This window comes from Quercus robur, chromosome 12 (assembly GCF_932294415.1).
Source record: "Quercus robur chromosome 12, dhQueRobu3.1, whole genome shotgun sequence".
NCBI lineage: Eukaryota > Viridiplantae > Streptophyta > Magnoliopsida > Fagales > Fagaceae > Quercus > Quercus robur.
In genome coordinates, this window is record NC_065545.1 from 35,336,527 (window position 1) to 35,475,641 (window position 139,115).

General features: G+C 32.0%; 6 protein-coding genes and 2 long non-coding RNA genes across 10 annotated transcripts in view; 3 read left to right on the top strand and 5 right to left on the bottom strand.

Annotated features, from left to right (window-relative positions):
- Positions 1–254, bottom strand: part of LOC126709605 (acyltransferase GLAUCE-like) — a 13,693-nt gene extending 13,439 nt beyond the window's left edge. The window contains exon 1 of the transcript XR_007649436.1: positions 1–254. This exon is cut by the window's left edge and continues 215 nt beyond it. The gene's annotated coding sequence lies outside the window, so the exon portion shown is untranslated.
- Positions 255–11,451: 11,197 nt separating this feature from the next.
- LOC126709758 (uncharacterized) lies at positions 11,452–18,838 on the bottom strand. Its single transcript, XR_007649476.1, has 3 exons — positions 18,281–18,838; positions 12,227–12,536; positions 11,452–12,051 (listed from the first exon to the last, which is right to left on the bottom strand). It is a non-coding gene; the product is annotated as an uncharacterized LOC126709758 (long non-coding RNA).
- Positions 18,839–18,882: 44 nt separating this feature from the next.
- On the bottom strand, positions 18,883–67,369 carry LOC126708436 (disease resistance protein Roq1-like). The gene is made up of 10 exons (XM_050408230.1): positions 67,325–67,369; positions 31,186–31,387; positions 26,965–27,427; positions 26,070–26,132; positions 21,956–22,173; positions 21,362–21,494; positions 21,082–21,172; positions 20,515–20,967; positions 19,066–20,412; positions 18,883–18,903 (listed from the first exon to the last, which is right to left on the bottom strand). Exons 1-10 carry the CDS (start codon positions 67,367–67,369, stop codon positions 18,883–18,885), a joined length of 3,036 nt encoding a protein of 1,011 aa, XP_050264187.1.
- A 2,370-nt stretch (positions 67,370–69,739) lies between these two features.
- Positions 69,740–75,463, bottom strand: LOC126709257 (uncharacterized). Of its 2 annotated transcripts, none has more exons than XR_007649353.1 (3): positions 75,026–75,463; positions 74,761–74,912; positions 69,740–70,127 (listed from the first exon to the last, which is right to left on the bottom strand). It is a non-coding gene; the product is annotated as an uncharacterized LOC126709257 (long non-coding RNA). The 2 variants fall into 2 exon arrangements; XR_007649352.1 differs by lacking the exon at positions 69,740–70,127 and adding an exon at positions 73,763–74,019.
- Positions 75,464–81,000: 5,537 nt separating this feature from the next.
- Positions 81,001–87,994, top strand: LOC126709141 (uncharacterized). The gene is made up of 7 exons (XM_050409248.1): positions 81,001–81,462; positions 84,283–84,371; positions 84,477–84,552; positions 85,276–85,325; positions 85,410–85,751; positions 86,195–86,233; positions 87,134–87,994. Exons 1-7 carry the CDS (start codon positions 81,243–81,245, stop codon positions 87,308–87,310), a joined length of 993 nt encoding a protein of 330 aa, XP_050265205.1. The 5' UTR covers positions 81,001–81,242; the 3' UTR covers positions 87,311–87,994.
- A 4,100-nt stretch (positions 87,995–92,094) lies between these two features.
- LOC126708437 (uncharacterized) lies at positions 92,095–92,490 on the top strand. Its single transcript, XM_050408231.1, has one exon. The coding sequence runs from the start codon at positions 92,095–92,097 to the stop codon at positions 92,488–92,490; it is 396 nt and encodes a 131-aa protein (XP_050264188.1).
- A 19,401-nt stretch (positions 92,491–111,891) lies between these two features.
- On the bottom strand, positions 111,892–118,316 carry LOC126709241 (putative glycerol-3-phosphate transporter 4). 2 transcript variants are annotated; one of them, XM_050409385.1, is made up of 4 exons: positions 118,113–118,316; positions 116,809–117,863; positions 115,152–115,697; positions 111,892–112,237 (listed from the first exon to the last, which is right to left on the bottom strand). In XM_050409385.1, the coding sequence occupies exons 2-4, from the start codon at positions 117,845–117,847 to the stop codon at positions 112,200–112,202; spliced, it is 1,623 nt and encodes a 540-aa protein (XP_050265342.1). In that variant the 5' UTR covers positions 117,848–117,863; positions 118,113–118,316; the 3' UTR covers positions 111,892–112,199. The 2 variants fall into 2 exon arrangements, with proteins under 2 accessions (XP_050265342.1, XP_050265341.1); XM_050409384.1 differs by having other exon boundaries at positions 118,159–118,315.
- Positions 118,317–123,579: 5,263 nt separating this feature from the next.
- LOC126709116 (50S ribosomal protein L19, chloroplastic) lies at positions 123,580–127,553 on the top strand. Its single transcript, XM_050409212.1, has 4 exons — positions 123,580–124,058; positions 125,206–125,292; positions 125,406–125,539; positions 127,306–127,553. Exons 1-4 carry the CDS (start codon positions 123,693–123,695, stop codon positions 127,412–127,414), a joined length of 696 nt encoding a protein of 231 aa, XP_050265169.1. The 5' UTR covers positions 123,580–123,692; the 3' UTR covers positions 127,415–127,553.
- Positions 127,554–139,115: the final 11,562 nt, after the last annotated feature.

Consider the following 139,115-nt stretch of genomic DNA (forward strand, 5'->3'; position numbering starts at 1 on the left):
TTGGCTGTTCGGAAATTGCTTTTCCTAGTGTCTCCTTAGCCCAACCTGCAAAAATCCACCTTGAATCCTCCTCACTCACGTTCTTGTAGTAAAGAACTACGTGAAGACACCTTTTGAATATCCCCAAAGCAATAGGGTCCGTGGCCAATACACAGCATGACCGTCGCTGATCAGTCACCTTATAGGGTTCGACTGTCTGCACAGCTTCCATGGTTAACTTAGGGACATTGGTGATGCCATGGGGACTTGCCATTTTTAGAGAACTGGTGGATAACTTCATGCTTGGTAAGGCATTTATAGGGCATATTTTAAAATGTATACAATTAGGAGCCATTGTTTGTTACATAAATCTTGATCTAGACGCTTCCTGATCAATTAACCAATTGGGTTACTTTCCTTTTCCTCTTTCTTTGTTTACTTGTTTTGTTACTTCACTAATGACATGTAGTTTATCAGGGCCTGTACACTGTACAAGATTGGATTAGTATACCAGCAAGTCTGTTTTAATTATTAAGGCCTTTGTAGTTTTCCAATCAAGTAAACACTGATTGTGACTCAACACATTTTGGGAATGCCGTGGCTGTTAAAGTAGGTAGTTTTAATTATTGTCCCTTTCAAATGGATCAAGGGTACTTGGAAATCACTCATTCTTCTGTTGGAAGACAAAAACAGATCAAATCTATATTGGGTCATGCTAACAGGTCCCTAATGGTTAACAATCTATCTTATGAAAGTTTTGACACCACTTTTATAAAAAATAAAAAAAAAACTGTCAAAACATTAATTGGTTTTCTTTTTTCTTATAAAAACTTCCTTTAAATGAATTATTAACTATTCATCTAAGGGAATCCGTTAACATTTCTTATCTATAATAAGATCTGTAAAAAAGACAATGCAAAAAATAGTCACATATTCCTTATTACACACTGTTACACATGAACTATTCGTGTGTTTAAAATTACACTGTACAGGATTAGTATACCAGCAAGTCTATTTTAATTATTAAGGCCTTTGTAGTTTTCCAATCAAGTAAACACTGATTGTGACTCAACACGTTTTGGGGATGCCGTGGCTGTTAAAGTAGGTAGCTTTAATTATCGTCCCTTTCAAATGGATCAAGGGTACTTGGAAATCACTCATTCTTCTGTTGGAACTATTGGAAGACAAAAACAGATCAAATCTATAATGGGTCACGCTAACAGTTCCCTAATGGTTAACAATCTATCTTATAAAAGTTTTGACACCACTTTTATAACAAATAGAAAAAACTGTCAAAACATTAATTGTTTTTCCTTTTCTTTTCCTATAAAAGCTTCCTTTAAATGAATTATTAACTATTCATCTAAAGGAATCCGTTAACATTTCTCATCTATAATAAGATCTGTAAAAAAGACAATGCAAAAAATAGTCACATATTCCTTATTACACACTGTTACACATGAACTATTCGTGCGTTTAAAACACAATTTTAAAGAGAGCATGTATACAATAACAAATGCGTAGTAAGAATTTCGATCAGCTGTTTTTTACATTGCTTAAGAGGAGGATATTGATTGGTTTTTGCAGTGTGACATGCAACTAACTTATTGTCCGGCTAACCAGAGAAAATAGCATGTGAGGCTTGTTGCAATTAATAGAGTGAGACCAAATTAATGCCTTTAGTTAGTAGAGAAATTAATTCAATGCTAAATCATTTAACAAGGTTCTTGATTCATAGTTGTAGAAGGCAGCAAATTGTTACGCATACACGCTTTATTGTAGCGGATCGATGAGGTCGGACTGAAGCGTGTGAAATGAAAATTTAATCCTTGAAGAACTTAAAAACTCTGGTGCATGATAGTCATAGATGACTGACATACCACTGGTATTGTTCAATGCGAAAGATATTGTGGTAGATGGTTTTGCATTCTTTCGTATCAATACGTTTCTTATTAAAAACTGTCAATTAGTGCAATCCTAATCTCAAGGTCTGTTAATTATTAGATTTAGGACCCTTTGTTTTTTGTTCGTGGTCATGTATCAGCCTAGTATGGAGGGTTAATCTTGCTAGAGCCACATGTTTGTTTTGTAAAGTCAAGCTCCCACCGAACCAAAGTAGATTGATGGCTACTGGTGCATTTTCTATTCCTACAAAAGAATCAGTAAGCTCAAAATGTAAGAAAGAGACAACACAAGTACAATAAAGGAACACTGACTTATATCTATCAAATTTTCTCATTAAAAAAATAAAAAATAAAAACTCTTATATCTAAGGATAAAATAAATAGCAGAATAGCATAGTTCCGGCACACTAAAATGAAAATAGAACAAAGATTGACTGTTGGTAAGTTAAAACTTAAAACAGAATAATGTACGTCCAAGGGTGAGATAAAATAAAATAATATGTTTAGTAGTAAAATATCAATAAAGTGCATGGACCCTGTATGCTAGCTTAAATAACAGGTTTTATAGTATTTTTTAAAACTTTTTTTTTATTGTATGGGCCAAAACACTTGAAAAATCTTCGATATAACCAATTCGACCTAGTATTTTAGTTGATATGTACATTTCAAATTTTCAAAGGAGTACTGGTACCTATTTAATAGCCACTATGTCTAGTATGGTACAATATTGACTCTTGTGCCAGGGCGGTGCTACACTATTCTCAGGGGTTCAAATGAACCCCTGACTTAAAATATATATATATATATATATAATATTTCTTTTTGTTAGTTTAATACTATAATTTTTTCTTAAAAATATTTTTACACACCTTGAATTAAATTTTGCACACCTTTATTATAAGTATTTACAACTCTAAGAATAAAGAGTAAGGGTCCGTTTGATATATGTGTTTAAAAATTGAAAATTGTTGTTCAAAAATATTTGTGGAAATATGTGTGGGTGAAAAAGTATGTGAAAATGCATGAAATGTTGTTTAAAAACTAAAAATGGTTGTTTGAAAACACAAACCAAACACCCCCTAAGTGTTTGTGAATTGTAAATGTCACTATTTTTTATGAATTTATATTATGTGCATGAGTGTATCTAATATTAATTGCGTGCATTACTTTTTGTTGTAATGTTATTTGTGTGAATTATGATGTGTACAATATAAATATAATATATATTTATATAATTTAATAATTAGGAAATAGAGATGATTTGTTACATGTGTGTGTATTGTTATCATATTATAATAATTTTTTGTTATAAAGTTAATAAAATTCAAGAAAAAAAGCATAAAGTTAGTGATTGTCCAAGAATTTAACTTGTTAAGTAGACACTAGTGTATAATTTTATGTATGAATGAGTGTAGTTGTGTGCGTCAATAATTAATACAAAGCCAATAAGTTTAGTTTAGTAATTTAGTTTAAAATATTTTTATAAAAAAATAACAAATAGACAATAAAAATGTTAGATAAACTTAACAAAATAAAATGATTGTAGGCTCATACCTACCCACATTGGCAATAGATACTCATAATTCAAATTTTAAATACTTGTAGAAAGAAATTGTAAAATTTCATGTATTAATTTTTTTTTTTTTTTTTTTTTGTCGATAACTCGATATATTCAAATTCTTTTTTATTAAAATTTTTTAATGACCCCTCTAAACAAAATTCCTAGAGCCACCACTGTCCTGTGCGTACGCCACCTTGGACAAAATGTCCAAGTCTCTTTTATTCTTTTTTTTTTTTTTCTTGTAGAACTATTCTTTTGTCAGTTTTCAATTCCTTTTCTCAAAAAAAAAAAAAAAATCAATTCCTATTGTAATTTTAATTTTAGTTAGCTAAAATGTAATGAAATATAAAATTTCAAAAATAAAAACATGAGTTTTCTTCTTCTTCTTCCTTTTTTTTTTTTTTTTTTGAAGTAGCATTTCTCCCTACTATCATTATGCCTCTACAATGTTACTTGGTTTAATTCTATTTGTGTCATTTTCTCATATGTGAGACTTGATATTCTTTGATACCATCCAATGTATATTTTGGTGACCTGTTATAGTAGGTTAACTACTTAGAGGCATCATACCTACAAAAAACTGGAGTATCGTAGAATTCTCCTTGAATTCAAATATTAAACTAATATAGTAATAGATTTAGGAATTAATGAAAACATTCATTAAAATCTCCTAAAAAAAGTTAAATTTGAATTTTTTTTTTTTTTTTTTTTAAAGTGAGATTTCATTAATGCTCACATACCATTGAAATTACTTTGTTGCCTACTAATAACAATCTATAACAACTTGCCACTTATGATTTGTTATAAAATTGTTGTAAAAATATTATGTAGATAACATTTCTCCCTTCCTTTAATTTGGTTTGTGCAATTTTTAATTCAAAAAGAAAAAAAAGAATTTTTTTAGATCTAGAACTGATCTATAATTTTGGTAAATTTAAATCTAATGAACAGAATTATATTATATTTGAAAAAAAAAATACTCTTAGCAATTAAAATAGCAATAAAAAGTTTTCATATTTATGTTATAATACCATTGCAATTTTTTTTTTTTTTTTAAATGCTTGCCATCTTTCTAGATTTATAAATCTAATTTTATAAGTTTATAATGAAAATAAATCTATTTAATTAGGTTAAATGACATAATCTCAATTATAATTTAATTATTAATAATTTGTGTAGGGCTCTTGGGCCCAGAAGTTCATTATCTACCAGTATCTTGGGCCTGTGGCTCAAGCCGAGGACAAGAATCTGTTTGAGGAGGAGAAGTCTTTGTCAAAAGAGACTGTGTTGATGAATAAAGAGGTTAGTTTTGGTCATAATGGCTCAAGAGAGTGGGCTGAGGATGAATACGTCCTCGGCTAGACAAAGCCGAGGTCTTAGAGATGGTCTATCAACAAGGGTGACGATCCCGAAAATCCAGTTGGAGCAGATAAGCATTGCAGAGACACCAGATAGGGAGAAGTCTTAAATATCTTAGGAGAAAGCTGCTGCCTCCGTATTAAATGCACTGTAGCTAACTCCCTGGCCGCATTAATGTGGATGTGATGCCTGAATAGTGGATTGCAGCCTTACAACTACTACATAAGGACTTATGGGGAGTGTTGATGGGACGAGTATCCACACCGACCGTCTGGCATGCACGTGGAAGGTGGAGATAAAAGAGAAAAATAATATAAAAGAAGAAGGAGGGAGTGAGAAAAGGGGATTGGAAAAATCAGGAAAGAAACACTGTAGCAATTGATAACCAAACTTGAAACGTTACCTAAGAACATTATATAAAAACTAGTGTCCTCAGACTTTGCCGAGTACGTTTTTTCTTCAGTATACACTCGTGTATTTTCATTCTTTTGTCATCAAACCTACCTAACTTGTTGTTTGGTTAACTAAAGTCGAGTTTTTCTAACCCATTCTCTACAAATTCATTGTTTTGGGATTTTTGGGCCTAAGTCCATTCATACTTTGGGCTAGGATCTCAAACTTGGTCCTTACAATTTGCATAATTAAGTCAAATGATATAATCTCAATTATAATTTAATTATATAGAATTTGCATAAATTTTTGAAGGGGTAAAAAATTGTATTCATGATATTTCTTTTATAAGAGAAAAGAATGACAAATTTTTTTTTCCAAACCAAAAGATTATCAAGTGCTTATAGTCACATGGCCTACTTAATACTCACATGCCTTGTTTAAATTATCAACAAAGTTTAGTTACAAAATTGGTTGTAGCCTAAGGCTACAACCATGGTTGTCAAAATCCCAATCGGGATCCCACGATTCTACGATTTTACGATTCCACCTGCCTAAAACAATCTGGATCTTTCAAGGATCTTTACGATTGTTCAAGATCGGTAAGATCGTACGATTCTGACGATCCCAAACGATCCTAGTTTATTGTTGTGGGGAGGATTTTTGTTCCAGGCCCGCACAAGCAGTTTGTCCGCTTTGGGACAAACCCGCACGATTTTGTTCTCAAGTGAAATGGGAAGACTTTGAGTGCAGTCCCACATCAACAAGAGAAGCGCCCCACCCATGCCTTATAAGCTTGAGCTCAAGGCATGAGTGTACCACTACTACACACATGCCTTAAGCTTAAGCTTATAAGGCATGGGTGGGGCGCTTCTCTTGTCGATGTGGGACTGCACTCAAAATCTTCCCATGTCACTTGAGAACAAAATCGTGCGGGCTTGTTCCAAAGTGGACAAACTGCTTGTGCGGGCCTGGAACAAAAATCCTCCCCACAATTGTAATCTTTTTTAACTTGACAGAATGCTCAGTTGGACCCAAATGAAAAATAATATCCCAATAGACCAAGTTTTTCTATTCTAATGTAAAGAGATAGAGTGTCAGTTTGACCCAAATAAAAAATAACATCCCACTAGAGTGTCACATTTTAAAGTTTTTGGCTTCTTTAAATGATACTTACATATGGATGTAGTGATATATGGTAATTAAATCAAATGGATGCAAATGTGAAAATTTAACATACCAATGTTTTTTGTTTTTTGTGTTTTTTGTTTTTGTTTTTGTTTTGTTTGTTTTTTTGTTTGTTTTTTTTTTTGTTTTTTTGTTTTTTTGTTTTTTGTTTTTTTTTTGTTTTTTTGTTTTTTTCTGAATAGGATCTTACGATCCATGATTCGATTTTACGATCCACGATTTTGACAATCTGAGCTACAATCTTACTAAATATCTTTTTATTGAAGGTGAATTTTGGCAAGTTCATCATTGGATTACATCTTCTTATTATATTCTCTATGCTTGCAAAATTTCTAGAAAATTAAAGATCAATAGCTATGTTATCAATAAATTATTTAAATTGCAAGTTTTTGTAGTTTAAAATTATGCATAAAATATAAGCTTAAAAATCATATGGTAAATAATATCTGATTGACACAAAATGTTACATGTGTATTAAAATTGTAAAAAACATGCAATTCAACGAGATGTTCAAAATATGTAATAACTAGTATTATGCTCGTGCGTTGCACGGTCTTAGTTATAAACTTTTAATATAATTTTATTGAGAAATAATAAATTAATAATCTCTTGAATCTAGATTATATATATTGCACATAAATTATTGTTCTTAAGAGTATCAAGCAATCACACAACATATTTATATGAAAAAATTCCTAAATTTAATAGTTAAAAACCTATGGAAACTTAACCAAAGGTATTTCATTTGCCAAAAAATAAAAATAATTCTCTTCGAACTTATCGGTTGTCTTATAATGACATTTTTGTAGCGCACACATAATATATTACTAACAACAAAAATAAAAATGAGAAATAGTAACATTAAAATTTTACTATTCAAGAAAATTAATTTAATCTAATAATGCACATATAAGCATAATTCAAATACAACCTAGAAATAAAAAAGATGAAACCCTTGTTGTAGGAGGAAATACAAAATTTGACAATTCTTAAATAATTAATAGATAAAGCCTATGAGGGGAAAAAAAAAAGATGAGTACAAATAATTCATAAATGCAAAACCAAACAAAAGAAGAAGAAAAAAACTAAACATATTTTTGTAAGATAAAAAGGAAGAATAGTATAGTGATAAAAGGATAAATCTCCATACCTTTAAGTTTAACTCAAATAATAATTGATGTGGACAAATCATGAAGGTGAAATATTTATAGAGGTTTATATAATATATTTCATGCTTTTAATGACTCATAAGAAAAACCATAAATTAAAAAAATACAAACACAAAAATAACAAAGAAGAGAAACATACCTATAATAATATGGATGGTGGCTTTGATAAAGCATTCTACTACAAACAAAAACAACTCAAATAATAACTAATGACAAATCATAAATGTGAAATATTTATATAGGTTTATATAATGAATTTCATGGATTTAAAATTGACTTTATGACTCATAAACATAATCACATAGAAAACAAAAATAAAGAGAATAAACATACCTGTAATAGAGTGGATGGTGGCTTTGATAAAACATTCTACTACAAACAAAACAAACTCAAATAATAATTGATGCTTGACAAATCATAAAGGTGAAATATATATAGAGGTTCATATAATTGATTTCATGGATTTATAATTGCATTTATGACTCATAAGTGAAACATAAAAACAAAAACAAAAATAGAAACATACCTGTAATAGTGTGGTTTTAATAAAGTATTCTAATGCAAACAAAAAGAGAGATACAAACTTATTATTAATAATGGGGAGAGAAAAAATCGATTAGAACTATAAGTAGTGTTTCTATCTCCAAAAAATTTATAAAAAAAAAAAAGAGAAAGAAAGAAGCCGTAAATAAAGAAGTTGTGCATATAAATATATAAGAATACACTAAAAAAAACCGTATATATAGAGAATTTTCAATTGTGAAGATGCTAGATTTCTAATCAATTTAGGAATTATAAGAGAAATAGAAGTATTAGGAATAAGATATGTATTAAAAAAATTATCGCAATTAACGTTTAAAAAAAAAGAACAAAACGAAAAACTCATCACTTAGGATGCATGTTTATCCAAAAAACTTGGAAGTTAGGACTTGGGAGAGTTCGATTAGACATAGAATTTCAAATTATATTGGAGTTAAATTATAAGATAAATTATTAGATGGTTTGGAATTAAAGAAACACCAATTCTATGTGAAATTCTAATCAACAGCGTGTATTTTTTTCTAAAATTATTTTTTACCTATAATTTTTAATTTTAAACAAAATACTAATGGTTACACGATCCTAATTTAAGTAAATTAGTTATCTTATCCACGTTTAGGGTTTTTTATTTTTTTATTTTTTTTACGTGTCTTATTATTTTAAATCTTAAAAAAAAAAATCTTCCTAAAAAAAATAAATCTAAAAAAAATTCTGAAATATGGATTAGACCTTTTTTTAGTGTAGTAATTAAAAAATAAGAAGAATTAGATTACACTGTGTCTCTACGTTTTTGCAATTTAAGATGTATTAGATCTCTTTTTTTTAGTGTAGTATATGTTGTTGCAAATTAAATTGCTTTAGACTTCTTCTTTTTTTTTATATATATATATATAAGTTACTGCATTTTTTATAATACACTACACGTACAAAATAAAGATTACATGGATAAGATGAAGAATTTGGGGTGTAATCAAATTATGATTTTTATCAACTTAGAAATTATAGGAGAAGAAAAAAAAATATATATATATATATATATATATTTTTTTTTTTTTTAATCTAAAAATCTAAATTTTTTTTGCAATTTGGTGAAACCACTTGACGTAATTATGGCTTCTAAGCCCAACTTTTATTATATGGTATATGATGACTATTTTATTGAGTAAAATTGTAGTCTTAGGCTACAACCAATTTTGTAGCTAAATTTTGTCTTTACATTATTTAATAAATCATGTGATTTAATATATATTGATGGGTCTTATGAAATGGTACATAATAGTTTGGAGACTTGGAGTAGATTCCTGGCTCCAACCTATTTTGGAGGAGTAGTTTCTAAACAAGTTCAAACTTGTCCAACCGAAAAAAAATAATAATAAAATCAATCCTAAAAATGTTATCTAGCTTAATCGATAATCATGTACTCATGTTCAAATAAAAAAATATATAATAAAAAAATTAAATGATATTTATGGTGAAATCACCAATTCAAAGAAATCTCCCGCAAAAGTTAGCATGCACCTTGAGATTTGAGGCATGTATGTTAACTAAACAGCCATAGCCACTTACCGTAGATTGTCTTTGTCTAATGGAAAAAATATTACAGCAGTGATTTCCTTTGTCAATGTTGGGATATATATCACGGTTGTAAGAAGTACTAGTTTACATTATTTCACAATGCACATCTCCAGCATGTTTGACCAGCATTTCCTACATGTTTTCCATTGTTGGGGGTGCTCATATTCTCGTGTTTAGAAGAAGAAAAAATTTCCTATCATACTTTGATCATTCTGCAAAGCTTTTTTTTTTTTTTTTGGGGGACTTTCCACAAAACATTTAAACTAGCAACTATGTACTTTAGTTATAGATAAATCCACCATATATCAACCTTGGGTTTCATCTCTATGCATCTATACATATAGATGAAGACAAAATATAGAACATCATGGAATTAACAGTGCATAAGATATGTCAAGAGCCTTGTAATTCAGTGATGTTACCTACTCTTACGAGAACCGGGGTTTGAATTTCTCCTCATTGTTATAACTATTAAATTATCAAAAAAATAGCTGATATGATATCTCAAAATAAACAGTAAATAACAATTTTTTTTCAAAAAAAATAAAATAAAATTATGAAGTGCAGATCAAATATCTTACAAGTGTAGCAAATACATGGTGTGAACCACAACACAATCTACACATTTTTTAGTTTCCCTCAAATAGGAATGATTTTTTAGTCAGGGAAGAAATAATCATACAGACCACTTCCAATTGAAGCTAATGAATCCTAGCAGTTGTTTGAGAGACTATCATTTGTGAAAGTTTGACCACTCTGCAGAAAAATCACAAGAAAGAAATCCATACTCAAGTAGACCAGCTCTATAAAACAGGTGCCACCGGTAGCATTACAAGCTAAGCTATTCCATCCAATAAGATGACAAATCATCATCACAATCTCATTAGATGATCCTTTTCAAAATTTTTAACTAGCACTCCAAAGTAATTTTCGAGTCATTACTGGGGGGGCTAATCCTTGAATATCCCTGATGTCCTTGTTGTTTGGGTTCACGAGCTGAGACATAAAATAAATAGTAATTCAGTGATGTTACCTACTCTTACGAGAACCGGGGTTTGAATTTCTCCTCATTGTTATAACTATTAAATTATCAAAAAAATAGCTGATATGATATCTCAAAATAAACAGTAAATAACAATTTTTCTTTCTAAAAAAAAAAAAAAATTATGAAGTGCAGATCAGATATCTTACAAGTGTAGCAAATACATGGTGTGAACCATAACACAATCTACACATTTTTTAGTTTCCCTCAAATAGGAATGATTTTTTAGTCGGGGAAGAAATAATCATACAAACTGCTTGCTCACTCCTAAGTGCAGGAGATCGTAGCAATATAATTCTCGGAATACCGAGGTCGAACCACAAGGAGCAGGGTAAATTCAAAGACAATATAATTAAATAACAATTTGGATGAAGAAGAAAAATAATTTTGCTTGGTGATTGTTAACAAGAATAATAATAAAAACTGATTTAAATCAATAATGTAAATACTAGGACATTAGGGTGTTTCCCTATATCGATATGAAATTCTTTGTGATCTAAGAAAATATCTATTTCATAATTGATTGTTCTTATACAATTAAAAACTTATGATTCTGTTGAATTGAGACAATTCAAGAACGCATGATAACCTTGATTAATAATGCGGTTAGAAAAATTTTCAGAAAAACCCATTCACTTTAAAACCTGATTTCTATTTGAAACTATTAGAAATTCATCTAAACAATAAGAAAAACAGGATTGAACTTATTGAAAGCATGGAAGAACTAATACATCAAAAGAAATCTAATTGAACAATCAAATATGTTATTGATAAAATCCTAGAAAGAATCACATTAAATATTCATACCGTATAGAAGAAACATAGCCCCTAGCCCTAGCAAAGAGTTTAGGCTGCCATTAGAGAAAGAAAAATACAAGGTTTTCTCTGCCAAAATTCGTTCTACCAGCCTCCCTTCAAAACCCTCATGTCTAAGTGTCCCAAGAAAATAAAACATTTACTATTTTAATTTCCGTCCAGGTTTACAGCGGTAACTTGTGAGTTAATTTCGGCCTTCAAAAATTGATAATTTCGAAAAACTCAAAACTGGAAAGTTGTAGATATTTAAGTCACGGTTCCAACCCATCTGGCCTTGTGTCAATTGGATTTTTGAGGAGAGAGATACGCCTAAAATACTGATCAGTACTCAAATCAGATTTTTCCTTTTCAGATTCTGCTTCTTTGATTTCTTTCCTTATTTGAAGCTTCCAATCATGGTAGACGATCCAAGCACTCCAGCTGCACCTCCTTAGACATTTAAGCATGGTCCTTTAGCTCCACTTTAATTCTAGTTTGGCCTCCATTCTCTCACAAATTCCTGTAAACTCATCTTTCTCACATAATTTCCTGAAGGTAGAAAATTACACACAATGAATAGCATTTTATTCAAGAAATTATGTAAAGATAAATAATAGGGACTAATGCAAATCATGGCTTAATTATACAAATTAAGCATAATAATAAGGAGATAACGCCCATATAAATATATAACAAGTATACATTTTAAGGCATTATCACATACCACTTCCAATTGAAGCTAATGAATCCCAGCAGTTGTTTGAGAGACTATCATTCGTGAAAGTTTGACCACTCTGCAGAAAAATCACTAGAAAGAAATCCATACTCAAGTAGAGCAGCTCTATAAAACAGGTGCCACCGGTAGCATTACAAGCTAAGCTATTCCATCCAATAAGATGACAAATCATCATCACAATCTCATTAGATGATCCTTTTCTAAATTTTTAACTAGCACTCCAAAGTAATTTCCGAGTCATTGCTGGGGGGGCTAATCCTAGAATATCCCTGATGTCCTTGTTGTTTGGGTTCACGAGCTGAGACATAAAAATCAATAATTCACGAAAAAAAAATTAAACAAATTGAAAGAAATGGGCAATGCAGCGTTATACTGCCAGCTCTTTCACAAGCTAATGGCTTTTGACAGTTACATGAGACTGCAAAGACATGGAACGTTCTTGGTGATTAAGACACCAACTCACTATGCAAGGTTTAAGACATGTTGTTGATATGAATAATATAGAAGCTCTAGAAGGTTATCTCCCCCCAAAAATATAAACTTAACTTAAAGGCATTGAAATAGATACTTTCTAGACAATACAGTTATGAAAACAACCAAGCAATTCATCCTTGAACTCAAAATTATAAGCAACTTAAGTGGTTAATAAGTTCCAAAAAATCAGTAAGTTCCAACTTCTTTTTTTATTTTCCCATAAATATGTATAAATTTTACTGGTTTTCAACTGAAGCCGATCTCCACCAATTTTATGATCAGTCTGTAGCATTCATCAAACTATATCCAACTGAAATAAGAAAATTCAAATTATTATTTCCCTCTACAAATGTGGTGGACAAGAAATCAATTCAGAAGGAAAAGAAATTGAACTTCTCCTAAAGATGACATCAAGTTGCAATCTGTGCATTACAAATGAACATGAAAATCTGACAACAATTAGATTAACTCTTCTACACCCACATGCACTGTGTTTGTCTTCTTCTTTTCTTTTTATTTAGTGGAGTTATTATGATTTTTAAATGAAAAGGATATACTGAATTAGATTCTTTTACTTTTTAGTTGGGTAAGCAAAAAATGACTTAGATTCACTACGATTAACTACACCATTTGGCATTATAAAAGTCTCTTCCTGCAGCTTTTAAGCAAATAAGGGTTAACCAAACAAGGTCAACCTGAGATCAGCTTGCTTATAAAAGCCCCAATTGAAGCATAAAAATAGGTTAGGCTATACTATATATATAGTTAGACACATTGAAAAACAATTGGCGTATGGGCCTCCACAGCCACAAAAAAAGGTTGTGGGGGGGGGGGGAGGCCTTGGCCTTGTTTGGATTTTTTTCACATATACTTGGGTTGAATCACAGACCTACATGTGATTCAACCCATAAGCTATCCTCTACCACTTATTTAGGTAGGGAGCAGATGGAATTTGATCCAAGGATCATTTGCAAAAGGAAAATGAAAACACACACACAAAACACCAACAGTAAAAGCAGCAGCAGCAGCAGCATTATATAAGACTATTTTCTAATAAGTTTTTGCTAAGCAATTAAACCACAAACCCATCAAAATTTGAACCTGCGATCTCACCCACCATCCCATTCTTGTAGGAGGTGGAAGTGACATTAAACCCAACAGCCATTGGCTAATACAAGACCTATCTCAGATCACCAACTTTGTTGAGTCACAACTTTCAAGCAACAATTAGTAAAGTAAAACCTGTTCTTTGGGCAGAAATAAAACATCCAAGGTTATAGGCAAATTTTAATTATATCTAGATCTTAACACTGCATAAGTCCTTAAGCATATTATTAACTATGGGAATTGAAAATAGCTTAAAGGGGGTGTAGATTCAGAATCTATGTCTCATTGTCAGTGACAGTGAATCTTTAGTTGAAACAACAAACAAAAGCAATACACAGTAGTTCACCTTTTAACAAGGCCTATCAAGACTTAAAATCATATATTGCAAACATTTAAACTTTACTAAATTACAAGACTCATGAGTCATGACATGTGTTTGTATTTATTACTTTGAAATTTGTGTTAGGGTCAATGTTTTTTTGTTTTTATTAACATAATTTAAACGTCACTTAATTTTGTTGTAAATTCAGGTTAAGAAGTATGACTACCAGTGAGACAGTTGATCTATGTTCTGTAGGGTAGCTCATGTTTTGGACGTTCGCTGTGGGGTTGCTAGTTTCCGCATACCATTCCCTGGCATATATATATATATTGTAAGGTTGAATTTTATCAACCATCTTGTTGGCTTTATTCCGTGCCAAATTTGCTTGTATTTTAGCAATTAGTAACCCTGTATTTAGGTGGGAATCAAGTAAGGGTAGTGTGTGAGAGAGTGTGAAGAAATGTTCAAGATTGTGCAAAGAAGCAGGGACTCGCGACTGGATCTCGCGGGTGGCTCGTGGCTTGCAAGCCACCAAAAAGGTGTACACGTGTCAAGCATGCCAGAAGCTGAAGAGTCGCGCCAGCTGTTGCACTACAAGACAAAAGTCCCAGGCTGGCCAGGTCGTTAGCTCGCGACTTGAACTCGCGACTCAACCCAGTCGCAAGGTCAAGTCGCCAGAACATCCTGTTTGGGAAAAATTGACTTTTCACATTCCTTCTCACCCTACTATATATATGCCCTTATACCCACGATATTGAGAAAGCTTCCAGAGAGAATTTTGAGAGAGAAACCTTAGAGAAAAACAAGATTGATTCATCCACAATCTTCACATAGAGACTCTTCAAATTCCTCTACTCTCTTTCTCTCCATTGTCAAATCCTTGAGAGATACATTACCAAAACCTTTTCTCACCATACCCATATCTGTAAGGAGACCATTTTGTGTTTGGGAAGCAGTTAAGAAGGGACCAATTTCATATTGGTAGATGCTATGGTCAAGTAGCGGAATCCGGCAAGCTAAAGAAGAAATAAGTTCGGCGTAACCTCGTTGGAGTATGAGCTTAGAGGGCTTAAGTACATTAGGTAGATTAGGCTTGAAGGGTCTTCTGCTGTTCATATATCCCAACTACATTCTTTAGTGGATTGTTTACCGCTTGGAGGGCGACGGAGAGGTTTTACGCCGAGGGCTTCGGTTTTCTTTTCGATAACACATCGAGTGTTGTCCTTGTGTTTGCGTCTCTTTTGCCTTAATCTTTTCCATTTAATTTCTGCTATGGATGTGAATTTATTTGGTTTAGATTGTTTATCAATTCAGTATTAAGCTTACATTCATTTTTCGCACATTAATTGTTTGATATTAAACTTGAATTGGTAATTTGTAAATTGAGGGTCTAAACATTCAAGGTGTTTTATACACTTATTGAACTTTCAATAAACATGTATTCTTTGCACCAAAAAATGATACGATGAAAATTCAAAGAAAGTGTTGGTGCATACTGTAACACCCGCCTCACTTAAATTTAATTTTATTGCTTCTAAAGTGAAATTGATGAATTATTTAATTTATTGTGAAGGTGATATTATTTTATATTATGATATCTACAAACAAAATAAATAAAAGATGTAACGTGAGAGTTATTTTGTGGATTATTCATATTAAACTTTTAGTCTCCTTATTGTTTTAGGACTAGGATAAGAGACTAAAACCTATTTGGATTAGGAGTTTAAGTATTATTGGAATTCTTTAGAGTTTTAGCCCAAGTAGGAGTGTTATTTAAGAGTACTAATTGGAGTCAGATTGATCTTCCTAGACTGAATTGGAGTGTTATTTTAGAGGTTTATATACTGGGTCTTTTAAGTCAATCACGTGAAAGGGAGAGTGGTTAGCGTATAAAAGACTAAGAGAAGAGAATTAGGGTTTCTCAAAATTGAAGGGATACAAGGCCGTGGAACTGCTAGGGGCAGCCAGCAAATTCGTTATACTGAGGTAAACATCAATATATGCACGCCTTAATGATAACATATTTGATTAAGGAAGCTTCATCTCTAGGCTGCTTGAAAATATTGGAATGATACTAACAGTTGCTTAGGAATGGAAGTTATCATGGAAGTGTATTTTAGACTTGGATTATTTTATTTGATTTTGAAATATATCCTCATATTTGTACGTGGAGTAGCATCACATCCTACATAGGTTAAGCTAGTAGATGTTTTGTTGTTGGGATTTACGTATATGGGTGGTGGTGCTAGCTTCATAACTTTTGTAATCTATATAATTGTTTCAAGTTTCTAGATTTTGTCATTGCATGATACAGGTTACTAGGTCCTATGGGTAGAAATAAATTTGTAAACCTATAGCATCCTTTCTATGTCTTACGGGTAGGAATCTTATTGGATGCCATGTATATGTAAGGTGGGATAATATGATCTATAAGCATAAAATTTTTAGGAAGTGTCCCTTACATCCTTTTGGTATACGTCAAGGTAGATTAGTTATATAATTATGTTACTCCTTTACTTTTAGGTGTGGAGGAAAAGCTCATTTGATTTTGGATCTAGACTACGAGTATTAGCAACTAGAGGTAAGTGGACTTCAGAACATGACGTCTCTCAAGGCGTGTATATTTATATATATTTTTGGTAAAAATATATTTATATATATACATAATTGTAAAAGTGAAGTTTTCAAAAACTCATACCATTATCAATACTTTGTACACATACTTGAATTTTATTATTTCTTGAGTATTACCTTGAAACTGTATATGTTATGAATGACTCAAAACTATATTTTTGAGAAAGTATTTGTTATATGATATATGATTGGTATTGACAATATTGTAATAAAATGAGAATGTTTTCAAATAGTCAACAAGACAGTCTGCAACCTTTGCCAACACAGGGTTAAGTGTTGGTCTTCGGCCGATGTAGTGTTATTGTGGTGTGGTGTAGTGTTATCGTTTGCTCTTTGGAGCCAGTGTTGCCTCTCTGAGGTTAGTGTTATTGTTCCCCATGGGAATCACCCACCGAGTGTTTAGCAGCTTATGTCTTTGTCTGGCTAATGTTTAATGTTTTCCACATCAAATTATTGTTTTATTGTTATTGGCTGTTACAAGTGGAAAAATTGTTTATTACTATATTAAATTGTTTCTACCTATCTAGTGTATTTTGGCCAATTAAAGTGGTTACTATTTTATTTATTGATTACAATATTATGGTAAATGTTTTGTAAAGACTATATTTTGTTAATGATACTAATGTTTTGTTTTGAAAGACATCCTCATGTTATGTAGTCTCTTATTGGGCTTCTAGCTCACCCCCCTTTCTCCACCTTTCAGATTAGAGCAGTGGAATATCTTTTGGTGGTAGATCATTGGAGACATAGATTGAAGACTTCTTTTGGAGCTATGTTAGTTGAGGGATTGTTTTAGTATATTTTCTTAGGATAGTAATTTTGGCATTTGTGGAACTCTTTGAGATTGTATTTGGAGACTTTATTGTTCAAGTTTTTGTTTTATGGATTTCATAGGAAAGATTTTGATTATTTGAAGTTTATTTGTGGATATTTAATTACGCTCTGTTCCATTATATTATTGTTGAGTATTTCTAAGACAAGTTGTGCATCTAAATCCTTGGTATGGGTTTGGGGTATTACTACTAAATTATAACACAATCCCATTGAAAAATTATAATATTTTGGGATAATATTAGCTCCTTACACGAGAATAGTATAAATATTGAATAGTTACCCATTTATTAACTTCTCATTCTTTGACGACCAAACAAAAAAAAAAAAAACAAAAAAAAATTTGCAACTTCAATTCACTTTTTGATTACGTCTCTTTATCTAACTTCAATTATACGTAGGTGTGCAAATCATTGAGCAAAATCAACATCTGAACAAGGCAAGGTGTCTTTTGTAAATTTTTTCAGCATGAACCACAGACCCAAATGCCGGTAAGGAAAAAAGAAAACATTATTATATACGTCGAACAGTAACAAAGAATTACAAAAAAAACCGTTACAGGGGGACAAGAAATCTCAATATGCATTTGAATATTAGTAGAAGTTTAACAGAGCATTACACATATGCTTAGCCAAAAAAAAAAAAGAAGAAGAAGAAGAAAGTTGATAACTCACAGGTAAAAGAAGTGAAGAAAAGAATTCCCCATCATCCTCATCATGGGCTTCGCATATTTTGGTTGGGATCTTCAAACCCTAGATTTCATCACCAACTGAAGAAAGCATCTCAATTGGGATCTTCAATGTCTTGCTTTTATACCACACGAAGCCCAATTTTCTCCACCTCCATGCGCCCGGTCTCTATTTCAAGCTCAACTTCATGGAGTCGCTTATTATCAATCTCTGTTGGAAGTAAACATTCCTTGGACAGACTATGCAGCCAAAGATGATGCGATTCCACTTTAACATATTCTGACGTATAATATGTACGAGACCATTCCCCTCCATATTCTGCCGTAATTTTAATAAAAAAAGTAGGGTCTCCAAGTCCAAATGCGTAATAAGTCATTAGGCATTCATCCACTTCAAAGAGATAGTCCAGTTGGTAATCATGATGACGCTCCTCGGTGGGTTTAAAAACAATGCACAAAACAATTCCCCACCACTCATCACACCCTGACCCAGACCCAGGCAATTGTATCTTCACTTTTTTTATTATAGTGGGTCCCACAGATGAATAATAACGAGAGGCCACTAAAGTATCAGATATGTTTGCTTTTTCAAACCACTTCGGAATTTCCCTTCCAGGAATAATATAACCTTTTGGAACTTGTTGACTACTTTGTCCCTGAAATATACAAACCATGATCTTGGGGGTAAATAAATAAAACCCAACACATAGACAGAGACAGAGACAGGTGATATTTAGAAAACACACAGAGATTAGAGAGAGAGAGAGATACCTGAAACATGTTACTTAAGTTTTGAATATTGTTAGCCAATTCGAAGCAGTTGAAACACTGGACAGTGAAATTCCTATAAGATGACCAGTGGAAATGATTTGGTGATCCTGGCAATCTCCCCAGTGAGGTACAATTGTCTAGGCATATAAATTCAACTTTGGATGGAATATTTGGTATTGATTGGAGGTCTTTGCAACCATCCAAGTAAAGATGTGTTAGCCTAGAGAATTGGGAGATGCTTTCAGGAAGGGAAATGAAATCATTTCCCCTTAGATATAACTCCGTCATAGAGATGCAGTCAATACCGCTTGGAATTTCCGAAAGCTGGCAGTCACTGAGATCTATCTCGCGACTTCTTGGCATAGAAGTCAATGAAGATGATGACAAATGACATCCTTTGAAAGATACTCTCCAGACCTTTTCAAGGTGAATGGTGGAGGAAGGTAACTCTTTTATAGCAGTTTCACCCAAAAAAAGCCACTTTAGGCTTTCCATATTCCCCAGGTTCTCCGGCAAGTTGGCAATTTTTGAGCATCCAATAAGATCAAGACACTCTACCTTCTTCAAATTACAAATGGTGCTTGGAAGAAACACAAGATTTTTGCAATCTTCTAGTTTTAAATACTTAAGGGCAGCCATACATTCAATAGATGATGGCAAAACTGCTATTGCTGTTCCTTGCAAACAAAGCCAATTCAGATGTTTGAGATTCCCTAAGTTCTTTGGCAAGTTGACAAATTTTGGGCATCCATCTAGATGCAATCTACCAAGCCCAATCAAAAATTCGATTGACAAAGGTAGCTCCGTTATAGCTGTTCCACTCAAATCAAGCATCTCTAGACTTACAACATTCCCCAAGTCCTTTGGCAATTTGTCAATTTTTTTGCAATCTCTTAGATGCAATGAAGTAAGGCCAATCAAGCATTCAATTGATGAAGGCAGCTCTTTTATAGTTGTTCCACTCAAATGAAGCTTCTTTAGACTTACGATATTCCCCAAGTCCTCTGGCAATTTGTCAAATTTTGAGCATCCAGAAAGATAAAGATTGTTAAGCGATGTCAAGCTACAAATGGTGTCAGGAATTTTCTTGACTTTTAAACAATGAGTAAGATTAAGAGTCACAAGAGATTCCACTTCAAACTTCTCTGGAAGACTAGTTAGTTCTAGGCACCCTTTTAGATCAAGAAGTTTAAGCTTTTTCAGTTTGCCAATGGATGGATGAAGCCTGCGTAAATTTGAACATCGGGCAAGAATTAACTCCTCAAGATTTGGGACTCCATTGAAGTCAGGGTTGATAATTAGCTCCAAGGAGCCATCCATATTGATGGACTTTAAATTTTCAAAAATCTAATAAAAGAAAAGAAAAAATTTAGAATAATTAACTTTATAGTGTCTATTTATTGAAATTTAAAAGCAAATTTGTATGAAGATACTTATTAACAATCTTACCTTCATTCCTACCCAAAGTAGTTTAAGTTTGCTACGCAACAAACGAAGTTCTCCAAGCCCAGCTGGCAAAGAATGCAATGATTTTAAAGGATAATCATTGCATTCCAAATAGCTTAAACCATTAGGTAAATGTGAAGTGTCAAGTTGCAACGAAACACTATGAATTCTCAGAAATTTAAGATTATACATCTTCAAAAAGGTGTTAGGGTCCCTAAGTAGCCCTTCTGGTTTTTTTGATGATGTGAAACCTTCCCAAGATAAAGTCCTTTGTACCCATCCCCAAAGAGTAACCAATAGAGCTAACCCTTGCCAAGATAGAGCGTTTAGGACCCACCCCTGAAGTGTCACCAATGGAGCTAACCCTTGTGGCCTCCAACATGTGTCTTTTTCTTCATGATAAATACTTGTATCCTTGGCTCCCTTTATATCCATGGCTTGAAAGTTTTTTGTTCCCTGATAATAAAAAAGGAATTTGTGAAATGCAAAATATATTATTAGCATAATTATTCATATTTCAACTTGCTAAATAAGAAGATATGGTATGAGCTCAAGTAAATAACCTCTTACCATATTGTTTTTCAACACATGATCAATATCCTTATAAAGCCACAGTCTACTGCGGTCCCCAGGCTCAAGGGACTCTTGACGAACTATGTCCCTACCCATATTTTCTACTAAATCATGCATCCACAATTCATTATTTTCAGAAATTTTCAAGAGAGATTTGTCAATGAGATTGGATAATCCAAGATAGCGGCCAAGATGATTTTTTAGTATTTGTACTACATAATCTTCCTTCTCGTGATTAAAGAAGCATGCAATATCTTTGAATATTTCTTGATCTTGCCTTTCAAGTCCATCATAACTTATTTTTAGTACTCGGATAACATCTAGCTTGGGTTGTTCTTTGAGCTTCTCAAACTCATTTTCCCATTCAACAGCACTTCTTTTATACAAAAATGAACCCAAAACTATAAGAGCTAAAGGATGACAGGCAACATAATTCAAAAAACCTTTGGACAGTTTTAAATATTCATCTGGGACAAGTTTGTTTTTAAAAGCTTTTGAACAAAAAAGATGAAGAGCATCTTCATTTTTCAATGCTTTAACTTCATACATTTGATCTATTAAATGTGTCTCTAACAAGTGCTTATCTCTTGTTGTTATGATAATTCTACTACCCCGACCAAACCAATCACGCTTCCTAGCTAACTTTTGTAATTGGTTTAAATCATTTACATCATCAAGAACAAGAAGAATCCTTTTACCATGTAACATATTCTTGATCATGTGTTCTCATTCACAATTATTTTTTATATTCAAATTTGTGTCATTTAATATTTGAGAAATAAGATTTTTCTGCAATGATAGGTAACCTTTTTTTTCAGATTTTTCCCTAACATTATCAATAAAACAACTAACTTCAAATTCTTTAGAATACATCTTATAGGCAACTTCGGCGAGGGTTGTCTTCCCCATTCCCCCATCGCCCAAATCCCTATAAAGCGAACTTCATTCTTTAACCAAAAAGCTAAATATGACTCCAATTCCAACAATGAAGACTCTATTCCAATCAAGCCCTCAGTAACTTCTGAGAATTCACGACACAATTTTCGTGATATTAGTCCCGCAATGCTTTTGACAGCTGTAGAGAGAGGACTGCAATGAAGAGAGAACAAGATATGATGACCAATTAATAGGTCCCATGAAAAATATGGTAGATATTAGGTGTTCGAATCTGCTGACTAAATAAAAATATTTAAATAGATAGGCTATGACAAAAATTAAATGAGATCTGATGAAGGTTTATTTATTTCAAAAAATAATAAATAAAAAAAGATATGTCAATTAAAGGTTTAAATGAAGTTAGATAGATAAAAGTGGATTAGCTGAATATCTATATCTATATAATAAGTAGTAGTCGAAACATTTGACCTTTTGTTGACCTTATCTCATTGCGCCATGTGGCTACATAAATTTATGCCATTAAAAAACCAAACAATTGTGTCTTTTCGTTTTGCAAAATAAGACACTGAACAATTGTATCTTTTGGAATTTTAAATAACTAACCACAACCAAAAGAAACAAATCACTACACTGTATCATACTATTATTTTCCCTCAGTACATATAAATATAACCAGATTGCAAAAAAACTACAATTTGCAAGCACTTTTTCTTTTCCAACTGCACACCTGTGTCTTTAAAAAAAATCATTGACAATCTCAACGCCAATACAGCAAGTGATCAACATGTTCATGAAAATCACTGGCGCTTTCGAGTCATTACCACTAAGTAAACTGGAGGTGCATTTTCGTGGTCTGCCATTTTTGTCCTTATTTATCACTTCATTCTGATTTACCTTTGTTTTTCTACTATTTCTTTTATATTTTGGCAACTAATTATGTTGTTTTTCAAGGAGTACTCTTGAATCATTGTTGAAGAAAATGGAACAATTACCGTCGGCAGCGATGATGGTACACCACATTATTTATATTTATTAACCTCAAAATTGTCTAACACTAACAGAAGTTGACTTCTCTTTAAAAAATTGTATTGTTTCACTGGATACAAGTACCATGCAATTGTAAAACAAAGACACAAAAAACATAGAAGAAAAAAAAAATAGAAAGGCCAAAATAATAAAATCTTAATTTCATGATCTGATGTGTCTCTCTACTTCTCAACTTTACAAGTCCAAACTCCACCAAACCCAATAGTTTCCCATTTTTCAACTTTTACAGCATTCGACAGAAGAAGAGGAAGAAGAAGATGAGAATGAAAGCAATGGATGATCTTATTGTGGGGGAAAAGAAACATAAATAAAATTAAAAATTAAAAACATAGGAGAGAGTTACAGAAGCACTATGAGAGAAAAAGAGATTAAAAAAAAAAAAAAAAAAGGAGACGAGGGAATGTCATAGAAAAGATAAGAATGAAGAGAATTAAGAAAGGGAAAGAATTAAAAAGATAACGAAAAAGTGGCGTTGTAGAAGAGGAGATGATAGTCACGTGAGGGAGTTGAGTTTTGCTACTTCTAAGTTGTTGAGTTTGGTTCAACTTTTTGAAGTTGAGCTTTTTGAAAAAGTTGAATTTTCAAAAAGTGCATAATGAAAAAGTGTTTTTTCAAAAAACTAAGTATTTGGTAAAAACTATTAAAAAGTGTTTTTTTGAAAAAGCTGAGTGCATAGCTAGCACTTATAAAAGTGGTAGTTTGAGGGGTAAATTACCAAAAAGGACAATGTATATATAAGGAAGTTTATTTCATACTTAAATCAATATTGTGAAATTATTTTTTTCTCACCAATATTAGCTAATAATAATGGAAAATTATTAGGTACTCCCGGAGTACCATAAATGCGTACTCCCTCCTCTCACATAAATGGTGGGTCCCACCATGAATTTAATTAGTGGGATCCACCATTCATGTGAGAGGAGGGAGTACGCATTTATGATACTCCGAGAGTACACAATAATTTCCCAATAATAACCTATCACGTAAGATTTATTGTGAAAGTATTGTGATAATTTATACTGATTTTAATTTGAACGTACTATTAAAATTATTTTTTTCTCTTTCTAAAAAAATTATTTTTTCCTCACCAATATTAGCTAATGATAACTTACCACTTAAGATTTATTGTAAAAGTCTTGTGAAAATATTGTGATAAAAATTGATACTGATTTTAATTTGAACGTACTATTAAAATTATTTTTTTCTCTTTCTAAAAAAATTATTTTTTTCTCACTATTATTAGCTAATAATAACCTACCACTTAAAATTTATTGTGAAAATATTGTGATACCATTTCCTCATTCTTCTTCTTTTTTCCCTACACTACCGCATTTCTTTCTTCTTCTTTTACCTTCTTTTTTCCCCCTCTTTTTTTCTCCTCCACACATGTACCCTTACACTTTTCTTTTTTTACTTCTTTTCTTTTTTTATCCCTACCACTTCCTCCAAACTCTAGAACGTTCCAGCTTTCCTTCTTCCTCTTCATTTTTTTTTTCTCTAAGAACTTCGTTTGCAACACCCATGCAATTCTTCACCCTGATCTTCTTGATTCTTTTCTTTTTCTCTAAATTCAACCACTTACAAACGGGATGATTCAGAGCAAAGCAGAGCAGATCGGGAAAATTGGATCAAAGCAAAACAAACGCAAATGGGTACAAACTCCATTTGAAAGATTTTGCTATATTCTGATGTTTTTTTTGTTTTGCATTTTGAGGAATTCTAATTTACAAGGGATTGATTTTTTTTTCCTTAGCTGATTTGGGAATTTGTTATAGATTTTTTTGTATTTGGATTTGGAAATTTGTTATTGAGAGGAATATTTTGATGTTTTTTTTTTTTTTGTTTTGCATTTTGAGGAATCCTAATTTGCAAGGGATTGATTTTTTTTTTTCCTTAGCTGATTTGGGAATTTGTTATAGATTTTTTTGTGTTTGGATTTGGAAATTTGTTATTGAGAGGAATGAGGAACTGTGCGTAGACGAAGACATGAGCATCCTTTATTCTTTGGGTTAATTTGGTAATTGCCCAACTCACCCAACGGATATATCAAAACGCACATAGACTTTTGGCAAAAATGGACCTCTGAGACTCCAAAATGGAATTGTGCGTTCTCTTCACAAGTATAAAATGCAACTTTTTGGAAAAAGTTGCGTTTTATACTAACCAAATGCACTTAAAGGGCTGGCTTTTTTCAAAATGTGACTTTTGGGCTAAAAAAGTTGAAACAAATAGGCATTTAAGCAGAAAGGAAACTTCTTAGAAGGTACACATAAAATACCATTCCATCCTTACTTTTATTATTTTATACCCAAAAAAAATTTTTTACTAAATTTGTTTCATTTATTTATTTCATCTTTCACTTGGGCTTTGGTTTCCAACTATCTCCCAATAGTGTTATTAGAATATTTGTGTTACGTGACTCTATCAGTTAGATCTACACAGTTTCCTTTTAAATTGGTATGGGCATATAATATACTACAAAGACTAAAGTAATACTTAGACGTATATACTGTATAGATTTTTGTACATTGCTAATTCAATATTAATCACAAAATATTTTTTTTTAAATGATAATTTAAAATTTTATTTATGTAGTTAGTTTTTTAGGCCTAAATTTATTATGTTCTTGATATCAATTATGCTTTCTATAAAAAAATTCTAATTAACTATGAATATATATTTAAAATATTAAGTCATTTTCTTATGTCCTTTAATTTTTTTTTTTTAGTTATACAGTGTTATTTATTACCTATTTATGATTACATTTTTTTTTAAATGATTCCAATGCCTGTTGTGGATAGTTATAGCCATCAACCCATCTCCTCACAAGCATTCCATGCATCTATGCTACGTTGCTAACTATTTTTCTTTTTAAAGTCTTAATAGTAACTATATAAACTCAAATATAATGCTTTTGTTTTCCTTCCAAACTCATTCAGTAATTTAACCCATGCATCACACTGGTTAAATGACTAGTGTATATATATATATATGTGTGTGTGTGTGTGTGTGTGTGTATGTGTGTTTCAAATAAAAATTACCTATTCTTTACATGATATCCGGCAAGATCGGCCACATGACTCAAAGCAGCTTTCCATGTTTCACTACACCAAAATAAGTCTATTACATCAAGTGTTAATACAACAAAATTAGTATGGTGGTATTAGACATAATATCACATCTAAAAATTAAATGTCGTTGCAATAGTAACTTAAAAATAGTAAATTATTACATTAATAATAATTAGTTGTAATAATTTATAATTTTCAGTTGCAATAGAGATTTTAATACTAAATTGAATTTAGAAAATTTTTCGCAATAACTTAAATTGAAGAAATCAATTTTTTTTTAATAACTTAAATTGAAGAAATCAATTTTTTTTAATAACTTAAATTGAAGAAACCATTGTAATAACTTGATACGAATTATATATTTTGCGATATATTATAATAGATCGAAATTTCAAAGAGATGGCTTATTGCAACAAATTTAACATTGCAATAACTAAAATATCAATTATTTTACAATCTATTGCAATGACAAACATGAAGCTGCAATGAATATATTATTACAATGATCTAATTCCAATTATTTTACAATCTATTGTAAGAAAAAATATGAAAAATTTAACTATTATAATAAATATACCATTGCAATAATTTGAACCCAAATTATTTTTGTCAATTCTTTACAATCTATTGTAATAAAATTCATGAAATAATAGCCTATTGCTACAAGATATTCGAAGTAATAAATTGTTTATTGCAATTGCAAATATATAATTACATCAAAATTTTCATTAAAATATTTAAGGTTTATTGCAACAAAATTTTTTTGTTGCACAAACTTATTACCTCAAATTTTATTGCAACACTTGGCATAAACTATTGCAATGACTTCGATGTTATTGCAACGATTTTTTTTGTTGTAATAAACATTTTTTGTTGTAATGTTTCCACCTTCTCCTTGAAATGTTTTTCATGTTTAACAAGTGAAAAAGTTCCTATTTGTTTTCGCACATCAGATGGATCCACATTGTAAAAAATAGGGAAAACTGTTATTTCCTTTTTTGTCTCGCAGTCAATGATCTCTACAAGTTCATCTAAGCACCAAGTGGAAAATGCATAATTTTCTGAGAGAATGACTATGGTAAATTTGGATTCTTTGATCGCTCTAAGGAGTTCTGGTTTAATAGTTTTTCCTTTCTCAAGTTTTTGATCGTCCTTAAAAGTGTTAATGCCCTTCTCTACTAATGCATAATATATAAAGTCCGTAGCAGTATTGCGAGTGTCCTCACCACTGAAACTCAGGAAAACATCATACGTCCATTTGCTGGTAGAAGAAATAGAAGAACTTGGGAAAGATGATGAACTTGAAGCCATTGAATCAAGGAATAGATCTGCATGGAAAAAAAAATCAATTAGAACTGAAGAAAAATTGAAAAGAAAATAAATTATGAAAGAAGAAAAACTATTTGATGCAATGGTTTGAATCTTTCCCTTCATCAGATGAGTCAAACATTACCCCTTTTTTTTGTTCCTTATGAGAAAGAGAAACCACAAATAAAGTCACACTGTTCAGAACTCAGGGGCAAGTGTTGGGTATGTAGGGCAAAGATGGTCTAGGTACAGATAATTTTTTTTTCCCAAGCCAACAATAGAGCAAAGTAGACATTGTTCATAAAACCATGGCTATAACAAAGGAACAAGACAGAGAAACTTCTAAAATAAAAAAAATAAAAACAAAAAAAGAAGCATTAAAGCTATACTTGAGTAGAGAGTACAAAAAGAGGCATAAATAAACAAGCATTCACAGCCAAGTGAGCCAAGGTCTCAGTAAACACAACACAAAAAATGGAGGAACATGGAAAAAAAAAATATCAAAATAAAACCCAACAAATGGAGGGGCTGATTTTGGGTCTCATCGGAAACAAAAATCGGTGAACGGAGTTGTGTATATCTCAGGCTGAAGGTGCTAATCGGCGGAATTGGAGCTTTGCTTCAGTTATTGAAGTGTGCTGTGGGTTTGGGAGAAGGAAAAGGGAAAGTGAGATGAAAGTAGTGAGGAAGCATGGGCAGTTGAGGAAGTTCTTACAAAATATTCGTTAAAACCTTTTATATTATGTTTAGTTGCACTGGATGAGAGGAAGTAGAAAATGGGAAAATTGATAGAAGCTGGGGATACCACACATTTTTCCAAATTTTGTTTTTGTCCGATTTGAAAGAAAAAAGAGAAATGATTAACTTTTTATACAAGATTACTCTTGTACCCTTGTAAAAGTATAAAAAAGTTATGAATATTTTTGTAAAATTACTTTTAATTCTTCCTAATGAATTATTCATTTATAATTTACAAAAAATAAAAAATAAAATAATTTTTTAGCATTATTTTTTCCTTGGGTTTTTTTTTTTTCAAATCTATTCCCTTAATTTTTTTTTCCCTTTCTTTAAACATAGTGTTAATTTTAGAGAGTAATTGAAAATTTCACACCTCCTTCGTAATATTGTATTGTGGTGGACCTCACACAGATTCATGAGTCTTTTAGTTGAATATTGCAAAAAATTGAGTTTATTGGTGATATAGGTACTATTCAAAGTTATTTGGAAAAATGAGGAAAGAGAGTGAATTTCGGCAACGATGTTGCTGAAATTGCAAGAAAAAGTATGAGAGAGAGTAAAGATAAGTGATGTGATGGAGGAGGGAGAAAAAATTGAATTTCGGTAATGAGATTACCGAAATTCTTGCTACCCAAGTGAGTGTGAAGTGCCCGAAGTGTTAGTGCTATGTGGAGTGCCCAAAGGGAAACCAATTGTGGCAACCAAGTTGCCAAAATTGTAGGGAAGGGAGGAGAGAGAAAATATGAATTGTGGCAACTAAGTTGCTGAAAATGGGAGGGAAGAAAAAAAAAAAAATTGTGGCAACCAAGTTGCCGAAATCTTGGGGAGGAATTTTAAAAAAAAAAAATTGTGGCAATTGATTTGTAACGATGGTATTGCCAAAATGGAGGGAAAAAAAATTTTGTGGTTGATTTGTGGCATTTTATATAACTAAAATTGATTCCCTAATTATTATAACACATAATAAATAATTAGGCGTAAATGCATTTTTAATCCCTACATTTTGATTTTTTTTTCCATTTTAGTCCCTACATTTTATTTTTACCACTTTTAATCCCTAAACCAATTAACGCGGGACATCTAAGTCTTTAAAGCACCATTCCGTTACTATCCAACTCACAAATTCTCCTCACACAAATGCATACGTGGAAGCCCTACTAAAAAACAAATTTGAATGACAATTGAAATCCACAACTCAGACGCAGAGTTTCCTTGTATGGATTGTGTTACAAAGGCCCTGTTTGGTAGGTGTGTTCTAACACACATTTTCACATTCTAAACAACATTACACACATTTTTATATACTTTTTCACCTACACGTATATCAAAAATACTCAAACAACATTACTCAAACTCCTCTATACACTTGTTCACGCGCGTTTTACTGTTCACATGCCTAAATTTACGATTCATGTCCGATAAACAAAAAAAAAAAAAAAAAAGAAAAAAAAAAAAGAAAAAGAAAAAGAAAAAGAGAGAGACATGTGAAGCACAAAATGCCCTTCCCAAATGCTCACTTTATGTCACTTTGCTTCTTTTGTTAGCTTGCGTCAGCCAAATAAGATGGGTAGGTCAGGTCATAGGTGTAAGTAATTACTAGGTAGGTGTGAAAAGTTTTCTTTCTCAAAAAAAAAAAAAAAAAGATCAATTGTCCCATCAAAGTGTTAATGTCTCAAAAACAGTTAAACAACATTACTCAAACTACTCTATACACTTGTTTGCGCGCATTTTACTGTTCACATACCTAAATTCACTGTTTATATCTCATGAAAAAATAAAAAAGAGACATGTGAAGCACAAAATGCGCTTTTATTAGCTTGCGTCAGTCAAATAACAAAATGCGCTTTTGTTATGTCACTTTGCTTCTTTTGTTAGCTTGCGTCAGCCAAATAAGATGGGTAGGTGAGGTCATAGGTGTAGGTAATTACTAGGTGTGAAAAGTTTTCTTTCTCAAAAAAAAAAAAAAAAAAAAAAAAAAAGATCAATTGTCCCGTCAAAGCGTCAAAGTCTCAGGCGACTCTTTTTAATCCATGAAATAGTGACTATGCAACTTTTCTATCATCTATGATATGTAGTGCAAGGTGACATAATGGGTCTCAAAATGCAAATTTCCTATAACGGATATTATTTTTACCTATTAAATTATTGTTTCCCAAACTAGGAAATGGCACTTTGGAATTTAGATGGACTCCACATGGTACTCATGATAGCATGTGATGGTTGATTGTATTAGGACCCAATATGTGACAAGTTTCACATCAACTTTTCTGCCCCATCAATATGTGGCATTAGCAAGAACAAAGAGCGAGGGAGAGGGAGAAAACCTCCGATTTTTATAGAGAAGAGATAAGTATCAATAGAAAATGTCAGCAAAGGATAGAAATAAGATTCACTGAGATTTGATGAGAGAGAGAGAGAGAAGATTATGTTACAATAAAAAATAGGCGAAAAACTCATTTTCGTCCCTACATTTTCACGCGATTCCCACTTTGATCTCTATTTTTTTTTCCGCTATTTTTAATTCTTATCCTGAAAAATGCGTCTCGTTTTAGTCATTTCCATTAGTGCCCTAACAGCCCCGTCCTACGTGGTAGACAGAACTATTAAAATAATAATAATAAATTTTATTTTGACATTAAAAATGCCACATCAGCATTTAAATTAAAAAAATTAATCTATTAATTTTAATTAAATAAAAAAATTAAAAACAGAATTAAAAATAAAAAATCACATGAATTGATATCTAAGTGTGTCTTGAACGAGAACAACAAGAATATAATCCCAAATCTAAAAATACAAACCCAAAAATTAAAATCCAGAAATTAAAATTTTCAAAATCACCATTTTCTCAACCCAGCAAAATCATCAAATCCTAAAGCCCCAAAGTACCAAATCAATCCAAAAATACAACAAATCCTAACAAAAAAAAAAAAAAAAATCTCAAACTCAGAAAAACCCATCAACCACCACGTCTGAAGCAAGCCATGAACCTAGGGACAATCACAGTGACCAAACCCACCAATAAATCACAAACCCATACATTCTGAGCAAGAATCAGAAGCACAAGCACTAGAAGAAGCAAAGGTTGAGACTTTAGCTGAGGATGAAGATGAAGAAGAGTCACTGTCTGGGACGCCTGGGGAAGACGAAGAGACAGTGACCCATGAAAGATTCGAACCCGAAGAAGAAGAAGACGACCCGAATACCCATGAGAAGGAGCCGGGTATGGAAGAGTCAAAGTTCTGAGAAAGTCAACAATGAAAGCCTGAGAGAGAAAGAGAAAGCTCAGTGTTACTAGATTGCTTGCTTCTAATGATGTGTGAGCCAAAGCTTTCCATGGAGGTATCCAAAGAAACCTGGGTTTGGTCACTGTGATTGTCCCTGGGTTCGTGGCTTGCTTCAGACGTGGTGGTTGATGGGTTTTTCTGAGATTTTTTTTTGTTTAGATTTGTTGTGTTGTATTTTTGGATTTATTTGGTACTTTGGGTATTTAGGATTTGATGATTTTGCTGGGTTTGAGAAAATGGTGGTTTTGAAATTTTTAATTTTTGGATTTTAATTTCTGGGTTTGTGTTCTTAGATCTAGGTTTGTGTTCTTGTTGTTCTTGTTCAAAACACACTTAGATCTCAAATTATATGATTTTTTATTTTTAATTCTGTTTTTATTTTTTTATTTAATTAAAATTAATAAAGTAATTTTTTTAATTTAAATGCTGATGTGGCATTTTTTAATGCCAAAATAAAATTTTTATTATTATTTTAATAGTTCCATCTGCCACATAGGACGGGGCCGTTAGGGCACTAACGGAAAGGACTAAAACGAGATGCGTTTTTCAAGATAAGGACTAAAAACGGTGGAAAAAAAAGATAGGGACCAAAATGGAAATTTCGTAAAAATATAGAGACGAAAATGAGTTTTTTTGCCTAAAAGATATTTAAATAATATGTTGGTCATAGACTCGCGGGTACAATGATAAAAATGGAACAGGTGAAACAAGAAAGATTAAAAATATAAAATAAAGTTGGATTTTTGTTTTTATGATTTTTGTTTTAATGTTTTAGAAATCAGAGGTGTGGCTGTCGTTAGAGAACTTAATGGGCAGGCGGGCTAATGGGAAAAGAGAAAAATTAAAATTGATGGTCTGTACTTTGTTTGACCACGGTGAAATTTATTAAACATCAGAGGTTGAAAACTATCTCTAAAAAAAAGTTTGTTGTGGTTTGTAAGATATGTTTATTCGGCTTTTTGTTTAGGACTAACCTAATTTTTGTGAGGCATGTTGTGGATTCAACTATGTAGTTGGCACCCCTTTCTCTCTCCCTTGTGTGTGTGTTTGTTTCTCAAAAAAAGAAAAAAAAAATTGGGTAGTTGGATGTATCCCTAGCATTATTCATAAGCTAATATTGATGATTTATTATTTCTAACCTCTAATGTTGATGTCATAATTTATAAAAATCTTAAAATTAAAATTTGAAAAATCACCAAAATTAGTATTAGTTTATTGCAAATCTCAAATTGCATCTATAGATATAAGATTACGATGTGAATAAATGTGATGAAATTTTATGAGCTTTACGTTAAGCATTGTCCCCCTTTTAGGTTTGTACCCTGACTCCGTCCCTGTGCATTGATACACAGTTCAAGATGTATTGTCGGATGCTAATGATTTTGTGTGGTACGCCAAGAGTTATTCGTTGAAAGTACAATAATTTAGTATTGTCGGATACCAAAACAAATGATCGTATCAAAACTTAAAAGCAAACAAATTCACGAAGTGAGAAAGAAAATATTGTTAGATAAGAGAATTGAAACAAGATATACGGCTTGTTCATACTGAGGAGAGTCAGATTGGTTTTCAAAGTTGGGTCACTAATGCATGTGACCAGGTCACATCAGCTCGAATGCGTGGCAAGCAATGAAAATGTTAGATGTTTGAATAAAAGACAATAAAGAAACCTTGCTAAACGTGGTGAGGCTTTTGATTAAACTTCACTATATAAACTGGTGAAAAGTCTTTTGAAGAAAATTGAACTCTGAGCATAGGATAAACATTATAGTTTAAACCAGTACGTGCATGCCAAACTAGTATGGTATTAACATCATCCAAATTCTTAAGCACTAATCTTATGGGAAATTAACTTCAATAAAAGTTGCTATTGTCTATGGTTCACATGGATGCTCAGTTGTTCTGCTTGTGCAGTCAAAATGCTTGAAAATTAAAGGCTCTCTAGTCTAGTCTATGAAAATTGATTAGGGCTCCTTCATCCATGTAACCTTGTCTGAGAGGAATAAATACTTACATGGAAAAAGAAGGAAATAAAAAAGGACGAGATAAACTGAAAGATAAAAGAACAAATCATTTTCATGCAAAATTCAATCAGTTGTCACAACTACAAAGTAGAGAGAGTACATCAATCATATGGGACTCATGTTTGTTCTTTGCATGGGAACCGAACCAATTGTCACCAACCACAGTACGAGAGTGTTGGATTTAAACCAAATCTACTCATTATTCAAGTCTTTAAGGGCAAATTTGTAATTAAAGCCCTCATTATGAAAAGACGTTAACACCCTTCCTTCGCAAACCAATTTTCTATCTCATCAAACCAATTCGCCAAGCTCACCACTCACACGTTAGCATTTACTATAAGAATCTATATTTCTATCTCCTCACTCGTGTAAAATTTTTGGTATATTTTATAATAAGAATCTTTTTTTTTTTTTTACACGGAAATTTTTTCAAAAATTCCACATTAAATTATTTATTCTACAATATATTTCAATAAAATATTTATTCGTTATTTATATTTTATTATTTTTTCTAATGGTTAGTGTGCTACATTGATGTATGAGTTAAAAAAATATATATAGGATAACAATTGAATAATATAAATCATATGATAGAAAGATGAGGTATACACTATTACTATAACACACTTATACTTTTTACACAATTATGCAAAGATTGATGAAACAAACTTCATCAAACTTGCATATAGGTCAATTTTTGCAAACTTTTTCACTTTTTGTATTTTAGCTTCATTGATGGAATTGCTTTCGCTGGGCACCTAAGCAGTGAAATCAAACTTAGTCTGTATTCACAACCAAAAAAAAACCAATTGTACCACTTAGCAAAAACAAAAATTGATAATATTCAACTTGAGCATTGATTTTTTTTTCCCCAACTATGTTAGAAATTTCTTCATAGGAATACAATGGATTGAATAATGAATGTGGCCATGTGTGACTTGCAAGACTTGTCAATCCGTCAAGCACGTCACAAAGGAACGTTGAATGTGGCCATGTAGAAAAAAAAACAATTGATGACTATCTAAGACACTCTTCATTACGCTTTTCCAAGTAATTGTATTGGCGGGTTCATGATAGTGACAAGGGTCACTTGCATGTGGAGTGTGGACCTTGGTTACAAAGTCTAGCAATCGTTTAATTCACTCAATATCTATCTTAGACATAAAAATCAAATAAATATGAATAATGTTAGAGACACTTACAAATCGCTAATGTAATGAGTAATTATTGATAATAGAAAAAAATGATATTAATAGTATGTCTTGATGAATACCAATAAGAGTTCCTCCAAAAAAAAGAGATGAATACCAATAAGAAATTGATCACATTAATATTTTGTAGAAATATTGAAAAATAGTTTATAACTATAACATTACTCAATAAATATATCTCATGCAAAAATTTCGTTTATTTTAATATAAAATTTTATTTCTTTTTTGACCATTTTTCAAAAACATTCACATAATAATATATCTTTTATTTTTTTTAAATTTAAAATTTTTTTAATTATTTCTCTCTCATTTTGTACATCCATCAAACAGCATTCCACAACTAAAAATTAAAACCTTATCAACACCAATATTCTTAAACAATAACGTGGGTTTTGATGTTTTGGGTGTAGATTACGAATTTATTAAACTTAAAAAAAAAAAAAATTGTCCTTGCTGATAATAATCAATTGAATTAAGCATTAATTTCTTTTTTTCCTACTATGTTAAAAATTTCTTCACAGGAATAAGATGGATTGGACTATAGTTGGCAATGGAAATTTAGAAAAAAATGAATGTGGTCATGTAGAGACTGGAGACCCATGGCCGAATGGCCTTTCCTTTTATTTCGCACATTTTTCTTCTTTTCTTCCTTCCACACTCTTCACATCAAGTCACTATAAATGCAAGCACACAAGCTTTGACTTTGTACAGCCAACTTCTACTAGTACTGCTCCTAAATACAATTTGAGATTTCGGTTTAAGATCTCCAATGCAATAATTAGGACATCCCTTTGACTCAAGTTGAAAATTTGTTGTAATAATCCCAAGTTCAACGACAAATTAATAAGAGACTGTTTTGTTGTTCATGCATAATCATGACGCCTTTTGGATGCCATAGAATATCAGTTCGATGAACTGTCCAAAATGATCACTGTATGAGTCACACGCCTTCTTGATTTCTGGGTCATTGCGTTAAGCCATTCGGAGTGCCATGATTGTCATCACCCAACACATTAAATCTATTACCAAACCCTCTGTTCCGAATGTAATAAATATGCATCCTTTTTTCCACCTCAATAGGGACCTCAATCCCCGTGCCATGATTGTCCCTCATAAAAGATAAAATTCTTATTAAACCCATAGTTTTGACAATCTGATCGACCGGTCAAATTGGATTGGAATTAAACCAGTACGTGCATGCAAAACTAGTATGGTATTAACATCATCCAAATTCTTAAGCACTAATCTTATGGGAAATTAACTTCAATAAATGTTGCTATTGTCTATGGTTCACATGGATGCTCAGTTGTTCTGCTTGTGCAGTCAAAATGCTTGAAAATTAAAGGCTCTCTAGTCTAGTCTATGAAAATTGATTAGGGCTCCTTCATCCATGTAACCTTGTCTGACAGGAATAAATACTTACATGGAAAAAGAAGGAAATAAATAAGGACGAGATAAACTGAAAGATAAAAGAACAAATCATTTTCATGCAAAATTCAATCAGTTGTCACATCTACAAAGTAGAGAGAGTACATCAATCATATGGGACTCATGTTTGTTCTTTGCATGGGAACCGAACCAATTGTCACCAACCACAGTACGAGAGTGTTGGATTTAAACCAAATCTACTCATTATTCAAGTCTTTAAGGGCAAATATGTAATTAAAGCCCTCATTATGAAAAGACGTTAACACCCTTCCTTCGCAAACCAATTTTCTATCTCATCAAACCAATTCACCAAGCTCACCACTCACACGTTAGCCTTTACAATAAGAATCTATATTTCTATCTCCTCACTCGTGTAAAATTTTTGGTATATTTTATAATAAGAATCTTTTTTTTTTTTTACACGGAAATTTTTTCAAAAATTCCACATTAAATAATTTATTCTACAATATATTTCAATAAAATATTTATTCGTTATTTATATTCTATTATTTTTTCTAATGGTTAGTGTGCTACATTGATGTATGAGTTAAAAAAAAAATATAGGATAACAATTGAATAATATAAATCATATGATAGAAAGATGAGGTATACACTATTACTATAACACACTTATACTTTTTATACAATTATGCAAAGATTGATGAAACAAACTTCATCAAAGTTGCATATAGGTCAATTTTTGTAAATTTTTTCTCTTTTTGTATTTTAGCTTCATTGATGGAATTGCTTTCGCTGGGCACCTAAGCAGTGAAATCAAACTTAGTCTGTATTCACAACCAAAAAAAAACCAATTGTACCACTTAGCAAAAACAAAAATTGCTAATATTCAACTTGAACATTCATTTTTTTTTCCCCAACTATGTTAGAAATTTCTTCACAGGAATACAATGGATTGAATAATGAATGTGGCCATGTGTGACTTGCAAGACTTGTCAATCCGTCAAGCACGTCACAAAGGAACGTTGAATGTGGCCATGTAGAAGAAAAAACAATTGATGACTATCTAAGACACTCTTCATTACGCTTTTCCAAGTAATTGTATTGGCGGGTTCATGATAGTGACAAGGGTCACTTGCATGTGGAGTGTGGACCTTGGTTACAAAGTCTAGCAATCGTTTAATTCACTCAATATCTATCTTAGACATAAAAATCAAATAAATATGAATAATGTTAGAGACACTTACAAATCGCTAATGTAATGAGTAATTATTGATAAAAGAGAAAAATGATATTCATAGTATGTCTAGATGAATACCAATAAGAGTACCTCCAAAAAAAAGAGATGAATACCAATAAGAAATTGATCACATTAATATTTTGTAGAAATATTGTAAAATAGTTTATAACTGTAACATTACTCAATAAATATATCTCATGCAAAAATTTCGTTTATTTTAATATAAAATTTTATTTCTTTTTTGACCATTTTGCAAAAACATTCACATAATAATATATTTTTTATTTTTTAAAATTTAAAATTTTTTTGATTATTTCTCTCTCATTTTGTACATCCATCAAACAGCGTTCCACAACTAAAAATTAAAACCTTATCAACACCAATATTCTTAAACAATAACGTGGGTTTTGGTGTTTTGGGTGTAGATTACGAATTTATTAATTTTAAAAAAAAAATTGTCCTTGCTGATAATAATCAATTGAATTAAGCATTAATTTCTTTTTTTCCTACTATGTTAAAAATTTCTTCACAGGAATAAGATGGATTGGGCTATAGTTGGCAATGGAAATTTAGAAAAAAATGAATGTGGTCAAGTAGAGACTGGAGACCCATGGCCGAATGGCCTTTCCCTTTATTTCGCACATTTTTCTTCTTTTCTTCCTTCCACACTCTTCACATCAAGTCACTATAAATGCAAGCACACAAGCTTTGACTTTGTACAGCCAACTTCTACTAGTACTGCTCCTAAATACAATTTGAGATTTCGGTTTAAGATCTCCAATGCAATAATTAGGACATCCCTTTGACTCAAGTTGAAAATTTGTAGTAATAATTCCAAGTTCAACGACAAATTAATAAGAGTCTGTTTTGCTGTTCATGCATAATCATGATGCCTTTTGGATGCCATAGAATATCAGTTTGATGAACTGTCCAAAGTGATCACTGTTTGAGTCACATGCCTTCTTGATTTCTGGGTCATTGCGTTAAGCCATTTGGAGTGCCATGATTGTCATCACCCAACACATTAAATCTGTTACCAAAACATCTGTTCCGAATGTAATAAATATGCATCCTTTTTTCCACCTCAATAGGGACCTCAATCCCCGTGCCATGATTGTCCCTCCTAAAAGATAAAATTCTTATTAAACCCATAGTTTTGACAATCTGATCGACCGGTCAAATTGGATTGGAATTAAACCAGTACGTGCATGCAAAACTAGTATGGTATCAACATCATCGAAATTCTTAATCACTAATCTTATGGGAAATTAACTTCAATAAAAGTTGCTATTGTCTATGGTTCACATGGATGCTCAGTTGTTCTGCTTGTGCAGTCAAAATGCTTGAAAATTAAAGGCTCTCTAGTCTAGTCATGAAAATTGATTAGGGCTCCTTCATCCATGTAACCTTGTCTGAGAGGAATAAATACTTACATGGAAAAAGAAGGAAATAAAAAAGGACGAGATAAACTGAAAGATAAAAGAACAAATCATTTTCATGTAAAATTCGATAAGTTGTCACATCTACAAAATAGAGAGAGTACATCAATCATATGGGACTCATGTTTGTTCTTTGCATGGGAACCGAACCAATTGTCACCAACCACAGTACGAGAGTGTTGGATTTAAACCAAATCTACTCATTATTCAAGTCTTTAAGGGCAAATATATAATTAAAGCCCTCATTATGAAAAGACGTTAACACCCTTCCTTCGCAAACCAATTTTCTATCTCATCAAACCAATTCGCCAAGCTCACCACTCACACATTAGCATTTACAATAAGAATCTATATTTCTATCTCCTCACTCGTGTAAAATTTTTGGTATATTTTATAATAAGAATCTTTTTTTTTTTTTACGCGGAAATTTTCTCAAAAATTCCACATTAAATAATTTATTCTACAATATATTTCAATAAAATATTTATTCGTTATTTGTATTTTATTATTTTTTCTAATGGTTAGTGTGCTACATTGATGTATGAGTTAAAAAAAAAATATTGGATAACAATTGAATAATATAAATCATATGATAGAAAGATGAGGTATACACTATTACTATAACACACTTATACTTTTTATACAATTATGCAAAGATTGATGAAACAAACTTCATCAAAGTTGCATATAGGTCAATTTTTGTAAATTTTTTCACTTTTTGTATTTTAGCTTCATTGATGGAATTGCTTTCGCTGGGCACCTAAGCAGTGAAATCAAACTTAGTCTGTATTCACAACAAAAAAAAAACCAATTGTACCACTTAGCAAAAACAAAAATTGCTAATATTCAACTTGAGCATTGATTTTTTTTTTTCCCCAACTATGTTAGAAATTTCTTCATAGGAATACAATGGATTGAATAATGAATGTGGCCATGTGTGACTTGCAAGACTTGTCAATCCGTCAAGCACGTCACAAAGGAACGTTGAATGTGGCCGTGTAGAAAAAAAAAACAATTGATGACTATCTGAGACACTCTTCATTACGCTTTTCCAAGTAATTGTATTGGCGGGTCCACGATAGTGACAAGGGTCACTTGCATGTGGAGTGTGGACCTTGGTTACAAAGTCTAGCAATCGTTTAATTCACTCAATATCTATCTTAGACCTAAAAATCAAATAAATATGAATAATGTTAGAGGCACTTACAAATCGCTAATGTAATGAGTAATTATTGATAAAAGAAAAAAATGATATTAATAGTATGTCTTGATGAATACCAATAAGAGTTCCTCCAAAAAAAAGAGATGAATACCAATAAGAAATTGATCACATTAATATTTTGTAGAAATATTTTAAAATAGTTTATAACTGTAACATTACTCAATAAATATATCTCATGCAGAAATTTCGTTTATTTTAATATAAAATTTTATTTCTTTTTTGACTATTTTTCAAAAACATTCACATAATAATATATTTTTTATTTTTTTAAAATTTAAAATTTTTTTAATTATTTCTCTCTCATTTTGTACATCCATCAAACAGCATTCCACAACTAAAAATTAAAACCTTATCAACACCACTATTCTTAAACAATAACGTGGGTTTTGGTCTTTTGGGTGTAGATTACGAATTTATTAATCTTAAAAAAAAAAAAATTGTCCTTGCTGATAATAATCAATTGAATTAAGCATTAATTTCTTTTTTTCCTACTATGTTAAAAATTTCTTCATAGGAATAAGATGGATTGGACTATAGTTGGAAATGGAAATTTAAAAAAAAATGAATGTGGTCATGTAGAGACTGGAGACCCATGGCCGAATGGCCTTTCCTTTTATTTCACACATTTTTCTTCTTTTCTTCCTTCCACACTCTTCACTTCAAGTCACTATAAATGCAAGCACCCAAGCTTTGACTTTGTACAGCCAACTTCTACTAGTACTGCTCCTAAATACAATTTGAGATTTCGGTTTAAGATCTCCAATGCAATAATTAGGACATCCCTTTGACTCAAGTTGAAAATTTGTAGTAATAATCCCAAGTTCAACGACAAATTAATAAGAGACTGTTTTGCTGTTCATGCATAATCATGATGCCTTTCGGATGCCATAGAATATCAGTTTGATGAACTGTCCAAAATGATCACTGTATGAGTCACATGCCTTCTTGATTTCTGGGTCATTGCGTTAAGCCATTCGGAGTGCCATGATTGTCATCACCCAACACATTAAATCCGTTACCAAACCCACTGTTCCGAATGTAATAAATATGCATCCTTTTTTCCACCTCAATTGGGACCTCAATCCCCGTGCCATGATTGTCCCTCCTAAAAGATAAAATTCTTATTAAACCCATAGTTTTGAGAATCTGATCGACCGGTCAAATTGGATTGGAATTAAACCAGTACGTGCATGCAAAACTAGTATGGTATTAACATCATCCAAATTCTTATGCACTAATCTTGTGGGAAATTAACTTCAATAAAAGTTGCTATTGTCTATGGTTCACATGGATGCTCAGTTGTTCTGCTTGTGCAGTCAAAATGCTTGAAAATTAATGACTCTCTAGTCTAGTCTATGAAAATTGATTAGGGCTCCTTCATCCATGTAACCTTGTCTGAGAGGAATAAATACTTACATGGAAAAAGAAGGAAATAAAAAAGGAGGAGATAAACTGAAAGGTATAAGAACAAATCATTTTCATGCAAAATTCAATCATTTGTCACATCTACAAAGTGGAGAGAGTACATCAATCATATGGGACTCCTGTTTGTTCTTTGCATGGGAACCGAACCAATTGTCACCAACCACAGTACGAGAGTGTTGGATTTAAACCAAATCTACTCATTATTCAAGTCTTTAAGGGCAAATATGTAATTAAAGCCCTCATTATGAAAAGACTTTAACACCCTTCGTTCGCAAACCAATTTTCTATCTCATCAAACCAATTCGCCAAGCTCACCACTCACACGTTAGCATTTACTATAAGAATCTATATTTCTATCTCCTCACTCGTGTAAAATTTTTGGTATATTTTATAATAAGAATTTTTTTTTTTTTTAAACGGAAATTTTTTCAAAAATTGCATATTAAATTATTTATTCTACAATATATTTCAATAAAATATTTATTCGTTATTTATATTTTATTATTTTTTCTAATGGTTAGTGTGCTACATTGATGTATGATTTAAAAAAAAATATTGGATAACAATTGAATAATATAAATCATATGATAGAAAGATGAGGTATACACTATTACTATAACACACTTATACTTTTTATACAATTATGCAAAGATTGATGAAACAAACTTCATCAAAGTTGCATATAGGTCCATTTTTGTAAATTTTATCACTTTTTGTATTTTAGCTTCATTGATGGAATTGCTTTCGCTGGGCACCTAAGCAGTGAAATCAAACTTAGTCTGTATTCACAACCAAAAAAAAACCAATTGTACCACTTAGCAAAAACAAAAATTGCTAATATTCAACTTGAGCATTGATTTTTTTTTTCCCCAACTATGTTAGAAATTTCTTCATTGGAATACAATGGATTGAATAATGAATGTGGCCATGTGTGACTTGCAAGACTTGTCAATCCGTCAAGCACGTCACAAAGGAACGTTGAATGTGGCCGTGTAGAAAAAAAAAACAATTGATGACTATCTGAGACACTCTTCATTACGCTTTTCCAAGTAATTGTATTGGCGGGTCCATGATAGTGACAAGGGTCACTTGCATGTGGAGTGTGGACCTTGGTTACAAAGTCTAGGAATCATTTAATTCACTCAATATCTATCTTAGACATAAAAATCAAATAAATATGAATAATGTTAGAGACACTTACAAATCACTAATGTAATGAGTAATTATTGATAAAAGAAAAAAATGATATTAATAGTATGTCTAGATGAATACCAATAAGAGTTCCTCCAAAAAAAAGAGATGAATACCAATAAGAAATTGATCACATTAATATTTTGTAGAAATATTGTAAAATAGTTTATAACTGTAACATTACTCAATAAATATATCTCATGCAGAAATTTTGTTTATTTTAATATAAAATTTTATTTCTTTTTTGACCATTTTTCAAAAATATTCACATAATAATATATTTTTTAATTTTTTAAAATTTAAAATTTTTTTAATTATTTCTCTCTCATTTTGTACATCCATCAAACAGCATTCCACAACTAAAAATTAAAACCTTATCAACACCAATATTCTTATACAATAACGTGGGTTTTGGTCTTTTGGTTGTAGATTATGAATTTATTAATCTTAAAAAAAAAAAAAAATTGTCCTTGCTGATAATAATCAATTGAATTAAGCATTAATTTCTTTTTTTCCTACTATGTTAAAAATTTCTTCACAGGAATAAGATGGATTGGACTATAGTTGGAAATGGAAATTTAAAAAAAAAAATGAATGTGGTCATGTACAGACTGGAGACCCATGGCCGAATGGCCTTTCCTTTTATTTCCCACATTTTTCTTCTTTTCTTCCTTCCACACTCTTCACATCAAGTCACTATAAATGCAAGCACACAAGCTTTGACTTTGTACAGCCAACTTCTACTAGTACTGCTCCTAAATACAATTTGAGATTTCGGTTTAAGATCTCCAATGCCATAATTAGGACATCCCTTTGACTCAAATTGAAAATTTGTAGTAATAATCCGAAGTTCAACGACAAATTAATAAGAGACTGTTTTGCTGTTCATGCATAATCATGATGCCTTTTGGATGCCATAGAATATCAGTTTGATAAACTGTCCAAAATGATCACTGTATGAGTCACATGCCTTCTTGATTTCTGGGTCATTGCGTTAAGCCATTCGGAGTGCCATGATTGTCATCACCCAACACATTAAATCTGTTACCAAACCCTCTGTTCCGAATGTAATAAATATGCATCCTTTTTTCCACCTCAATAGGGACCTCAATCCCCGTGCCATGATTGTCCCTCCTAAAAGATAAAATTCTTATTAAACCCATAGTTTTGACAATCTGATCGACCGGTCAAATTGGATTGGAATTAAACCAGTACGTGCATGCAAAACTAGTATGGTATTAACATCATCCAAATTCTTAAGCACTAATCTTATGGTAAATTAACTTCAATAAAAGTTGCTATTGTCTATGGTTCACATGGATGCTCAGTTGTTCTGCTTGTGCAGTCAAAATGCTTGAAAATTAAAGGCTCTCTAGTCTAGTCTATGAAAATTGATTAGGGATCCTTCATCCATGTAACCTTGTCTGAGAGGAATAAATACTTACATGGAAAAAGAAGGAATTAAAAAAGGAGGAGATAAACTGAAAGATAAAAGAACAAATCATTTTCATGCAAAATTCAATCAGTTGTCACATCTACAAAGTAGAGAGAGTACATCAATCATATGGGACTCCTGTTCGTTCTTTGCATGGGAACCGAACCAATTGTCACCAACCACAGTACGAGAGTGTTGGATTTAAACCAAATCTACTCATTATTCAAGTCTTTAAGGGCAAATATGTAATTAAAGCCCTCATTATGAAAAGACGTTAACACCCTTCGTTCGCAAACCAATTTTCTATCTCATCAAACCAATTCGCCAAGCTCACCACTCACACGTTAGCATTTACAATAAGAATCTATATTTCTATCTCCTCACTCGTGTAAAATTTTTTGTATATTTTATAATAAGAATCTTTTTTTTTTTTACACGGAAATTTTTTCAAAAATTCCACATTAAATTATTTATTCTACAATATATTTCAATAAAATATTTATTCGTTATTTATATTTTATTATTTTTTCTAATGGTTAGTGTGCTACATTGATGTATGAGTTAAAAAAAAAATATTGGATAACAATTGAATAATATTAATCATATGATAGAAAGATGAGGTATACACTATTACTATAACACACTTATACTTTTTATACAATTATACAAAGATTGATGAAACAAACTTCATCAAAGTAGCATATAGGTCCATTTTTGTAAATTTTTTCACTTTTTGTATTTTAGCTTCATTGATGGAATTGCTTTCGCTGGGCACCTAAGCAGTGAAATGAAACTTAGTCTGTATTCACAACCAAAAAAAAAACCAATTGTACCACTTAGCAAAAACAAAAATTGCTAATATTCAACTTGAGCATTGATTTTTTTTTTCCCCAACTATGTTAGAAATTTCTTCATTGGAATACAATGGATTGAATAATGAATGAGGCCATGTGTGACTTGCAAGACTTGTCAATCCGTCAAGCACGTCACAAAGGAACGTTGAATGTGGCCGTGTAGAAAAAAAAACAATTGATGACTATCTGAGACACTCTTCATTACGCTTTTCCAAGTAATTGTATTGGCGGGTCCATGATAGTGACAAGGGTCACTTGCATGTGGAGTGTGGACCTTGGTTACAAAGTCTAGGAATCGTTTAATTCACTCAATATCTATCTTAGACATAAAAATCAAATAAATATGAATAATGTTAGAGACACTTACAAATCGCTAATGTAATGAGTAATTATTGATAAAAGAAAAAAATGATATTAATAGTATGTCTAGATGAATACCAATAAGAGTTCCTCCAAAAAAAAGAGATGAATACCAATAAGAAATTGATCACATTAATATTTTGTAGAAATATTGTAAAATAGTTTATAACTGTAACATTACTCAATAAATATATCTCATGCAGAAATTTCGTTTATTTTAATATAAAATTTTATTTCTTTTTTGACCATTTTTCAAAAACATTCACATAATAATATATTTTTTATTTTTTTAAAATTTAAAATTTTTTTAATTATTTCTCTCTCATTTTGTACATCCATCAAACAGCATTCCACAACTAAAAATTAAAACCTTATCAACACCAATATTCTTATACAATAACGTGGGTTTTGGTCTTTTGGGTGTAGATTACGAATTTATTAATCTTAAAAAAAAAAAAATTGTCCTTGCTGATAATAATCAATTGAATTAAGCATTAATTTCTTTTTTTCCTACTATGTTAAAAATTTCTTCATCGGAATAAGATGGATTGGACTATAGTTGGAAATGGAAATTTAAAAAAAAAATGAATGTGGTCATGTAGAGACTGGAGACCCATGGCCGAATGGCCTTTCCTTTTATTTCCCACATTTTTCTTCTTTTCTTCCTTCCACACTCTTCACATCAAGTCACTATAAATGCAAGCACACAAGCTTTGACTTTGTACAGCCAACTTCTACTAGTACTGCTCCTAAATACAATTTGAGATTTCGGTTTAAGATCTCCAATGCAATAATTAGGACATCCCTTTGACTCAAATTGAAAATTTGTAGTAATAATCCGAAGTTCAACGACAAATTAATAAGAGACTGTTTTGCTGTTCATGCATAATCATGATGCCTTTTGGATGCCATAGAATATCAGTTTGATGAACTGTCCAAAATGATCACTGTATGAGTCACATGCCTTCTTGATTTCTGGGTCATTGCGTTAAGTCATTCGGAGTGCCATGATTGTCATCACCCAACACATTAAATCTGTTACCAAACCCTCTGTTCCGAATGTAATAAATATGCATCCTTTTTTCCACCTCACTAGCGACCTCAATCTCCGTGCCATGATTGTCCCTCCTAAAAGATAAAATTCTTATTAAACCCATAGTTTTGACAATCTGATCGACCGGTCAAATTGGATTGGAATTAAACCAGTACGTGCATGCAAAACTAGTATGGTATTAACATCATCCAAATTCTTAAGCACTAATCTTATGGGAAATTAACTTCAATAAAAGTCGCTATTGTCTATGGTTCACATGGATTTTCAGTTGTTCTGCTTGTGCAGTCAAAATGCTTGAAAATTAATGGCACTCTAGTCTAGTCTATGAAAATTGATTAGGGCTCCTTCATCCATGTAACCTTGTCTGAGAGGAATAAATACTTACAAGGAAAAAGAAGGAAATTAAAAAGGAGGAGATAAACTGAAAGGTAAAAGAACAAATCATTTTCATGCAAAATTCAATCAGTTGTCACATCTACAAAGTAGAGAGAGTACATAAATCATATGCGACTCCTGTTTGTTCTTTGCATGGGAACCGAACCAATTGTCACCAACCACAGTACGAGAGTGTTGGATTTAAACCAAATCTACTCATTATTCAAGTCTTTAAGGGCAAATATATAATTAAAGCCCTCATTATGAAAAGACGTTAACACCCTTCCTTCGCAAACCAATTTTCTATCTCATCAAACCAATTCGCCAAGCTCACCACTCACACGTTAGCATTTACAATAAGAATATATATTTCTATCTCCTCACTCGTGTAAAATTTTTGGTATATTTTATAACAAGAATTTTTTTTTTTTTTACACGGAAATTTTTTCAAAAATTGCACATTAAATTATTTATTCTACAATATATTTCAATAAAATATTTATTCGTTATTTATATTTTATTATTTTTTCTAATGGTTAGTGTGCTACATTGATGGATGAGTTAAAAAAAAAATATTGGATAACAATTGAATAATATAAATCATATGATAGAAAGATGAGGTATACACTATTACTATAACACACTTATACTTTTTATACAATTATGCAAAGATTGATGAAACAAACTTCATCAAAGTTGCATATAGGTCAATTTTTGTAAATTTTTTCACTTTTTGTATTTTAGCTTCATTGATGGAATTGCTTTCGCTGGGCACCTAAGCAGTGAAATCAAACTTAGTCTGTATTCACAACCAAAAAAAAACCAATTGTACCACTTAGCAAAAACAAAAATTGCTAATATTCAACTTGAGCATTGATTTTTTTTTTTCCCCAACTATGTTAGAAATTTCTTCATAGGAATACAATGGATTGAATAATGAATGTGGCCATGTGTGACTTGCAAGACTTGTCAATCCGTCAAGCACGTCACAAAGGAACGTTGAATGTGGCCGTGTTGAAAAAAAAAACAATTGATGACTATCTGAGACACTCTTCATTACGCTTTTCCAAGTAATTGTATTGGCGGGTCCATGATAGTGACAAGGGTCACTTGCATGTGGAGTGTGGACCTTTGTTACAAAGTCTAGCAATCGTTTAATTCACTCAATATCTATCTTAGACATAAAAATCAAATAAATATGAATAATGTTAGAGACACTTACAAATCGCTAATGTAATGAGTAATTATTGATAAAAGAAAAAAATGATATTAATAGTATGTCTAGATGAATACCAATAAGAGTTCCTCCAAAAAAAAGAGATGAATACCAATAAGAAATTGATCACATTAATATTTTTTCGAAATATTGTAAAATAGTTTATAACTGTAACATTACTCAATAAATATATCTCATGCAGAAATTTCGTTTATTTTAATATAAAATTTTATTTCTTTTTTGACCATTTTTCAAAAACATTCACAAAATAATATATTTTTTATTTTTTTAAAATTTAAAATTTTTTTAATTATTTCTCTCTCATTTTGTACATCCATCAAACAACATTCCACAACTAAAAATTAAAACCTTATCAACACCAATATTCTTAAACAATAACGTGGGTTTTGGTCTTTTGGGTGTAGATTACGAATTTATTAATCTTCAAAAAAAAAAAATTGTCCTTGCTGATAATAATCAATTGAATTAAGCATTAATTTCTTTTTTTCCTACTATGTTAAAAATTTCTTCATAGGAATAAGATGGATTGGACTATAGTTGGAAATGGAAATTTAAAAAAAAATTAAATGTGGTCATGTAGAGACTGGAGACCCATGGCCGAATGGCCTTTCCTTTTATTTCACACATTTTTCTTCTTTTCTTCCTTCCACACTCTTCACATCAAGTCACTATAAATGCAAGCACACAAGCTTTGACTTTGTACAGCCAACTTCTACTAGTACTGCTCCTAAATACAATTTGAGATTTCGGTTTAAGATCTCAAATGCAATAATTAGGACATCCCTTTGACTCAAGTTGAAAATTTGTAGTAATAATCCCAAGTTCAACGACAAATTAATAAGAGACTGTTTTGCTGTTCATGCATAATCATGATGCCTTTTGGATGCCATAGAATATCAGTTTGATGAACTGTAAAAAATGATCACTGTATGAGTCACATGCCTTCTTGATTTCTGGGTCATTGCGTTAAGCCATTCGGAGTGCCATGATTGTCATCACCCAACACATTAAATCTGTTACCAAACCCTCTGTTCCGAATGTAATAAATATGCATCCTTTTTTCCACCTCAATAGGGACCTCAATCCCCGTGCCATGATTGTCCCTCCTAAAAGATAAAATTCTTATTAAACCCATAGTTTTGACAATCTGATCGACCGGTCAAATTGGATTGGAATTAAACCAGTACGTGCATGCAAAACTAGTATGGTATTAACATCATCCAAATTCTTAAGCACTAATCTTATGGGAAATTAACTTCAATAAAAGTTGCTATTGTCTATGGTTCACATGGATGCTCAGTTGTTCTGCTTGTGCAGTCAAAATGCTTGAAAATTAAAGGCTCTCTAGTCTATTCTATGAAAATTGATTAGGGATCCTTCATCCATGTAACCTTGTCTGAGAGGAATAAATACTTACATGGAAAAAGAAGGAAATAAAAAAGGAGGAGATAAACTGAAAGATAAAAGAACAAATCATTTTCATGCAAAATTCAATCAGTTGTCACATCTACAAAGTAGAGAGAGTACATCAATCATATGGGACTCCTGTTCGTTCTTTGCATGGGAACCAAACCAATTGTCACCAACCACAGTACGAGAGTGTTGGATTTAAACCAAATCTACTCATTATTCAAGTCTTTAAGGGCAAATATGTAATTAAAGCCCTCATTATGAAAAGACGTTAACACCCTTCCTTCGCAAACCAATTTTCTATCTCATCAAACCAATTCGCCAAGCTCACCACTCACACGTTAGCATTTACAATAAGAATCTATATTTCTATCTCCTCACTCGTGTAAAATTTTTTGTATATTTTATAATAACAATCTTTTTTTTTTTTTACACGGAAATTTTTTCAAAAATTCCACATTAAATTATTTATTCTACAATATATTTCAATAAAATATTTATTCATTATTTATATTTTTTTATTTTTTCTAATGGTTAGTGTGCTACATTGATGTATGAGTTAAAAAAAAATATATAGGATAACAATTGAATAATATAAATCATATGATAGAAAGATGAGGTATACACTATTACTATAACACACTTATACTTTTTATACAATTATGCAAAGATTGATGAAACAAACTTCATCAAACTTGCATATAGGTCAATTTTTGTAAATTTTTTCACTTTTTGTATTTTAGCTTCATTGATGGAATTGCTTTCGCTGGGCACCTACGCATTGAAATCAAACTTAGTATGTATTCACGACCCAAAAAAAACCAATTGGACCACTTAGCAAAAAAAAAAATTGCTAATATTCAACTTGAGCATTGATTTTTTTTTTCCCAACTATGTTAGAAATTTCTTCATAGGAATACAATGGATTGAATAATGAATGTGGCCATGTGTGACTTGCAAGACTTGTCAATCCGTCAAGCACGTCACAAAGGAACGTTGAATGTGGCCATGTAGAAAAAAAAAACAATCGATGACTATCTGAGACACACTTCATTACCCTTTTCCAAGTAATTGTATTGGCGGGTTCATGATAGTGACAAGGGTCACTTCCATGTGGAGTGTGGACCTTGGTTACAAAGTCTAGCAATCGATTAATTCACTCCATATCTATCCTAGACATAAAAATCAAAAAAATATGAATAATGTTAGAGACACTTACAAATCGCTAATGTAATGAGTAATTATTGATAAAAGAAAAAATTATGTTAATAGTATGTCTAGATGAATACCAATAAGAGTTCCTCCAAAAAAAAGAGATGAATACCAATAAGAAATTGATCACATTAATATTTTGTAGAAATATTGTAAAATAGTTTATAACTGTAACATTACTCAATAAATATATCTCATGCAAAAATTTCGTTTATTTTAATATAAAATTTTATTTCTTTTTTCACCATTTTTCAAAAACATTCACATAATAATCTATTTTTTATTTTTTTAAAATTTAAAATTTTTTTTAATTATTTCTCTCTCATTTTGTACATCCATCAAACAGCATTCCACAACTAAAAATTAAATCCTTATCAACACCAATATTCTTAAACAATAACGTGGGTTTTGGTGTTTTGGGTGTGGATTACGAATTTATTAATCTTAAAAAATAAAAATTGTCCTTGCTAATAATAATCAATTGAATTAAGCATTAATTTCTTTTTTTCCTACTATGTTAAAAATTTCTTCACAGGAATATGATCGATTGGACTATAGTTGGCAATGGAAATTTAGAAAAAAATGAATGTGGTCATGTAGAGACTGGAGACCCATGGCCGAATGGCCTTTCCTTTTATTTCGCACATTTTTCTTCTTTTCTTCCTTCCACACTCTTCACATCAAGTCACTATAAATGCAAGCACACAAGCTTTGACTTTGTACAGCCAACTTCTACTAGTACTGCTCCTAAATACAATTTGAGATTTCGATTTAAGATCTCCAATGCAATAATTAGGACATCGATCCCTTTGACTCAAACTGAAAATTTGTAGTAATAATCCCAAGTTCAACGACAAATTAATAAGAGACTGTTTTGCTGTTCATGCATAATCATGATGCCTTTTGGATGCCATAGAATATCAGTTTGATGAACTGTCCAAAATGATCACTGTATGAGTCACATGCCTTCTTGATTTCTGGGTCATTGCGTTAAGCCATTCGGAGTGCCATGATTGTCATCACCCAACACATTAAATCTGTTACCAAAACCTCTGTTCCGAATGTATTAAATATGCATCCTTTTTTACACCTCAATAGGGACCTCAATCCCCGTGCCATGATTGTCCCTCCTAAAAGATAAAATTCTTATTAAACCCATAGTTTTGACAATCTGATCGACCGGTCAAATTGGATTGGAATTAAACCAGTACGAGCATGCAAAACTAGTATGGTATCAACATCATCGAAATTCTTAAGCACTAATCTTATGGGAAATTAACTTCAATAAAAGTTGCTATTGTCTATGGTTCACATGGATGCTCAGTTGTTCAGCTTGTGCAGTCAAAATGCTTGAAAATTAAAGGTTCTCAAGTCTAGTCTATGAAAATTGATTAGGGCTCCTTCATCCATGTAACCTTGTCTGAGAGGAATAAATACTTACATGGAAAAAGAAGAAAATAAAAAAGGACCAGATAAACTGAAAGACAAAAGAACAAATCATTTTCATGCAAAATTCAATCAGTTGTCACATCTACAAAGTGGAGAGAGTACATCAATCATATGGGACTCTTGTTTGTTCTTTGCATGGGAACCGAAACAATTGTCACCAACCACAGTACGAGAGTGTTGGATTTAAACCAAATCTACTCATTATTCAAGTCTTTAAGGGAAAATTTGTAATTAAAGCCCTCATTATGAAAAGACGTTAACACCCTTCCTTCGCAAACCAATTTTCTATCTCATCAAACGAATTCGCCAAGCTCACCACTCACACGTTAGCATTTACAATAAGAATCTATATTTCTATCTCCTCACTCGTGTAAAATTTTTGGTATATTTTATAATAAGAATCTTTTTTTTTTTTTTACACGGAAATTTTCTCAAACATTCCACATTAAATTATTTATTCTACAATATATTTCAATAAAATATTTATTCGTTATTTATATTTTATTATTTTTTCTAATGGTTAGTGTGCTACATTGATGTAAGAGTTAAAAAAAAAATATAGGATAACAATTCAATAATATAAATCATATGATAGAAAGATGAGGTATACACTATTACTATAACACACTTATACTTTTATACAATTATGCAAAGATTGATGAAACAAACTTCATCAAACTTGCATATAGGTCAATTTTTGTAAATTTTTTCACTTTTTGTATTTTAGCTTCATTGATGGAATTGCTTTCGCTGGGCACCTAAGCATTGAAATCAAACTTAGTCTGTATTCACGACCAAAAAAAAACCAATTGGACCACTTAGCAAAAAAAAAATTGCTAATATTCAACTTGAGCATTGATTTTTTTTTCCCAACTATGTTAGAAATTTCTTCATAGGAATACAATGGATTGAATAATGAATGTGGCCATGTGTGACTTGCAAGACTTGTCAATCCGTCAAGCACGTCACAAAGGAACGTTGAATGTGGCCATGTAGAAAAAAAAACAATCGATGACTATCTGAGACACACTTCATTACCCTTTTCCAAGTAATTGTATTGGCGGGTTCATGATAGTGACAAGGGTCACTTGCATGTGGAGTGTGGACCTTGGTTACAAAGTCTAGCAATCGATTAATTCACTCCATATCTATCTTAGACATAAAAATCAAAAAAATATGAATAATGTTAGAGACACTTACAAATCGCTAATGTAATGAGTAATTATTGATAAAAGAAAAAATTATGTTAATAGTATGTCTAGATGAATACCAATAAGAGTTCCTCCAAAAAAAAGAGATGAATACCAATAAGAAATTGATCACATTAATATTTTGTAGAAATATTGTAAAATAGTTTATAACTGTAACATTACTCAATAAATATATCTCATGCAAAAATTTCGTTTATTTTAATATAAAATTTTATTTCTTTTTTCACCATTTTTCAAAAACATTCACATAATAATCTATTTTTTATTTTTTTTAAATTTAAAATTTTTTTAATTATTTCTCTCTCATTTTGTACATCCATCAAACAGCATTCCACAACTAAAAATTAAATCCTTATCAACACCAATATTCTTATACAATAACGTGGGTTTTGGTGTTTTGGGTGTGGATTACGAATTTATTAATCTTAAAAAAAAAAAATTGTCCTTGCTGATAATAATCAATTGAATTAAGCATTAATTTCTTTTTTTCCTACTATGTTAAAAATTTCTTCCCAGGAATATGATGGATTGGACTATAGTTGGCAATGGAAATTTAGAAAAAAATGAATGTGGTCATGTAGAGACTGGAGACCCATGGCCGAATGGCCTTTCCTTTTATTTCGCACATTTTTCTTCTTTTCTTCCTTCCACACTCTTCACATCAAGTCACTATAAATGCAAGCACACAAGCTTTGACTTTGTACAGCCAACTTCTACTAGTACTGCTCCTAAATACAATTTGAGATTTCGATTTAAGATCTCCAATGCAATAATTAGGACATCCCTTTGACTCAAATTGAAAATTTGTAGTAATAATCCCAAGTTCAACGACAAATTAATAAGAGACTGTTTTGCTGTTCATGCATAATCATGATGCCTTTTGGATGCCATAGAATATCAGTTTGATGAACTGTCCAAAATGATCACTGTATGAGTCACATGCCTTCTTGATTTCTGGGTCATTGCGTTAAGCCATTCGGAGTGCCATGATTGTCATCACCCAACACATTAAATCTGTTACCAAAACCTTTGTTCCGAATGTAATAAATATGCATCCTTTTTTACACCTCAATAGGGACCTCAATCCCCGTGCCATGATTGTCCCTCCAAAAAGATAAAATTCTTATTAAACCCATAGTTTTGACAATCTGATCGACCGGTCAAATTGGATTGGAATTAAACCAGTACGTGCATGCAAAACTAGTATGGTATCAACATCATCGAAATTCTTAAGCATTAATCTTATGGGAAATTAACTTCAATAAAAGTTGCTATTGTCTATGGTTCACATGGATGCTCAGTTGTTCAGCTTGTGCAGTCAAAATGCTTGAAAATTAAAGGCTCTCAAGTCTAGTCTATGGAAATTGATTAGGGCTCCTTCATCCATGTAACCTTGTCTGAGAGGAATAAATACTTACATGGAAAAAGAAGAAAATAAAAAAGGACCAGATAAACTGAAAGACAAAAGAACAAATCATTTTCATGCAAAATTCAATCAGTTGTCTCATCTACAAAGTGGAGAGAGTACATCAATCATATGGGACTCTTGTTTGTTCTTTGCATGGGAACCGAAACAATTGTCACCAACCACAGTACGAGAGTGTTGGATTTAAACCAAATCTACTCATTATTCAAGTCTTTAAGGGAAAATTTGTAATTAAAGCCCTCATTATGAAAAGACGTTAACACCCTTCCTTCGCAAACCAATTTTCTATCTCATCAAACGAATTCGCCAAGCTCACCACTCGCACGTTAGCATTTACAATAAGAATCTATATTTTTATCTCCTCACTCGTGTAAAATTTTTGATATATTTTATAACAAGAATCTTCTTTTTTTTTTTTACACGGAAATTTTCTCAAAAATTCCACATTAAATTATTTATTCTACAATATATTTCAATAAAATATTTATTCGTTATTTATATTTTATTATTCTTTCTAATGGTTAGTGTGCTACATTGATGTATGAGTTAAAAAAAAATATAGGATAACAATTCAATAATATAAATCATATGATAGAAAGATGAGGTATACACTATTACTATAACACACTTATACTTTTTATACAATTATGCAAAGATTGATGAAACAAACTTCATCAAACTTGCATATAGGTCAATTTTTGTAAATTTTTTCACTTTTTGCATTTTAGCTTCATTGATGGAATTGCTTTCGCTGGGCACCTAAGCATTGAAATCAAACTTAGTCTGTACTCACAACCAAAAAAAAACCAATTGTACCACTTAGCAAAAACAAAAATAGCTAATATTCAACTTGAGCATTGATTTTTTTTTTCCCAACTATGTTAGAAATTTCTTCATAGGAATACAATGGATTGAATAATGAATGTGGCCCTGTGTGACTTGCAAGACTTGTCAATCCGTCAAGCACGTCACAAAGGAACGTTGAATGTGGCCATGTAGAAAAAAAAAACAATTGATGACTATCTGAGACACTCTTCATTACGCTTTTCCAAGTAATTGTATTGGAGGGTTCATGATAGTGACAAGGGTCACTTGCATGTGGAGTGTGGACCTCGGTTACAAAGTCTAGCAATCGTTTAATTCACTCAATATCTATCTTAGACATAAAAATCAAACAAATATGAATAATGTTAGAGACACTTACAAATTGATAATGTAATGAGTAATTATTGATAAAAGAAAAAAATGAGATTAATAGTATGTCTAGATGAATACCAATAAGAGTTCCGCCAAAAATAAGAGATGAATACCAATAAGAAATTGATCACATTAATATTTTGTAGAAATATTGTAAAATAGTTTATAACTGTAACATTACTCAATAAATATATCTCATACAAAAATTTCGTTTATTTTAATATAAAATTTTATTTCTTTTTTGACAATTTTTCAAAAACATTCACATAATAATATATTTTTTATTTTTTTAGAATTTAAAATTTTTTTAATTATTTCTCTCTCATTTTGTACATCCATCAAACAGCATTCCACAACTAAAAATTAAAACCTTATCAACACCAATATTCTTAAACAATAACGTGGGTTTTTGTGTTTTGGGTGTAGATTACGAATTTATTAATCTTAAAAAAAAAACTGTCCTTGCTGATAATAATCAATTGAATTAAGCATTAATTTCTTTTTTTCCTACTATGTTAAAAATTTCTTCATAGGAATAAGATGGATTGGTCTATAGTTGGCAATGGAAATTTAGAAAAAAAATGAATGTGGTCATGTGGAGACTGGAGACCCATGGCCGAATGGCCTTTCCTTTTATTTCACACATTTTTCTTGTTTTCTTCCTTCCACATTCTTCACATCAAGTCACTATAAATGCAAGCACACAAGCTTTGACTTTGTACAGCCAACTTCTACTAGTTCTGCTCCTAAATACAATTTGAGATTTCGGTTTGAGAGATCCAATGCAATAATTAGGACATCCCTTTCACTCAAGTTGAAAATTTGTAGTAATAATCCCAAGTTCAACGACAAATTAATAAGAGACTGTTTTGCTGTTCATGCATAATCATGATGCCTTTTGGATGCCATAGAATATAAGTTTGATGAACTGTCCAAAATGATCACTGTATGAGTCACATGCCTTCTTGAATTCTGGGTCATTGCGTTAAGCCATTCGGAGTGCCATGATTGTCATCACCCAACACATTAAATCTGTTACCAAACCCTCTGTTCCGAATGTAATAAATGTGCATCCTTTTTTCCACCTCAATAGGGACATCAATCCCCGTGCCATGACTGTTCCTCCTAAAAGATAAAATTCTTATTAAACCCATAGTTTTGGCAATCTGATCGACCGGTCAAATTGGATTGGAATTAAACCAGTACGTGCATGCAAAACTAGTATGGTATTAACATCGTCCAAATTCTTAAGCACTAATCTAATGGGAAATTAACTTCAATAAAAGTTGCTATTGTCTGTGGATCACATGGATGCTCAGTTGTTCTGCTTGTGCAGTCAAAATGCTTGAAAATTAAAGGCTCTCTAGTCTAGTCTATGAAAATTGATTAGGGCTCCTTCATCCATGTAACCTTGTCTGAGAGGAATAAATACTTACATGGAAAAAGAAGGAATTAAAAAAGGACGAGATAAACTGAAAGATAAAAGAACAAATCATTTTCATGCAAAATTCAATCAGTTGTCACATCTACAAAGTGGAGAGAGTACATCAATCATATGGGACTCTTTTTTGTTCTTTGCATGGGAACCGAACCAATTGTCACCAACCACAGTACGAGAGTGTTGGATTTAAACCAACTCTACTCATTATTCACGTCTTTAAGGGAAAATATGTAATTAAAGCCCTCATTATGAAAAGACGTTAACACCCTTCCTTCGCAAACCAATTTTCTATCTCATCAAACGAATTCGCCAAGCTCACCACTCACACGTTAGCATTTACAATAAGAATCTATATTTCTATCTCCTCACTCGTGTAAAATTTTTGGTATATTTTGTAATAAGAATCTTTTTTTTTTTTTACACGGAAATTTTCTCAAACATTCCACATTAAATTATTTATTCTACAATATATTTCAATAAAATATTTATTCGTTATTTATATTTTATTATTTTTTCTAATGGTTAGTGTGCTACATTGATGTATGAGTTAAAAAAAAAAATATAGGATAACAATTCAATAATATAAATCATATGATAGAAAGATGAGGTATACACTATTACTATAACACACTTATACTTTTTATACAATTATGCAAAGATTGATGAAACAAACTTCATCAAACCTGCATATAGGTCAATTTTTGTAAATTTTTTCACTTTTTGTATTTTAGCTTCATTGATGGAATTGCTTTCGCTGGGCACCTAAGCATTGAAATCAAACTTAGTCTGTATTCACGACCAAAAAAAAACCAATTGTACCACTTAGCAAAAAAAAAATTGCTAATATTCAACTTGAGCATTGATTTTTTTTTCCCAACTATGTAAGAAATTTCTTCATAGGAATACAATGGATGGAATAATGTGGCCATGTGTGACTTGCAAGACTTGACAATCCGTCAAGCACGTCACAAAGGAACATTGAATGTGGCCATGTAGAAAAAAAAAACTATTGATGACTATCTGAGACACTCTTCATTACGCATTTCCACGTAATTGTATTGGTGGGTTCATGATAGTGAAAAGGGTCACTTGCATGTGAAGTGTGGACCTTGGTTACAAAGTCTAGCAATCGTTTAATTCACTCAATATCTATCTTAGACATAAAAATCAAATAAATATGAATAATGTTAGAGACACTTACAAATTGCTATTGCAATGAGTAATTATTGATAAAAGAAAAAAATGAGATTAATAGTATGTCTAGATGAATACCAATAAGAGTTCCTCCAAAAAAAAGAGATGAATACCAATAAGAAATTGATCACATTAATATTTTGTAGAAATATTGTAAAATAGTTTATAACTGTAACATTACTCAATAAATATATCTCATGCACAAATTTCGTTTATTTTAATACAAAATTTTATTTCTTTTTTGACCATTTTTCAAAAACATTCATATAATAATATATTTTTTATTTTTTTAGAATTTAAAATTTTTTTAATTATTTCTCTCTCATTTTGTACATCCATCAAACAGCATTCCACAACTAAAAATTAAAACCTTATCAACACCAATATTCTTAAACAATAACGTGGGTTTTGGTCTTTTGGGTGTAGATTACGAATTTTTTAATCGTAAAAAAAAAAAAAAAAAACTGTCCTTCTGATAATAACCAATTGAATTAAGCATTAATTTCTTTTTTTCCTACTATGTTAAAAATTTCTTCATAGGAATAAGATGGATTGGTCTATAGTTGGCAATGGAAATTTAGAAAAAAATGAATGTGGTCATGTAGAGACTGGAGACCCATGGTCGAATGGCCTTTCCTTTTATTTCAGATATTTTTCTTGTTTTCTTCCTTCCACAGTCTTCACATCAAGTCACTATAAATGCAAGCACACAAGCTTTGACTTTGTACAGCCAACTTCTACTAGTACTGCTCCTAAATACAATTTGAGATTTCGGTTTAAGATCTCCAATGCAATAATTAGGACATCCCTTTGACTCAAGTTGAAAATTTGTAGTAATAATCTCAAGTTCAACGACAAATTAATAAGAGACTGTTTTGCTGTTCATGCATAATCATGATGCCTTTTGGATGCCATAGAATATAAGTTTGATGAACTGTCCAAAATGATCACTGTATGAGTCACATGCCTTCTTGATTTCTGGGTCATTGCGTTAAGCCATTCGGAGTGCCATGATTGTCATCACCCAACACATTAAATCTGTTACCAAACCCTCTGTTCCGAATGTAATAAATGTGCATCCTTTTTTCCACCTCAATAGGGACAGCAATCCCCGTGCCATGATTGTTTCTCCTAAAAGATAAAATTCTTATTAAACCCATAGTTTTGACAATCTGATCGACCGGTCAAATTGGATTGGAATTAAACCAGTACGTGCATGCAAAACTAGTATGGTATTAACATCGTCCAAATTCTTAAGCACTAATCTAATGGGAAATTAACTTCAATAAAAGTTGCTATTGTCTATGGTTCACATGGATGCTCAGTTGTTCTGCTTGTGCAGTCAAAATGCTTGAAAATGAAAGGCTCTCTAGTCTAGTCTATGAAAATTGATTAGGGCTCCTTCATCCATGTAACCTTGTCTGAGAGGAATAAATACTTACATGGAAAAAGAAGGAATTAAAAAAGGACGAGATAAACTGAAAGATAAAAGAACAAATCATTTTCATGCAAAATTCAATCAGTTGTCACATCAACAATGTAGAGAGAGTACATCAATCATATGGGACTCCTGTTTGTTCTTTGCATGGGAACTGAACCAATTGTCACCAACCACAGTACGAGAGTGTTGGATTTAAACCAAATCTACTCATTATTCAAGTCTTTAAGGGCAAATATGTAATTAAAGCCCTCATTATGAAAAGACGTTAACACCCTTCCTTCGCAAACCAATTTTCTATCTCATCAAACCAATTCGCCAAGCTCACCACTCACACGTTAGCATTTACAATAAGAATCTATATTTCTATCTCCTCACTCGTGTAAAATTTTTGGTATATTTTATAATAAGAATCTTTTTCTTTTTTTTACACAGAAATTTTTTCAAAAATTCCACATTAAATTATTTATTCTACAATATATTTCAATAAAATATTTATTCTTTATTTATATTTTATTATTTTTTCTAATGGTTAGTGTGCTACATTGATGTATGAGTTAAAAAAATATATATAGGATAACAATTGAATAACATAAATCATATGATAGAATGATGAGGTATACACTATTACTATAACACACTTATACTTTTTATACAATTATGCAAAGATTGATGAAACAAACTTCATCAAACTTGCATATAGGTCAATTTTTGTAAATTTTTTCACTTTTTGTAGTTTAGCTTCATTGATGGAATTGCTTTCGCTGGGCACCTAAGCATTGAAATCAAACTTAGTTTGTATTCACAACCAAAAAAAAAACCAATTGTACCACTTAGCAAAAACAAAAATAGCTAATTTTCTACTTGAGCATTGATTTTTTTTTTCCCAACTATGTTAGAAATTTCTTCATAGGAATACAATGGATTGAATAATGAATGTGGCCATGTGTGACTTGCAAGACTTGTCAATCCGTCAAGCACGTCACAAAGGAACGTTGAATGTGGCCATGTAGAAAAAAAAACAATTGATGACTATCTAAGACACTCTTCATTACGCTTTTCCAAGTAATTGTATTGGCGGGTTCATGATAGTGACAAGGGTCACTTGCAGGTGGAGTGTGGACCTTGGTTACAAAGTCTAGCAATCGTTTAATTCACTCAATATCTATCTTAGACATAAAAATCAAATAAATATGAATAATGTTAGAGACACTTACAAATTGCTAATGTAAGGAGTAATTATTGATAAAAGAAAAAAATGAGATTAATAGTATGTCTAGATGAATACCAATAAGAGTTCCTCCAAAAAATGGAGATGAATACCAATAAGAAATTGATCACATTAATATTTTGTAGAAATATTGTAAAATAGTTTATAACTGTAACATTACTCAATAAATATATCTCATGCACAAATTTCGTTTATTTTAATATAAAATTTTATTTCTTTTTTGACCATTTTTCAAAAACATTCACATAATAATATATTTTTTATTTTTTTAGAATTTAAAATTTTTTTAATTATTTCTCTCTCATTTTGTACATCCATCAAACAGCATTCCACAACTAAAAATTAAAACCTTATCAACACCAATATTCTTAAACAATAACGTGGGTTTTGGTCTTTTGGGTGTAGATTACGAATTTATTAATCTTAAAAAAAAAAAAAACTGTCCTTGCTGATAATAATCAATTGAATTAAGCATTAATTTCTTTTTTTCCTACTATGTTAAAAATTTCTTCATAGGAATAAGATGGATTGGTCTATAGTTGGCGATGGAAATTTAGAAAAAAATGAATGTGGTCATGTAGAGACTGGAGACCCATGGCCGAATGGCCTTTCCTTTTATTTCACACATTTTTCTGGTTTTCTTCCTTCCACATTCTTCACATCAAGTCACTATAAATGCAAGCACACAAGCTTTGACTTTGTACAGCCAACTTCTACTAGTACTGCTCCTAAATACAATTTTAGATTTCGGTTTGAGATATCCAATGCAATAATTAGGACATCCTTTTGACTCAAGTTGAAAATTTGTAGTAATAATCCCAAGTTCAACGACAAATTAATAAGAGACTGTTTTGCTGTTCATGCATAATCATGATGCCTTTTGGATGCCACAGAATATGAGTTTGATGAACTGTCCAAAATGATCACTGTATGAGTCACATGCCTTCTTGATTTCTGGGTCATTGCGTTAAGCCATTCGGAGTGCCATGATTGTCATCACCCAACACATTAAATCTGTTACCAAACCCTCTGTTCCGAATGTAATAAATGTGCATCCTTTTTTCCACCTCAATAGGGACATCAATCCCCGTGCCATGATTGTCCCTCCTAAAAGATAAAATTCTTATTAAACCCATAGTTTTGACAATCTGATCGACCGGTCAAATTGGATTGGAATTAAACCAGTACGTGCATGCAAAACTAGTATGGTATTAACATCATCCAAATTCTTAAGCACTAATCTAACGGGAAATTAACTTCAATAAAAGTTGCTATTGTCTATGGTTCACATGGATGCTCAGTTGTTCTGCTTGTGCAGTCAAAATGCTTGAAAATTAAAGGCTCTCTAGTCTAGTCTATGAAAATTGATTAGGGCTCCTTCATCCATGTAACCTTGTCTGAGAGGAATAAATACTTACATTGAAAAAGAAGGAAATAAAAAAGGACGAGATAAACTGAAAGATAAAAGAACAAATCACTTTCATGCAAAATTCAATCAGTTGTCACATCTACAAAGTAGAGAGAGTACATCAATCATATGGGACTCTTGTTTGTTCTTTGCATGGGAACCGAACCAATTGTCACCAACCATAGTATGAGAGTGTTGGATTTAAACCAAATCTACTCATTATTCAAGTCTTTAAGGGAAAATATGTAATTAAAGCCCTCATTATGAAAAGACGTTAACACCCTTCCTTCGCAAACCAATTTTCTATCTCATCAAACCAATTCGCCAAGCTCACCACTCACACGTTAGCATTTACAATGAGAATCTATATTTCTATCTACTCACTCGTGTAAAATTTTTGGTATATTTTATAATAAGAATCTTTTTTTTTTTTTACATAGAAATTTTTTCGAAAATTCCACATTAAATTATTTATTCTACAATATATTTCAACAAAATATTTATTCGTTATTTATATTTTATTATTTTTTCTAGTGGTTAGTGTGCTACATTGATGTATGAGTTAAAAAAAAATATAGGATAACAATTGAATAATATAAGTCATATGATAGAAAGATGAGGTATACACTATTACTATAACACACTTATACTTTTTATACAATTATGCAAAGATTGATGAAACAAACTTCATCAAACTTGCATATAGGTCAATTTTTGTAAATTTTTTCACTTTTTGTATTTTAGCTTCATTGATGGAATTGCTTTCACTGGGCACCTAAGCTGTGAAATCAAACTTAGTCTGTATTCACAACCAAAAAAAAACCAATTTTACCACTTAGCAAAAACAAAAATTGCTAATATTCAACTTGAGCATTGATTTTTTTTTTCCCCAACTATGTTAGAAATTTCTTCATAGGAATACAATGGATGGAATAATGAATGTGGCCATGTGTGGCTTGCAAGACTTGTCAATCCGTCAAGCACGTCACAAAGGAACGTTGAATGTGGCCATGTAGAAAAAAAAACAATTGATGACTATCTGAGACACACTTCATTACGCTTTTCCAAGTAATTGTATTGGCGGGTTCATGATAGTGACAGGGGTCACTTGCATGTGGAGTGTGGACCTTGGTTACAAAGTCTAGCAATCGTTTAATTCACTCAATATCTATCTTAGACATAAAAATCAAATAAATATGAATAATGTTAGAGACACTTACAAATAGCTAATGTAATGAGTAATTATTGATAAAAGAAAAAAATGATATTAATAGTATGTCTAGATGAATACCAATAAGAGTTCCTCCAGAAAAAAGAGATGAATACCAATAAGAAATTGATCACATTAATATTTTGTAGAAATATTGTAAAATAGTTTATAACTGTAACATTACTCAATAAATATATCTCATGCAAAAATTTCGTTTATTTTAATATAAAATTTTATTTCTTTTTTGACCATTTTTCAAAAACATTCACATAATAATAGATTTTTTTTTAAAAAAAATTTAAAATTTTTTTAATTATTTCTCTCTCATTTTGTACACCCATCAAACAGCATTCCACAACTTAAAATTAAAAACTTATCAACACCAGTATTCTTAAACAATAACGTGGGTTTTGGTCTTTTGGGCGTAGATTACAAATTTATTAATCTTAAAAAAAAAAAAAAAATTGTCCTTGCTGATAATAATCAATTGAATTAAGCATTAATTTCTTTTTTTCCTACTATGTTAAAAATTTCTTCACAGGAATAAGATGGATTGGGCTATAGTTGGCAATGGAAATTTAGAAAAAAATGAATGTGGTCATGTAGAGAATGGAGACCCATGGCCGAATGGCCTTTCCTTTTATTTCACACATTTTTCTTCTTTTCTTCCTTCCACACTCTTCACATCAAGTCACTATAAATGCAAGCACACAAGCTTTGACTTTGTACAGCCAACTTCTACTAGTACTGCTCCTAAATACAATTTGAAATTTCGGTTTAAGATCTCCAATGCAATAATTAGGACATCCCTTTGACTCAAGTTGAAAATTTGTAGTAATAATCCCAAGTACAACGACAAATTAATAAGAGACTGTTTTGCTGTTCATGCATAATCATGATGCCTTTTCGATGCCGTAGAATTTCAGTTTGATGAACTGTCCAAAATGATCACTGTATGTGTCACATGCCTTCATGATTTCTGGGTCATTGCGTTAAGCCATTCGGAGTGCCATGATTGTCGTCACCCAACACATTAAATCTGTTACCAAACCCTTTGTTCCAAGTGTAATAAATATGCATCCTTTTTTCCACCTCAATAGGGACCTCAATCCCCGTGCCATGATTGTCCCTCCTAAAAGACAAAATTCTTATTAAACCCATAGTTTTGACAATCTGATCGACCGGTCAAATTGGATTGGAATTAAACCAGTACGTGCATGCCAAACTAGTATGGTATTAACATCATCCAAATACTTAAGCACTAATCTTATGGGAAATTAACTTCAATAAAAGTTGCTATTGTCTATGGTTCACATGGATGCAAAGTTGTTGTGCTTGTGCAGTCAAAATGCTTGAAAATTGAAGGCTCTCTAGTCTAGTCTATGAAAATTGATTAGGGCTCCTTCATCCATGTAACCTTGTCTGAGAGGAATAAATACTTACATGGAAAAAGAAGGAAATAAAAAAGGACGATATAAACTGAAAGATAAAAGGACAAATCATTTTCATGCAAATTCAATCAGTTGTCACATCTACAAAGTAGAGAGAGTACATCAATCATATGGGACTCTTGTTTGTTCTTTGCATGGGAACCGAACCAATTGTCACCAACCACAGTACGAGAGTGTTGGATTTAAACCAAATCTACTCATTATTCAAGTCTTTAAGGGCAAATATGTAATTAAAGCCCTCATTATGAAAAGACGTTAACACCCTTCCTTCGCAAACCAATTTTCTATCTCATCAAACCAATTCGCCAAGCTCACCACTCACACGTTAGCATTTACAATAAGAATCTATATTTCTATCTCCTCAAGCGTGTAAAATTTTTGGTATATTTTTTAATAAGAATCTTTTTTTTTTTTTACACGGAAATTTTTTCAAAAATTCCACATTAAATTATTTATTCTACAATATATTTCAATAAAATATTTTTTCGTAATGTATATTTTATTATTTTTTCTAAAGGTTAGTGTGCTACATTGATGTATGAGTTAAAAAAATATATATATAGGATAACAATTGAATAATATAAATCATATGATAGAAAGATGAGGTATACGCTATTACTATAACACACTTATACTTTTTATACAATTATGCAAAGATTGATGAATCAAACTTCATCAAACTTGCATATAGGTCAATTTTTGTAAATTTTTTCACTTTTTGTATTTTAGCTTCATTGATGGAATTGCTTTCGCTACGCCCCTATGCAGTGAAATCAAACTTAGTCTGTATTCACAACAAAAAAAAAACCAATTGTACCACTTAGCAAAAACAAAAATTCCTAATATTCAACTTGAGCATCGATTTTTTTTTTTCCCAACTATGTTAGAAATTTCTTCATAGGAATACAATGGATTTAATAGTGAATGTGGCCATGTGTGACTTGCAAGACTTGTCAATCCGTCAAGCACATCACAAAGGAACGTTGAATGTGGCCATGTAGAAAAAAAAAACAATTGATGACTATCTGAGACACTCTTCATTACACTTTTCCAAGTAATTGTATTGGCGGGTTCATGATAGTGACAAGGGTCACTTGCATGTGGACTGTGGACCTTGGTTACAAAGTCTAGCAATCGTTTAATTCACTCAATATCTATCTTAGACATAAAAATCAAATAAATATGAATAATGTTAGAGACACTTACAAATTGCTAATGTAATGAGTAATTATTGATAAAAGAAAAAAATGATATTAATAGTATGTCTAGATGAATACCAATAAGAATTCCTCCAAAAAAAATAGATGAATACCAATAAGAAATTGATCACATTAATATTTTGTAGAAATATTGTAAAATAGTTTATAACTGTAACATTACTCAATAAATATATCTCATGCCAAAATTTGGTTTATTTTAATATAAAATTTTATTTCTTTTTTGACCATTTTTCAAAAACATTCACATAATAATATATTTTTTATTTTTTTAAAATTTAAAACTTTTTTAATTATTTCTCTCTCATTTTGTACATCCATCAAACAACATTCCACAACTAAAAATTAAAACCTTATCAACACCAATATTCTTAAACAATAACGTGGGTTTTTGTCTTTTGGGTGTAGATTACGAATTTATTAATCTTAAAAAAAAAAAATTGTCCTTGCTGATAATAATCAATTGAATTAAGCATTAATTTCTTTTTTTCCTACTATGTTAAAAATTTCTTCATAGGAATAAGATGGATTGGACTATAGTTGGCAAAGGAAATTTAGAAAAAAATGAATGTGGTCATGTAGAGACTGGAGACCCATGGCCGAATGGCCTTTCCTTTTATTTCACACATTTTTCTTCTTTTCTTCCTTCCAAAGTCTTCACATCTAGTCACTATAAATGCAAGCACACGAGCTTTGACTTTGTACAGCCAACTTCTACTAGTACTGCTCCTAAATACAATTTGAGATTTCGGTTTAAGATCTCCAATGCAATAATTAGGACATCCCTTTGACTCAAGTTGAAAATTTGTACTAATAATCCCAAGTTCAACGACAAATTAATAAGAGACTGTTTTGTTGTTCATGCATAATCATGATCCCTTTTGGATGCCATAGAATATCAGTTTGATGAACTGTCCAAAATGATCACTGTATGAGTCACATGCCTTCTTGATTTCTGGGTCATTGCGTTCAGCCATTCGGAGTGCCATGATTGTTATCACCCAACACATTAAATCTGTTACCAAACCCTCTGTTCTGAATGTAATAAATATGCATCCTTTTTTCCACCTCAATAGGGACCTCAATCCCCGTGCCATGATTGTCCCTCCTAAAAGATAAAATTCTTATTAAACCCATAGTTTTGACAATCTGATCGACTGGTCAAATTGGATTGGAATTAAACCAGTACGTGCATGCCAAACAAGTATGGTATTAACATCATCCAAATTCTTAAGCACTAATCTTATGGGAAATTAACTTCAATAAAAGTTGCTATTGTCTATGGTTCACATGGATGCTAAGTTGTTGTGCTTGTGCAGTCAAAATGCTTCAAAATTGAAGGCTCTCTAGTCTAGTCTATGAAAATTGATTAGGGCTCCTTCATCCATGTAACCTTGTCTCAGAGGAATAAATACTTACATGGAAAAAGAAGGAAATAAAAAAGGACGAGATAAACTGAAAGATAAAAGAACAAATCATTTTCATGCAAAATTCAATCAGTTGTCACATCTACAAAGTAGAGAGAGTACATCAATCATATGGGACTCCTGTTTGTTCTTTGCATGGGAACCGAACCAATTGTCACCAACCACAGTACGAGAGTGTTGGATTTAAACCAAATCTACTCATTATTCAAGTCTTTAAGGGAAAATATGTAATTAAAGCCGTCATTATGAAAGACGTTAACACCCTTCCTTCGCAAACCAATTTTCTATCTCATCAAACCAATTCGCCAAGCTCACCACTCACACGTTAGCATTTACAATAAGAATCTATATTTCTATCTCCTCACTCGTGTAAAATTTTTGGTATATTTTATAATAAGAATCTTTTTTTTTTTTTACATAGAAATTTTTTCGAAAATTCCACATTAAATTATTTATTCTACAATATATTTCAATAAAATATTTATTCGTTATTTGTATTTTATTATTTTTTCTAGTGGTTAGTGTGCTACATTGATGTATGAGTTAAAAAAAAATATAGGATAACAATTGAATAATATAAGTCATATGATAGAAAGATGAGGTATACACTATTACTATAACACACTTATACTTTTTACACAATTATGCAAAGATTGATGAAACAAACTTCATCAAACTTGCATATAGGTCAATTTTTTAAATTTTTTCACTTTTTGTATTTTAGCTTCATTGATGGAATTGCTTTCGCTGGGCACCTAAGCTGTGAAATCAAACTTAGTCTGTATTCACAACCAAAAAAAAACCAATTTTACCACTTAGCAAAAACAAAAATTGCTAATATTCAACTTGAGCATTGATTTTTTTTTTCCCCAACTATGTTAGAAATTTCTTCATAGGAATACAATGGATGGAATAATGAATGTGGCCATGTGTGGCTTGCAAGACTTGTCAATCCGTCAAGCACGTCACAAAGGAACGTTGAATGTGGCCATGTAGAAAAAAAAAACAATTGATGACTATCTGAGACACTCTTCATTACGCTTTTCCAAGTAATTGTATTGGCGGGGTCATGATAGTGACAAGGGTCACTTGCATGTGGAGTGTGGACCTTGGTTACAAAGTCTAGCAATCGTTTAATTCACTCAATATCTATCTTAGACATAAAAATCAAATAAATATGAATAATGTTAGAGACACTTACAAATAGCTAATGTAATGAGTAATTATTGATAAAAGAAAAAAATGATATTAATAGTATGTCTAGATGAATACCAATAAGAATTCCTCCAAAAAAAAGAGATGAATACCAATAAGAAATTGATCACATTAATATTTTGTAGAAATATTGTAAAATAGTTTATAACTGTAACATTACTCAATAAATATATCTCATGCAAAAATTTCGTTTATTTTAATATAAAATTTTATTTCTTTTTTGACCATTTTTCAAAAACATTCACATAATAATAGATTTTTTTTTTTTTAAATTTAAAATTTTTTTAATTATTTCTCTCTCATTTTGTACATCCATCAAACAGCATTCCACAACTAAAAATTAAAACCTTATCAACACCAGTATTCTTAAACAATAACGTGGGTTTTGGTCTTTTGGGCGTAGATTACAAATTTATTAATCTTTAAAAAAAAAAAAATTGTCCTTGCTGATAATAATCAATTGAATTAAGCATTAATTTCTTTTTTTCCTACTATGTTAAAAATTTCTTCACAGGAATAAGATGGATTGGGCTATAGTTGGCAATGGAAATTTAGAAAAAAATGAATTTGGTCATGTAGAGAATGGAGACCCATGGCTGAATGGCCTTTCCTTTTATTTCACACATTTTTCTTCTTTTCTTCCTTCCACACTCTTCACATCAAGTCACTATAAATGCAAGCACACAAGCTTTGACTTTGTACAGCCAACTTCTACTAGTACTGCTCCTAAATACAATTTGAAATTTCGGTTTAAGATCTCCAATGCAATAATTAGGACATCCCTTTGACTCAAGTTGAAAATTTGTAGTAATAATCCCAAGTTCAACGACAAATTAATAAGAGACTGTTTTGCTGTTCATGCATAATCATGATGCCTTTTGGATGCCATAGAATATCAGTTTGATGAACTGTCCAAAATGATCACTGTATGTGTCACATGCCTTCTTGATTTCTGGGTCATTGCGTTAAGCCATTCGGAGTGCCATGATTGTCGTCACCCAACACATTAAATCTGTTACCAAACCCTTTGTTCCAAATGTAATAAATATGCATCCTTTTTTCCACCTTAATAGGGACCTCAATCCCCGTGCCATGATTGTCCCTCCTAAAAGATAAAATTCTTATTAAACCCATAGTTTTGACAATCTGATCGACCGGTCAAATTGGATTGGAATTAAACCAGTACGTGCATGCCAAACTAGTATGGTATTAACATCATCCAAATTCTTAAGCACTAATCTTATGGGAAATTAACTTCAATAAAAGTTGCTATTGTCTATGGTTCACATGGATGCTAAGTTGTTGTGCTTGTGCAGTCAAAATGCTTGAAAATTAAAGGCTCTCTAGTCTAGTCTATGAAAATTGATTAGGGCTCCTTCATCCATGTAACCTTGTCTGAGAGGAATAAATACTTACATGGAAAAAGAAGGAAATAAAAAAGGACGAGATAAACTGAAAGATAAAAGGACAAATCATTTTCATGCAAATTCAATCAGTTGTCACATCTACAAAGTAGAGAGAGTACATCAATCATATGGGACTCTTGTTTGTTATTTGCATGGGAACCGAACCAATTGTCACCAACCACAGTACGAGAGTGTTGGATTTAAACCAAATCTACTCATTATTCAAGTCTTTAAGGGCAAATATGTAATTAAAGCCCTCATTATGAAAAGACGTTAACACCCTTCCTTCGCAAACCAATTTTCTATCTCATCAAACCAATTCGCCAAGATCACCACTCACACGTTAGCATTTACAATAAGAATCTATATTTCTATCTCCTCACTCGTGTAAAAGTTTTGGTATATTTTATAATAAGAATCTTTTTTTTTTTTACACGGAAATTTTTTCAAAAATTCCATATTAAATTATTTATTCTACAATATATTTCAATAAAATATTTATTCGTTATGTATATTTTATTATTTTTTCTAATGGTTAGTGTGCTACATTGATGTATGAGTTAAAAAAAAAAATATACAGGATAACAATTGAATAATATAAATCATTTGATAGAAAGATGAGGTATACGCTATTACTATAACACACTTATACTTTTTATACAATTATGCAAAGATTGATGAATCAAACTTCATCAAACTTGCATATAGGTCAATTTTTGTAAATTTTTTCACTTTTTGTATTTTAGCTTCATTGATGGAATTGCTTTCGCTGGGCACCTAAGCAGTGAAATCAAACTTAGTCTGTATTCACAGCCAAAAAAAAACCAATTTTACCACTTAGCAAAAACAAAAATTGCTAATATTCAACTTGAGCATCGATTTTTTTTTTCCCCAACTATGTTAGAAATTTCTTCATAGGAATACAATGGATTTAATAGTGAATGTGGCCATGTGTGACTTGCAAGACTTGTCAATCCGTCAAGCACGTCACAAAGGAACGTTGAATGTGGCCATGTAGAAAAAAAAAACAATTGATGACTATCTGAGACACTCTTCATTACGCTTTTCCAAGTAATTGTATTGGCGGGTTCATGATAGTGACAGGGGTCACTTGCATGTGGAGTGTGGACCTTGGTTACAAAGTCTAGCAATCGTTTAATTCACTCAATATCTATCTTAGACATAAAAATCAAATGAATATGAATAATGTTAGAGACACTTACAAATTGCTAATGTAATGAGTAATTATTGATAAAAGAAAAAAATGATATTAATAGTATGTCTAGATGAATACCAACAAGAGTTCCTCCAAAAAAAAGAGATGAATACCAATAAGAAATTGATCACATTAATATTTTGTAGAAATATTGTAAAATAGTTTATAACTGTAACATTACTCAATAAATATATCTCATGCCAAATTTTGGTTTATTTTAATATAAAATTTTATTTCTTTTTTGACCATTTTTCAAAAACATTCACATAATAATATATTTTTTATTTTTTTAAAATTTAAAACTTTTTTAATTATTTCTCTCTCATTTTGTACATCCATCAAACAGCATTCCACAACTAAAAATTAAAACCTTATCAACACCAATATTCTTAAACAATAACGTGGGTTTTGGTCTTTTGGGTGTAGATTACGAATTTTTTAATCTTTAAAAAAAAAAAAATTGTCCTTGCTGATAGTAATCAATTGAATTAAGCATTAATTTCTTTTTTTCCTACTATGTTAAAAATTTCTTCACAGGAATATGATGGATTGGACTATAGTTGGCAATGGAAATTTAGAAAAAAATGAATGTGGTCATGTAGAGACTGGAGACCCATGGCCGAATGGCCTTTCCTTTTATTTCACACATTTTTCTTCTTTTCTTCCTTCCACACTCTTCACATCAAGTCACTATAAATGCAAGCACACAAGCTTTGACTTTGTACAGCCAACTTCTACTAGTACTGCTCCTAAATACAATTTGAGATTTCGGTTTAAGATCTCCAATGCAATAATTAGGACATCCCTTTGACTCAAGTTGAAAATTTGTAGTAATAATCCCAAGTTCAACGACAAATTAATAAGGGGAAGACTATATTATTAGAAACAAATAAAATAGTCAAACATTTTTTGACAAATGAAAGAAATATCATTGAAGAAAGAATACTGAAATGGTAAGTCATCATTGAAAATTATACTTTTGAAGAAAAGTTGCGACAACAATTATTGCCCTTCGTCTATGCGCAGACTCATTTTAATAGTTTGCACAATCAAGTTTTTTCCAAAATCTAATATCCAATTAGTTAGGTTACCTTTCAAATAGTGAAATTTAGGAATGTTTCCCAAAATTAACAAGGTACCATTAAGCGTTATAGCTAAGTTGCTGAAAAATTGATGGAAAATGCAAGATTGTTTTTGATAGTGTAAGGGGCACTGAATGCAAATACAATCTGTGTTGCTGTCCCCCAACACCCCCCCCCCCCCCCCCCCGCCCTTCTCAAATTAAGGTTCTCCTCTATTTTATTCATTTTTAAAGTCACTAAAAAGCCTCTGGTGAACAGAAGGAAAACTTGCTGAATATTAGTATATTCACTAACTTTGAGCAGTGAAATCTCCTATATACATTAGCTTGATATGACTTTTCTTCGAAAGGGGGAACATGGCTGACTAAAGGCCCCAAATTTTTGCCTCCCTAAAGGGAATGCTCCCTTCCAGACTTGCTAGATGTTAAGGGATTTAGAGTAATTGGTTGACTCTCTTTGTTGGGAAGAGAAATGTGTGTTGGGTGAAGTGTTTATGTTCAACAGGTTTTTGGTTCTTCCATGAGCGTTTATGTGCTGCACATTGCATCTAGTATGGATTCATTATTCTCACCAATGTTCCAAGCTTAATGGGGAACCGTTTAGGGAGCCCATATCGATGCAAAATGACTCTTTTTTCCTTTCAATCCACATCTTTTAATTATCATTTTTTTGGGTCCTTCTTTTCATCATATGTGAGCTTAGTCGGCATGGCAAATAGGAATACAAACAATAAGTTGGACTGAAAATTCATTATTAATTGGTGTTGGACCTTTTTTTTTGGAATAAAATAAGAGGCTTGCGTGTGTAATCATCACCCCACGAGTATCCACCACACTGGAAGTTTGTCACCTGTGGGAATATTTGGAAAGTTATGGGCAAAAAAATACCCCATTTTAATTCACACCTCTATTCTCTAGCTCACTTTGGAATTTATATAATACCATATCATATAACATATGCTTTCTAACATAACTTCAAGAATAGTTAAGAAATTTATACTTTTTTTTTCCTGGATATGTAAGCTTAGTTACCTGAACATAAAATAATGGAGAGAGAATTGAGGATTATGTTCGTCAATATCATTCCAAAAAACAAGTTGAGCTTCTGCTTCTTCCTTTTCTTTCAATTCAAGAAACTCAGACAAAGTTACAGCGACCTGTGTCTCGATGAGTCTAACAACACTATCATTGGAGACAATTTCTAACTCTCCATCACCATCCTCGCCACGCCACAGCCTTCCACTAAGCATTGGCTGTTCGGAAATTGCTTTTCCTAGTGTCTCCTTAGCCCAACCTGCAAAAATCCACCCTGAATCCTACTCACTCACGTTCTTGTAGTAAAGAACTACATGAATAGGGGTGTAGCTAGGAATTTTTACATGGGAGGGCCGATTCAAACCATGAAGGTTGAAATCGACGACGATGAATATCATCGTTGTATGGATAATCTATATTTTTAGGTTGATATGGACCTTCTTTGAGATAAGCTCGTCAGATTTCATATTGTTTGTTGATAGGGAATTCACATATTTATTTACGTGATCCTGGATCACGATCTATCTCTTCAGATTGAATTCTTGAACATTTGGAGGGGCCAAGGTGTTCATCAGGCATCGAAGTATCAACATTTGTTTCTACAGTCACAGGTGTCCTAATTTCTGAATTTCTAACATCTTTTTTCTTAAAGAATGCATCAATTGTTTTTCATTTGCTCATAATTCTTTTAGCTTTAAGAATATGACTCAAAAATTAACCTGAAAAGAAGTCTAAAAAATAAAATTTTAATTAAAAATTTTTACTTAGTTATATGGATGTTATTCATACCCAAGAAAAAACAAAATTTCCACTATAATTTAAACATACAACCCATTTTTAATACGACTTTAATTAATAATAACCCCTCAAACAAAAACAAAAATTAAACACACAAGTATTGATACACAAAACCAAACAATTTAACAACACCCACGGCCACATCCACAGCCACATGATATATAATTAATCAAAAATAGGTAATAAATCAAAACAATTTTACCTTAGAAACTTTGTCTTCACAAAGTGCAAAGATGGGTCACCCATGTGGCAATGCCTATTGCCTCTGCCTGACTGCCTCCAACTTTAGATCTTCCCTTCAAGACCCATCACAAACAATCTCCCCATGCCTTCAATCATGTATTTCTCTAAAATCTATGAAAATATAAAGAGCATGTGAATATTTAGGTGTAGACAGTTGAGAAAATAAAAAAACGATACTAAAAAGAGATGAATGTCTAATGCTTAAGAAAGAGAAGAAAACTCACCAGTCACCAAGTTCCAAAACTAAAGCTGATGAAGAAAGAAAAAATTGGTCAAGATTTTTTTTTTTTTTTTTTCGGACTGTGAGTACAGAGAGCTGGAGTTTTGGGGGCTGATAGGTGGGCAACGGTACCAGTGCAAATGAAAGTGTATCAAAGAAGACAAAACAAAAGAATAAGAAGTAAAGAAAGGGATTTCGTGGGTCAGTGGATGGATTTTTTGAGATGAAGAGAAAGTGAAGTTTTACTTTTAGTGTTTGGACTTGAGCGGGCCAGCTTGTTTTATTTGAAGTACATAAGGTGATAAAGCCTAAAACTAAAGCTGGGTTTGGGAGAATATTTGAGCTGGGTTTGGGAGAATAGTTGAAAATTGAGCATGGGGCGGCCGGCTGTCCAATATTGGGGGGCCCAATTTTTTTTTCTACCTACTCTAATGAAAAAAAAAAAAAAAAAAAAAAATTGCAGGGGCCGGAGTCCCACCAAGCCACTACGTGGCTCCGCCCCTGTACGTGAAGACACCTTTTGAATATCCCCGAAGCAATAAGGTCCGTGGCCAATACACGGCATGACCGTCGTTAATCAGTCACCTTATAGGGTCCGACTGTCTGCACAGCTTCAATGGTTAACTTAGGGACATTGGTGATGCCATGGGGACTAGCCATTTTTAGAGAACTGGTGGATAACTTCATGCTTGGTAAGGCATTTATAGAGCATATTTTAAAAGGTATACAATTAGGAGCCATTGTTTGTTACATAAATCTTGATCTAGACGCTTCCTGATCAATTAACCAATTGGGTTACTTTCCTTTTCCTCTTTCTTTGTTTACTTGTTTTGTTACTTCACTAATGACATGTAGTTAATCAGCACGTCTGTTTTAATTATTAAGGCCTTTGAAGCTAGCTTTCCAATCAAGTAAACACTGATTGTGACTCAACACGTTTTGGAGATTCCATGGCTGTTAGGTAGCTTTAATTATCGTCCCTTTCAAATGGATCAAGGGTTCTTGGAAATCACTCATTCTTCTGTTGAAAGACAAGAAAAATCAAATCTATAATAAGATCTGTAAGAAAAAAACTGCAAAAATAATCGCACATTCCTTATTACACACTGTCACATGAACTATTCATGTGTTTGAAACACAATTTCAAACAAAGCATGTGTACAATAACAAATGTATAACAAGAATTTTGATCCGTTATTTTTTACATTGCTTAAGAGGAGGATATTGATTGGTTTTTGCAATATGGCATGCAACTAACTTATTGTCCGGCTAACCAAAGCAAATAACATGCATGTGAGGCCTGTTGCAATTAGTAGAGTGAGACCAAATTAATGCCTTTAGTTAGTAGAGCAATTAATTCAATGCTAAATCATTTAACAAGGTTCTTGATTCATAATTGTAGAAGGCAGCAAATTATTACGCATACACGCTTTACTGTAGCAGATCGATGAGGTCGGACTGAAGCGTGTGACCTAAAAATTTAATCCATGAAGAACTTAAAAACTTTGGCGCATGATAGTCATAGATGACATACCACTGGTGTTCTTCAGGCGAAAGACGTTATGGTAGATGGTTTTGCACTCTTTCTTGACAATACGTTTCTTATTAAAAACTATCAAGTTCTGTTAATTATTAGCTTTTTTTGTTCGTGGTCATGTCAGCCTATGAAGGGTTAGGGGTTGTTTGGTTTAGGCTATTTTCATCATTCATTACTCAATTTTCATATGAAAGGTTAGGGGTTGTTTGGTTTAGGCTATTTTCATCACTCATTACTTAATTTTCATGACTCGTCACTCACTTTTCATGAGCCCCACACCAAGTTAAGTTGTTTGGATCTCATTTTCAATTTTCATAACTCATAACTCAAAAAACTAAGTTAGAGTTATGGAAAATGAAAACAATTTTTTCTTGTTTTCAAGTCATGAGTTATGAGTTATCATGGCATTTTTGTAAATATTTTCACATTGTAGGACCCACCTAATGCCTTGTCTAATCAAGTCACAACAATCATTACTCACCAGTCACCACCAACAGACACCCATCTCTTTTTCTTTCTTCCTTCTTCTTCTTTTTTTTCCCCATATTCTATCAAATTTTCTCATTTAAAAAAAATTAATAAAAAAAAAAAAGACTAAGCGTGTGTTTGCTCCAAATTAAAAAGTTAGCTTGCTTTACTATTCAACTTATTTTTGCTATTATTCATAAATCTCATTACACTTTTTGGTACTATTTATAAATCACACTATACTATTTCAACTAATTTTTACCTTTATCTATAATACTTTCAGCAAAAAGTTTTCAGTATTAGCAAAATAAGTGGATCCCAAACTGACCCTGATTGTTGGTAAGTTAAAACAAAATAATGTATGTCCAAGGGTGAGATAAAACAAAATAACATGTTTTGTAGTAAAATATCAATAAAGTACATTCACCCGGTATATTAGCTTAAATAATTAACAGGTTTTATAGTATTTTTTTTACATTTTCTTTTTTGTTGTATTGGCCAAAACACCTAAAAAATCTTCGATATAACCGGTACGACTTGTATTTTAGCTAGTAAATTTTTAAAAAGTACTGATACCAATTTAATAGCCGCTATGGCCGGTATGGGACAATATTGACTCACTTGTGTATGCCACTTTGGACAAAATATCTAGTCTCTTTTATTCTTTATTTTTTGGATAAAATTTAGTTACAAAATTGGTTGTAGCTTAAGACTATAACCTTACTCAATAAAATAAATATTACTATATATTTTGAAAATCTAATTGTTGAATTACATGTCCTTTACGCTTTTAATACACATGTCAAATTTTATATCAATCAAATATTATTTGCTATATGATCTATAAACTTATATTTTATGCATAATTTTAAACTAACAAAAACTTGCAATTCAAACAATTTATTGATGACATAATTATTGATCTTTAATTTTCTTGAAATTTTGCAAGTATGGAGGATATAAAAAAAAAGATGTAATTCAATGGTAGGTTTGTCAAAAATTACCTTCAATAAAAAGATATTAAGTAAGGTTATAGTTTAAGACTACAATCAATTTTGTAGCTAAATTTTGTCCTTATTTTTTCTTGCAAAACTATTCTTTTGTTAGTTTTCAATTCCTATCGTAATTTTAATTTTAGTTAGCTAAAATGTCATGATATAAAATTTCAAAAATAAAAAACATGAGTTTTCTTCTTCTTCGTGTTTTTTTTTTTTTTTTTTTTTTTTTTTGGCAGTAGCATTTCTCCCTACTATCATTATGCCTCTGCAATGTTACTTGGTTCAATTCTCTGTGTCATTTTTTCATATGTGGGACTCTATCTTCTTAGGTATCATCCAATGTATATTTTGGTGACATGTTATAGCAAATTAACTACAAGAGACATCATACCTACAAAAAATTGGGGTATAGTAAATTTTCCTTGAATTCAAATATTAAAACTAATATAGTAATAGATTTAGGAATTAATGAAAACATTCATTAAGATCTCCTAAAAAAAGTTGAATTTGAATTTGAATTTTTTTAAAATAAGATTTCATTAATGCTCACATGCTTGATTAGCAAGTGTAATTCATATTAAAGTATCAATAGATGTAGATGTAGATGTTTTCTTTTCTAATTAAGAATAATTCATTACTAAAAAGGAGGGGGGAGGGCACCGACCTATTTCTATCATTTTGAACAAAAACCCAAAAAGGAAGAGAGGATATGGTGAAAGGCCCATCCCACTTAGAGCATTCACAATGGGAACTATAAATGCCATATGTTAGCAATATTTAGCATCAAGTTTTAAAAGTACTCAACAGTTAGCCTGCTAAACTTGTAAAATTGTAAATTTTTTTGGCATTGTGCTACAGGACCATCGTAAATGTATGGTGGTACTATAGCACAATGCCAAAAGATTATACTAATATTTTATTCCTAAATATCATGTTTTTCTCTCTCATTCACACAGTGTCTCATCTCTCTTTGTCTTTCTCTATCTCTCACTCACTTTCCTCTCTTTCTCCCTCTTCTCTATCATCTCTCCGTTTCTCCCTCATACCACTGCCATAGTCCAGACTCCAGATTCACTCTACAATCAACGGAGCTCCACCGTGATCACCAACCTAGTCTCAAACCCATATCAAAACTCTAGTCCACAAATCCACCATACCATTGCTAAAGTGGTATTGTTCTTTACAATCACTAATACCCAACAAAATTGCAAAGAATAGCCACCGTCTTTGCCACATAGAACCTAGATTTGTTCTGCAATTCCACCGGTGGAGATCGGCATGGTGGTGCGGTTGAGTTGGAGATCGGCGTGGTGGGTTTCTAGATCAACGAGATCGGCAGTGATTGGTTTCTGGGTTTAGCGTTGTGGTTGTGGTCGTTGTCGACAAGATCAACGATGGTGGTTGTTTCTTGTGGTTGTTGTTGGTGGTTTTTGGTGGCTTTTTTTTTTTTTTTTTTTTTTTTTCTCTTGGTGATTCTTGTAGTGGTCTTGTGGTTGTTGGTTGTGATTTTTGGCGGTTTCTTTGTATTTTTTTTTCTCTTGGTGGTTTTTGTGGTGACTATTTCTTGTGGTGGTTGTTGGTGGTGGTGGGTTTGGTGGTTGGCATGGCGGTGGTGTGGTGGTGGCTATTATGGTTGTGGTGGTGGTTGCTAGCTAGTGGCGTGGTGGGTTTGCTGGGATGTGAGTGATAGTGGTTGTTAGTTTTTTTTTCTTGGTGGTGGCTGGATTTTTAAAATATATTTTACAGTGGTGGTGATCTTTTAGACCCAGAAAAATGAAGAGGAAGAGAGACTAAGGGAAAAGACAGAGAGAGGAGAGGAAGAGAGAGAAAGAGGTTATGAAATTAATATTTTAATGAATAAATGATGTAAATAAGAAATGGGATGTTGAGTGGATTGTAAAATGGTATGGTATAATTAATAAAGTAGTTTTTTGAAATAGTAAAATAGGATAAAATGACATTTTCCATTGTGAATGCTCTTACAAGAAGAAGCCCAACACACAAAGTTATAAGCAAGAAAATTTACATTCCTAGGAACGAAAACAAAATCCCAACAAAAATTAAGAACAAGTTTGAACTCAACAAGAATAGCAATCAAAGCTGGATCCGAAACTAGGGAGAGGTTACAACATTAACAACTCTCTTGGAATCACCTTCAAACATCACATAATTAAGATTATATTCAGCTGCCAATGAAATAGCCAAACTTGCAGCATAGGCCTCACCAAGATGAGGATATCAAGAGAGAGGGCAACAATCTTGAAGAGGCAAAGATAATATCTTCATTTTCATCCTTACACACAGCAGCACATGGGGATCTATTTGCCCTTATAGCAACTTTCAAATGTCATTTTGATTTTAAGTCTCATAATACTTATTTGGGAGGCCTATTGCACCATGCAATACATTCTTAATAATTCAGATTAAAAGTTAAGAAGTTAACTTTTAATACCAATCAATTGATCAAGAAAGTTAAAAAGGTAAAAAAATTGAGAGTTTCAAAAAAGGTTAAAATTTTTGAAAATAGAAACTGATGTGAAAGATATTACATGATGCAATAGCTGCACCGAATCCCAATCCCAATATACTATTACATTTATTAAATATTTACCTATGACAAATAAAGATTGATTTTTTTTTTTTTTTTTATAAAAGGACTGGCCCAAATTTTAATAGGCCCTAATCACCAAAACCCAGCCCAAAAAAAAACCAGCCCAACTCAACTTTACCATATCTAATAATTAACTTTAAAAAAAAAAAAAAAAAAAAAAAAAAAAAAAAAAAGACCAGGTCAATGGTCCACCCCAAATTTGACATTTTGTTGGGTACCTCGCTACTTAGGTACAACCTCTCCCCAAAGACCATAAGGTAGCACCAATATCACTGTCATTCGAATTCAACTTAAGGTTATCTCAGTCGTTTAAATCTTTCAAAACATTGAACATTCTCATACTTGGTTGACGTGGCAAATCCTATATTGAACACCTGTACAGTTGTAACCAGCTCTATTTATCGGTTAACACAAAACCTCAACCCTGTCCCCCTGCTTGCGTTTTTTTTTTCTTTTTTTCTTTTTTTGACAAAACCCAACGTTTCAGAGCAAGAGGGAAATCAAATTTCAGAGACCAAAAACAAAATTGAGAGAAAAGAGTGTAGCTTTAGGCTTTTGCTTTTAGAAGGAGAAAAGGTGACAAAGAAAGAGAGAAGCTTGTTGAAGAATGGAGGCTAGTAGTAGCAGTAGTAGCGGTAGCAGTAATGATACTAGTATTAGCAGTAGTATTGATGGGAATAGTGGCATAGTGACGAATCAGAGGAAGGCAAATGAGTTTCAGGGAATCCAAATAGGGAATCCGTTTACTTTGAAAGTGGGTCAAGTATTTACTGGCTTTGGCCTCGGCTGTGGTATTGGTATCGGTGTTGGCAGGCCCATAAATCTAGGTACCCTTCTTTTTCACTTTCACTTTCATAGTCTTGGCTCTGAAAAAAACACTAATTATTTGGGGAATATGGACTTGGGAAAGCTCTTCAAGCCCAATAATTTAAAACCCCATTTACAATCAGTGCTTAAGAACCCATGTAATGTTTCAGTTACTGTTGCTTTTGTGTGTGTGTGTATGTGTTTGAAATGGCAGGAGATTGTTTCCTTTGAATTTATTTTTTGGTCTTTTGCTATCTGGGTTTAGTGCGAAAGTGAATGCTCATATAGTGTTAACAGCTACCATATGGAAAAGAAGGTGATAGAGTTTATGTTTGTTGAGAGTATTCATTTAATTAATCTCAAATTGGTGTTTTGCTAAATGCTTGGTTTTATGTGGGCTAATGAAGATAATTGATGAATGTTGTTTAGCATTGCCCATCATTATATCAGTGAATGCATTATCATGGCTAATGTTGTATTAAAGTTTGTTTCTGAGGAGGCATGTTTGAATGTCTCACTCCAAAGTCTATTGCTTTCTATTGTGGCTGCAAATGTCCCCCCCCCCCCCCCCCCCCCCTTCCTTTTTTCCTGCTAATTTATTGTTGAAACTAATGAATTAGTTTATCAAAATGTTGTTTTGTCATGTAAGTTTTTTGAAAGTGGTCATGTGCTATCATTTTGGTAATGGCTCCCATTTCAGGCTGCGGACTCTTGTCTGGGATGATTATCTAGCTTCAAGTACCATGTAGAACACAATAGAATCATATGAGACATCCTTATAGCCTCTAGGTCTTATTTTGTAATCAATTTCAATGCACTTGTTTAATCAGCCTTCCATTAGTAGATGATTCAACCACATGTAGATACATCTGTAGCATGTATAACCATCATGTTAAGTATTGGTTGTCTATTATAAGATTATATGTAAGCAAATATGCACAGGATTTTCTCATATGAAAAGTAAAATAAAAATCAGCGTCATATACTGCTTGACTGTTAAAAAATTATTTATGAGCAAGATGTTCTTGGGATTTATTCATGTTAACCGAAAAAACAAAAATGGTATGCTTGGCTTATGACGTTGTTTTAGTGTGATGTACAATGAGTGTAGATTTCACTGACAGGGTTTCGGTTCATGAAAAAAATATTTGTCATTGCGATTTTATATTGGACCAAAGTATTTGTTGAACCTATGATGATAATAGGTCTTTGATTGGAAGAGTTGTGGTTTTGGTGATAAGAGATAATAAAGCTGCCTTCGCTCAATTGGAGCAGTTACAGTAGTTGTAATGAGAAAAATAAGAACTATTATTTTATTTGTAAGTGATTCCTTTTAGTGGTTAATGAAAGTGCTTATTCTCCCAAAAATAAATAAATAAATAAATTGTGAGCACCATGTAGACTCTCCCATTTCTCTTTGCATCTAATTTCCATTTAGTTAATCAGACTCTATAGTTGAGTGACAATTTTATGTACAAATTTCACTTAATTCACAATATTATTCATTCATAAATAAATAAAATTGTGACCACTATGTAGTCTCTCTCTTTTTCCTCAAGTTCCAATTGTATCTTTTGACTTGAATTAAACTTCTACTCTTCGTTGGTGTCTTCATGAGTTTTTGTGCACACAACCAGACCATTATGCTTGACTTTACTTCATTATTCACTTTGTAGCTCACTTCTCTCACTCTTGATAATGCATTCTTGTGTTGAACCATTCATTACTCATGAAATGGCAAAACTATAAAATGAAATATAAAATATGTGTTGCTAGCCATCTTCCTCAACATCCATACTTAAGTTACTCCTACCTTTTAATCAATATTTTCAAACATTTATGTACAATTTTCACTTAATTCACAATATTATTTGTTCATAAATAAATAAAATTTTGACTACTATGTAGCCTTTCTCTTTTTTCTCAAGTTCCCATGGTATCTTTTGACTAGAATTAAGCCTATACTCTTTGTTGGTGCCTTCATGAGTGTTTGTGCACATGACCGGACCATTATGCTTGACTCTGCTTCATCGTGCACTCATTTCCATCTAATGCAAATTTTCTGTTTGGTTGATAGGGATACCACAACACATAACCCTATGGAATTGCTTGTCAACTTCATAGATTCCACTTTAACTTAATGGGGGCACAGTTCTGCCCAAATAAGATTAGCCTCAAGCCTCAAATAGAATGCAATTCATGGATGTAATTTAACTCTTTTAATTGTAGCTAACCTTGCTGTGGTCATTCCTTATAAGTAGAATAAAGAATGGCATAAGAAGTAATTTAATTCTTCTAAAAAATGCTTCTTTCATGAATGTCTTCATTTGATCAGTTGATAGGGATACCACAACACATAACCCTATAGAAGTCCTTGTCAACCTCATAGATTTGACTTTAACTTAACTGGGCACAGGTCTGCCCAAGTTAGATTTGCCTCAAGATTCAAATAGAATGCAATTCTTGGATGTAATTTAATTCTTTTGCTTGTAGCAACCTTGGGTGTGGTCACTCTTATTTGACCTTATAATTAGAATAAGGAATGGCATAAGAAGTTATTTAATTCTTCAAAAACATGCTTCTTTCATGAATGTCTTCGTTTGATCAATTTAGATTAACTACTTATTAAAAAAAGAAAAATCAAATGAGCTAAATGGGTGCTTGGGGGGGAGGGGTGCAAAAGTTTCTTGTCCTGTTGAATAGTGATGCAAAATTTTCAATTCAAAAAGGTAGAAGAGTGCGGAATAGTGATACCATAGAGTACAGGCATTTTGGTTCTTTCTTTGCCTTATCAGCGAATATTCATTTAATAGAAAATTTTGAATTAAACTGTTTATCAGGTGCAATACCAATGCTAAATCAAGTTATGAGTGCTACCAGAGGGGCAACTGATGCTTTATCTGGTGTTAGCAGACATGTGAATGACACTGTAAGTCAAACTCTACCTTCTTACATTTTTACTGCTAAATTTGGCGTGGTTAAATGACAACTTAGACTCTTAATTAAATATTTTCTCTCATCTCTCCTTATTTAGATGAGAAAGTTGGGAGCTAAGAATATTGAAGCAGGCGTTGGATGTGGTGTTGGCTTCGGCCATGGTTTTGGAGTTGGTATGTCATGTTATACTCTAATGGGAGATAATCTATTGTATATTATTTCTGTTATACATATGGGTAGCACTAAGATCATAAAGCCTAAGGAACACAGTCCACAGGCTGTTTCCATTGTATGGGAAGATATACAATACATGGTGCAAATGTGCTTTATATCAGCATATACAAATTATTGCAATCTACATAAATACAAGGTTCAAGAGTTGATGCATCTCAAGCTAGTAAATGTTCAATCAAGCCTGACTTATACACATAATTATGTATATTACTAAATATAATCAAGTATAAAATATATGTTAAAATTTAAAAATATTTCATACATTTATACTTATTTTTATTTAATATTTGTTACTAAACTAGTTCAATTTTTCTTGATGAGGCCATCATGACTTGTTAATCATTCTAAGCATGGAGATCATTGGTATATCAAGAATTGTATTACAATAAGATTATAGATTCTTAAGGTCCCTATATGATTAGACAACACATTAAAGTTAAAAATAAAGTGTGCTGATTAATTGTTTTCAGATGTTTCCTATATGTAAGTGGCTAATAATACAAGTTTGTCCTCTTGAAATGGCTATGCTTATTTTGTACATAATTTGACTTTAATGCCCTTTCACCCCCTTACAATAAGGGAATTATACATGCATGCTCCCTTATTCATACATTATAACTATAATTGTGTATGATATCTGAAACATTGATCATAAATTTCAGGTCTTGCTGTGAAGCCTGGGGTGTTGCATCAAATTCAATCTTGTCTTATGGTATGTATTTTTCTCTCTTACTAGTTACCAACCTGTTATGGTTTGCTACTCGTGCATCTGAAATTTAAATTCTTAATTTCGTAGCAAACAATGACAAAGATGATGCTGAAGTTTGGCATTGCTCCCAATTTACCCATTGGACAAGGTGCTCTTCCAGCGTCTTTGCAAAGTGGCATGAGCATGATGAATCAATCATTAAACCAAAATCCAATGGGAAGTATCATGCAGTTGGGAACCAAGTTACCTGAAGACACATCTCAAATCCTGCCTGGATATGGAAATATTGGTTCAGGTTCAACTTATGAGAATATGCCATCAAAAGGCACTCCTATTGACTCACCTTTTGGCAGTCGAACAGAAAAGGTTCTCAGTAGCTTTTTGCAGAATCCAGCTTTGAAAGGGGAGGACACCGAATTGAATGACATGGTAAGAAACTGATGGACCACATCTGTTTGTCACTATCAGGTTCGCTTGAAGTGCAAATTTTTTTATTCTCCTTTTTTAATTACTGCAGATCAAGCTTATTCTGCAAACTAGTTTAGAGTCTATTTTTTATTTTTTATTTTTTATTTTTCTAAAATTTTATTTGACTTGAAATATATTTTTCTAAGAGTATAATATTAGTGCCTTGAATTCATTTATTTGATGGACTAGTCATGGAGTACCACCTGTAAAATCTTTATACAATTCCTTGTGTTAGGTTACTCCTGAAAAATATCATTACCCTGTAACCTTTCACAACATTGTCTCATAAATGCATGTAACTTGATCTTAGATATATTTAGAACTTATATATACATATTCATGTTATTTGAGTTGCTGGTTTTATGTGGTAGTGAAGTTCTAATTTGTGGAATTGACCTTTGTAGGCTGGACGCTTGCGGTCAGAAAACAACATGCTTCACGTGGTAATTTTAAAATGACCATTGATTTTTAACTGATTTCAATTTATCTTTTTTTTTTTTTTCTGTTGGAAAATACTGATCATGTAATAGAAAAAGAGAGAGAGAGAGTAGGTTTGGCCATAGTGAGAAGAAGGTGAGAAAAAGAAGAGTGGAGCAAGAGAGAGACCTGGTGTAGAGGAAAAGAAAGAAAATTGAGAACCAAAAAAAGAGGAAAAATAAATAAAAATAAAAGAGAGGCCATCAACAGAGGTGGCAGCAGCAGTGGTGAATGGTGGCAGGGGGCAGATCAAGAAAGCATCCATGAAGGTCTGGTCTTGTAAAAGAGAGAGGGAGAGAGAAAGAGATCTGTTGGAGTTGGTATGAAATAAAAAATGGGTAGGAAATTATTTAGCAAAGCTACAGTACTCAACAATGTTGTTGAGTTTCTGTAGCTTTGCAATAATTAGTCTAGTGGCTGGCTAGTTGGTTGGAGACCAAAAAAGGGATTTGGCTCACCAAAATTTGGAAAAATAATGATTTATTGAGCTCATTATGAATGCTCCTAGAAAGAACTTTTTACAAGAAATCACACATCTCATCCATGTTGGATTATTACATTTCCGGGGTAGTGAATTCATCCAATATAGTAACAAATTGTGTTATGAGCAATTGAGCAGCTAAGTTGTGTTGATGGATTTGTTTGTGGCATCCATACAAGGCTTTTGAACCTCCATGCATGCTTGGGATCTGTTTTGAAGTTGTTGCTTGAATTACACATTCTTAGAAATGAATTAAATGGTTACAAGTTTAGTTGTCAATAAAACATTTGCCTTTTCTTTCCCTCTAAGCTTCTAGTTGTGTTATCCACTGGCTTGAATAACTTGTTTAAAATGGTCCAGTTAAATAAATTGCTTATGCATTCAGGTACTAAAACACCAGCAAGTCATTCAGGAGCTTTTGGAGGAAAATGAAAAGCTTCGCCAAGTACTAGTTGAAGACCTGAAAATACCATCCAGCAAGCTTCAAGCTAATTATTCAAGTAGAGATAAGTCCCCATGTACTGATTGTTTTGAGTGCCGAAGAAAACAAAGAAGAAGGTAGATGAAGATAACTATGATAATTTCAGTTCACTCTATCTAAGTGTTTTTTACCACAAGTTTTAACTGAGACTCTTTCGCCAAGGGGTGTGGACTTTGGTTTGGCTTTGCAACCCTCTACACAGAATTATTCTTGGGGGTCAAAGCAATCACAATAGTAGAAATCTAGATTACCTCACAAACAAATGTATTAAACACTTTAAACATTACAGGAGAGTGGAAAAACTACCAGTCATAGAAGCTTTTTTTTTTCTTTCTTTCTCCTTTTCTAGTTAAGAACCAAGCTAATCAAAACTTCTTGTTTCAAGGTTGTTTTTGCTACATCCCTTTATAAATTTACATATTCTTTGAAGTTGCAACTGTGCCAAAGTAAAGCAGAGGGAGAATCTGTTGATTGTCTGAGGCTTTTTCGTTTGAACACAAAAATTTCACAATTTCTGTTGGGGTCCTTTGACAAACTCATGAAGCTTCAACCATGTAGACGCAGAGTGCTGAATAAAATAAACTTTTCCTCGGTAATACTACTGTTTTGTCCTTTCCTTTCTTTCGGGTTTGTTTTTGCTAATGCTTTTTGCATTCTGCCAATTTGAGTGAGATCAAATTCTGCAACTGTAAAACCTGCATAACTGTTGTGTGTGCAATGTAAGATATAATGTTAATGTTATGAATGATTTTTTTTTTTTTTTGGGTACATGGACTAGCCAGAAGAGCTATGATTGTATCATGTTTGATTGATGTTTTGAGTTACAGCTTAATGATAATAGGGAAGCAATATCTAACATCATCAACTTAAGGGCTTGCCAAGATTCTCTTAGTTAAACCACCATTTGATGTAAAAACGATTTACTTTGAACTCCTTTGTATTTAGTTTTTAGCTCACTCCTTTGGTCATTGAAATTTTTTTTTTTAGAAAGTTTCAACTTATTGCATTCGCTCTTGATGATAGCTCTTTATCATCAGATCAAGACACCAATCAGTTTTTGGTGTAGGCGAGGAAGTTTGAATTCTAGATCTCTTATTCAACTATGAGAAACTTTACTAGTTGAACTAATTGAAACATATTTTGGTCGATGAAATTTAATAATTATTCTTCAAGTCTTTTCAGTATTAAATTTAAAACCTAAATTATAGTTTTTTTTTTTTTTTTTTTTTTTACCCTGGCTAAGATTTGCTGAAATGCTATTGTTGATATTATTATAGATAGTGCATTCGTAGCATCATCGAATGGGTCAGATATGGGCAAGGCCTACAACTTTGAATTGGTGGGCCCACTGCTTGTCATAGTAGGTCACTGATGAAATGGTCCAAACTAGCTGAAAATAGTGCTTTACTCTTACCTCGACAACTTCAAGTAATGGTATAATGGAATCCAAAGAGAAAAAATCTTCCGACTAATGTTCATTGTCTTGTCACCTGTTTGGTGGGCTAGAGCCCAACTGAAGGTCTACCTATGCATTATCCGACCTGACTATGAGTCCGTTTGGGCCCTTATAGTTTTCAGTAGTTTATTCAGAAAGTATTTATTACAATATACAGTTTTTAGTAACTTTTATGTTAAATTTGTGGAAAAAAATAAAATAAAAGCTAACTTATTTCCAAAAATGACGAAAATTTATATTATTTGCCAAAACATAAATAAATAAATAAAAACAAAATTTGTTTTTGCCTTAATCCAAATAGACAGTATGTGACATTTGAAGTGAGGATCCAAAAAGATCAATAACTTGAAAGTTGTGCCCAAATTCCTGTCGGTGGTAATTCTAATTCCAACACACTCTCAAACACCTACACAGAGAGCCAAAATCCTCATTCACAATATCAATAAGTCTAGAGACACTAAAAAAAATTCATAATTACTGAGATGACAAGTTATTATTAATAAGTAAAAAAAATAATATTATTAATAGGTAAAATAGTAAAAATTTGTCAACTCAATTATTGTAAAAATTGTTATTTTTCTAGTATTACCCTACTCCTTGCGATAAAGATTAAAGAGATTTATCCTTTTTATATATATATATATATATATATTTTAGAGAACTTATCCTTTATATTTTAAGCGTAGGTAAGACGACAATATCAGGAAAACTACGGCAACAAACAGCTAACATGTGGGTTTTGTCGCTATTAAAGGCTTGAGTGACATTTGGGCCCCCAAGTGAAAAGAGATAGAAACCAATCATGATCAAAATAATGTCCTAAATAAACTAGGAGAGGGAGGCAGTGTCATTTTGTGATTAGCCAATGTTATCTCAACAATGGGACTCAGAATGCAAAAGCCACCATGACTATTTGCTTTGACTGGGTAAAGTTTTATAAGGAGTAGGCAATATTTCTAAGGTTTTAGATTTTTTACAAACATTGTTGTGGTTGTGGATGGTATCATGTCTTTCTGAATAAAGGCAAAGATATAAAAGAGGACAATGATTCTTATAGTTTCTTATTCATATAGCTCTTTTTAAAGGAATCCAATGCTTTTATATTCACTTTCTTTAAACAACACCTTTTGAAAATTATATGAGAATCTGTCTTTTTGGGCAATGCATCTATACTTTATTTTGCTCAAGTGCCTATTGATCACAGGATAGAATGACTTCCACGGGGTAAAATATACAGGTAAATAGTAATTTACAGTAGGCAAAGAAATAGGGCTGCGTTGTGGAAATAGGGTATAAAATTTATTCCTTATATTTTATAAGATTGAATTGGTGAATCTTTTTATATCTCTAACTGCTTTTCTTTTTTCCATTTATAGTTATCAGAAATGCTATTTACACACATTTGTTTTATATTTTTATTTTATTTTTAGTATGGATGTGAGTATGTGACAATATTTAATAATTATTTATCATTTATTAGTTTAATTAAATAAACTTATCACTCTTAAATACTGTATCTATTGTCTTCTCTCAAAAATATTCTCTATAGGCATTAATGGGAAAATTCTTTGGCCGTTGTCATCCATGATGACTAGATATCCCTTTTTTCTTTTCTTTTCTTTTTTTCTTTTTTTATAAATTGGAGGAAATATTTAAATCTTAGATATTTTAGTTAAAAACACCATAAAGTGTAGTTAAATTACAAGACTCTTAACACTCATGTATTATAAGAGAAAAATCTAATAATGAACCTAGGAAAATAGAAAGTAAATTATGATAAAGGAATGTTGCAAAGCTAGAAAGTGAAGAGAATGGTAGTATATAGGTAATAATGTGCTTGACACTGTTGTGAAGGGTTCATGTTAACAATTTTTTTTTTTAGATAAGGTTTGGTTTCAGCATTCCAATGCACTGCAACTGACACGATTTGAACGTGTGACAAAAATCAGATACGTTTTCCTATTATGTCGGCTTTGGAGTGCATTGGAGGTAAGCCATGTTTTATTTTTAGATTGAGTGGTATAATTTTTGGGAATTGAGTTCTTTTTTATCATTGTCTCTCTCACAATGTAGTGGTATGAGAATTTTTTTTATACTGATGTTAGAAACTTGAAAAAAATCTCTCTCTCTCTCTCTCTCTCAAAGCACATACGTTTGTGGGGCTAAGAAACCATGTGCGCATCACTTTCCTAGTCATATTGATTTGTCACAAGCCCCACAGCCAAACAATCAATCATCCCCTCCCTTATATATGCTGCCACCACAACAAAAAAAAGAAATGCCCAATTCTCTCCTTCAACCCGCACTCAATAAAGTCCAAAGAACTCCTTCCCCCATTTCCAAAAGCATTTTCACCTCTCCCATCTTTCTTCCACGTATAATTCAATCTTAACAGCTGGCACCTAACTTTTTCTTCATCCATTCCTTCCCCACCAGGGCCACCACTTACTTCTTCTTGTACTACTATACACCCATTCACAACTATTTATCAAACCTCCCATCTACCCCTATTCGTAGCCAACTACCCTTTTTTTTTATTTTGTAACAAATGCTTTTAATGTCATTATTCATTCCTCTATATGTTTTTTACTCTAAAGTAATATTGGAAACTTTTGTGTAAAAAAAAAAAAATTTAACAACGACTAGTTCTTAAAGTAAATAAATAAAGCATGTTTAAACTAGCTAGTAATTGGAGCTTATAGCAAGCTGAGTCAGTGAAGCAGATAGCAAGTTGGTTCATTTCTTTGTCATCCCACTTCTAAAATAAATGCTTAGTCCACTTTTCTAATTAAGCTAACCAAGTGAAACCGACACTGAAATTGTACCTTTCTATCTTCATAGAAAAATCAGGATGTCATTTTCTTTTAGCTAGCTAGTATATATAAAATGTAGTGCATGTGGTGTTAAAAGTAATAAAATTTACCGACATTTATAAGATTTATTAATTATTATGCTACCTGTCATAAAAATAAAAATAAAAACAATAATTATGTTATTATTGTAACACCAATCATATTTATTATCAATTATCAGGGCAGTTTATAAGCCTTCTATGATGAATTGGTAATAGCTTTAGATTTTCCTAAAATCACACACTTAAAAACACAAACAGGAATCGAAAGTCCCTCTTATTCAACTAAGTCAAAATGCTACAAAAGAGCTGTAAAATCTGATAAATCTCCAAACCCCATCTCCTACTCTCACAAAATCACAAATGGATCAGCTCCCAAGAATCATCCACGAGGAAAGAAAAAACAAAAACAAAAACAAAGAAGGGAAGAAAATAAAAATGAATACACAAATAAGTATCATAATTAATCTACATGAATTTAAACAATGACCAGGGCATGGTGTCATTAATAATTAAGCATTAAGGAGTGCAATCCCTCCAAACAATGCTAGCATAGCCATGCTGCTTCCACGAACACTAGTTCCTTTGTTTGAAGGTGAGGAAGGGCCCTCTGTTGGTGGCGATGCAATGGTCGACGTCACTGGGGGAGAAGAAGAAGATGGCACTTGTGAAGATGGCGCTCCACTCGGTGGTGAAGGTGGTGAGCTACCAGTTGGGCTTGGGGCCTCTGTGCTTGTTGGGCTTTCAGCTGGAGGAGCTGCCGTTGGTGGGGTTGATGAAACTGAAGGAGGCATAACTGGAGGTGAGGAAATAGATGATGGTGGTGGTGTGGCTGTGGTGGTTGGTGGCATGGCTGTTGTGGTTGGTGAAGGAGCTGTGGCGGTTGGAGTTGTTGGTGGCTTGGCGGTGCTTGGTGGCATGGCGGTGCTTGTAGGTGCTGATGATGGACCTTGAGCAATGGAGGATGCAATGAGTGTGAGTGACAGGGTTAGCATGAGCATGGCACGTGAGAGAGCCATAGCTCTTTCTAGTGTCGGTGTCGGTGTCTGTGTTTGTTTACTGTAGTGGAATGATACACAGGAGGAAGGAACAAGAAATGAGAGAAAGAGAGACACAGGTTTTGTGAGGATAGGGGTGTGTGTGAGGTTGCTATATAGGGAAGGAAAGTTTGGAGAATATATCTTGGTATGTTTACAACTGAGTGCATGGAGATTTTATGCCATCAACATATTTGTTGACACTAGGGCCGGCTCAAGTCAAGACAGCTAATTTTAAATGACCATTTCTATAATATTTAGCTAGTGTTTTATATTGAAGGTTTTTTTTTTTTTTTTTTTGGTTTTTAATATGACTAATTCACTTCATGGCAATTGAGCTAAAACTCTATTAATCTTTTTGGAGGAAATGTAAAAAAATTTAATACAAAAAATTACAAATTAATGTGATTATGAATGTAATCGGTGACATTTCAAGAAAATAATAAATGAATATTTGAATAAATGATGCTAAGGAAACTACAAATTTTACAATATGAGGTTTACAAAGATTTATCATTAATCACAAAATAAAAATAAAATAAGTGAAAATATTATTACACACTCACTATTGCACACTCTATACACATTCCATTTGAAATCGTGTTAAAAACATGATTTTAGTTAAAATTATGAAATCGTAAAATTTTTTTTTCAAAACACAATTTGAGTTCATATGGCAATGTTTGTACGCTGAGTATGCAATAACGAGTATATGATAATTATTGCCCAAAAAATAATTCAAACACACATTTATTAGGTTGTTGAAGTTCATCAATTATATTCATTATCACATCAATTTGTGAAGGCTATGTAATAAAATTTACAGTATCTCTAGCATTTTTCTATTTGAATTACTTCTTTTGATTGGTAATACATCTATATGTAAAACTTATGTAGTAAAATTTGTATTATTTTTAGTATCACTAAATTTTTTTAGGCTTTTCTTAAAAGTGGAGAAAAAAATGTACTACAAATTTTTTTTAATATCTAAAAAAATACTTTTTTTATAAACAAATTTTTAAAAAATCACTTGCTCTCCTAGAATTGTGGTCCTTTCTCTAGTAGGAGACCTAGGCCATGGCCTGAGTAGCCTAGGCCTAGGGCCGGCCTTGGTTGATTCCTAATGTACAAAAAATTATGTATAAATTTTTAGATACAGTTCTTTTAGCATTGTACCTTAATATGTACATATTTATAATACTTCTAACATGACCGCACTTCTTATTTCTTGCTTTTCTTGTATAATCATTAATTTGGTGTCCCATTATAATTAGATCACTATCAAGATATGATTAGATCACTATCAAGATATGATGACTTCATTTTCAAATAGGTGGGTTGTCAATTTTAGAAAGAGAAATGTGATATTTGAACCACAGATATAAGCTACCATAAAAGATATCATTACCGTTAAGTCATTATTTGAACCTCATGAGAGACCATAATTTGGAAAGATTAGAAATATTTTGTTTCCCCCTAATAACATTGCATGGGAAATTTCCACCACCATATGCATGATCATTGGATACAGAGATTATGTGCCACTTAATTGATTTCATTAGTGCCACAAAGAGTCATAGTAGGTCAGACTTCAGGGTCATAATTTAGGTTGTCTTGATTCCAAAATTTTCAAAGGCATGAAACTGCTCTGCGTCGACTAGTTACAGAATCTTTTCTCACCAAAGAGTAAAAACAGAAACAGGGGGAGGCCTAGCCTAGCAAAATGCTGTGGTGCTGATTTGTCCCAGTTTCTTATGGGCCCTCCATTGTAAGGAAAAAGTTTACCAATCATGACCTGGAGACCATTCAAGCGGACTTTTAGTTACACGGGTTATTTAATGATTCGGGTTAATTTTTTAAAAGAACACGTGTGAATAGTTTTATAAATCATTATTTAGTAAATTGAGAGAGATTTCTCCGTCGGCTCAAATAATTTTTTTTAAATAATATATATAAATAATTTTATCAATTATTATATAGTAAATTGTAAGAGATTTCTCCTACTAACTTAGCAGAAAACATTGTCTCATTATAATTTGGAATGACTAAAAAAGGGGGGATGTAAGAGCTTACTGCCGTACGTACGCACTGTGTTTAGTGGGTCCTTCGCTTAAGTTGCACACTCACACATTATAGAGTGCTATCATGCTTGCACCCAAGTAGTTTGTCTCCCACCAAACTTGTGATCTATAACCTAATCGCGAGGATCACAATGATGAATATATTAAACACACAAAATTTTTACAATTGAGTTGACAAAATTTTAGGGCCCGTTTAATACGTGAGTTTAAAAACTAAAAATATGTGTTTGAACTCGCGTATCAAACAGGGCCTTAATCGTTTTATTTGAACACATTAACATTTTTTTTTTTCCTATTACTAATAATCTGTCATATCAACAAGGTTGTAAAAAAAATTAACAAATTTTTATGACCACAAACTTTCTCGTAATTTAGAGTCTTGAGAAGCACTGAATTGGACTGATCCAGACTTACTTTGCCATTTTTGTCTTTTCCTTGTTGATTGTAGTAACTAGCAAGTGGTTATGTTTTTTGTATAACACCGACTTCATCGCATTTTCTTTTCTTACTTTCCTTTTGTATATTAATTATAAGAAAGTAAGAAACTCATCATGAAGTTAATAAAAGTTTTTCAGTCTAGATAGTCGGTGGATGATAAAGGCTTTAGAGTTTAAACAGTTTCTGTACGTGCAAATTTCATGGTGATAAATGATACAGTTACAAAGAGTGTAACAAATAATCAATTTGTATTAAGGTGAGTACAATTCTCTATATAATTCATTACAAAAAATATATATAATATAGTGAAATCTTTTGATTCAATCTCCAGCAAACTTTACGATGCAGGGGCTATGAATCTTTACCTTTAATCATTTATTGATATGATATCTTCAAACTAGATGTGAAGAAGAGTGTTTATTTAATGCCAGTGGAAGTTGGCTCGATCCCTGCTGCAGATTATGATTCAAGAGCTATGGAACTTGATCTCGAATCATTTCTTGATATCTTCCAAATGAAAGTACTTGATTTGAAGTGGAGGGCCATTGGCTTAATCTCGAACTAAAGATGACTCTTTTCAAGCGAAGTCTTTATAGGATTCTTCCCCATATGTTTGTGTGTTATCTTATATAAGAAGCCTCAATTTATAACCAACTCAATAGTAATTTACTTTGGAATTTTTCCTTACCAAGACTTAATTACAAACTTTGAATTTGAATTTAAATTTTGGTCTTGTATTTAATTAAAATTTCCATATAAAACTTTTCATCTGATGCTGCATCATGGCTTCAATTGGCATGCAAGTCATGACACATCATTTCTAGGTGAGTTAAAACAACTTAGAGGACTTTTTTTTTTTTTTTTTTTTTTGAGAAAACAACTTAGAGGACTTGACATGTGGCTCAATCTCATAGAGTCCAAGCTTGTTTACTGACCCATTATAAAAACATCACCACTAAAAATTGAATTAATCAAAAATAATAATCATGATTAAGCAAACAACTATTAATACATCATTAAAATTTTGATGTCTACGTATCATACAAAAATGTTAGACCATTGTTTTAATAAATTTGACTTGCTTTATAATAGTTTATATTAATTTTCTCATTATCTATTTGTAGGAAGATACCAAAATAGTGACTTTTTTTTTTCTTTTTCTTTTTGCGAAGAACCAAAATAGTGACTTGATATTGCGTTTATAAATCTAAGTATATTTTGGAAAGAATAACTAACACTTATAAGATTTCATGAAATAAACCAAACATAAGAATCTCTTATTTCTGAGAATCCTAGTAGATTTTTAATCAAACCAAACATAGTAATATATAGTTACATCCAAGGCCGGTTCTATGGTATAGGCAAATGAGGTAATCGCCTAAAACCTCCAAGTAGAAAAATGCCCCCAAATTTTAACCATTATGGTTAATTCAACCCAAATATGAGCCAATAGATAAAATAATACTTTTTTATCAAATGAAGAATAAGAAAAAAAAAAAAAAAAAAGAGAAAGGAATGTCACGTCCACAACATTTTTCATAACAAATCATAAGTGTCAGGTTGTCACTGCATATATTTGTGGGGAAAAAAAAAGTAATTTTAATAGTGAGTTCAAATTAGAACTAGAAAAAACTTAACACCTAAGATTTGTTATGAAAATGTTGTGAATATAACACTTCTAAAAAAGAGCAATACACAAAAAATTTCACAACATTTTTCACAACAGTTGAGTTAGCAAACTTTTACTAGTTCTCATTCTACATAGTTAATTGGTAATTTTACATCTAAAACAAAATAATAGAGTTTAAGTAATATTTAACCTTTTTTTATAAGTCATTTAAATATATATATATATATAAGGCCTCGATTTAATTTTCACCTAAGGCACCCAAATGCATTAAGCCGCCATACATCCCTAGGCATTTGGATTCCAAGCATCACATTCCTAGGATTTTGGATACCAAGGGTAATATGAATTCTCTAAACCAAATTTCATGAAATCATAATGAAAAAATGTTAATATTACCATTAGTTTTACCATAAAAAGATTTAAAAATTGATAGTAAATATGTATCACTTCAACGTCATAATAAATAAATGTATAAAGTGTTTTTTGTGATTGGTGACATCAATTGTAAAACTTATTTAGTAAAAAGGAAATGCTAAAACTACTACAAAATGTTTATGAATTAATGTGGCCATGAATATGATTGGTGAACTTCACCAACCTAATAAATGAATTTTTAAATTTTTTTTTTTTTTAATGATTGGTGACACATTAGTTTGTTTGCTCTATGTAGTAAATTTGTTAGTGTCTCTAAACACCCACACACATATATAATTCAATTTTAAAACAGATGGAGGAGGGGATTCAAACCCTAGTTCCCGGAGATGAGAGAGAACTCTACCAAGCTAGAAGGATCTTGGTATATATCATTAATTCTTTTCTAGGATTAATTCTTATAAATCTTATATTTACTATAGATCAACTTTTTTTTTACCTCTTTATTTTTAAGAAAGAGAAGTAAAATTAATTTTATAAAACTATTTGCATGTAACTATATATCTTATTCTACTATTGTCTATCGTAATGGTATCAATATGTTACTATTTTGTTAATAGGATTGGATGAAAAGCACATCATGCGAGCAGCAAGAATTGGATGGAAAATATATCATGTGAAGAGCAAGTTATTCATTTTAATAAAATATTTATTTAAAAATAAAATTTATTTGAATTTGCTAATAGATATATATAGACTAATAACAATATGATCAATTTAGACATTTTAAAAGTTCAGGGACTTAATAAAGAATAAATAGTCAGTTAAATTTTACTCAAAGTTCAGGGAATCTTTTGTTTTCTTTTTCCCCTAAAATAAAACACTAGGTAAGTGTGTTCCTGATCGATTGAAAAAGTGAATAAATAATATCTTATTTGGCTAATGAACTAGAATATGTTAGTGTGATTCTAAATGGCCATTCCTTTTTGAGGGGGCCTGAAAGAATTTTGGAACACCACCCAACCAAATTATAATTGAGTTGATGTAAAATAAATCACTTAGTGTGCTCCACATTGCATTAAAAGCTATCGTGGAGTCTCAACCTTTGGTCTAATTATTCTATTCCTTGTTCATAACACACTCAAGAAATTCAATGAATTCATGGTGTAGTGGGTAGAATTTGATACATCACATATTCTTTTTTTTTATTAACGACACACTGCATATTCTATTTCATTAGAAGAGTAAGCTTTTTATTTTTAATGCGGGCAAAGATTTGCTGCAAACTTAGTTTGCAGCAAATCCTGCAAAATAGTAATGTGTCAATATTTGAGAACAACACCTATCTAGGACAGGCAAGGTGTTGAATTTTGCACGACAAGTATTGTTCTCAAATATTGACACATCATTATTTTGCAAGATTTGCTATAAACTTAGTTTGTAGCAAATCCTTGCCCATCCTATATACTGCTAATTTGCCATTTTTGTATAAGATACTTAAACCACAATAATTTGACTTTAGAATAATGAGCAGTAAGCTGTCAAGACAATTTGGACTCATATGTTCAAATCACACACTTTGCCATAGGCATAAATCAAGAAACAAAGGGTTGCTGGAATGCTAGCTATCAAAAGTCCACCCCCATTGTTGCTTCAATTAAGTCTATAAATGAATTGAGTGTCTGTGTTATGGTCTTTTTAAACACATTACCAACTGTACATAAAAGTCTGCAATGCTTTTATATGAAAGGAGAGAATTTTCCTTATTGAAGAATAAAATTAAAAAGCACTACCCCTTTATTCTGTGACTGTGAGTCAATGAGCACCACCAGCAAAAGTAGGAGGAAGCACCAAAGCACGCGGTTGGAAGCCTCTAGAAAAAGAAAATACATAATGGAGACACGTAGCTACGTCTGTGGTCACCATTTAGCCTAACACAGTTCACAGGATACCATTGATGTTGTTATTAATCCAAGGATATTATTATGGTTCATATAATCATTGTTATACATGTCTTCTGCTACTGCTGCTGATAGTATTAGCTAGCTGGTTTTTGCAGGGATAAGAAAGAGATGCAACATTTATATCTCTATGCATTTAATCCTCACATTTCCACATTTATTGACCCGTCCCTTTCAATCTTTTAATTGACAAATTTGCCCATGAATTTTGCTCTACAAAACAAAATAAGCTTAATTTGTTGCAAAGAAAACTATTTGTTAAATGTACTATCTATAAGAGCCGCTTTATTTTCAGGGTTTTACTATTGGATGAATAAAATCTTTGGTCGGACATACTCTGAAACATTAGGTCAAAATCCATTTTTGAATCACTTTTCTTGGTGTTAATTAATCCAACTCTCTTTTTCATCTATTTTTTAAGACTTTTGGGTATGTCACATTGCATTAATAATATAAATGAGAGATTTAAATCTTGGATAATTCCATTAGAAATATCAAAATAAGTCAATTGAGCTATAAAACTTTTGTCAATTATAAAAATATTATAACTATATTAAAAAAAAAAAAAAAAAAAAAGACCTTAGGTAAGGTGACACATGAAACATACTCAACTAAATCTATGATTGCCATCTAGTACCTACTAGACCCCTCCAATAATGTGTCTCCCCCTTTTGTTTTTTTGTTGTTGTTGTTGGGGTGGTACCAAGAGGATGGAAATAATTTTTGAGAGGGTTCTTTTGGCACTCAGAAAGACAACTAGGAACTCCCCCTCAAAGATAAGTATACTGGAGATTTTGACAGAATCACATTTCTACAACCCATTTAACCTGTGTGTTAGGATTTTTGTCCTTCAAATCAAATTTGTAGTTAATTCGTTAGTGTAATTGGACTCTAATTAGTTCTACATAAATTTACAAAAAGAAAATCGCCATAAGAGGATTAAAATGATCAATTGCTTAAAGTAGTAGTTGTTGCGAATTTTAGATTCTCAAGGAGACATTATTTGGGCATTTTTTATTTGTAAGGTTAATATTCCTTTCCCAAAGGTTGTGGTCAAAGCAGCAAGGCAACTATTTTAGCAACCATAAACTCAAATATGTTTGAAATTATCTTTTCAGTCTATTACACGATGATTTATAAAACTATTCATGTGTATTATTTAAACAAGTCATATAATTCATTATAAAAGCTATGTGACTAAAACTATACATTTTTAAAAAAAATAAAAAATAAAATTATTAATGAATAGTCTATTTAATCTCCACCTCATGAGTTTGATCAAGATAGTTTTAAATATATTTGGAGTGAAACATTTTCTAAAGAGAAATATTATAGGAGAAAAAAACATGTGTTGGCTAAAAATCACCCCACCAATGTCAATTGCTCACTACAAACTTCAAACATCATTTTGTGTGGCTAGAGAATAGAGATTACTCTAAACTATGAACACAAATTCTTATAGTGCATTTCATGCTACATCAATTACAATATGTCATGCATCTGATTTTGGTTTTTTTTTTTTTTTTTAAATAACTATGGGTACCCAGAAGAAAAAAATGACGTGTGACAGGACTTGGATGCAGTATGCAATGTGTTTTCTTATTTTATTTATATAATTTTCTTTCTTCTAAACCAAACTAATTCAGAGAGAATATTCAATATTACATGCTATTTGTGCCTACGCATGAGCATCTTTATTAAATGTATTTATTTAGTTTAAAATATATTCCTTAAGCAACAAATAAAGAATTTATAACGTTCATTATCCACAGGTTTGCCCAAGTATGAACCAACATATATATTATTATCCAATGATTTAAATTAAAATTAAATTGGCCATGAATTCATTAGAGTCCATTTGGTTGGAAGAGTGGAAAAGTGGAAGGATAGAAAATGGTGGGAGGATGAAAAAGTGGAAGGATAGAAAATGGTGGGAGGATGAAAAAGTGAGAGGATAGAAAAAATTTTAATTTCCCTCCTTTTTTTGTTTGGTTGGGAGTGGAAAAGTAAAGGAATGAAAAAAATGTTTTTGTATAAATTTACTCATATACCCTTGTTATAAAATGATGCCCTATTAAAACAAAAGGAGTGACAAAAAAAAAAAGTAATCACCCAAATTTATTAGGAAATAAAAATCATTTCTAGAAAAAAAATCACGTCTAAACCAAAAACAAAATCACAAAAGAAAGCCAAAAATAAAAAAAATAAAAAAAAAAAAAAAGCAACAGATTGGATAAGCCCATGTGCACTTGCACATGGGCATTTTCGTCATTTACCTATTAAATTCCTCCCACTCAGTTTTCTCTCCATTTGGAGAGAAAACATTTTGGAGTGCCCGGGGGAAAACACCCGGGCCTCACAATTTTTTTCCCTCCCATCCCTCCAACCAAACACCCTCCAAAAAAGTTTTACTTCTTATTTTTTTTCCAAAATTTTCCATCCACCGTATTTTACCTCTAAACAAACACACCCTTAACAAGGTTATCAAAATCGGGATCTTAGGTAGGATCGTGGGAGGTAGGTGGGATTGTGGATCGTAGGATCGGATCGTGGATCATAAGATCATACATTATTTAAGAAAAAAACAAAAAATACATATTGGTATGTAAATAATCACATAAATTATACATTCATTGATATAATTGCCATATATCACTACATTCATTTGTAAACATTATTTAAAGATGCCAAAAACCTCAAAATGTGACACTCTATTGGAATATTTTTTATTTGAGTCTAACTGACACTCTCTCTATATTAGAGTGGAAAAACTTGGTCTATTGGAATTTTATTTTTCATTTGGGTCCAACTAAGCCTTTTGTTAAGTTAAAGAAGATTACAAGAAGCCAAGGTCGTTTGGAATCGTCAGAATCGTACGATCCTACCGATCTTAAATGATCGCAAAGATCCTTGAAAGATTTAGATCGTTTTGAGTAGGTGGGATCGTAAAATCGTAGGATCGTAAGATCCAGATCGGGATTTTGACAACTATGCCCTTAAAGATTAAACAAAATTACAAAGAGGTCGAACTTGAAGACTCAGGGAAAAGTCTATGAAGATGTGGGGACCGGGTAATTAGATTGATTTAATTTTACAAAAATATCTCATTTCCATGGTTGAAGAATTGGGACAAATAACATTAATTACATGTTATAATGTTCCATACAGATCACCAAGTGGTTCAATTATGAATTCTGTCCCCTTGTTGAGAAATTATCGAATTTAGAAAAGAGAGTATGAATAATGTACTCTACCTGACTCGCTGGAGCTTCAAAATAATGGGTCCGTTTTGTGTTAAAAATTAGAAGAGTGGTTATATTAATGGATGTCAATTGTTAATAAATTATTTTAAGAAAGTTTTGATATTATTTTTATAAAAAATAGAAAAATTGTCAAAATATTAATTGTATTTTTTCTTTTCCCATAAAATATTTCCTAAAATAATTCACAAATACCTTTAGGACATCTGTTAACTTTTTCCTTAAAAGAAGACGACTATCTCTAAGGGAAACCAAATTTTGATCTAGAATGACAGATAAACATGTCACTCAAAAAAGTGTAATAAAAAGAAAACCCCAAACCTGTAAGTTTGTAAATTGAGAACTATAACTCAAACACTCTCAGTCAAACAACCTTACCAAACACACCTTTTTTTTCCCACAATTTTAATGTTTAGATATTAAAAACTGTTGATTGGAATCGCTTACCAAACAGACCCTGAATAGCTTGGATTATTGGATAAGCATCTTTTGCTAAGAGTTTTAACAATTCGGCAAACAAACATTCTGATTTTTCATGTCAAAGATAAACCAGAGAGAGAAAGAGTAAATGAAGATATCTTGTAGAAGGTCAAGAATTTGTTTTTTTCTAAGAAGCACATATACTTCATTTAGGGTGTCGTACTTGTGTCGTATCTATGTCATACTGGTATCATATCGGTCATTTCATGTTATAATTTTTCAAAAATTACTTGTGTCACTATGTTGTACCCATACCCGTGCCCATATCCATGCTTTCTAGGTTTTTGCATAAATTTTACAGTTAATATTTCCAAATTATTTTCTTTTTATCAATTCTCTATATTAGTGTCCATTTTGGAGCTACCAAAAAGGACATACAAGTTTAATGTTTTGATCGCAACAGCAGCAACATTAAGGCAGGTTCTCGAAGCTGTCGTATTCACATCACATGTACAGCTTGTAATTAAATTATTGATATCGTATTCTCTCACTCGTACATACAAACAATTGCTGATATCTTGTAACAGCTTCGCAGAAAACAACCTATTGTTGCTTTGCAACAAGGCTCCTACTGCCCTGCATAGCTGGAAAAACCACATTTTTGTTGCCAAGTAATGACGGTAGACATGGTTTAAACTCAGCCACCTCAATAATTTGGCTTCTCAAGATGCTGATTATTCAAGTCAAATAAAGAGATTCTACTCCCTTTTTCTTTTTCCTTTTTTAGTAAAAAAAAAAAAAAAAAAGGTTAGAGCAGAGAGAATAACGTCTTGTACAGCACTGTGAGGGAGTCCCTACACATAAGCTAGACACACTATTGTATTTTAACTCCGGGCTTAGACTTGCCCAGCCCGCCTATTGGTGAGACTTGAACCCAAGCGCTTATGGCAAGGAATCCAAGCTCATACTACCCTATTGCTGAGAGTCTATCTACTTCACACTTTTAAGATTTTATTTCATGAATTTATTATTTAAAATTTTAAATAAGACATTGGATATACATACACCATATAAAATCTTTACCAATACTTTATAGATTACCAGATCTTTTAATACATTAACACCTAGAGCAAATGCTTTGGGTTTAAAGAATTTTGAAAGGTTTGCCGTAGTATGATAGGCTGTAGATGGCAAAAGCACTGGATTTACATCAAGAAATATATCCTATTCGTACAAATCTTTATATATCAGCATCTTGTTTTTAGTGTTTAATGTAGGGGTGGCAAAATCAACCCAAACTCACCCAAATTCATCCACTTAAATGAGACCCAAACCCATTCAATTATTAATTGGGTTAAATGGGTATTAACCCAATTAAACCCAATTAACATTAATGTTTATTGGGCTTTCATTGGGTACCCAATTAGACCAAATTATGATCCAACTATCATTTCTACAAATCACCCAACTCTAAAATGCCCCAAAACCATTAAAATTACCAAAATACCCCCTTAACCTAAAAATGACCAAAATACCCCTAAAGCCTAAAAAAAAAAACCAAAATACCCCTTAAACCTAAAAAATAACCAAAATACTCTCAAAACCTAAAAATTACCAAAATAACCCCAAACCTAAAAAATGACCAAAATACCCTCGAAACCTAAAAATTACCAAATACCCCCAAAACCCAAGAAAAATACCAAAATACCCCTTAAACCTAAAAAATAACCAAAATACTCCCAAAACCTAAAAATTACCAAAATAACCCCAAAACCTAAAAAATGACCAAAATACCCTCGAAACCTAAAAATTACCAAATACCCCCAAAACCCAAAAAAATGACCAAAATACCCCCAAAACCTAAAATATTACCAAAATAACCCCAAAATCCAAAAAATGACCAAAATACCCCCCCCAAAACCAAAAAATGACCAAAATACCCTTGAACCCCAAAAAATGACCAAAATACCCCCCGAACCCCAAAAATGACCAAAATACTCCCAAAACCTAAAAATTACCAAAATCCCTCTGAAACCTAAAAAATGGGCAAAATAACCCCAAAGCCTAAAAAATGACCAAAAAAACCCCAAAACCTAAAAAATGACTAAAATATCTCTGAAACCTAAAAAATGACAAAAATACCCTCGAAACCTAAAAAATGGCCAAAATAATCCCGAAGCCTAAAAATTGATCAAAATAATCTAGAAACATAAAAATGACCAAAATACCCCCTAAATCTAAAAAATTACCAGAATACCCATGAAACCTAAAAAATGTTCGCCAATGTGTCAGGGAATGATGTACATTAAACTTTAATGTACATCATTCCCCCCCCCCCTCCCCAAAGGAGGTCCACTCTATGTGAGAGGGAGGAAACATGCATCTGATATATGATGTATTTTTTCCTACAAGAGAAATGCCCCAAAATGCAAAATTTGATTTATTTATTTTTAAAGAAAAAATTTTTTTTGGAGATATAGAAAAAAAATAGTTTTAGATTTTCCCTCTACTTTTAAGAAGTTTCAAAGAATTGAGTAATACCAGAGATAAGACAACTTTAAATACATAAGTTGTTACAAATATATGTGTCATTAAATAACAAAAAGTAATTCAAGTAGAAAAATGCTAGAAATACTATAAATTTTACTTCATAATCTTTACAAATTAATGTGATAATTAATATGATTTGTAAACTTCAACAACCTATTAAATGCGTTTTTGAATTGCTTTTGTTGATTGGTGATACATCTTTGTAAGCCTAGGTTGTAAAATTTATAATACTCTCATTATTCATTAAAATACCTGTTTATTATATTAGCTTGAAGTGTCACTGATCACATTCGTTACTACTTCATGTATAAGTTTTTTGTAGTAAAATTTGTTATAATTTTAGCATTTTTTTTCCACACAAAAAAAAATATATATATTAAAAAATAAAAAGAATAAATTTAAAAATATATATAATATTAAATACTAGTTTAATATTATTTAAGTGATAACAAAATTGTCTCATTGGAAAGGAGATATGGAACAAGGAGATGTGTAACATAAAATTTATGGGGAAAACGATATGATAATGGTGGCTCAACCTTTGTCAGCTTCATTGCATAACGATCATTAGATTCTTTTTGAGAACCAACGATCATTAGATTCTAAGCAAAAAAAAAATTTGCAGAGGTACTATTAAGAGTTGCCCGTAAATATTGTGACACGACATAGACATACCCTCAAATCATTCAACTCCCTTTTCCAATGAACTTGACTTGACATGAAACTAGCTGTGTTGAAGAAACGAGTGCAGAGTGCTGGGTCTTCTTTTTGGACATAAGTAATTGTTTAAGATTCCCACATGGAAAATAAATAGACCATACAATTTTATTTTTTATTGTTTTGCTTGGTAAATAATGAGGGAGAAGTGAGGTGGGATTGTAACCACACTAGGCATCATAGAGGGTGTCAACACTCAATACTACTATACAATCACTCAAACCCTAAAAACCCTACCATTATAGTACTATAGTATAATCTATATATATATATAAAATCGAAACCTTTAAAACTCCCACAATTTTTCACATCATCATTTTAATTAAAAATATATATATATATATATTTATATAATATATATATCTATATATCTATATAAAACCGAAACTTTTGAAACTCCCACAATTGTCCACATCATCATTTTAATTTTAAAAATATATATATAAAACCGAAACCTTTGAAACTCCCACAATTTTCCACATCATCATTTTAATTATATATATATATATATATATAATCTATATATCTATATATCTATATAAAACCGAAACTTTTGAAACTCCCACAATTTTCCACATCATCATTTTAATTTTAAAAATATATATATAAAACCGAAGCCTTTGAAACTCTCACAATTTTCCACATCATCATTTTAATTAAATATATATATATATATATCTATATATCTATATATCTATATAAAACCGAAACTTTTGAAACTCCCACAATTTTCCACATCATCATTTTAATTTAAAAAAAATTAATTTTTAAAACTAAATAGTGAGAGTCCTAACAGGAGTCTTATATATATATATAAGAGACAAAATCTTTGAAAACCCTAAAGCAATCTCCTTTGTCCATCTCCACTAAGAGAGAAAACCCTAAACTTCAATTTATTTGGTACGCTTGCTATTGCTTTTTCTCTTTTTTGTGAATAAGTTTTTTTTGCTTTTGTTTTGTGTCTGGTGGAGGTGATCTTGCGGCTGTCTGTTCTTCCAGACCCCATGAGATTTTACATGACTTTCATTGGCGATGGAGTAGTACTTTACAATATATAGTATAACTACAAGTATTGTAGTAAGTTTGCTAACTTTTTGTGTGGTTCAAAGATGCTATATTCTATATTATTTTAGATTATATAACCTTAAACTTTACCTTATGGAGACGTATGTTAGGTTGTCTCACATCAGAAGTAGCTTATTGCATTTGTTGTACAAGTTTTCAATTCCTTTTGCGTGGATATTTTTTCACAGCTGTGGAGTAAGGTATATGCACTATATGTTATCTTATATTTTCTCTTATGGTGTCATGCTTCTTTGTTTATTAATTAAAGATTATGTTGGAAGCCTATATTATTTGCACCTTCAAAGTGTTTGACAATGTTTGAACCAAATTTTTCATCAATTAGGAAGAATTGGATAAAAAAAACTTAGAAAAGCTTTCCATCCTTACTGAAATTGTCTCGCAATAATGACTTCTTCTTTTTTTTAATAATTTGTAGGTTCTGAATCTTTTGATTTTTAATTTTATTGTCTTTTGAAAGTTTGACCATCTAAATTTTTGGGTTCAATTTTTTGCAATATTTGAAACAGTTTAGCAAATTTCAACTGTTATAACTATGGATTATTCTCTTGAAGGTAACCTATCTTTTTCTTATATTTCTCTATTTGGTAGCCATATATTTTGTTTTGTTTCAATAATTTCTAGGCAGTGCCAGTAAATTTTCTGTTTTTTTTTTTTTTTTTTTCCTTCCAGACGTTTTAATAACAAAATTTTTTAGTTATTTATTTTTAATATCTAAATTTGTTAGCTAGATTTTTTTGCAACCCATTGCATGTTCAAGTAATGGCTTATTCATCAAATTGTAACTCAAAAAGATAGGAGCAATTCACGCAATAGAATAGTTTCATAATCAATTTAAAATTTTATAAAATTATTTTAGTTTATTATAAATAGTTAAGTTCCTGTGCGTTGCACGGGTTTCCGACTAGTATATATTATATGCCAATCTAAAATAAAATATATTTCATAGTCAACTATTTTTGTTTTTCCTTTTTTTTTTTTAAGTTGTCTATGATAAGCTAAAAATAAAAGATACCACTATACATCTCTCTTTCACTAATCAAAGTTTTTTTTTCTTCATTAAAAAAAAAAAAAAAAAAAAGTTTTTCTATCGCTTACCAACAAAAAATAGTTTTTGCACCTTTCAATCATATGTCTATTTACGCATAAAAATAAAATCACATCAACAAATCCATGTGAATGACACAGGACTTTATTTAATAGTCGAGACCCCATTGGTTTCAATCAGGATCTACAAGAACTTCATATAACACATTACTTTTCTTTTCTTTTCTTTTCTTTTTTGAATTAGATTTAAGAGTAATGTAACATGGTAAATAGAAATAATCAGTCTAGTCTTTTAAAGTTCAAGTGGGGATACTCATGACTTATGAGCGTCCTAGTCAAGACCCTATTGGTTTCGATCGAGGTCTGCAGTGATGGATCACAACGAAGCAGACCCGGTTAACTACTGTGGACTCGCCTACACATGAGACAAGAGTACACCGCAAGTCTCATAGGCCAAGGCGGAGAGAAGAAGTCACCACTCGATTTTGGAAGATTTGAGAACCACTTTGAAACCCATTTGCAACGAAGTACTAAAGATTTTTGAGAAATTCTATCTTTTATCTCACAGGTTGAGATAGAGAGAAGAATGGTATTTCTTATATACACAAGTTTACAAAAGATATTATAAAGACAAAGAAGAAACATAAGAGATAATTATGCACACACAACTAAAACTTTCCAAGAATAACACAACCATTTTCTATTGGTTTTGAAAATCTTGATGAGTGATATCCTTCTATGTTATGGGTGCCTGGATCATGGGGAATGAGTTCCTTGATATGCTCCTCTGTTTCAATGGTGCTAGGATCACAGAGAGTGATTTCCTCTACTGGTGTGATGGTGCTGTCAACTACTAGTCTAGAGTGAGTCCAGAGCTGAGCATCGGGATTGTTGGTTTCAAGTGCTTGGATGAGTTGTAACATGAGGGTGAAGATTTTAGTGAAATTGGGGCCAAATGAACACAAAAGTAACCTGTTGAAGAATTTCACATTTATGAGAGTTACTTGATGCGTGGGAACCAGTTTGTGCATTTTTTGGACTTTATTACAAGAGAAGATAATTCATGACTTGCATGGAGGTGGTCTTGCTAGACATCTAACTGATAAAATGATAGCTGGTGTAGAAGAATTGTAATATTGACCCCATTTGAAGAGAGATGTAGGAAATTTGGCAAGGAAGTCCTCTACTTGCCAGACAACTGAAGGCTAGTCTCAGGATGACGATTTGTACATTACTGAAACAGTTTGGGAAAATTTGTCTATGGATTTTGTGACTGCCCTACTTTGGCCACAAATGGAGTTAGAGCAACTGCATAAGTGGGTCTAAAATATAAAAAGTGCAAAAATTTACACAATATAGCATAAAAAAACACACGCAAGACATTATATAACTTTGTAAAATATCCAAACTTGCTACAGTAACTATGTTACTATAGCTTTCTATCTAATTATTTTAATATTATCCTATATATAATATTAAGTTATTAAAACCCATTTGGCTCTTTTTTTCTCTCCTCTAACCTGAAATCAGACACCTCTTCTTCATGTTTCATTCCTGAACTCAGACTCCTCTTCTCCCTCTTCGTTTTGCCTCTCTCCCATCTCTGCTCTTGCTCATTCTCTTCACCACGGGCAAGAATGTGATCAACTTGGGGGCTTTGCAGCCCGGTGAGGAGGGTGGATCAGCTTGTAATTATCTCTATTGGCAGATTTTGGGGAAAATCTCTCCAAAAAGGTATGGGTCTTTTTAATGGAGGTTTTAAGGTTTTGTTTTCTTTGGTTTAGAGCAAGAATATCATCAGTTTCTCTCAACTAATTTTTTAGGCTTTACTAGTAGTTCAAGCCATAGACAACGATGTAAATTAGCAATTGGTTTTGTTACAGTTGACAGGTACTTGAAGATGGCTCTCTTCATTCCTTGCAAGAAAACATCAAAAGCATCACATGTCGCAAGGTTATCTTTCAAAGAAATTGTTCGACACAACAGAGTTCCTAGGTCTATTACATCAAATCGGGATTCCAAGTTCCTATGTCATTTTTGGAAGACTATATGGCAGATGTTTGATACTTCTTTGAACTTCAGCAGCACTACACATTCCCATACAGATGGACAGATCGAGTCATTAACAGAACTTTGGACAATTTGATACATTATATTAGTAGAGACAAGCAATGGGACTACACACACACAAGTAGAACTTGCTTGACCACCTTTTGTAATTGTATATGGGAGGTCTCCTAAACATGCATTAGATTTAGTTCGCCTTCCTAAAATTCGTAGAAAAAGTGTAGCAACTAAAAATATGGCACAGACAAGTTCAAGCAATCCATGCAGAGATCAAGCAAAAATTGGAAGAGTCAATGTGAAATACAAAGTAGCAACTGACAAACATGGCCGTAGCAAGGTCTTCAAAGATCTTCAAAGAGGGTGACATGATTATGGTCTTTTAGGCGAAAGAGAGATTCCAAGTGGGAATGTATAATATGCTAAAACCCCAACAAAAACAAAAACAAAACAAAAGGCAATGTTATCAGAAAATTCTATTCCTATTATTATACTGATACAAATCAATACTCTATTCCATCTCGTTCTAAATTCCAATCAAATTCAGTTCATTCCATCCGTTTCCACCCATTAGGTATGGTGATTTCGGCCGGTATGTAAACAAATCATTATTATTTTTTTCTCAAACCCCTTTTTTTATTACTATACTCACATATGACATTTTATTATTAATATTCATTAAGAATGTGCTTTTCTTATTTACTTTATTTGCATATGACCAATATAATAATTTACTCATATATGACATATTATGATGACATGTTATGTAATTATGATATGGTATAGTTTTATGCGATGAAGACTTAACGTATATTTAGTGATAATCCCAAAATGATACGTGACCGGTACTAATATTTTTCGTTCCAATAAATAAATTAGAAAAGTTATCAAAACAGAATTGACAACACCACGCCTATGTAGTTGATCTACCAGATTTAATGGCAATTTCGAAGACTTCTACAAGCCTTCTACCTAAAACTAGAACTTAATTTGATGTCAAATTCTTTACACGTGGAGGAGACTAATGTAGAACAAGTTTCTATAGATCTCCCTGAACATACAGATGGGTGATAGCCCAAATGTTCAGACCATAACAGAGCTTAGTCTCAAGACCATTTTCTAACCCAACATTATTTTATGTTTTTTTAGTCATGATCTTTTTCTAGTACAACATAATTTTTATGCTTTTTCAGTCCAGCCCTTTTCAATTGTTTTTTCTTTTTTCTTTTTTTTCTTAATATTTGGAGGAGTTCTAACTGATTTCCTTTACTCCAGAATACACCACTACATGTTTGCTAGGGTTAGGGCTTCTAGTGCATTTAAATTCGTAATATTCAAACTCACTCTATTAATAAAAAATTTAAAAAAATAAATTCATCTTTTATGCTAAGACTACTCATATGAGATTACTCCAACAACTAAAGCCTAACATTATGCAGAAGTTGCAAGCTTAGACCCAATTAGTGTTGAGTGGCAAATAACCATATGATCCTAAGCATTAAGGATAATGATAATGATAATGATAATGACAGGAGATTCCTTTTCCCAGTCTCATGTGTTACTTATTTCCTGTTCACTATGGAAAAAGGATTTTGAATTGAGCTTAACAAGAAGCTAAATACAACATTATTGCCAAGTTCAATCATTTTGGACTATTAGAATAGCACAAAACTGTACAAGCAATAAGAAATAAGGTTGACAAAAAAACTCGGGTTCCATCTGCAACAGTAGTTGTAAGTCTGTAACTACAACTCAATTTGGCTCCTCAAAAGTCAACTGGCTTGGAAAGCCTAGTGAATCATGCTAGACAAAATCTAAACATTTCTTATCAGTTTGTGTACACTAAAGACAATGTACACATGCTAGAAGTTACAAATAAATTCATTAAATCTCATAAATATTTTAAAATACATATTACCACTTGCATGTTTAGCCTTTTTCTATACCTTCCTCAACAACATCAAGGTTCATGGAACCATGCCGTACTATTACATACCTCATTATCACCTACGATCACTTAGAAGTGGTTGAGTCACAGGAGCTGCAAAAGAAGAGATCACTTGTGAGTTCAAAACTAATGTAATGGTTCCCGATTACTGGGAGAACAGCAGTGATGCTAAATGGATACTACGATAAAAAAGAGGAAAACGAAGAAGAGCGATGTTGGTAGGGTTGAAGATGCTAGCAAATTATGATCCTATCCAAAGGCACAACATCAAAATAAACAATAAGCTAGCACACTTCTAGGATAAAGTACCTTTTCTGAACAGTGAATCATTAATCTGTTGAACCGACATGGCGGTTAACCCAACTACTTCATTACTTCTCACATATTTTCCTTCATAAAAGCCTTATTATTACCCTTTCAGGCTACCTTCACTCAAGTAGAAGCTTCAATTTATAATTTAAGACATTTCAAGGGCACTGGGGCGGAGCCCTTGAAATTGCCTATTTTTGTGCTCTCATTACCTCATCTAATTTTCTTCCCCAATAAACTCTGAGCTATGCCATCTTAAGAGAAAAAAGCCTTTTAAGATTCAAAAATAACCAAGTTTACCTCTTTCAATCTTCTTATTTAGCTAATATTAAAAAAACTTCTTGAAGTAAAATAAAGATTATGCCACCCACAAGTGAAATGAGAAAACTGAAATCCAGTAAGGGGCAAAACAATGCACTTGTCCTCTTAATTGGTGATTTTGAAGTAAAAGAAAGAAGAAAACATAATGTTTTCCCCAATAAAATAAGAAGATGCAATAAGTTTGTTAATTCTTCACGAGGTTCACCCCTTCCAGAACAATAGAGACCAAAAGAATAACCTACATATGGCTCCTCCCGTGAGATACAAAAACATTAAATTCGCATCATACCCAGCATTAATTAGGATTAACTAGCTCGTGATTACAATAAATTTCACTGATCTTCCAAGTTTGCCACAAGAGATTGCCTATTGTCTAGAGATAAATAAAAAAAAGTCCACAGTTGCTCACTCTCTTGGCACCTAGGGAGGAGGGAGTATGTTGAAGGATGTGTACTGAACATTTTACTATCAATTAGATTAGCAATAGGTATGGCTTCCTTGTGTCAGAGATATTCTGATCTGGCCATAGACATAAATTGAGTAAATTCTACATCAGGAATTGGAGCCCTAGATCCATGGAAATAGAAGAATTGCTATACCATGCCTTAGATATTCTACAAATGGACCTACACAGGAGTAGGAGGAATTCAACATGAGAAATCTGGGGCCTTGATCCAAGAAAAATAGATGAGATATCAGTGATCGATATTGGGTTCTATCATGAATACAATCTGGATTTATCTTTCTTTGGCAGTTACTAGGATTAAAAGAGAAGAATGGAGTTTTAAGGATCTGTAGACATGGGCTGTATCAGACATCATATAACTTTCCTTGGCAAAGCCAAAGACCATTGCATCAAAAATTTCTCAAGAGTAGCACATTTGTGACTTGTGAGCAATATTGTCATCTTAGTACACAATACTTGCACTGGGTAACAATTCAACTCCCATAAACAGTCCAAACTCCCCCAAGTCACTCAAGATTGCACAATAATCAAACTGAGTAAATGTTGGGTAAATTATACCAACCTCCCTTGAGGTTTTAGGAATCAACACTCCCCAAACTTTAGCCAAAATGATAGTCAACCTCCAAAGACCCAACTTTGACTTAAGAAGTTTGGTTTTTATGTAAATTAGTGACGTTCCTATTTTAACCTTAACATATTGATAACATCAAGTTTTGTTCCCCACCCCCATGCTACAAAATCACCATTTTGCCCCAATGACATCAAAGCTACCATATTGCCCAAGTGTTATCAGTGAATCCCCAAATTGCCCCTTTCTTCTTTTCTCTTTTCTTTTTGCGTTCTCTGCTTCTTCTTCTTTACCTTGGTTTCTCTCTTAGCAGCCAATCTAGTTTCACTTGGTTTGTCTCTTTGCCTATGGTTTCTCTTTTATTAGAGTTAGTAACAATGTCAAAGGAGGAGGACTTATCTATACATTTATCACAAACCACAAGGGTAGGTTGTCATTTTGACTAGAGTTTGGGGGTGAGTGTCAATTCTTGAAACCTCGAGAGAGGTTGATGTAATATGCCCTTTAATTTTCAACTTTGAAATAACTAAGATGGGATATCTAAATGAATCGATCATGAGATCCATGAAAGTTAGAAGCAACTATAGAAACTGAAACATGTAATGTGTTTATACTATAGAGAATCACAATTATTTTTTTTGATAGGTAACCCTATATACAAAAATATTCTTGCATTGGTTTGTAGGTGTCTTTTCGTGTTTGAATAATTGTGATTCTCTATAAAGAGAATCACAATTATTCAAACATGAAAAGACACCTACAAACCAATGCAAGAATATTTTTGTATATAGTCTATAGATAGTGAGAAGATGAACATCAGCTTTCTATCTGGAATATTTATGTTTAATTCTTTCTTCCAGAAAACGTCTAAGATATTTATCAATCTATCTTTTCATTTTTATATTAGGGCCAATATGAACTTTACAAATAATATTATGAGTTACCCTTGTAGTAATTACTAATTACATTGTATTTAAACTAGCACAGTATATAATTATTTCACTATCCACATATATAACAAAAATCTTCCTAAATACAATGAATACCTTAAAGTTTCTGACTGAGGTTAAAACACGGGTCTCAATTGTTTACTGAGTAACTGGTTATGCTACATTTATACATTCTGTTGATTGGTAAACTTGTTCCTTTCTATCTCACTCTCTCTTTTTTTCTTTTTTTTGTGGGGGGGGGGGGGGGGGGGGGTAGTGGTTGTGTTTGCACGCACTTTTCCAAGTAAACAATAAGAAATAGCAATGCAGATGAATGTGTTAAAGAAAGGAAGAAAGAAAGATGGGGAGAAGAGGGGCGGGGGAGGGAGTGGGGAAGGGGAATGACAATATTACCTCCAATACTTTGCTGGCCACTGGATTGAGACATTGGTTTACAAGTTTTCTCAGAAAGTTCAGCAATGACCAGACGTGATAAAAGAAGCCCCGCAATAAGAGCACCGATCATTAGCATCACAAAAACTGCATCCCATCCCTGTGTAGATATGAACCCAGTAAGAAGAGGACCAAGAGCTGCACCCATTGATCCTGTACCATCAATTATAGCAGTCACTGTTGCCAGTGCTCGAGAATCTCCTCGAAGAGAACTATGTGTGCCAAGGTCAGCAGAAACTGCAGTGGTAATGAGTGCATAGGGTCCATTTATAAACAAGCCAGCAGCCATCATAAGTACGATGTTGACAGTCTTCGAAATACTCCCATATGTTCGATATAATAGCATTGAAGGAATTGCAGCATACATGAAGCTGGCAGCTGTAGTAGCACGAGCATTAAGTTTATCAGACATGTAGCCAGCTAGGATTCCCCCAACAATGCCTCCTACATCAAACAAAGTAGACAGATTTCCAGCGGATTTTACAGAAACATACTCTCCACCAATTTCTGCCAAATCATAAAAGAGAATAAAGATGGAAACGTTATAGCAGATGCATAAAGATGATTTATAAGCAATAAAGAGCCCCAAAACAGGATATGGCTCCGTGGAATCATTAAAGTATGCAAAGAAAAGTAACAGGTACAAGAATCTACCCAGGAGAATTCATATATGATTGCGAACTTAACAACATTGTGCATAAAAAGTGTTCAACTTCTGAAAGCAATCTTTATAATGAAATTATAAATTATAAGCAGTAATAAAATCAATTTTATAAATTTTAATGGCTGCTACCATCCACATATAGAATGCATAAGAAATTAGCACGAATTACGTCATGGTATTGATCTTTATCAGAAAAATGAACCCCCTAGAAAGGTACTTCAACTCTATTGTTACTATTAAAAAATAATCAAATATGTTAACATTTTATTACTTAACAAAAAGTAAATAGAAAAATTTCATGAACACCATTCACTTTGAAAAACAGTTGGATCAATGCTTGGATGAAGACAATGACACCAACATAAGTGTACAACAGCAGATTAATTGATCGCTCTTATTCTAGAATGTTTTGATGAAACAAAGAATCATTAATAAAAAAAATTATGGAATTAGCTATAACTACATGCAACAATAGAGGAGCAGAATGATGGAAACACATGATACAGGAGCTATATCCAGTCCTTTTAGTTTTCCTCTCCCTTTTTTTTTTTCTGATTATATAACACTTATATCTACTCCTCCTTTTAGTTATTAATTGGAAACATACAACCATTAATCATTGTTTCGAAAATGACACCTAAAGTTTCACCTCTATTAGGGGAGGTTTAAGTTGGGAATGCAAAAAATTAAAATAAATAAATAAATTATTATGCAAGTCCCACAGTAAACTAGCATCTGCTCTACTTTCAGCCTCCTTTACATCATCAATCTTGACTATTTCTAACCACCCACAATTACTTGAAAGCTTCTCAGAGTCCATAAACAAGACAACAAATACCATTAAAAAAAAAATCAGAAGCACTGACAAAGCAGATAGCAATGTAAAATCTTACAAGTTTATAAGTAAACATTAGTTTGCTCCTTTATAACGATTAAGGAAATACAGAAAAATACCTGTCTGACTTAAATAGAATGGTAACCAGTACAGAAACGTGTAGGCCACAAGCTTCGCAAAGAAAAGGCACAATGCAAATGGTATCACTCCTGGAATAGAACAAGCTTCAAGGAGCCCGACACTTTTTCTTCTCACTGATCCATGTGAGGAAGCAGTATTTATTTCCCCTCCAACAACATTTCTTTTACTTATCTGAGCTTCTTCATCATTAGGCCTTGCCACTGCATTCGTAGCTGAACCTTGTGGGCCAGTAAATCCAATATCCTCAGGGTAAGCAGGCAAGAAAAAGTAAACCAGTATGCCTCCCATGACTATTAATGCACCGGGAACTATGAAAGACCAGCCCCACCCGTAGTTCAAAACACTAGCAGCAAGGAGGGATCCAGTAATATTCCCAACCGAAGTATGTGCATTCCAAATACCCATTATCAAACCCCTCTTCCTCTTCCCAAACCAATTGCCAATAACAGCAACGACCGAAGGCCAACCAGTTGCTTGAAACAATCCAGCAACCATTTGCATTACAAGAAAAAACCAAAACACATGCACATTCCAAAAATATCCCATCCCAAATATCCCAACAAAAATTCCACTCCCAATCATCCCGGTCGTCAGAAACAACCGAAGATCCAACGTATCGCCCAAGTGGCCTGCAACATACATTCCCAAAGAGTAACAAGCAAGAAATGCAACATCAATCTCCCCTAATTTTGATGTCCCGTCGGGTCCATTAAACGGAGCCCAACCCTTGTTCCTCATCCTATTTATGCCAGTATCTGAAAATTTCTCCTTGATAAACACATTGGCAATTGGCCAAGGGTACTGCCCATTGCCAAGGGGCCTACTGGGATCAGGATACAATACACTCTTAACTATGCTAGTGGGTTTTCGAGAAGCATGATAACAAGCATATGCAATGAATGTAACAAACAAAACCACATATCTGTAAGTAGAAAAGCTCCAATCCTTGCCTCTAATGCTTCTCATAAGCAAAATCCCAGGTGGGGTTCGCCTTGTTGTGTCAGAACTCCGAGACATGTTTATGATCTTACACCTCAAAAAAAAAAAAAAAAAACAAAACTCAAATTCCTCACCAATTATTCTCCACAACTCTCATAGCACATTCATAATTTAAGGTAAAGTAACATAACGCAACAACGTAAAACAAGCTAAAATAACAGCAAAAAACGGCTTGATTCCGTAGTAGTTAGAATATACCCACAAACTGATCTGGAAAAGGATGAATTTAATGCAAGAACGTAAATGGAAAAATAAAAAAATAAAAAATAAAACAGTAACTAACCCCAGAAAGAAAGGTGTTAGTAAAGAAACAAGAACGTAAACCTTACTGAGTTTGATGGGTCGAAGTGGAGAAAAAAGCGTGACCAAGTTGAGAGCCAAAAAGATATGAAAGGGAAAGCGAAGAAGGCGGGGGAGGTCACGTGGCGAATTTTGGTGATTTGAACTTTTTTTTTTTTTTTTTTTTTTTAGGAACTGAACTGGCGACAACTTAGATTTACACACAGATACTTTAACTCAAAAAAAAAGCCTGCAAAGTGCAAGGTATTAACACGTGGTGTCATGGTTGGTCGGGTTCTATATGATAAGTACAATGCAATGAGTCACGAGTTGGAACAAAAACATTTTTTTTTTTTTTTTTTGACACAACAAAAACATTTTAGGAGTGGCTTTCTGTGTAAGTAATGATTATCACGACCTTCTTATTACGCATTTTAATTTCTTTTTTTTTTCTTTTTCTTTTTCTTTTTTTTGCCGACTACACATTTTAGTTTCACGTGGGCTAAAAACAAGATTTCAAATAAAGTAGGTAAAGAGTGTATAGAGTGTGGGACAACGAATGTATAACAAGATTTTCCTTTCTGTAGTATTGTGGCAATTAGTGAATCGGATGAAAGTATTTATTCATGAAAAAAGTTTTTCTTTCCAGTTTCCACATATTTGAGAATTATTTTGCTCTGACCCGACTATATAACAAGATTTTCCTTTCTTTAATAGTGTGGCAATTAATAAAGTACTATTGGAGGAAAGTATTAAGAGGGTGTTTGGTCATTGATTTCAAAACATATTGTTTAGTGTTTAAACACTAAACAATATTGTTCAAAAACAAAAAAAATATGTTTGGTCATTGATTTCAAAAAGTATTGTTTAAAAAATATTGCTCAAAACATATGTTTAAAACAATAGTTTTTGAAATCAGCTTGGGACTGATTTTGAACAACAAAAACCATTGCTAAGTGGCATTTTTGTAATTAAGTTGAACAGTACCGGTCAGCTTTTTCACCCACACAGACACAACCCGGCAGCATTTAAACAATATTTTATATTTTTTTTGTACTTTGCTGATTTAAAAAATATTTATTTTGTACTTTGTTCAGCTTTTTTTTACCATCTAACACACACATACCAAACACATATTTTATGTTTTTGAACACTGAAACATGTTATTTAAACCATGATACCAAACACATTTTTTTGTTTTATAAACACTAAAAACATGTATTTCAATAACACTTTTTAAACTACAATTTTCACATCTTTTTAAACAATTTTCACATCTTTTTAAACAATAATTTTTAAAAACATGAATTTTTAAACAATAATTCATGGAAAAAGTTTGTGTTTTTGCACATATTTGGGAATTATTTTGCACGTGGTTATTAAATAAATCATTTATACTTTTTTAATAAGTTATGACTTCTTTAAATAAATAGATAATCTTATAAATCTTCATATAATATATTGAAAAAGTAGTTTGAAACATATTTAGAGTCAAACTTTATTCTTAAATCATCGTTGATTTGTTTTTTTGGAAAACCATATTTCTAAAAACTAATATTCATAGATACAAACAAAAAAAGTGCATTAATTAGTAAATTATAAGTGTCATTGGGCAGGTCATATGTCTCGATGGAAGGCGATGAGGGAAGAGTAGAAGATTCTAAAGTTCGAGTATATTACGATCACCTTTTTGTTTGTGATCGTTTCCTCTCCTTTCATCTCCCTGCATTTCAAGTATACTATTAATGAATTATTAATTCTAAATAATTACTCATATTTCTCATTTAGCTACATAGCAAATTTTTAAAACAATCACCTCAAATAGACAAAACTAATATAATGTTCGTTTGGTTGAGTGTATTCTCATCTTAAAATAGAATGTATAACAACCTACTCGAAAAAATAATTATTAACTAAATTACAACTGCATCTTCTAATTTTGTCCAAAATTCAATTTAATCATGTAATTTTGATTTATTAATTTCATTACTATCACTTTCATTTGTTTCCAATGTAATACGTCTATCCATTTTCATTGGAGGAGTTGTTGTTATATGTCCCAAAACAGGATAAATTTTAATGTTTCTGAATTTTCAAAACCACATTATTTTAAGGTCACCTAACGGCACAATATCATAGAATTAATAGAAGGACGACACTGTATAGAAGTAAAAAGTTTATGACTAAAACGAACAAATAAAAAGTCACAAGAATTAATTGAATTTTAGGCAAAATTAGAATACCCAAAACAAATATAACCAAATCAAAATTTGATTTAAAAAAATAAAAAAATAAAATAAAAAGAGAGAGAGAGAGAAAACAAAGTTTGTTAGTGATGGTGGCCTGTGGTTTAAGGTGTTTGGCGAAGTTGAGGACCCGTTTGGTAAGAAATTTCTAGTAACGTTGTTCGTATTTTTTGGAAATACATATGGATGAAAAAGTGTGTGAAAATATATGTAATATTGTTTAAACACTGAATCCTGTCGTTTAAACAATAATAACAAACGGCCCCTCAATTGAGGGAGACTTGCAGCAAGTAGTGGCCAGCATAGAACATGTCTCTCTAACTCTCTCGTCTATAATTCAAAAACTTTCTTTCTTTCTTTCTTTTCTTTTTTTTCTTACTTGATAGTTACTTGGTTTTTTTTAGTAATATTTAGAATTGATAGTTACCTTTAAGCAGATAGGTAGAGGATGTTACACCAATTTTAACTCTAGAATTTGATTTATTACTGTAGGGGTGATAGGCCCAGTAGTATATATCTATATATATGTTAGGTCAGGGGCCCAATCCGAGGACATCTAATAGTCCAAGGACGGGTAAACGCTGTCATGGGAGTCCGCATTAGCGAATGAGGAAATGGGTGTTGGTCATAAGAGTTTAGGAAGGTGGTCCGAGGAGGAATACCTCCTCAGCTGAGCAAAGCAGAGGTTCGAAGGTGCAGACTGCCATCTAGAAGTAACGTTTCGGGGGATGCTATTAATGAGGATATACATTATGAAAGCACAGGACAAAGGAAAACTATGAAATATCTAAGAGAAAGCTGCTACCACCGTATTGAATACTCTGTAGCTAACTCTCTGATCGCATTAATGAGGAAGTAATACCTGAATAGTAATTTTCAGCCTTACCGCTGTTGGAAAAATACATGGTTGTATCGCATACAAAACATACGCAACGGAAAAATTAACGAATCTCCTTCATTCGCAATTGATAACATGTACTATGTAAATTTCAGAACTTAAAAACAAGAGAGTGTACCTTAGTGTGGTGAATTTCAAAATAAAGATTAGAAGTACTTTGGAACACTTTTAATCTTCACTCCAGTTCCACTAATGCCCAAAAAGTATGGTCTCTCAATCAGTTATATGAATTTGTTTAAGGGAGAATTAGAGAGTGTCCAATACTCACATACAAACCATTTTATGTATCTTACTAAAATTTTGTATGTTTCTCTTTTTATAACTAATTATCTAATTGGGTTAGCCTTTTGAGCCTTTCCAATTGGACTCTAGTAAATAGCTTGGAGTGGGACCAAAAGGAAACAAATAAGACACTAGCTACAATGGGCCTTGGGCTTTTCTGTTAACTTTTAACGAGTCCAAAGTTACTATTAATTATATTTAATATCACTATATAAATATAATTGCACTCTAGGTCTTATTAATTAAATTATATCCCAAGACTTTATTGTACATGCAACCCCTTCATAAAATATTCGTAGTAATACAAAGTCATTAATATAGACTGCCAATTTGTAAATTACTGCATCTTAATTTTTGAGTACCCGATTTAATCATTTAAGTTATTCATCATATATTTATGAAATCCAATTTTATAAATATATATTTTAATAACTATTTACTAAAGTAGTTAGGCCTAACATTTTGAATAACAAACCCATTAAACTTATCTCAAGAGAATATTTTGTATCTCCGTTAAGAGACTATGAATTCCATCTTGAAAATATATGTTCCATCAACACTAAATGTGGCTGCCCAACATACTAAGGTTTTGACCGTAACTTTAAATCTCACTCCTGATATATTAAAACAACTTACACTTCATGATCAGACTCATTATTCTCTTAGGATTAAGAATTCATGTAAATAAAAGTCGTGAGATTTATTATTTATTTGACAGTTGTTAGGAGAATAATAAATCTCACAGCGGTCCAGTGCAATATATTTTAACTCTTAAAACATATCAACATATCAACTATAAGTCTCTACTTCCGTGATCAAGACAGATTATCTTAGTTAATATGTTATAGTCTTTGCATATGAAATACCCAATTTCATCATGGACTACAAACTAAAATTCTGAGTTTACAAAGAACTTGTGATTTATATCCTTTGTGACTTTTTACATAAATCACTTACTATGCATCTTATAAACTATATGATAATGTCCAAATATTCATGTTATCATCATTTTAGATAATCATAAAACAACTTTATTAATCACAACATTAAGTTAAACATAATGTTATACATAATAATATACGTAGCATCATACAATAGAATTTTAGGGCACTAATCCTAACAATATCTACTACCAAAGACTTCAGGAAGATGCTGATGGAATAAAGATTAATACCAGCAATTTAATTTACACGTGGAGGGTGAAGATAAAAGAAGGAAGATTGTATAAAATATAAAGGAGGGCCTTAAGGAAAGGGGATCAGAGAATTGAGAGAAAAACATTGTAGCAACAAGAATTATGCTTGTAATCAAATTCAAAAGATATATACAATAACTGATCTCCTTGGATTGTATCGATGACGATTTTCTTTAGATAAAACCAATCTATGTTTACTTATTGTTATTTGAATCCATTATAATTGTTACCCAACTTATTAAAACCTAATTTTCTAACCCACTATTTACAAATTCATTGTATTGGGCTCTTTGAGCCTAAATCATTTTAACTTTTGGGCTTAAAGGCCAAAAACCTGCCCTTACAATTACCTTTAAGAAGTTTTTTTCTTTTTAAATTACCATTAGAGGTGCTTTAGTTAACAGGTGCCCTTAGGGCATTTGTTAATAAATTATTTTAGAAAAGTTTTCATATTACTTTTATGGAAAAAGAAAAAAAAAAAATATATATATATATATATATATTGTAAAAAAAATCATTGTTTTCCCATAAAAGTTTTTAAAAATATTTGTCAAACCAATTCTTTTAGGGTATCATTAAATTTTTCCTTAAAAAGTTGAAGACATTTATGTCACTTTTTAAGTTTGAACAAAATTCATGTAAGGCCTCTAATTTGCTTTCATTTAATTAGATTTAAGTTTCAAGTTTATTCAATAAATGTCTTTTCCTCAACTTTTATTAAATTGAAAAAGCTCAAATTTTTTTTTTTTCAATAATTAGTTATTTTGAAGGAAAAAAAAAATTTAGGCAAATTACCAAAAAGACTTGAAAAAAAGAAAAAAGGATAAGGCGTAGTTGTCCTCCTCTCCCAAGAATAGAGTCCACACCACAGTGACACCCAATACTCCCAATGAACTCAACTCTGTAACTCATCTCTCTCTCTCTCTCTCTCTCTCTCTCCCATTTCTCTCTTTTCTTCTTCTCATGGCTTCCAAGCTTCTTCCTCAGGCTCTCATAATCACTCCTACTCAATGTCCTTCCAGAAAGCTAGGGTTTTCCACGTTTCTCTCTCGCCGTCCCTCTTCTTCCTTCGTTTCCGGTGCTCCCACTTCCACCTCTAGGGTTTCATCCCCCTCAATCCCATGGAATTTCAGCCCCGTTGTCGCTGCGCTGCCGAAGCCGTCTTTCGTTGTGAGGGCAGAGTCCACCTCCGAAGCAGAGGTAGTGGCTGACGAGAATGTTGAAGACAATGAAGCTGTTGAAGAATCTGGGGAGCCGGAGGCTGAGGTTGAGTCTGAGGAAGCCAAGCCGCCGAGGAAGCCTCGGGTTAAACTCGGAGATGTGATGGGGGTAATAACTAATGATTCACTCTAAACTGTTTTGTTTTGTTCTTTTTTTTTTTTTTTTTAATTGTCTGTTTGGTTCTTGAGAAAGTTCAGGAAAAGAAAATTCATTGAGCATGTATAAATTAAGCTTAAAATGTCGTGAAAATTGGGGAAATGTTAAATGTGGGGGCATTGCAATTAGTTAGTATATGGTTTAGGAGTTTTGATTACTGGGAATTTACAGTTTAGGAGACAATGCAAATGACCATATAGTTTGGGATTTTAGCATGGGTAATTGTAATTTTACCATATTTTATTTGCTTATTTAGATAATGACCAACTAAAAAGGCATCAAACATTTTTTTTTGGGTTATAGGAAGACATTGAAAATATGATGTTTTTATTCTGCTTCTTTTTCATGAAGAGGAAAGAAAAACTGAGAATATCAACTAAATGTTCTCAATACAAGTGTTGTTTGAAAAGAAAACTGAATAGTTGAGAAAAACTGTTTCCAGAAACAAATTTCTCTTTGGACATTTTCTGTTGGTGGCTGTGCTAATGGAAAACTATCATCAGAGAATGGAACCAAAATAGGCCCCAGGATTTTAGATAAGTGAATTTTCATGAGGGGATCCAGCTAGATTTATTACCTATATTACGGAAAAGGTTCAACTTGATTGAGATATGTGAATGGATTTTAGACTACAGAGTTCCACTAAGGGTTCCACGAAGGGTTTTAGTTAACTTAATTGGTAAAGTCTCATGTCGTTGAAGGAGAGATTTGTGGTTTGAACCATGTGTAAAAACCAATTGGTGTATTGTCCAAATGATAAAGAACAATCATCATGGAGCAAACAAATAGGTTGAAATTCTATCTTATATAAAATAAATAAAAGTTCCTCGAATGCTCCCTTAAACATCACTTGAGAGATTACTAATAAGTGCGATTGATCAACCTAAACAATGAGGGATGTAATTTTATCACCATTATGATTGACATCGCTTAGAAACTTATAAATTACTATTTTAATTATTTTCATAGCCCAAAAAAAAAAAAAAAGAGTAGGATCTCCCTTTTTTCCCCACTTTTTTTTTTTCTTTCTTCGCTAGACAAACCAAGGTAGTGATTTTTGTGGTATAATGTGATAGAAATTTTGCTGTTGTTTGTGTAGATATTGAATAAGAGGGCAATTGAGGCGGCAGAGAAGGAGAGGCCAGTCCCAGATATTAGAACAGGAGATATTTTGGAAATTAAATTGGTAAATGTGTTTCTGATACTCTGTTTTTTAATGTACATGTCTGTACTGTTTATTGAGCAAAGATTTTTTTTTTATTTTTTTTTTCGATTTTGGTTAAATTCTTTCTCTTCCAGGAAGTTCCCGAAAATAAGCGTAGGTTGTCCGTCTACAAAGGGATTGTTATTTCAAGACAAAATGCTGGTATTCACACAACTATCCGGATTCGCAGAATTATTGCTGGCGTAGGGGTTGAGATTGTTTTCCCTCTGTAAGTGCACCTGTTTTATTGCTTCTTAAAGTTTGGTGAGAATTTTTTGCTCAAGTTGGCTAGAGGATCATATATATCGTATGTCTTCAGTCATATAACTGTGTGTAATTAACTAGCTGGATTTATGCATGTTATCTCGATTTGTTGTGACTTGAATCTGAACCACCTAACGTGGAGGAAGCTACTTATTCAAACAATAATAATTAAAAAAAAAAAAAAAAAAAAAAGCAACTGAACATGGAGAAATGCATTCAAGGATGGTAATAGCCATGAATGATTATAGCTTCTTGAAAAGAGGAGAAAATAAGAATCAGTGAATTACTACTCAAAACACATCATAATAGATTAAAAACAATGATTTATAGTAGTCATTGAATTTTCAAACTAAGGTGGCTTTCAAATTAGGATGTCCACCCAAAATTTTACTAGTGCTGGTAGCGTTGGAAACATTAATTGTATTTTATGTAGCATATGGATAACAGCAGCTGGCAGTTTATATAAATGGAAGCCATAAAAGGAAATCCTAAGATGCCCTTATTCCAAAGAAACATTAAGGAAGCTATGCAGGTTTGTGTAATCAGTAGGAAAGAATATAGGCACTCATTTCCTAGCTTTATTAGGGTGGTTTGGATACTAATGTTGGTTACATGGTGTAGGACAGTCTGTTGGGCTAGGAAAGCATGAGTAAGGATACGGGATATGGGAATCATATGATATGAATAAAATTAAAAGGGGAAAAAAAGGAATTGTTGAAAAGACAGGGATTGGTCGAAAGTAAATATATTTATTTGTTATTTCGATACCTAATTGCTTATACAGTGTAATAGTATAATCGCACAAGCATTCTTTATTCAAACGCTAGTCAAAACATCCATCATGGTCCCTTCCTATGTTTTTTATATGCAAGTATGCCTATTGTATATGAAAGGTCATATTCTAGTATTAAAGGTGTATCCCTCACTTACTCAAGAGTATCCATGATTATAGGATTTGATTGAACAATTAAAACTTAGTATATTTCAAAATTTGGATGTGTTTATGAAAACATGATGGGAAATTTAGGATAGGTTTGGGATTTATAACATTCTCTGCAGATTAAATGCAAGTGGAAATTATAAGTTTTGCATGATTATTCATGGTTTTTTATTTTTTATTTTTATTTTTAAGATTTAATATCTTGTTCTTTTCGTGGGAACTCTATATTGGGACATCATAGTGCAAAAAATTTAAAAAATGGATAATAATGTGCAGAAAGGTTTAAGGATATGTAGTAAGCCAATGAACCCTGCCTCAATTGGTACTCCCTCCTCTCACAAGTGTGGGTGGAGCATGAAGTTATGGGCTCAACACCCATTGGATGTACATATAAGTTACTGAAATGTGATACATCTAAATCAAGGAGCTCTAATTCTAACTTGATTAGTTCTTTTGGGGTATAGAGCAGATGTGATGAGTGTTTCCCAAGCGTCACAACAAAAAAGGTCTTAACACTTAGTAGCAATTAGCAAAAAGCTGGCAGTTGAATCTTTACACTTGGGACATAATAGATAACTTTGGCCAGCGGATGTCTGGTGTCTGGATTTCAGCTTTATAAGCCATTTTGGATTCCTGATGATGAAGCTGATGCTCCAATTATCATTCCCATAGGAGCTTTCTTGTGAAGCTTTACTCGACTCTTAATTCATCATTTTTTTTTTATGCTATCCTTTTTTTTCTCTTGCATGAACTGGAAGCAGCATAATTGTGTTTTATCATTGTTATTGCAGTTACTCACCGAACATCAAAGAAATTAAAGTAGTAAAACACAGGAAGGTCAGGAGGGCAAGGTTGTACTACCTGAGAGACAAGCTTCCCAGGCTCTCCACTTTTAAATAAGAACAACTCCGGTGCAGCTGCTTTTTGTTTGGTTTCACTTTCAGAGTAATTTCTTCAAACTTGAGATGTTGTAACTTGTAGGAACTAAATGCCCTTGTAATCAATCTGTTGTGATACATAATATTGCATTCTTGTCTTTCTTTTTTTTCTTTTTTTCTTTTCCTTTTCTATGATATAACTGGCCACCTGATGCAGGACTGTTAAGAAAGTTCAGAATTCTTGAATAAGGAGTGATGTTTAAGAGTTTAGGTTAGAAGAGAATAAATGTTGACGGCTGTTTGGGGCTGAAACAGGGGATAAACATAAAATAACATAAATAAAACACTAGGCAATCACACCTAGGTCTTCCTAAGCATCACACCTCAAAGAAGTTTGCATCACACAAACAAAGCTTAAAATAAGCTGCTGAATTTTATTAATCAAAATATTTTATTAATCAAAAGAGCCTTTATATAGAGGTTATAGTTATCCGTTTCCTAGTAGGACTTGGACTCTAAATAACCTATTCCTAGAATGGATAGGAATACTAATAAAAATTAAATAAAAGACTTAATAATACATAAACATAAAATAAGACTCACTGGCCTTTGGTACGGCCAAGGACAGCTCATTCTAGATTTCTGAAAATTACCAAATTGCTGTTATTCTAATAGAACTAAATTAAAACTAATCCAGCAGCAACTAAACAATAAAATAAGACTAAGCGAGGTCCCATGAGAGCATCCCATCATCCAAAACATCCCAAATTAAGGCTTGAGCATTAGAACCAGCTTTTCGTCTCTTATAGGTCTTCAAAGTGGGCTGCCACTAACGTTCCCCATCACCACCTTTCTTTTGCTTTTTCCTTTTCTTTACATTTTTATTTTTCAAAATTTTGCCTTTTTCTGGGGGTTGATAATCATTAGGCATGCGGTCTAGCAGGCCAGTTGCCTATTCACATGAAGCTTTGATTTGGAGGAAGAGGGGAGGAAAAGAGAGAAAATCCATTGTTTGGTAAAAGGGGAGTAGGGATGGTAGAAAGAAAAAAAGGGATTCATTTTCATCCTTGTCCCATTATTTTCTCTCTTTTTATTTTTTGTTATAATAATTGAGGGAGAGGGGATTCAAACATTGGTTCTTCTTATAAGAGGGACCAATCATTGTCACTAAGTTATAAGGCTCTTAGTTTTTCTTCTTAGTTTGAGAAGTAAGAGAGTGAACAAAATACTTTTGAGGATGAGACTATAAATATGTTATTTTCTCTTATTCTTCTTCCTCCTTCCAAACTTACCAAACACAGAAATCTTTTTATTATTGAAAAAATAAAATAAATAAATCCTTTCTCTTCCCTCTTGCTTTTGCATTTTACCAGATATAGTGTTGAGTCCTAGACATTAGGCTTATGATATTTAAGAGTTGATGTCATTTGTTGTGAATTGTGATTGGTGGAACAATAAAGTTTTTTTTTTTCACAACTACTGACATGGTCATTTGTGATTGGTGTATACTAAAGTGGTGTTAGTAGTGGACGTAGGTGAAAATGATGTTTCAATCATAGAAGATTATTAGTAGTTACGAAAAAAATTGTCCTTAACATTACTCTTCGTCAATATGCACTAAAAAAAATCAAGTAAAAAACTGTATAAGACATTTTATTTAATAAATTTAATAGAGCTGGTGAACAAATAGAAGTCATTTTATTAAATCGTTAATCCAGTTTGAACAATAAAGATTAAAGATGGAACTGAAATGGATCAAATAACTAAGATGGCACCAATGTGACAGTGGTCTAAGTTTCTCTAATACTTAAGTCAGTTAATCTCGCCTCTTTGTATAATGGAGTAGTATTAAGTATTTTTCTCATACTTGTGATACAGAGAGGAATGTTGTTAATATGAAGTTACAACACTCATAATTCCCCCACTTTAATTCTTGCCATGTTTCAGCGCATGGACGTTATGGGCATCATTGGTAATTGGCAACTGGGGTTTACTTGTGTCATTTGTGAAGTTCACGCCTCTTTTGGGTGAGGATCCAGGCGCTTACTCGACAATCTTAACATCACCATCATGTTTGGTTATTACTTACTAGAGTCAACTATGTGATTCTTGTGCCAACGTTGTGGTCATCTTTGTCTTAAGGTCGTACATAGGCGTGCGACTCTAGAAGATCTTCTTTGAAGTTCGAACATATTAGACCAGCCAATCCAAGTGATATTAATGAATTGACAATTTTCTAACCCCATCAAACTTGAATTCAACTCAAGCTCATTATCAAAATTAATGAATCATGCTTATTTTCTTTACAAAGTTTCAGAGCGCTTGAATGTAATCCATGACTAAACTAAAGCTTAACTTTCAAATAAATATGCTAAAGGTCTTGTAAATTAATTGACCCCTCTTGATATTTCTAATAGAGACATTTGGGTTCAAATTCCTCCTCTCATTGTAACCATTAAATTATTATTAACAAACAATTATAGCCTTTTCTTTTTTTTCCTTGACCAGTAGGCAATAGCCAAGCATTCAATCTCAATAAGAATTATTTTACAAAGTGACTACAAAATTCTTCATATCTCATTTATCCTTCTTCTTAAATTGCTTGGCTGGTTTATTTATTTATTTGTTTGTTTCATTTTTAAGTCTAGAGTTAGAATAATTTTCACAAAATATTTTACAATTGTGAATCAAGGTAGTAAGTTATGAATGGTAGATGATAAAATTATGTTAGTGATAAGCTCAAATAAAAACCAATAAAAACATATCAATTCAATTGTTGTATTTATAATATTAATATATAGTTTTTAATCCCAAGTCATGCTTTTTTATTATTATCATATTTAAAGGTATTCAGACCTCTTCGAGTATTAGACTATTTTTTTGGGTATATGCAGTCCCTTGTCCCATACACATCAGGTTATTACATGAAATAATTCTTTGGGAATGACCCAAGATATTGGTAAGAGGTTTCAAATCTAAGATTCCATTAATATCATAAAGTCTTAAAAACCACGTAGTCATCCCATCAAACCATCCCTACTTTGTATGTAAGCTTATCCAATAGCCAATACGAAGTTGGAAGACGCTTAAGTGAAAAGCACAGATAGAAGAATATGCTGGTCTTGGCATTGACTAAGTTTTATTAGAAAAGCAACTGTGGTTATGCCTTCTTCCGATGCTTATTAGCATAGTTTGACGTGATTAGCCTGGTAACCCAATACTATATCCTGCTCTTGATTTTAGAGATCCTATTGGGTGAACTATAGAATACAACAATCATAATAATTCGAGAATGAAAATTGAAAATGAATACCTTTTGATTATCTCTTGCTCTTGCATATAAAAAGAAAACATGACAGATAAGATAAACTCATTGATGACTGAGCCATATGGCAACCAGCTCAACAAATTTATTAGGCTCTTCTTTGTTTCATATTTAAGAAAGTCCTATATATATATATATATATATATTTTAAAGTTGCAATGTGTTCCCTGTATTCCATCTTATCACAATGAACTGAATAAATAAATGACATGCTTTCGCAAATATGTCACTATATGATACATGCTTTCATCATAGCAAGAATTGTTTTTGCGTATAAGTTATCTGTTTTTTATTTCCTCATCTTTGGCAAACTTTCTTTTCATGTTAAGATTTTGAAACATACTAATCTGATCAATTTATGCCTTTTGGTTATAAATTAAAAAAGAAGAAGATGTTTTTGGTTTTACAGCAAGCACAGGTGGTGGTGGAACAACTTGGTATTAATTGGGATGAAAATTTTATTACAAAGCATATATACCATTTTCAGCCGGTTTTATTGGCAGGTTACAATAAAGCACCTTGTTATTGAATAGGACGGCCCTGGCTAGTTGGTTGAGATGTTTCAAACATTTTTTTTTTTTTTTTCCCCTAAAGAGCGGTAATAATTATATACTGTGTGTATGGGATACACAAGGCCACATCAACTAAAATCATGAGTTAAAATTGTGAAAACACGATTTCAAATGAGTGTGTAACAAAAATTGACTTCTTCCTAATATCGTTGTCCAATTGAAGGTTATCAACCAATTCATTACCAGGAAGTTAAATTTATCAAAATGAAATACTTTGGCAAGGAAAGCCCAACCAATCAAAAGCCTAAACAGAACTCTACATGCTCTTAAGTCTAACCAATAAAATCGGAATTCTTGCCAAAAGATTTATTTTCCTAATTTTATTTAGCTTCCCAGGCTCGCCACTTTTAAATAAGAACAACTCCGGTGCAGCTACTTTTTGTTTGTTTTCACTTTCAGAGTAATTTCTTCAAACTTGAGATGTTGTAACTTGTAGGAACTAAATACCCTTGTAATCAATCTATTGTGATATATAATATTGCATTCTTGTCTTTCTTTTTTTCCTTTTTTCTATGATAAAACTCGCCACCTTTCTTTTTCTTTTTCCTTTTCTTTACGTTTTTATTTTTCAAAATTTTGCCTTTTTCTGGGGGTTGATAATCATTAGGCATGCGGTCTAGCAGGCCAGTTGCCTATTCACATGAAGCTTTGATTTGGAGGAAGAGGGAAGGAAAAGTGAGAGAATCCATTGTTTGGTGAAGGGGAATAGGGATGGTAGAAAGAAAAAAAGGGATTCATTTTCTTCCTTATCCCATTATTTTCTCTCTTTTTATTTTTTGTTATAATAATTGGGGGAGAGGGGATTCAAACATTGGTTCTTCTTATAAGAGGGACCAATCATTGTCACTAAGCTATAAGACTCTTAGTTTTTCTTCTTAGTTTGAGAAGAAAGGGAGTGAACAAAATACTTTTGAGGATGGGACTATAAATAGGTTATTTTCTCTTGTTCTTCTTCCTCCTTCCAAACTTACCAAACACAGAAATCTTTTTATTATTAAAAAAATAAAAAATAAATCCTTTCTCTTCGCTCTAGCTTTTGCATTTTACCAAATATAGTGTATGTTTGGCAAAAATAATTTTTGCTAACTTATTTTACTATTCAGTTTGTTTTTACTACTATTCATGGGCCTCACTACACTTTTTGATAATATTTATGGGTTCCACCATATTATTTCAGCTAACTTTTACTTTTATCTGCAATACTTTCAATAAAAAGTTTTCAGTTTTAGCAAAAAAAGTGGATCCCAAATGAACCCATGGTATTTAGTCCTAGACATTAGGCTTATAATATTTAAGAGTTGATGTCTTTTGTTGTGTATTGTGATTAGTGTACAATAAATCTAGGAACAATATCCTTTTTTTTTTTCACAACTACTGACATGGTCATTTGTGATTGGTGCATGCTAAAATGGTGTTTGTAGTGGTCGTAGGTGAAAATGATGTTTCAATCATAGAAGGTTGTCAGCAGCTATCAAAAAAATTGTGTCCTTAGCATTACTCTTTGTCAATATGCACTAAAAAAAATCAAGTAAAAAACTGTATAAGACATTCTATTTAATAAATTTAATAGAGCTGGTGAACAAATAGAAGTCATTTTATTAAATTGTTAATCCAGTTTAAACAATAAAGATTAAAGATGGAACTGAAATGGATTAAATAACTAAGATGGCACCAATGTGACAGCTGTCTAAGTTTCTCTAATACTTAAGTCGGTTAATCTAGCCTCTTTGTATAATGGAGTAGTATTAAGTATTTTTCTCATACTTGTGATAAAGAGAGGAATGTCGTTAATATAAAGTTACAATCAACACTAATAATTCCCCCACTTTAATTCTTGCCATGTTTCAGCAGCATGGACGTTATGGGCATCATTGGTAACTGGGGTTTACTTGGGTCATTTGTGAAGCTCATGCCTCTTTTGGGCGAGGATCCAGGCGCTTTCTCGACAATCTTAACATCACCATCATGTTTGGTTATTACTTATAGTGTTAACTATGTGATTCTTGTGCCAACGTTGTGGGATTCGGATCTGGCACCGGGTGCATTTCACCATTTTCACTCACAATTTTTTTTTTTTTTTTTTTTTTCACTTTTCACATTTTTAACTTTCACTTTTTACTTCTTTAAACTTTTTTCTTAACTTTTTTAAATCAATGGTTGAGATTGAAAGTTGCTTTTTACAACTCTCAATCTCAACCATTCAAAGAAATTGCATTAGGTACAATACTCTAGGTATTGCATCTGATCTCAATTCAACGTTGTGGTCATCTTTGTCTTAAGGTCGTACATAGGCATGCGACTCTAGAAGATCTTCTTCAAAGTTCGAACATATTAGACCATCCAATCCAAGTGATATTAATGAATTGACAATTTTCTAACCCCATCAAAATTGAATTCAACTCAAGCTTTATCAAAATTAATGATCCATGCTTAATTTCTTTACAAAGTTTCAGAGCCTTTGAATGTAATCCATGACTAAACTTGATGGTGTCACAAAAAACATCCAACTCCATAATTCGTCCATATGTCTCGTCCAAAGGAGAGAAGATATGACAAACCACAGGCGAAGTGATCGTTCCAAACGTCCTAGACGATCTCGTCTGTCTTCGGACGGACGAGATCCCATGGTAATCTTACCCATCATTCGGGCAAGGGCAAGTCGTCCAAGACGATCTCGTCCGTCTCCAATAAAAGATGGACGAGTTCATCATGGAATGGCCCGTCTCACCTAGGTTACTTCCATAGCGGTTATGGAAGTTACCCCCAATTCTCCGGACTCCGAGACATTGGGAACGGTTATTAAACAGATAACCGTTCTCCACACACTATATAAGAATTCACCAATGAAGGGTAAGGTATTCAGAAAATTTTATTCTAAGAAATTACTCCTTCCTTACAGAGAGAAAAAAGTGACTAACTTAATCATTGGAGGACTTTTGGCCGGTTTCCACCGGTCTCCTCTGACCTAGTGTTGTTGTTTTACAGGAAATAGCCCAAAGATCACCATCGTTCGAGACACGTCAACCTACTGATATCCAAGGAATTATCAAAACTAAAGTTTAACTTTCAAATAATTATGCTAAGGGTTTTGTAAATTAATTGACACCTCTTGATATTTCTAGTAGAGAGATTCGGGTTCAAATTCCTACTCTCATTGTAACCATTAAATTATTATTAAAAAAAATTATAGCCTTTTCTTTTTTTTCCTTGACTAGTAGGCAATAGCCAAGCATTCAATGAGAGTTATTTTACAAATTGTCTACAAAATTCTTCATATCTCATTTATCCTTCTTCTTAAATTGCTTGGCTGGTTTACATATTTATTTGTTTGTTTCATTTTTAAGTCCTAGAGTTAGTATAATTTTCACAAAATATTTTACAATTGTGAATCAAGGTAGTAGTTATGAAAGGTAGATAATAAAATGATGTTAGTGATAGACTCAAATAAAAACATGTCAATTCAATTGTTGTATTTATAATATTACTATATAGTTTTTAATCCCAAGTCATGCTTTTTTTTTAAAATAAAAGTATCCAGACCTTTTTGAGTATCTGACTATTTTCTAAGGTGTATGCAGTCCCCCGTCCCATACACATCAGGTTATTACATGAAATAATTCATTGGGAGTGGCCCAATATGTCGGTAAGAGGTTTCAAATCCAAGATTTCATTAATAGCATGAAGTCTTAAGAACCACTTAGTCATCCCATCAAATCGTCCCCATATTGTATGTAAGCTTATCCAATGGCCAATACGAAGTAGGAAGTCGCTTAAGTGAAAAGCACAAATAGAAGAATGTGCTGGTCTTGGCATTGACTAGGTTTTATTAGAAAAACAACTGTGGTTATGCCTATCTTCCAATGCTTATTAGCATAGTTTGACGTGATTAGCCTAGTAACCCAATACTATATCCTGCTATTGATTTTAGAGATCCTATTGGGTGAACTATAGAATACAACAATCATAATAATTCGAGAATGAAAATAGAAAATGGATACCTTTTCACTATCTCTAGCTCTTGCATATAAAAAGAAAACATGACAGATAAGATAAACCCATTGATGACTGAGCCAGATCGCAACCAGCTCAACAAATTTATTAGGCTCTTCTTTGTTTCATATTTAAGAAAGTCCTATATATATTTTAAAGTTGAAATGTGTTCCCTGTATTCCATCTTATCACAATGAACTGAATAAATAAAGATTCATGCTTTTGCAAATATGTCACTATATGATACTTGCTTTCATCATAGCAAGAATTGTTTTTGCGTATAAGTTATCTGTTTTTTATTTCCTCATCTTTAGCAAACTTTCTTTTCATGTTAAGATTTTGAAACATACTAATCTGATCAATTTATGCCTTTTGGTTATAAATAAAAAAAGATGCTTTTGGTTTTACTTTTACAGCAAGCACAGGTGGTGGTGGAACAACTTGGTATGAATTGGGATGAAAATTTTATGACGAAGCGTATATACCATTTTCAGCCGGTTTTATTGGCAGGTTACAATAAAGCACCTTGTTATTGAATAGAACGGGCCCTGACTAGTTGGTTGAGATGTTTCAAACAATTTTTTTTCTTTCTAAAGAGCGGTAATAATTACATACTGTGTGTACGAGATACACAAGGTCACATAGCTAAAATCATGAGTTAAAATTGTGAAAACACGATTTCAAATGAGTGTGTAACAAAAATTGACTTCTTCCTAATATCGTTGTCCGGTTTATCAACCAATTCATTACTAGAAATTTAAATTTATCAAAACGAAATACTTTGGCAAGGAAAGCCCAACCAATCAAAAGCCTAAACAAAACTCTACATGCTCTTAAGTCTTACCAATGAAATCGGAGTTCTTGCCAAAACGCTCACTAAATGCACTTACTAATTGGTTAATTCCTATAGGGGATTCCCTTCAAATAATATTAATGATTCAATTAAATATGTAGTGTTTCAATTTTATAATTTGTGGAAAAAGAGAATTGCAAAACCGTTATTTTTTTAACCAAAAGCGATCTTAACTCCATTGAAAATCACTCAGTAAAGAGATTAAAGAGAGTTTACAGAATTTTCTTATTTAAAACAAATACATTGAGCGAAATGTTACAACAAATTTCGAAATTTAAAGTATCATTGAAGAATTTTGCAATGATTTCAGCTAGATTAAATTCATCTTCCAATTAACCGGATTAATTATCTTTGAATTTTATTCACATTTAGATAGCATACAAGAAACTTAAAAGTGGATATCTGTAACATATTTGATTGAAATCAATGGTAAAAAATAAAAAATTTCCCTTAAAATTAGGCACCAAAAATTTTGGAATTTATTGGCCTCACTTTTTCTTGACATATAAAATTTGAGTAATGTTAAATGTTACAAACGCAATCTTTTTTATAATATTTTTACAAACGGTTAATATTGAAATTTTTTACTGGTTCTTATCTAGAACGATTACTACTGACATCACTTTTATACTTACTCATAACTCATAATATCAGCTGTTTGTAAAGAAAATTATAGCTCTATTTTCCATAAAAATTAGTTCAAGTTCTTAAAACATGCCTTCATAAAAGTAGTACAACAGCAATTATGGGAAAAATATTTTTTTTTTGAGAATCTTATGGGAACAATATATAAAGCATCATCTCGGATAAAATGTTGATCTTTGGTACAACAAGTTTGATAATTGGGTTATCACTTGAAGCATTGTAATATTCCAAAAAAAAATATAAAATATTATTTGTCAGTTACCTTTTGTAATTTAAATCTGAAATTCCAACTTCCAATCTCAATGACAACAACAAATTATGATGTATGTGGTATTGACAAGTTTCTTAATAAATAAGAAAAAGGAAAATCACCATTTCAATATTATAACCAAATTCAATGTCTGTTTGAGAATAGCTTATTTAGTTGAAAATGAAATATTTTTTTTTATGAAAGTACTGTAAATAAAGGTAAAAGTTAGATGAATAGTACCAAAAAATATAGTGAGACTCATAAATAGGAGCAAAAATAAGCTAAAATTGCAAATAAGCTGAAATTTTCAGCTTGTCCCAACGGATACTGAAAATCAATCCAATTTACTCCCTTTCTAGCTCTAGTGAAAACTTTTTTTTTTTTTTTGAGAAACAAACTGATTGCTAAACACATGTACTTTTAATTATACTCTCTCACTAAACTCAAACACATTACTTGATCCAAAGTATCATTACAAAATGGCCTACCTAATTTGTAGCTCTACTGAAAACTAAGATGCAACCTGCAAGATATTTTCAAACCTACCTAATTTGGGTGAGTGGTGATATTTATGGTGCATGTGGGGATTTTAACCAGTAATTTTTTTTTTAAAAATAACATGTCTAAATTTTTTTAAAACTTAATTAATTTCTAAACATGTGTAATCATCATGCATCCCACGTAAGGATTACCCCAAAGTTAGAAGGAAAAATGGAAAATTTAAGTCGTTGAATTATTTATGGGTTTATATACAATGTATGAGGATAACACAAATAAAAATTTAAAAGTACTGATTTGGTTTTTCCAGCTCTATGGTTTTATAAAAAAATGTTACTATGAAAGTAATGTCAATAATATGAGGGAAAAAAACAACTAATGTCAATAATGTAATAATGTGAAATAATTTTACTCCAATCACAACTTACCATTCACAACTTACTTTAACAAATTGTAAATATATCTTATAAAATTTTATATGCCTAAATGATTCTCTCTTTTTTCTTTTCTTTTTGAATAATGTCACTTTTGAATTGGGTGGAGCAAATCGTGAGTGGAAGATATATCAATATCAGTGTCAAAAGGTGCATCTTCGTCGGTATATCAAAAAATTTTTTTTTTATCAGTGTCGAAAGGTGCATCTTCGTCGGTGATGCAGGCAAATCTTCAATGGGATTAGTTAGGGAAGGGGCTCCCTTTTCATAAAGGGGGAGGAGGGCTCAACTTTGAAGAAAAAGCAAAGGGAAAGTGGGAGACAAAGATGTTTTGAAAAATGGTTTACAATTTTATTTGGCGTAAAACTATCTTACAAAGATCACAACTGTGCTTTATTGATCAATTGAAAATATTTTTGGTTTTGACACCCAAATATACTGAAATTTTTTTTCCACCGAAGTGGTAGATTTTGCCTTAAAAAAAGGACTCGTGCTTTTTTTTTGGATGAAAAAAGGACTCATGCTTAAAGCAACGGGGACAAGTTTTCGAATAATTAAAATGAAAATGGCTGACTACCCATTTTATTATTCATATATTTAAGTGATGGATTACCTAAAGCTTCAAGTCACAGAGACATTTTAACCCAAACAAATTTTTTATCCACAAATTAAAAAAGAATCCGGTTAATATATGCCCAGTATATTAACCATTTATTTTAGAAAAATTATCATGGAGAATTGAAAAAACTGTCAAAATAATGAACTATTTTTGGATTTGACTTACTTTCAATACTTTTTTAACTGAAATTTCATTTTATTTTAATGAGAAACTGTCACATCACTCACTAACTAAATAAAATATGGAGATTAAAATCCACTACTACTTACCATTATATATTTAAAACAACCAAAAATATTCAATTAAAAAAGTATTAGAGATAAACCAAACTCATCACTTTTTTATTTTACTGTAAAAAATTTCTTAAAATGATCACTAACGTATACGTACACGTAAATAAAATCCAATTAAAAAAAAAAACAGAAACAGAGAGAGAGAGAGAGAGAGAGAGAGAGGATACGTAGACGTAGTAGTCTAGTGGATATGAAGATGAAAGTAGATATACATTAATGGTGGGACCCAAATCTGAGTTCAAAT

Excerpts from the sequence above, each read along its gene's own strand:
- LOC126708436 (XM_050408230.1), bottom strand. The coding sequence starts at position 67,369 with ATGGCACTCCGAATGGCTGAACGCAATGACCCAGAAATCAAGAAG. Across the intron at positions 21,173-21,361 it reads AGTTATGATGGACTTGAAAG|GGACATAGTTCGTCAAGAGT; the intron begins GCAAGATCAAGA and ends AAATATGGGTAG. Across the intron at positions 20,968-21,081 it reads ATGTGTTGAAAAACAATATG|GGAACAAAAAACTTTCAAGC; the intron begins GTAAGAGGTTAT and ends TTTTATTATCAG.
- LOC126709141 (XM_050409248.1), top strand. The coding sequence starts at position 81,243 with ATGGAGGCTAGTAGTAGCAGTAGTAGCGGTAGCAGTAATGATACTAGT. Across the intron at positions 81,463-84,282 it reads TGGCAGGCCCATAAATCTAG|GTGCAATACCAATGCTAAAT; the intron begins GTACCCTTCTTT and ends ACTGTTTATCAG. Across the intron at positions 86,234-87,133 it reads AAAACAACATGCTTCACGTG|GTACTAAAACACCAGCAAGT; the intron begins GTAATTTTAAAA and ends TTATGCATTCAG.
- LOC126708437 (XM_050408231.1), top strand. The coding sequence starts at position 92,095 with ATGCTGCTTCCACGAACACTAGTTCCTTTGTTTGAAGGTGAGGAAGGG.
- LOC126709241 (XM_050409385.1), bottom strand. The coding sequence starts at position 117,847 with ATGTCTCGGAGTTCTGACACAACAAGGCGAACCCCACCTGGGATTTTG. Across the intron at positions 115,698-116,808 it reads ATTCTATTTAAGTCAGACAG|AAATTGGTGGAGAGTATGTT; the intron begins GTATTTTTCTGT and ends ATGATTTGGCAG. Across the intron at positions 112,238-115,151 it reads TGGCCAGCAAAGTATTGGAG|CTCCTGTGACTCAACCACTT; the intron begins GTAATATTGTCA and ends CTTCTTTTGCAG.
- LOC126709116 (XM_050409212.1), top strand. The coding sequence starts at position 123,693 with ATGGCTTCCAAGCTTCTTCCTCAGGCTCTCATAATCACTCCTACTCAA. Across the intron at positions 125,293-125,405 it reads ATATTTTGGAAATTAAATTG|GAAGTTCCCGAAAATAAGCG; the intron begins GTAAATGTGTTT and ends TTTCTCTTCCAG. Across the intron at positions 125,540-127,305 it reads GTTGAGATTGTTTTCCCTCT|TTACTCACCGAACATCAAAG; the intron begins GTAAGTGCACCT and ends TTGTTATTGCAG.